Below are 144,179 nucleotides of genomic sequence, written 5' to 3'. Positions count from 1 at the left end.
GCATACAAATTTATGTGTTAATGTTCCTTCACTAGCGGGAATGCGTAAAAATGTACGCAATGCGGCCCGCCGACCTCCGAGGTCGGCAAGCTGCCATCCGGGGACTGGAGCAGCAGTGAGTGATTACTAGGGCACAGGATGGCTGCCTGGGGCTGGTAGAAGCCCCAGGTAAGTGAAATTCATTTTTTTTATTTTGCTTGAACCTTCCCTTTAAAGTCCACGACTCGACTCAGTCACTCTATGTATGGCTCATGTGTGGTCCACCACCCCAGTTGCGCTCCCATAAAGGCAGAGTTATGCACATGTGCAGTTAAAGACTTCTAACTGCGCAACATGCTCCTGCTTATGGGAGCATGATGGAGGAGGCATGCGGTCTTGAACAGTGCATGCACAGTGGCCCATAACCCAGCTGAATCGTGGACTTCACAGAGGATTGGACCGGGAGGACATCAAGGGTGTTCACAGACTACCAGGTGCTGGAATAAGTACCATGTAAGTAAAAATGTTCTAGTTCTCTTCATCTCAGGCTAACTTTAAAACTGTTTTAAGGTTGTTTGAACTGTCTGAGTCCCTATTGGGCACCTCAGTTCCTGTGATTGTGACAGCTGGCAACAAGACAATAAGCTCGATCTCAAAATGTTCTGCTCGTCAATGAAACCAGTACTGGTGATACAGCTCCAGCAATCTCCCCACTACAATCTATTGACAATTTTTGGAAGGAAGCCAATTAAAGCCAATTAACCTAGCCATATACTTTTGAGGGTTGAGAAGAACTCCCAGAGAGAATCTTTCTAGACATTCAGACTCTCTATATGCATGGTTGTTGGTGGTATTAAAACCCAGGACCTTAAAGTTAGAAGGCGAGACTTGGGGCCAGTTCTTACAGCTAGCTGCTGGCAACTTGTTTCGCCATCAAAAAATGCTTTTCTGCTACCGAGCGTTTGGCATCGTTTCCCCCTTGGTTTTCCGTCACATTACATTTTGATCCATTATGGGGATACAGAACTGTGAAAGCAGCCGACCCTAGAAGTTACATGAAACACCTTGGAAAATTGTAGTGACCGCGGCACTTGTGCAGTCTACGGTAAACACTTTGACATGAACGCTCCCATTCATCTCAATTAACTTGGGGCACAGTGGATTCTGGCGGTAAATGGTGTGCATAGATGCCGGCAACAGTCTCTGAACCAGCCCTAAGCAGTATCTGCTTTGACACAGTGCTTCTCGTAAATAGGAAACAGATGAATTTAAGGACTTAATACTTTTTGTATGCTTTCTACTTAAAAAAAAAAAAAAAAAGAAAAACCTGTTTCTTCACGGAGCTGGAATGCAGGATCATTAGAAGTGGACAACTGTCATAAAAAGAAGCAATTAAAATGTTACATTTTTATTCTGTTGTGATTGTTTTTGTTACACGGATTTCCAACTCCCTTGCAAAGCAGCACCATCTGATAAAATAATTCCTTTCTTTTATGTCACTTAAAATTCCTCTGCATAACTCAACTTCTAACCTCCCATGTGTGTCAAATATCCTCTGTTTGTTTTTATAATTAAGAAAAGTCCATGATTTCTCCAGCAGAGAATCAGAAAAATAAGGTAATGTGCAAAGAATATCTTCTTACAATTCCTTTTCTCATGCAGAGCAGCTGTGTGACATATTGAGTGTAAAGGTGCCCATAGATCCAGCAATGATGGGCAGGCTCGACCAAGAGGCAAATCTTTCTCACATCGAATCGAATGAGAGAAATCTGTCAGCTGCACATACTCCACAGGCCGATTCCCAATCAATTTCAGCATGAAATTGATCCGGAATCGGCCCTTTGTGCCACCTCGCTGCTGTAATCCCCTAATGTAATGTCCCTCCGGTGCCAAAGTCTATACATTACCTGTCCGCAGCCTCCGCTTGTCCTCCGCAGGCTTCCGGGATTCCTCTTCCGCATACACACGCTCCCCATGTGGTTTCCTAGTAACTGCGCGCGTATGTAGCTACACACACACACACGCACGCACGCACGCACGCACGCACGCACGCACGCACGCACGCACACACACACACACACACACACACACACACACACACACACACACACACACACACACACACACACACACACACACACACACACACACACACACACACACCCTTGCCAGGAAACCACGTGAGGAGCGTGTGTATGCGGAAGAGTCATCCCGGAAGCCTGCGGAGGACAAGCGGAGGCCGCTGACAGGTAATGTGCACTTTGCAAAAGGGGAAATTACATTACACAGAGGCGAGGTGGCGGATGGTTTAGTCAGGAAATTGCAAGCTGTTCCCGCCGCGCAACCAACCAACTTCGGCCCTACATCTTGCAGCATGCGCCATTGACAATGCGACCAATTTATGTCCCAAAATTGGTAGCTTTGTCAGTCGGGCATGCACTTGGCAGCACTGATTTTTCATCCAATTCGATTATAATAATTGAATTGGATTGGATGCTCGATCGGCCGCCAAGTCGCCTGATGTATGGCCACCTTAATCCTTTCTCACATCATTGCCTGCTAAACAGTGTGGTGAACCTTTACCCCAGCCTTACCTGTTTACTGATACAGCCTAATAGCCCAACACTTTACATATGGAAAAGTTCTACATTTGTTCCTTTTTATATCTTTACATGACACCATGATCATTGGACATAGTTGAAACTTAAAGGACCACTATCGGGAAAATTGTAAAATTGAAATTACATTTTAACACATACAAATTAGAAGCATGTTTTTTTCAGAGTAAAATGAATTATACATTACTTTTCTCCTATGTTGCTCTCGCTTACAGTAGGTAGAAGAAATCTGATGGAATTGGCAAGTTTTTGACTATTTTAATTATTTCATGGGGGATTATTAGTATTTATTTTATTAAATACAAAAGCACCCAGTGAAAAGTATCTATACTATACAAAGATGCAGGCAGCTCCCACCCACCCAACCTTTTCTTTTTTGCACTCTATTCTAGAAGCTGGACTGAACAATTGCCATTCACTACTGTGTTTTTGCAAAAATAAGACAGTGTCTTATATTAATTTTTACTCCAAAAGATGTGCTAGGGCTTATTTTTAGGGGATGTCTTATATTTGAACACACAAGTTCCTGTGTTGTGTGTCGTCCTGCCTTCCCCACTGTGCTGCCTCTTCTTCTGCTTGATCCACCTCTTGTGTGCCCCTGTGTCCTTGTATCTTTAGTGTCCTCCTGGTGTCCCACTCTCTGTGTCTTTCTCCATCCCCTGTTCCCCTGTGTCCTTCATGTCCTCTGCTGTGTCTTCTGCTGTCCCCCATGTCCTCCTAGTTTCCCCCGTGTCATCATGCATCCTCTTCCTACCTCCAGCTTCATGTTGTGGTGTCCTCCCATGTACCCCTGCATCTTTTCCCCCAGCTCCATGCTGCTGTTTCCCCGAGCTTCAGCCTATGCGGAAGAAGTACGGCAACTTGTGTTTCTACTGCAGCCGAGCAGCAAGTTCAGTGATTGGCCCAATGACGGAGCCGTGTTCCCCCACGCAAGACCATTGGCTCCAGTAATAACACAAGTTACCATGCTTTTTTACCCTCTACTGCCTCTAGGGCCTACTTTTGGGGTAGGCTTATATTCGGGGAATGTCTTTATTTCGGGGAAACAGGGTAAGTGCTTTTGAAAATAAAGAAAACCCTGAGAATCTCTCATGAAGAGAATGGGCTAGTCCAAAACCTGTCAGTTCTGTCAGATTTCTACTACCTACTGTAAGTGACAGCAACATAGGAGAAAAGTAATTTATAGCACATTTTACTCTGGGGAAAAATGTACTTTTTATTTACAGTATGGTTCATGTCAGCAGGGAAAGGGAAGTGTCCATTATCAGTATAGGTGTCCATGGCTCCAACTTTTTTAGACCCTTTTCTAATGCAAATCGCTGAAAAGTTATTTTTGGGGGACATTAAAAAATGATGATCTGGGAGAAAACTCAAGAGAAGAGTTAATTGAATAGGGGTTCAAAAGTGTGTAAAATCATTAAATCATTTAAATCATTCAAGCATCAAAGATTTCCAAACAGCTATTAAATCCGCCACTCTCTATTTTTTAATTTTAGTCCAGAAACTTCAGAATGGTGATTCTTGTACACAAACAGGAGAGGATGTCTGGTGATCTATATACAATGGGAAGAATTTAACACAATGATCTTGTTCGAGGCACAGAAACGGGCCATGCACAGGGATATCTATACATTCTGGGAAGCCATAGAAAAGTTTTGATGGGGTCCCCAACCAGCAGTTGCACATTTTTATCTGAATGGATCTATTGATTATTACTGCCATCCACAGATGCAAGCTGCACTTGACAGCATTGTCTTCCATGTACCTATTAGAAATACCTAAATACATAACCATGTGACCAATACCTGACCTGTAGAGTCATGTGACTAGCATCGTTTCCAGATTGGGATTAACCTTAATTATTCAGTTGTTTCTGTAAATATCCACTGATCTTTGCAGTCCCCACACTGCACACATCCTCACCTCATCCCTAAATCCCTCAGCTTAATCTTAGTAGAAGTCATTGGTCGGCAAAAGGAGGACCAGTTGGGATGAATACTGACCTGACGACCCAGGAAGATGGATCACAGAGACATTTCCTGATCCATTTTCCTGCCTTTGAAAACACGATGGGCATGAACAAGAGTTCAAACGATCACGTCACTTTGCGGGGAGTTGTCGTTATCTTTGCGCTGTGACGATCGTTATCACATCGCAACTCTAAGCTTCATCCGCCTAATCACACACTTGTACCCACATCAAAATGATTCTGTGTCACTCATTTCCAAGAGTGATGCGGTGCTCCTGTTGATGCAAATCCACATCCAGATCTGCCGGTGCGCAGCAGTGGGGATTCGGATGTGGTGTACCGTAAACTTTAACAGGTTGCATTTTTTTTTTACCCCAAACACAAATCAGAAGCAGCCTATTGATTTCAGTAGGCTACGATTCTGCTTCCAAATTTGCATGCCGGGAAATGAAGGGGATCACAGCCAGTGGAAATGGGCCCTCTATTCCATAGCAACCATTATGCCTATTGCTATGCCCTAGCTCCATGTATATGTAATAACATGTTGTAAGCCTGCTAGGATCCCAATAGCCCATCATAGCAGAATACCAGACCCTAATAAGTGTAAAGTAAGGGTGAACGATCTGTTAAGTTTAGATCCAGATGCTTTGTGCACATTCCTAAACATCAAGGGGACTTCTAATTACTCATGTTATGGATTCTGTACATTGTTCCTTTAAGTAAGGAAATACTGCAGATTGTACATATGAGATCATTCTGGTAAGTAGGTGAGTGTTTCAACACAGACACTTACCATCCCATTGTGGTATGCGTCTATGTATGACTCCATATTCCACCACTGTATAAACAAGTCAGAAACTGAATAGTAGGGATAGATATGTTTGCAATGACAGAGGAGACCTTTCATTTGTGTAACTCTATAATGAGTGACTAACATGCCTCCTAGCATAATACCGTAACTTCTGGTGACTCCAGCATGGATTGTCTCATTCTGATGGCAGCAAGCAATAGGCGGAAAACTCATGAGGCTTTGTGATTCTGTCTGTCCTCAGCTCTCTGTAACATGCTCCCTGATACAGCACTGTTCTATGTATCACTTTAGGTACAGTACAGTACAATGAACAGGTTAGTAAAAGGAACAAGTAACATTCTACCTAGCCCCGCCTGTATGCACTCTGCCATCTTCTCCAGCCAGACCCGCAGGCGCCACAGTTTGAAGTGCCAGCGGTAATGTTGCATGTTCTCCGAAACACATGGCGGGAGAAGTCCTTTAAAGCGGTATAAAACCCTGACATAATAATCAATAAAAACAGGTTTTCCTACTTTTTATATGCCATACAGTTATCATATTTGCTTTTGTGCATAAGTATTATTTATTTAGATATTGCAAGTTCCCAAAAGTACAGTTTTTTGCTTTGAGAGCTGACTTTGCATTTTATTCATAACTGGTTTTATTCATCATGTATTGAAGGCAGAAATGCTTTGAGTGTCTGTGTCCATGAGCTTCTGCACAGTCAGAGAATGTGTCACATTCCTCACTTGATACAATTAAGTAGACACAAGATAACATCTCCACTTCGGATTGTTTTCAGATTTCTCTGCACTGAACTTTGAAGTCCTGTGTGTAACCCTTTGAATGCTGTTCTAGTATAAAAAAATATGCTGGATGTATATAATATGCTGTAAATAATTTTTTAGACCAAAGAAGAAATGTTGGGTTTCATTCCACTTTAATGTGATTACCAGGAATGCGTAACACTGCTGTGGGAGCTTGAAATTGCTGCAGGTCAGGCTGAAGAAAGTGGTGGAGCGCATATAGATGGGGGGCTAAGGAGCAGCCCCATAGATAAGTAATTTTTGTCACCCTCAACGGGTTACACTATTAATGAACATTCCCATTTCTATATTTTATTTATTCAGTGCTTAGTTTCCTTTATGTGATCAACAGTAGAGTTATCACTCTCACACACACTCTCATACTGGTGACTGGTTCCTCATGACAGAGAACCCTCTGAGGATCTAAAAAAATAATAATTGTTGCTTTACATAAAGATGGCCAGGGCCGGCGCTTCCATAGAGCAAAGGGGGCAATTGCCCCAGGACCTCAGAGCCTGTAGGGGCCCCCAAGGTGTGTCCCCTCCCTTCCAGCTATGGTGACCCCATACATGCCTGCAGGGAATGAGGAAGAGAGGTGCTGTGGGGAGAAGTCTGGAGTGTAGAGCATGTAGCTGCTTCCTTTGTCCTGCCTGTATTCGTTAAGGCCCCACTGGATTTGTAAGGGAATGGAGGAGAGGAATAGTAGGGTCTCCAACAATGCTTTTAAGGACATATGAGTCAGCTCTGAGGGGGAAGGGGGGCATTGGTAGGGGGACCCTAGTTACTTTTGCCCTGGAGCCCCATTATACCTAGAACTTGCCCTGAAGATGGACTAGGCCATAAGAAGATTTCCAAGACCCTGAAACTGAGGTGCACCATGGTGACCAAGACCATACAGCAGTTTATTAGGACAGGTTCCACTCAAACAGGCATTGCAATTGTCAACCAAAAAAGGTGAGTGCTTGTGCTTAGCAACCTATCCTGAGGTTGTCTTCTGCAATTAAACAGATGAGCGCTGGCATCAGTTGAAGGGATTTAGGGGGGTGGAGTCAGTGCTTAGAGCATATGCCACACATTGCATCAAATTGCGTACATACAAAAATGGCGCCCAGAAATTTGGGTGTAGGGTGAAGCTGAAGGCCTCTTCTAGGCCACCATGGATGGACTTAGGGAAAGACGTAATTAGGCGAAATGTGAGTTCGTTCTTTTGACTGAGTGCCACTATAGCTGTAATTCACATTACAGCCTATGTCAGCGCCAAAGGCCCCTCAGGCTTCAATCCTGACGAAGGCTATACAGCTGAAAGCTTGTTACTCTTTATTCTTTTAAATTAGCCAATTAATGGTATCCTACTGATTCAAAACTTCTTGCTTTTACTGATGGCTAACACAGTACAATACCCTACTGCTGCTACTACTGTGGTCAGATGAGACCACGGTAAACTTAATTGGTTCAGATGGGGGCAGGCATGTGGGGCAGCACTCTGGTGAGGCGTAGAAAGACAGGTATGTCTGGCTTACAGTCATGGTGTGAGGCTGCATGAGTGCTTCTGGCACTGGGGAGCTTCAGTTCACTGAGGGAGCCATAAATGCCAACCTGTACTGTGACATACTGAAGCAGAGCATGATCCCCCTCCCTTAGGAAACTGTTGCAAGGAATCATTCAAACTTGATAACAACCGCCAAACATGCCTCCAAGATGAAAACGTCCTTGCTATGGGTAAAGGTGCTGGATTGCCCAAGCATGTCTCCAGACTTTAATTCTATTCTGTGTCTGTGGGGCATCCTTAAATGGAAGGTAGAAGAGCGAAGGTTTTCCAACATCTACCACTTTATGATGTTGTCATAGGGTATGAAAGAGGATACCAGTGGCATCCTGTGACGCTATAGTGAACTCCATGCCCAAGAGGGTTAAGGCAGTACTGGAAAATACTGACACATAGGGCACAAATTTGACATTCTTCACTTAGGGGTGTACTCACTTTTGTTGCTAGCAATTTAGACATTAATGGCTGTGTGTTGAGTTATTTTGATGGGATAACACATTTACACTGATATGTGAGATACAGTATATGACAGTGAAAGAGGACATCTGAACAATGCAGTAGCAGCTCACTAATCATGTATTCAGTTCATCTGCAGAGGCGTTAAAAAAATATATGTGCTAACAATTTCCCAGAGACAAGGGGATTGTGATGGTTCATTCTTACAAAATGAAAAAAAGGAGAGACAATGGATTTTAATAGTGTGACAGTATGCCGTTTCCTGCGGGGTTAAACAGAGAAATGAAACTATAGAGTACTTTTCATCAAGTGGATCATGATGTTCTCCCTTTGTTTTTGTTGCTTTTCCTGGTTTCACCCCGGGTACAAGGGGGAGGTACATTTAGGAAAATGTAGCTACTTAAAAAAGAAAACTACTTCCCTCTATGGCCTGTGAATATTAATACAATATGTATTTTTAATATTCAGTAATTAATAATAGTCTATGAATTGATACCTTGCTAAACTTAAAGTCAATGGGAAATTTAAAAAAAAAAGTCAGATACTTACCTAGAGAGAGGGAAGGCTCTGGTTACTAGTATAGGGCCTTCCTGCACCTCTCCCAGTGCCCGTTCCAACGCTGGCTCCACCATAGCAGTATTTGACTACATTAGTCAAATACTGCTCCCTCCACCACCGAAGGGAGGCTTCGGAAGTCTTCAGGAGCCCGAGTGCTTCCGAAGATGGGCCGCTCCATACTGTGCACACTCGAGCACCCTCTGCGCAGTATGGAGCCACCTGTCTTTGGGAGGACTTGGCTGAAGAAGACTTCCGGAGTCCCCCCATGGCGGGGGATTTAAACGGTGGGACTCTAGCGCTGCAACGAGGGCATCGGAACAGGAGTGGGAAGGCTCATTAGGACCCAGAGCCTTCCCTCTAGGTAAGTATCTGATTTATTTATTTTTTCTAACAGGCTCCCATTAGCTTTAATGGTAATTAGCTTGGCCCTAATCTTTTAATGAAGATAATTAGTGATGCTATAATAATATACACAGACTGATATATCCCGGAAAATAGCACCACTGAAAAGCATGAACAATCTTTATTTTACATATATAATTACATAATGATATAACATGCAGTAAAAACACTTAAAGGTGCCCCAGTTTGATTAGCAAGTAAAGTGCACAGTGGTCAGTAGGGAGATGAATATGGACCTAGCAGCTATAAGTGTTGCGGCAATGGCGCTGCTTTCATAGAGCCCATTTACCGGCGCTCAAGCTCTCTGAAAGCGGAGTCATTGCCGCAATGCAGGTTGAGCTGCTAGGTCCTTTATCATCCCCCTGCTGATCATTACCTGCTAACTGGGGCTAAGTATCACTATTGTCTCTCTCTCTTGTTAGTGCATTCTGCACATAGTGTCCCTTATTTTCCTCTATATGCTGTTCCACTCTCGCATTCAGTAGTAATTGCATCCTTTTGCACATTTTAGAGACTTGTGAATTCATAGATTGTGTTTGCTAATCTTGGTATTTGCATACCAATTTGCTCCTTTGGCCCCGGCCACTATGTGATGCACTATATGCACTGGCCACAGCTGCCGAATTTTGTAGTCGCCGGCAGTGTCTCTCACGCATGCTGGGAGATGTAGTCCATGGCTGTGAGAACATCTCTGTACTCATATCCACAGACTACATCTCCCAGCATGCATTGCAGTGCACACGAGCCACTGCTGGGAACCTCAAAATTTGGCAGATGCAGCCAATCCGTGGAAAGATGGGACATCCCATATGTGCCAGGAGTCAGAGTAGCAACCTGTAGGTAAGTAGCAAGCCCTCTTCTAACCCCCCCCCCCAGCCCCCCCCCCCCCCCCCCCCTCCCTTAATAGCACACTTCATTATGAACCTCCCCTATGGTGGAGGAGGTTTTTTTTTTTTTTATAAATTTACTGGTGCTCAGTTCCCTTTACTTCTCTAGTCTTTTAATAAAGTTCGCTCTAGTCTTATGTGGCCAGGTGAGGGTTGCAAGCCATTGCTGCCTAATAGACAATTTCTAAAATAAACATCCAGGAGATTATTGCAGGATCCAGGCCCTGGGTTCATTGTGTGTGTTACTGCGTTACAGCACAACGCATTAGTCACTGTGGGAAAGGGCCCTTACTTACATTCTTAATGGGCATCAGCCTGCAGATGCCTTTGTGCCCCAGTCCCCATGTCAGGTGCAGCCATGCCAGACATGGCAGAGTGCTTCACTGATGAGTGCTGTGACTATCGCAATGGCGACATTTGTTTCATAATTACTGATATCTTTGTGGTTTTTAACATTACGTTTAATGGAACGTCACAAAAGGCTCTCTGTATCCCTCTCCAGGGACGCAGATGCAAAACAAAGGCATAGCTGTTTCTTTGCATTAGATAGATCTGAATTTAAAAGGAACCTTTTATTAAAATGCATCAAATGTAATTAAGCAACCTTACTGAGAAATTATACTTTTCCTTTATAATGTTGCCAAAATAGATGTAACTATTGTCTTTGTCTTGTGCTAACGCAAACTCCAGGAAATCTGGCATGAAGGAAGCTTAGAAATGCATCACATATAATTCTACATATTTATCTCCGCACAGGGGCTGCTGCTGTATGCATGAGAAGTGACTGTTTAAGGCAGTATAGAAGCCATTGCTGACCTCCTTATGGAAATACCAGCTGCTTTGCTGTAATGTTGTATCTTAAGCTATGTAAACCGGAATCCAAGCAGCTTATCTATACATTTATCACAGGTCTATTCATTGATCACAGCAATCACTAAAGATTGGATGTCATATATCACATGTGAATACATAGCTTAAAGTGACACTGAAACGAAAATAAACTTGTGATATAATTAATTGTATGTGCAGTACGGATAATTCATACAACATTAGAAGCAAAGAAAATGGTATCATATTTTTAGTTTTAGATATATAGCTTTTTTTCTTTTTTCATAACATTGCATAAGTCTGTCATATTTGCAATTTACAAACCATATTCTGTATTTTAAACTATGAAACAGTGCAGAGCTAATGACCATTTGAACTTCCCTGCCGCAAAATCTCATCTAAAGCGGTTTTTCACTGTTTCTTTGATACATAAGTGCTTTAGAAAATAGCACTGTAGCAGACCAACTTGGTTGCAGAGCTCAGAGAAGTTCTTTTGCAGCCAGATTACATGTATTTTGAGGGAAATGCTGCCAGATTATGTGCATTTTGGGGGAAATGCTGCCAAATTATGTTTATTTTTTAGGGGGAATAGGGGACTAGCAAATCCATTTGTTATATCAGTGATTTTGATCTATACATTTTATCCCACGGTTAGTACAGTGGGAGCCCCATTTATTGTTGTCGGGCCTCCACCATGTAGTCTAAAAAAATACCCATGAAGTTTAACAGTACTAATTTAGAGGGTAGTGGGCTGAATACCTTAGAAAGAAAAACACACACACACACAAACAAAGTTTTGGGAATATAATCCAATTAAAAAAAAAACACAGAAAAGCCCAACTTCAGGAATTATGTTACTTTTAAAATCTTCCTCCTCTTAATAAAAATGATTTTGTATTTCCATGAGATACTTTTTTAAATGAAGCAAGCATTATAGTTACATGCAGGGGAATAGGCTCAGCTCAGCAGAATAAGATAAACACTGCAGAGATGGAACAATGCTGTTTATTTGTATTGTTATGGCCTTTGCTTCCATTGAGCATGTATGACGCAGATGTATGGAGGGCTGACCTGGAGTAGCTGCTGGTTTATGGTTCCGCTTCTTCTAGGTACCTTGTCATCAGCTTCCACTCCATATGGCAGACTCAGCTTGCTCACGCCAGCTCTATTTCTTTATGCCATGGCTAGGACAGGTCTTTGCAGTGCGGAAGGCCAACACACCCAACAGTCTGGGCAAGATTTATGACCATAGCAACAAAACCTTTTTTTTTTTTTAAATCTTATTGATATACAGGAAAGAAAGGTAGACAAGACAAGACAAATAACATTTATATTGCGCTTTTCTCCTTGCGGACTCAAAGCGCCAGAGCAGAGCAGCAGCCACTAGGGCGTGCTCTATTGGCAGTAGCAGTGTAAGGGAGACTTGCCAAAGGTTCTACTACTGAATTAGTGCTGGCTTACTGAACAGGCAGAGCCGAGATTCGAACCCTGGTCACCTGTGTCAGAGGCAGAGCCCTTAACCATTACACCATCAGCCAACTGCTCGTATTGTAGATGCGAGTCTTATTTATTTTACTCTGTTACATACAGTGCATCCGGAAAGTAGTCACAGCTCATCACATTTTCCACATTTTATCATGTAACAAACTTATTCCAAAATAGATTAAATTCATTTTTTTCCTCGGAATTCTACACACAACACCCCATAATGACAAAGTGAAAAGTTTACTTGAGGTTTTGGAAAATTTATAAAAATAAAATAAAATTGAGAAAGCACATGTATATACAGTAAGTATTCACAGCCTTTGCTCAATACTTTGTTGAGGCACATTTGGCAGCAATTACAGTCTCAAGTCTTTTTGAATATGATCCCACAAGCTTGGCACACCTATCATTGGCCAGTTTCACCCATGTCTCTGCAGCACCCCTCAAGCTCCATCAGGTTTAATGGGAAGCATGCTCAACTATTGTACAGCCCTGTCCAAAGTGAGCCAATATTACTGCAGGAAGATACCACCCCCATGTCACTTTCTGCAAGGTAACAATCGGAGGCCTATTTCAAAAACTTTAGTAAATTCTAATTTTATTTTGGTATTTGCTTGGAAGACCACAAGCAAGATTTAAGGGCGGTGCTGAATCTTAAGGTGGCCTTACACGTTTAGATTGCCATCCAATGTGGCAAACAGATCAATCCCATTCTTATCTGACTCTGAACACAAAGGGATCAAATCTTCCCCATACACTGCACAGATTTGCATGAAATCTATTGGAAATCCATTGAACTGCAGTATTGCACTTTTTGATATAGTTGACCTACTGCTGCTGCCTCCTTGCATCCAATTGACTGGCATTTTTATTCTGGTCCACTTGTAATTTTTGACAAAAATGGATTGAAATTACGATCGATGTGGCATGTTGTGCTACAGATTTATCGCAGATTTTGATCAGACTGATTGATTGTATCTGCCAAGGAAAATTGATGCATGCATGGCCTCCTTTAGTTAAATGAATATTTCTGGAGAAGGCAACAAGTACCGTATAAGGCAACAAGACTATAAGGCGCACCTAGGATTAGAGGGCAAAAATCAGAGAAAGAAAAAATACTAAACCTGTTGTGTCTATAGTGCAGGGGCATCTTATGGACCCCCCCCCCCCATTCCCTTTTCTAAACTTTTAGGAGCAATAGAAGCAGTGTCGCTTGACCAAACAAAGCACCAGAAATCCTTGCAGTGCCCTCCCTCCACCCACCCCCTCACCTGTTCCTCTAACCCCTGTAGCAGTAATAGTGGACCAATGCCTATACAATGCAGGGCCGGAATCCAATCCAGGAGAGGAGATGCGTGGTCACGCAGTGAGAGAGGCTCCTTACTCCAATTGCTCCAAATACTGTACTGCGAGGGGGGGGGGGGGAACTAGGAGGAGCTGGGCAGAGGGGACACCACAGGGCATTGCAGTAACTGCGGGGGGGGGCTAGAGGAGTGGGGTAGGACACACACCGCTGGGCATTGCAGTAACTGCAGGGGGGGGCTAGAGGAGTGGGACAAGGGACACACCACTGGGTGTTGCAGTTACTCCAGGGGGGTAGAAGTGAGGAGTGGGGCGGGGGACACCGCTGGGCATTGCTATTACTGTTACAGTGATTAGAGGAACTGGGGGAGGCTGCCGCGGGTATTGCAATGGTGGAGGGGGTTAACCTGGCGCTGACCAAATAGTACTATTGGGACCATAAGATGCACTGACTCTCTCCAGCCCCCGCTCACACACACTTTTCAGAGAGAGAACGTGTGTCTTATGGTTCGAAAAATATGGTAAGTTGTAACTGCTGAAACAATAGGAAGTTCAATGAAATATAATTGATCTATATTCATTATTCCATTAAGCAACCACACCTTTACATTCAAATCTTTTCAGTACTGGCTGGATCCTGTAGCAACACTGGAATGTGTGTCATATTGTTTAATTTATTTTTGTCTTTACATCACTCCTGCCACTGACTATTTTGGATCTTGTTTCCCTATTAATATTGTTTTCAGCAAACTGTGCCATAGAGAAAGAGTTGTTTAAGAATTCATCTTTTGCAAGCCTGCATTTCTCAGAAGACTGCCACCAAACATGTGTTTTTGTGGGCAGCATGGTGGTGTAATAGCACTCTCACCTTGCAGCGCTGGGTCTCCGGTTCGAATCCCAGCCAGGGCACTATCTGCAGGGAGTTTGCATGTTATCCCCGAGTCTGAGTGGGTTTCCTTGCACCGTGGCCGTAGACTATGATACATACAGTGGCTTGCAAAAGTATTCGACCCCCTTGAAGTTTTCCACATTTTGTCATATTACTGCCACAAACATGAATCAATTTTATTGGAATTCCATGTGAAAGACCAATACAAAGTGGTGCACACGTGAGAAGTGGAACGAAAATCATACATCATTCCAAACATTTTTTACAAATAAATAACTGCAAAGTGGTGTGTGCATAATTATTCGGCCCCCTGAGTCAATACTTTGTAGAACCACCTTTTGCTGCAATTACAGCTGCCAGTCTTTAGGGTATGTCTCTACCAGCTTTGCACAGCTAGAGACGGAAATCCTTGCCCATTCTTCTTTGCACAACAGCTCCAGCTCAGTCAGATTAGATGGACAGCGTTTGTGAACAGCAGTTTTCAGATCTTACCACAGATTCTCGATTGGATTTAGATCTGGACTTTGGCTGGGCCATTCTAACACATGGATATGCTTTGTTTTAAACCATTCCATTGTTGCCCTGACTTTATGTTTAGGGTTGTTGTCCTGCTGGAAGGTGAACTTCCACCCCAGTCTCAAGTCTTTTGCAGACTCCAAGAGGTTTTCTTCCAAGATTGCCCTGTATTTGGCTCCATCCATCTTCCCATCAACTCTGACCAGCTTCCCTGTCCCTGCTGAAGAGAAGCACCCCAGAGCATGATGCTGCCACCATCATATTTGACAGTGGGGATGGTGTGTTCAGAGTGATGTACAGTGTTAGTTTTCCGCCACACATAGCGTTTTGCGTTTTGGCCACAAAGTTCCATTTTGGTCTCATCTGACCAGAGCACCTTCTTCCACATGTTTGCTGTGTCCCCCACATGGCTTGTGGCAAACTGCAAATGGGACTTCTTATGCTTTTCTGTTAACAATGGCTTTCTTCTTGCCACTCTTCCATAAAGGCCAACTTTGTACAGTGCATGACTAATAGTTGTCCTATGGACAGAGCCTCTTACCTGAGCTGTAGATCTCTGCAGCTCGTCCAGAGTCACCATGGGCCTCTTGACTGCATTTCTGATCAGCGCTCTCCTTGTTTGGCCTGTGAGTTTAGGAGGATGGTCTTGTCTCGGTAGGTTTACAGTTGTGCCATATTCCTTCCATTTCTGAATGATCGCTTGAACAGTGCTCCGTGGGATGTTCAAGGCTTTGGAAATCTTTTTGTAGCCTAAGCCTGCTTTAAATTTCTCAATAACCTTATCCCTGACCTGCCTAGTGTGTTCTTTGGACTTCATGGTGCTGTTGCTCCCAATATTCTCTTAGACAACCTCTGAGGCTGTCACGGAGCAGCTGTATTTGTACTGACATCAGATTACACACAGGTGCACTCTATTTAGTCATTAGCACTCATCAGGCAATGTCTATGGGCAACTGACTGCACGCAGACCAAAAGGGGCATGATAATTACGCACACCCCACTTTGCAGTTATTTATTTGTAAAAAATGTTTGGAATCATGTATGATTTTCATTCCACTTCTCACGTGTACACCACTTTGTATTGGTCTTTCACGTGGAATTCCAATAAAATTGATTTATGTTTGTGGCAGTAATATGACAAAATGTGGAAAACTTCAAGGGGGCCGAATACTTTTGCAACCCACTGTACACTACACAATACATACATAGACATATGACTATGGTAGGGACTAGAGTGTGAACCCCTCTAAAGGAACAGTTAAGTGACAAGACAATATACCCTGTACAGAGTTGTGGTAGACTTATGAATACTAAATAATAATTATTGTTCTAAGCAACACATGTTATAATGCAAGGAAGGCCTAATCCTACTTTTTCCTGTTCTTATTATAGTGCAGGGGATTCTGATTTATCCAAACATATTGATTTCTCTTTTTATTACCGTATACACTCCCCGGCTATTGTGCGGGATTGTGATGGGTTTTCTTTATGTGACAGTAGAATTTATCTCCGGCCCCTTTATTTTTTGTGCGGTTGTATCAGTTTACAAGTTTGCACATTAAATGTGATCCGGAATTCCAGGAAGAGTAGCTGAGGGGTGATTTCTCAGAGCTGGATGGGAGTGTTTGTGCTGGGATACGGTTTCTCATTCTTCCCACTGTTTTGTCAGACAACAGACATTAAAGGCAAACAATATACGAAGGTTTATGGGCCTTACAAGAAAATATTGTCATTAGGAAATGAAGTAAAATCCTATTTTCTTTCACCCTGGTGTGGACAGTGCATGGCGTTGCCTATGCCAGGGGTTCTCAGACTTTTCCCTCTGAAGCCTCACCCGCTAAAGCTCGGTAAGCCGGGGATCTCACCAACATAAATCTGAAAATATTCATAACCTTTATTGCAAGTGTAAGTCGCAGCTCTGTCACACCAAGGTGCTGCAATACTGAGTGCTGAAGGAGTCATACAGGCGGCATTGTGGTCCATTGACCTGACTCTTCTCACTCAAATCCTTTCCACCAGTGCAGTACGTGTTAAAGCCTCAAACTCCTCCCTCTACCACACACATCCTGGCAATCTCCCCTTTCATGAGCCCTCCACCATAATGCCCCTTTCCCATTAAAAAACATTTCCCTAGCAAGTCCCGCCCAAAGCACATAACCCAAAACTCCCCTCTAGCTCAAAGTAAAAAAAAGCCCAAATACTCACCTAATGAACAAATCCATCTCCCATGCTCAAATCGCACAATCCCAGAATGCACAGGGCTGAGATTCCACAACTTGGGTGTAAAGCCTGGTACACACCATGCAATTTCCCATCAGATAGATGGGTCGAATAGATAATTTCCAACAGGTCCGATCTGATTTCTGATCATTTTTTTCTGATCAATTTGCATAGAAGTGATCAGAAAAAAAAACGATTGGCAATAATCTATTGACCCATCTATCTAATGGGAAATTGCATGGTGTGTACCAGGCATAAAGTTGGTCCCTGCAGACCCACCTAATCAATTATTTCCAACATGTCCGATCTGATTTCCAATTGATTTCCGATCATTTTCCGATCGATTAATGACTGTTTTCCAATCACTTCTATCGGAAATCTATCGTAAATCAGATCGGACATGTTGGAAATAAACAATCTGACAGTAAATCTGCTAGAAAATCTCATAGTGTGTACCTAGCATTAATCTGGAAGTCCTATTTGCCTGCAGTTACATGTTACGGTGTAGCTATGAATGAGATTTGTCTGATTCTCTGAATAGAAGGGGTTCTGTTTCTGAAGACAGCAGCTCTGCATTTGGAGTGAGCTAGCGTACTAATGAATATCTTGTGCTTTTAGTCGTTGTGCACATGATCTGCCCATCCATCCATGGGGACAATCTGTAAACGTTGAAATTTAATTAGTTATGTTTATTACATTTTACTGTCTATAAGAAACAAGAAGGGACAATTTCAAGCTGTTTGGCCCTGCTGCATATAGTGGAGGTGCAGACCGCTGGGAATGGGGAACTGTTTGTATACAATAGACAGCCGCGCGGATCTTCAGATCTCAGGAAGCAAAATAAGTAATATGACTGCACTATCCATCAGGAGGTAACTTGAAGTCCACAGTTACTATATATTTTAGTTTACTCAAATTTTATTATTAGTTTTTCTCTAAATTGACAATAGTAGTGGTGTGGGAAGGGCTTATCTTCAAGTTAATCCACACAACCTTTTTTTCGTGAATTACCTAATTTAAAGGACATCTAAAGTGAGAAGAATATGGAGGCTGACATATTTATTTCTTGCTAAACAATACAAGTTGCTGGAGCATGCAGCTAATCTTGTTATACAATACAATAACATTTGCAAAACGCTGTTCTCCCATAGGACTCAAAGCGCATAGGTATGTCTCAAATCAATACAGTGTTGCAGGCTGGACTGGGTTACAGAGGAAATAGGTGTTCATAAATGCCAGGCTAAACAGGTGGCTTTTCAGAATGGACTTAAATGCTTCCAGGGATGGAGATGTTCTGATTGGGTGTGGCAGGGAGTTCCAAAATGTAGGGGCAGCATGACAGAAGGCTCTGTCTCCAAAGGTTTGGAGGTGGACTCTGGGGGATGACAAATTTATTAGATCTTTTGGATCTAAGATTGTAGGGGACGTGATGCAGTTGCAACAAATCCTTCAGGTATCCAGGTCCAGGGGCAAATCCAGGATTTTCAAGGGGGGGATTCCTGAAAGTGTCGTGTGGGCGTGGCCAAAACATCATGTGGGTGGAGCCAAATACTAGCAGTTTCTAGGCCAAATTGCACTCAGGGCGAGGGCGTAAAATACGCCCCAACGTGGAGACAGGTATGGGTGCCCACAGTATAGGTAGCCAGCTACAGGTCCCCCCAGTATAGGTAGCCCATATAGTTGCCCCCAGTATAGATTAGATAGGTATATATCCCCAGTATAGATTAGATAGGTATATGCCCCAGTATAGATTAGATAGGTATATGTCCCCCAGTATAGATTAGATAGGTATATGCCCCAGTATAGATTAGATAGGTATATGTCCCCCAGTATAGATTAGATAGGTATATGTCCCCCAGTATAGATTAGATAGGTATATATCCCCAGTATAGATTAGATAGGTATATGCCCCAGTATAGATTAGATAGGTATATGTCCCCCAGTATAGATTAGATAGGTATATGTCCCCCAGTATAGATTAGATAGGTATATATCCCCAGTATAGATTAGATAGGTATATGCCCCAGTATAGATTAGATAGGTATATGTCCCCCAGTATAGATTAGATAGGTATATGTCCCCCAGTATAGGTTAGATAGGTATATACCCCCAGTATAGATTAGATAGGTATATGCCCCAGTATAGATTAGATAGTTATATGTCCCCCAGTATAGATTAGATAGGTATATGTCCCCCAATATAGTTTAGATAGGTATATGTCCCCCAGTATAGATTAGATAGGTATATGTCCACAGTATAGGTTAGATAGGTATATGTCCGCAGTATAGATTAGATAGGTATATGCCCCAGTATAGGTTAGATAGGTATATGCCCCCAGTATAGGTTAGATAGGTATATGCCCCCAGTATAGGTTAGATAGGTATATGCCCCCACTATAGATTAGATAGGTATATGCCCCAGTATAGATTAGATAGGTATATGTCCGCAGTATAGATTAGATAGGTATATGCCCCAGTATAGGTTAGATAGGTATATGCCCCAGTATAGATTAGATAGATATATGCCCCAGTATAGATTAGATAGGTCTATGCCCCAGTATAGGTTAGCTAGGTAGGCGGGGGAGTGGGAAGAGAGGAGTTTCCACTTACCTGCCTTCATCCTGCACGCAGCTTCTATCTTCAGCCTCTCCTGGCGCGCGGCGCATTTGTAAGAGCTCCCCCTGTGATGACATGCGGTTATGTCATCACAGGGGGCGCTGTTACCACAGCGACAGACGCTGGGACAGGAAGTACATAGAAGCAGCGCAGGATCCAGGCACCGTAAGTGGAACGTCTTCTCTCCCCGCAGCTCTGCCTGTGCCCGTACGCCCGCCGCAAGCGAGGCCCCCGCAGCGCTGCACACACATTCTTTTGGTGCAGGGGGGGTGGTGTTCCAGACACCCGGAATACCCCCCTCCGTGCGCCAGTGAGGTCCCAGATTGTGCAAGGATTTGAATGTCAATAAGCCAATCTTAAACAGAATTCTCAATTTTATCGGTAGCCTAGTTAGATCTGACAATAATTTCAGAAACACCTGATCCGCTGCATGCTTGTTCAGAGTAAATGGCTAAAAGGTATTAGAGGCAGAGGATCAGTAGGATAGCCAGGCAACTGGTATTATTTAAAAAGGAAATAAATATGGCAGCCTCTATCCCTCTCTCTTCAGTTGTCCTTTAATTTGTTTCTACCATATCTACATAAAGCTTTTTAAGCACACAAGTAGAAAAAAAATCTAAAAAATAAAATGATAAAAATAAATCTTTCCTTCATACATAACGCTGAATAACTGCAAACACCTTCTGTTTTAAAGGACCACTATCGCGGAAAAAGTAAGCAGTTAAAATCTGACAGAACCGACAGGTTTTGGGCCAGTCCATCTCTTCATGGGAGATTCTCAGGGTTTTCTTTGTTTTCAACAGCATTTCCTGAACAGCAGTTTAACTGCCAAAATAAAAAGATACCAGCCAGCCTCCCTACTCACTTGCGCACTATTTTGTCAGACTTTGCAACTACCATTCAGGAAATTCTGTTGAAAACAAAGAAAACTCTGAGAATCCCCCATGAGGAGATGGACTGGCCCAAAGCCTGTTGGTTCTGTCAGATTTTAACTGCCTACTTTTTTCACGATAGTGGTTCTTTAAGAAATGCATTTAGTATGGCTATATAAATATTGAATTGTTGTGGCTTTGTAAAAGGAATAGGCCACAGGCCCACTGTACGCCAGTGGGTCTTGTTGCGTGTTTAGCTTCTAGAAAAATAAAGGCATGATTGACATATTCTGAAGTGATGCATTTTTTTACTTGGAAATCACTGAAAAGTTATTTTATTGATAAAGTAAGAAAAAAACAAGGACAGGAAATTCATGAGATATTTTTTCTTGCAATCTTCTTGAGAAGAAACTTAGTTTCAAAAGCTTGCAAGAGAACTTTGTTTAGTTAGTCATGAAGTACACCTGAACGAGAGTAAAAAGGTTGATTCTCTAGAATTTCGGCTAAGATGCGTGGCAGGGAGCCGCCAGCATACAGGGGAACCATGCCCCCGCTTGGGGCCTCACACTGCAGGGGGCCTCGCTCTGCTGCTGGCGGCGCACGTGCAGGTGGGGGCGACAGGCGAAGCGGCAGAAGGATGGAGATAGCGGTAGGGGAGCAGGCAGAGAGAAGTTTCCAATTGCCTGCCTCAATCCTGCACACAGCTTCTATTTACTTCCTGTCCCGGCGTCTGTCGCTATGGTAATAGCGACCCCTGTGATGACATAACCGCATGTCATCACAGGGGGAGCTCTTACCAATGCGACGATGAAGATAGAAGCTGTGTGCAGGATCCAGGCAGGTAAGTGGAAACTTCTCTCTGCGCGCTGCTATGTCCACCCTCCTGCCTATACTGGGGGCATATACCTATCTAACCTGTACTGGGGGCATATATCTATCTAATCTATACTGGGAGCATATACCTATCTAACCTTTACTGGGGGCATCTACCTATCTAATCTATACTGGGGGCATCTACCTATCTAACCTATATGGGGGGCACCTACCTATCTAACCTATACTGGGGGCACCTACCTATCTAACCTATACTGGGGGCATCTACCTATCTAATCTATACTGGGGGCATCTACCTATCTAACCCATACTGAGGGGTACCTACCTATCTAACCTATACTGGGGGCAACTATGCTGGCTACCTACATTGGAGGCACCTACCTATCTAACCTATACTGGAGACACCTACCTATCTAACCTTTACTGGGGGCACCTACCTATCTAACCTATCCCCCCTCCCTTAGTATGTCCTTCTTAATTTTACTACCCCGGCAATTACACCCTTCTCATGGACTAACTCGTACTTGTTTTGCCGGGTCTCTGTAAACCGCATTTTATACCCTGATTGTATGTATAACCTTGTGCTATGTTGTATAACCGTTTGCTACTTCTCTCTGTCTGTCACCCCTTGTTGCAATGTATGTATCCCTATTTATTGTCCAGCGCTGCGTAATATGTTGGCGCTTTATAAATACAATAAATAATAATAATAATACTGGGGCAAATATATTGGCTACCTATATTGGAGACACCTACCTATCCAAACCTATATGGGGCAAATATGTGGGTTACCTATACTGGGGGGGATCTATAGCTTGCTACCTATACTGCGGGCACCTATACCTGTTTCTCACGTTTCGGGCGCATTTTACGCCCTTACCCTGGGTGCAATTTAGCCTAGAAACTGCTAGTGCTTCGCTCCACCCATATCATGTTTTGGCCACGCCCATTTTTGTGCTGCGGCGCGCTGGGTGCACTGCTTTGTTTGGAGGTATGGCTATCCTTCTTTCATGGATGGGGTACCTCAACTTATGGACTGCTTGGTGCCACCAAAACCTTAGCTGCACCCCTGCCTGGTGGTATGATTATTTGTGGATTTTAGGGTCTAAAAGTGGTGCAATTTTTATACACACTTTTAGACCCTAAAACCAGGGGGAAAAATCAAGCTGTTAGAGAGTCTGCAGCAGCCCCTGCACTTACTCACCACCCTGGGATCCAGCGCTGCAGTTCTCAGCGCTGTAGTTCTCCCTCAGTCCTCTGTGTGGCACTGTAACCATGTAGTGAGATCACTGTCTGTCGTCGTGGCGACAGGAAATAGAATGGATTCCGGCGTCTGGATCCCAGGGGTGGTGAGTTACAAAGCCCGCTGCTCATAAGGCTCTGCATAGAACTCCCGGCGGCTACCACCAGTCAGGCTTAGGGTTACCTCTCTGCGCTGACTGGGGGTTACCGCCAGGGAGGGTTAACGGTTGGAGCAAATTTTCCAATATCAAACCAACATATGTTGATTCAGGTAATCAGAGGCGTAGGTAGGGTTTTCAGCACCCGGGGTAAAAGACAGTTGCCCTCTGGACAAAATGGGCGTGGCTACACATCAGAATGTGGTCGTGGTCATGAATGGAGTAAAATGTACAAATGCTACTCAGATAGCCAGATGTGCTCCATTCTCCCTACAGATACTGATAGGCATCCCCCCCCCCCTTTAGATAGCCAAATGTGCCCCTTTCCCTGTTGAGATAGCCAGATGTGCAAACCCCCCGGCCTTTAGAAGTATGCCCCGCTTTTGCTGCTGCTGTTAACACTCCTGCACTCCTTTGCAGAAGTAGGGAGAGGAGCAAAGGCACTTTGTGTAGCCAGCGAGCCGCCTATCACGCATGTGGGGATGCCATTCTGAGCGGCCTGACAAGGCTGCGCCCGGGGGCATATGTTCCCCTTACTCTCCCACAGCTACGCCTCTGCAGGTAATAATACCTTTAAAACACACTGGAAGAGGGAAACTTGAGTTTTGATCTCCTCTCTGTAGCTACCGATGTGTTGCCAGCCTCTTGGCTTGTGGTGTGTCTATACAGCACTTGGCCCAAAAGTGTCGCCTGAGGGATCATGTCTTCAATCCCTCTGGGCGGAAGTACTTACGGTATTCACGTGTGTACACAGCTTATGAGTGGATCATACCTTACATACAGTTTTGAGAATCAGACCCCAGTCTTTGGCACATAAAGGTGGCCGGGTCCCTCATCTTGTAAAGCTGTGATGTGAGTGTGTCAGAGAAGTGAAAGTCTATACATATAAAATGGTAAAATACAACTACTAAGAGTGTAGATTACAGAATATTTATTTTGTGTCTTAAAAATTCATTTTCCTCTTCCCACAACTGCTTGTGAAGAGTGGGAGAGCAGATGTCAAGTCACAAACGCTCAGGAAGGAAGAGGCTTCGGTGACTGGAATAAACCCTGGGAATTCCCTGGAGGGCAGTGAGGATGCTTCAGTGCTTTGTGCTGCTCCTTATGTCTCTCTCTGCCTGTGATAAAATGTATGAACAGGAACAGAAATGAACAGAGCCAAGCTTCAGGCAGAGATCTCACTCTCTACTCTGAGGGCCTCTGTGTATAACAATAGGTAACATATTGAGTCTGTTTCTCCATCTATAACAACAATCAGCTGACTAAAGTCTACTAAGTCATGACTGCTTAGTGGAGTTAGCAGTAATAGTATTATGGTATGCCGTGCAAGCATATGAAAAATTTCTAAACTGAAATTCCACTATGACTGACAAAAACATCCATTCAGAGCTACCAGGCCGTTTTCATGCACGTGCGAATAGTGCGACCGCTTGGGGTGCCGGGCAGAGCGGCGGGGGAGAGCGAAGTTACAACTCACCTTCCACACGCGCACGCAGCCTCTTTCTACTTCCTCTCCCAGATGTCCATAGCGTTGGTAACAGCGCCCCTTGTGATGATGTAGCGGCATGTCATCACAGGGGGCACTGTTACCAACGCGAGGAGCACCTATGGGGAAGAAGATAGAGGCTGCGTGCGTGTGGGATTGCAAAAGGTGAGTTGTAACTCCGCTATGCCTGCTCATTCCCTGCCCCTATGCTTGGCTACCTATGCTGGAGGCACCTACCTATCTAACCTATGCTGGAGGCACCTACCTATCTAACCTATACCGGGGGCACCTACCTATCTAATCTAAACTTTGACACCTACCTATCTAACCTTTACTTGGGTACCTACCTATCTAACCTATACTGGAGGCACCTACCTAGCTAACCTATACTGGGGCAACTATACTGGCTACCTATACTGGAGGCACCTACCTGGCTAATCTATACAGGCGGCACCTTCCTACCTAACCTATACTGGAGGCACCTACCTAGCTAACCTATACTGGGGCAACTATACTGGCTACCTATACTGGAGGCACCTACCTGGCTAATCTATACAGGGGGCACCTACCTACCTAACCTATATTGGGGCAACTATACTGGCTACCTATACTGGAGGCACCTACCTGGCTAATCTATACAGGGGGCACCTACCTACCTAACCTATATTGGGGCAACTATACTGGCTACCTATACTGGAGGCACCTACCTGGCTAATCTATACAGGGGGCACCTACCTACCTAACCTATATTGGGGCAACTATACTGGCTACCTATGCTGGAGGCACATATGCCTGGCTACCTATACTGGGGGCAATTAGACCTGGCTAAACTATACACCACAGGGAAGGGGTTACAATTTTTACACCCTCACCCTAGGGGCAATTTAGCCTAGAAACTGCCCTGAGAGCTACATGTTTCAAGGGTTTTTCCAAACATTATTCCAGTTTTTTTACATTGGTTTTCTGTACAGAGGAAAATGCAGCCATTCCACAGGCTTCCTAAGGGTCGGTTCATACAGGCGTTAAACACATTGGTTGTGGCATTGGTCATTCAAGCACTGTCCATTCAAATGAAACAATACAGGATGTTCCAATTGTTCGCATAAACGCTGCACTTGATCCCGCTGTCTCGTGTCATCCTTGACACTATATGTAGTGCCCAGGATCAAGCCTGGATTTACATCGCAGGAGTCTATAAGCACAGATGTCCTGGCACCCTAGACTTTGCCCTGCATGAACCTACAAACACCTGCTGAACCACACTGCATGTGTGCTGGCTGGCCCAGCTCTCACCTCTCCCCTACTTCCCCTGCCCGTCATAGATAGCTACAGGTGTCCCTTAGCATTGGGTAGCTACAGGAGTCCATTAGTATTAGTTAGCCAGAGGTACTCTCAGTATTAAGTAGCTACATGTGCCCCCCAACTGAAGAGAGATCTCGTCAGTGGAATGCCGAGAGCTGGGTCAGCAACCTCTCATTTACGCTCTCTGCTCAGGACTCTGCATTGAGAAGAGGCGAGGTGGGCACTAGTGGAGGGGAATGAGCCGCCTTTCCATCATCAGGCGCCTACAGTGCCATATGGTAAATCCAGCCCGCCCCAGGATAGGCTATATTCGCACTTCCATGTCCCCCCAGAAGTCTCAAAACACGGTGACAAAACACCAGTTACCCATGATAAAAGCTTCTTTGCTTGTTTGCAGAAAAGCTTCTTGTATTGTCAGAATAACGCCACCAGAAGCCCGTGTGAACCAGTCCGAACAGCTAAATTTCTGGTGAGTGAGTCAGAGTGTGATAATTATGATGGGTGTGTAGTAAAATTTGCAATGCATTCTGCTTTGTGCTGGTTATTATTCAGAAGATGGCACTTACTTGGGTAACGCCATAGTTCCCAACTGTCCTTCTTTGGGAGCCCTGTCCCTCTTTCCTCCTCAATTGCCCCTCTTTCAGGACTTTGTCCCTCTTTCTATATAAATATATATATTTCTATACTAAAAATGTGTTCGATTGACTCAACTTTATTCTCATCCTTTAAATTGATATATTACTAATTTTAAAATGTTAATATGAAGGAAAATGAACCAGGATAGAAAGGACCAGTGTGGTTTGCATTATAAAACAACATATTTTTCTTTTGAAATCTTTATGGTATTCGTGACTAGGGGTGTGACGGGGGCGTGATAAGGGGTGTGGCTTAAAGTGGATCCGAGATAGACTTTTACTCATTGCATAATTGTGTCCCTTTCCTATAGTTTATAGGGCATTCCTCGAGCCAAATACTTTTTTGTTTTAGTACTTTAATTCCCTATAAACTAAACAAGCCTCGCCCACAGCCCTCAGAGTGCCAAGGCATTTTCAGACAATAGCAAGGGCTTACAGGAGCTCAGTCTGGACAGGAGGAGGGGGAGGTGTTACTAGCCATTGATTTCAGAGGCAGAAGAGAGGAGGAGAGGGGGCTGAATTTACACACAAGAAAACTGATAGCATCTCCAGCCCTCAGCCTGTGACAATATGACAAAAAGAACATGGCTGCCCTCACAGGAATAAATAATCATACACTTTTTAAACTTTTGCAGCTAGATATGCTGTGTAAGCTATCTAAACTTTAGATAAGATATATAGACAAGTTACTTGTTATAGTTAGTATTTCATCTCTGATCCGCTTTAAGTGCCCCTCTTTCTCATCTCAAAAAGTTGGGAGGTATGGGTAACACTAAAGCAATGAAAGTCTTTCATACCTGCTGTGGTGTGATCGCCTGAAGTATTGCATCGGACGCAAACGCATCAGCACATTATGGGTCATCATCCGCAGTGGCGTGTGTTGACCGAAAGTCATGTAAGTCAATAGTGCAGCAGATATTTTAAACTGTTTCACGTTCGTGTTGTGTTACGTATGCGTGGAAGTGTATTTTTTCAATACACTTCCTTGCAATTCGTATTTCTGCCACAGTAAGAGAGCGCTGTAGAGCCTCACTTATAGTTTGGCTTGCTGCCCAAAATTAAATTACTGCACATTACCGCGGGTATCTCCAATGCCTGTTTTTAGCGTTGCAGTGTGGCGATAATGAACGTCACAGTGGGTCAGATCTTTAAGATCCTCGATGACTCCTGCGCAAAGTACCGTGATCACTTAAAGTCTCGTTCGTGTCTTGTCGTGTGACGTTATGCATACCTGCCGGCAGCAAGTTGGATCGGGAAGCCCTCGTCGTCAGGTAGACATTGCTGGATCTATCCTCTTTCGTCGCGAGGTGAGTATTTAGAGGCAGACGATCAGGAGGACAGCCTGACAACTTGTATTGCTTAAAAGGAAATAAATATGGCAGCCTCCATATTCCTCTCACTTCAGTTGTCCTTGAAGAGGATTTTTATTTTCAAAGAGTAGTTTCTTTTCTCCTACAGGTGTACTGAGCACGATAGCTGGATTTTGGGAGGGTTTGTGTCCCACTCAAATCATACAATACGCCTTTTGCTAGTGCTACAAGCACTCAGGAACTTTATACGGCAAAAAAGTTGTGTGGAGTTAGAGGAGGTTAAATTATGTCTAATGTGTCCTGTCAAGGTTGCATCATGAAGTGTAGAAAGTAAAACGGTATTCTAGGTAGCGGTACACACAGCCAATAGCATGTAGCCTGAAAGTGCGTCTGCTCAGGGATATCCTGTAGATAATGGAGTAGCTTCATCCAGATGTTCTGTATCAGATCCACAAAGCGCTCTCCATGTCCCCTCCCTGGTGCCAGAAGCCAGTATTCACTCTATAGGGAAACAAAGCTGCAGTAAGCAATGTTTAATCTGGCCCTCCACAGCTATGGAAGCAATGTAAACACCAGTATTACTATTAACCCAATGGAAACTGTATATGATGCATGGGATATTTTTTACTGAGTAACCAAGCTCTCACCATGATTAACCCTTTCCAATCCAATGTCGGACTAAGGCTCAGTTCACAATATCATTAAAACGTTCTCTTTATGTTGTAAGCTCGCAAGGGCATAGACCTGATTCTATTGTTTCTTATTTTGTTGTAATGCATCCTATGTGTACCAATTCTAGTAATAACTCAAACCACACATGTATGCATTTGTACTTGGATTGCTGGATTATCATGATATACAAGAGATACTTACCTCGAGTCGGGAGAAGGAAGCCTTAGAGAGGCTTCCCCCGTCCCTCTCCATCTCTCCATTCCAGCGATCGGACCCCCTGAAGTTCCTTAAAGCTCGCGCACACTGCACACTCACCCACGCGCAAGGCGGCTTACACATTCGCAATAGCACGGGGGCCGTCTCTTGGGCTTGGCAGGAAAAGCTCTTGTCGATGGACTTTGAAGGGGGTCCCAGGGCTGGACGGCTGAAGCCTCTGCTTCTAAACCAGAGCAATTTTTACATCACGCATCCCCCATTCATTCACCAATAACTTTATCACTACTTATCACGCTGAAATTAGATATATATTATTTTTTGCAGGACAAAGTAGGCTTTCTTTGGGAAGTACTTTTTTCTAATAATTTTTTTTATTTTATATGCATTTTACAGAGAACAAGAAGACAAAAAAATTGTAAAAAGAATCATAATTGTTCAGCTTTCAGCGATTATAGTTTAAAAATAATATGTACTATTGTAGACACAACCCACACATTTATTTGCCCATTTGTCCCAGGTGTTACAACATATAAATTGTGTCCCTAGTACAATGTAAGTTTGCAAGGGCAGAGCTCTCTCCCCTCTTTGTGTCTTGAAATGTCATTATACATTTTAATCCTCGTGTTACTTTTGTCACTGTCATTACCATCTCTGTATTTTGTATTGATTTTGTATATTGGTGTATACCATTTGACTGTATTATGTACCTCATGTTCGTTTCTTACTTTGTACAGCGCCACAAAACATATTGGCACTTTATCAGTTATAATAATCGTGTATGGCAATAATATTTTATTTGGAAATAAAGGTGTATTTTTTCCATGTAGTGTTTTATTCTATAACAATAATTAAAAGCCTTTAGTAACGAAAATAACAGTAACAGTAATATACCCTCATGACAAGTCTCTAAGGTAACTATTTATTTATTTTAAATTATTTCATTTTTTTTTCTTAACAAGTGTTTTATTTTGGTAATTATGTAGTTGGGGTGGAAGACGTTAAATAATAATAAAAATGTATTTAAGTTTTCTATGTAATAGTGTATAATAGTGTATTTAGGTGTATTTTTACCTGTGGCCACAAGTTGGCTCAATGCTTAGTTCTGGAGTACTGTAAACAGTAGACGGGAACTAGAGTGTGTAACTGTGAACTTTTACTTTGTGAATAAAAGCTGTCACAGGCACGGTTACCAGGTTTGGGAACACCTGTTTCCCATTCACTGATCGTGGAACAGTGGGATTGTGACGAAGGTGAACGGGAGCAGCACGGTGATTACGAATGGCTGCAATAGGTAAACATTACCTATATCTATGCCCATGATCCACAAGTGAAGTATACAGCGGCGTAGATATATGTAGCAAAGATTCAGAAGTGGTTAAAGGACATATAACGTGAGAGGGATATGGAAGTTGACATATTTATATCCTGTTAACTACTTCGGCCTCCTGGACGTACTAGCTATGCCCAGGAGGCCATGTGCGCGTCCGCATGCACCCGCGGCCGATCGCGCGCGTACACGCACACTCCCGGCCCACGGTTTGTTAGCCAGGCAATCATTGAATCGGGCTATGGTGCCCGATCACTGATTCCTCTCCCCCACTGAAAAAGCAACAGCTTCTCTCGGAAGCTTCGTTTTTCTGGCTGTTGCGTCCCCCATGCGTCTCTCTAAGCGTATGTTACGCTTAGAGTGACGTCATGTAAACAAACTCATGGCCGCCATCTTGTGGCCAAAAAGTAAAACTACAACTAAAGGTAAAGAAAATAAAACTCAACACACATTTATATTATAAAACTATTGTTTACATCCCACCCTCCCAAAAATACCCAAATAAAATGTTTAATATAAAAATAAAATTACAATAAAAAAAACAAAAACGTAAATATTTACCTAAGGGTCTAAACTTTTTAAATATCAATGTAAAGATGAAATATTTCTATTTTTTTTTTTTTTTTAAACTTGTAAATAGTGATAGATGCAAAGCGGAAAAAATGCACCTTTATTTCCAAATCAAATATTGTCGCCATACATTGTGATAGGGATATAATTTTAACGGTGTAATAACCGGGACATATGGGCAAATACAATACGTGAGTTTTAATTATGGAGGCATGTATTATTTTAAAACTATAATGGCTGAAAACTGAGAAATAATGATTTTTTTCCTTTTTTTTTTCTTATTCTTCCTGTTAAAATGCATTTACAGTAAAGTGGCTCTTAGCAAAATGTACCACCCAAAGAAAGCCTACTTGGTGGCAGAAAAAACAAGATATAGATCAGTTCATTGTGATAAGTAGTGATAAAGTTATAGGCTAATGAATGGGAGGTGAACATTGCTCGGATGCATAAAGTAAAAACGACTGAAATCTGAAGTGGTTAAGCAATACGTGTTCCTTGGCGTCCTGCTGATCTCTTTGGCTGCAGTATGAGTTCACACACCTGAAACAAGCATGTGGCTAATCCAGTCACACTTCAGGCAGTGCACTTGATCTGCATGCTTGTTGAGGATCTATGGCTAAACGTGTTAAAGGCAGAGGAAGAGCAGGACAGCCAGGCAACTGTGATTGTTCAAAAGGAAATAAATATGGTAGCTGCCATATCCCTCTCACTTCAGGTGTCCTTTAAGATCACTGCATTTTTTTTAATCTCATAAATATTTCTTTATATTGACTTTATAATAAATGTTGCCTCTTACTCTCGTTCTTTTTTTTATTTTGTACCTTTGGAATAGCTCTGGGTCTTGTTTTGCTGCTTGTACCTCTCATCGTGTACTTGGAACTTGTTAGGCGAGTAGAACACTGATGATTGACATATCTTACCTATTGTCATCGGATGTATAATATATTTATCTTCGGTTTTATGCAGAGCCTCCCTTTGTTTGTATGTCATAAACTATGTGATGAACGAGCTGCTCCGCTGAAAGTTGTAACCACAAGAAAGCGTCCCAGGAAAGGATTTGCCCACACTTGTCTTCATTAAGACTCTTAACACAACAGCTACTGCCTCAGAATTCACTTTTTCTCACGTTATCTATTTTCTGTGTTAAATGGAATTTAAATTGCTCTTCTTGGATTATGTGCTGAGGTTGGGATTAGTTATTACAGTGTGAGAGGACACCTCCGCTGCGCAGACAGCTGAGCAGTAAAGATAAGATCAGGCCTGCACGCTGCTGGCATTGGTCCTACAATCCCTTTCTGAATGAGCTGTTGTGTATTTGGCATGGAGTATCCCACCACAGACTACGGTCTACAACAAGGGGGTAAAAAATAGTAAATTCACAGTAAGGGCTGGGACCCACTTGGACGATTTTGGCAGCGTTTTTGGATCGCCAACAAATCGCTGGCAATTCCAAAAAAACCACTTTGTCAATGTGTATAAATGATAGGGGACCCATTAGTGCGATTGTGATTAGGGTTAATTGCAGTTGCAGGATATGCAGCATTTTGCGCTCAAGCTATGTATAGGTGGGTTGCAAAATCGCTTTGAAAAGCGGTTTTGCAATGATTTGGGAAGTGAACGTTTGAAATTTTAAATAGAGTTAATTATACTTACTGGGAGTCCCGATGTCCGGCTCCTGAATGTAACCCCTAGCAGAAGAGGTCCTAAAGAAGCACCTATGACCTCTTTATTTACGGGCCGGGCAGGGGTGTAGCAATAGGGGGTGCAGAGGTTGCGACCATATCGGGGCCCTTGGGCCAGAGGGGCCCCAAAGAGCCCTCCCTCAACTGCAGTATTAGCTCTCTGTTGGTCCTGTGCGCATAATAATCAGTTCTATAGATACTTTGAATAGTGGTAATCATTAACTAGCTGTTCCCCATCCCCTTCTTGCACGTCTGACACTGTAGTTGCTATTGGCAGGTTTTGGTGCTCCGTAACAATTGTTATTTATAAAATGTTTGGAGGCCCCCTTGTAAAACTTGCATTGGGGCCCACAGCTCGTTAGCTACACCACTGGGGCCGGGGCTACGGGTGGAAGCCGGACATTGGGATACCTGGTAAGTATAATAAAGTTTATTTTAATAAAAACAAAAAAATGAAATGTTAATTGGAAGCACAGTACGGCTTACTGTACAACGCTTCAAATTGTAGCAAAATCCAGTATTTTTCCAAACAAGAATGTTTGTTGTAGTGTGTGGAATTGTGGGTAAAAAGATCAATATTGCTCAAAATTGATCCTTTTCTCAATCGGAAGCAGATCAGACATGCTGAAAATTAACAATTGACCTGTTGATTTGTATTGTATTTAGTTGGAATTGTATTAATTTATAATTGTAGTTAGTTCTACCATCACACGCTAAAAAGGCTTTATCATCTTCTGCAAACCGTGAGAGGAGTGATCTACAGGTACAAGCTTGTTTTATCCCGAACGGTAAATACCAGACAAACACTCCCCCTCTTTTTGTGAATTCACTTTTGTTCTAACTTCTAAGTTACCAATCATTTACCAAAAATAATTACCGAATTTGGTAAAAATTGAGTTTATCTTTGTGCTTTTGTTTAAGCTTATTTACCAAATGTTCAGTGACATGTTCGGTAATGCTTTGTGAATTGAGGCCAATCTCCTACTTCTTTATCTTCGCCTTCCACCATTAGAAAACTCACTGTAGTCCTCCTACTCTTACTTCTTTGCCCCCTGCCAGGGAAGATCACAGTCAGTGGCATAGCAGTAACAGTAAGGGATGCCACTAACTATGGCATAGCAATAAGGGCCTGTCCTAAAGTTTTTAGACAAATAAAGCACCCTCTGGAAGGAATGTATACAAGGATGCCGACTGGCCTACCTTCTTGTTTGCACATTATTTTGATGGTTGGATCGAGCAACCACCATTTAGTTAGTGCTTTTGAAAATAAAGAAAACCCTGATAATCCCCCATAAGTGGATGGACTAGTCCAAAACCTGACAGATTTTTAATTCCTACTGAAACAGTGACACCTACAATGTACAGTACATTTTATATGTATGTATTTTACATTTAAGAGTTGTTTGTCATAGTGGTCCTTTACACTAGCAGTTGGACTACACACCAGCAGTTCCACATGCCTCAGGCTGTATCTGGGCTATACACCAGCAGTTCCAGATACCTTAGGCTGTATCCGGGCTATACACCAGCAGTTCCAGATACCCCAGGCTGTATCTGGGCTATACACCAGCAGTTCCAGATACCGTCCTCAGGCTGTATCTGGGCTATACACCAGCAGTTCCAGATACCTTAGGCTGTATCCGGGCTATACACCAGCAGTTCCAGATACCCCAGGCTGTATCTGGGCTATACACCAGCAGTTCCAGATACCGTCCTCAGGCTGTATCTGGGCTATACACCAGCAGTTCCAGATACCGTCCTCAGGCTGTATCTAGGCTATACACCAGCAGTTCCAGATACCGTCCTCAGGCTGTATCTGGGCTATACACCAGCAGTTCCAGATACCTTAGGCTGTATCTGGGCTATACACCAGCAGTTCCAGATACCTCAGGCTGTATCTGGGCTATACACCAACAGTTCCAGATACCTCAGGCTGTATCTGGGCTATACACCAGCAGTTCCAGATACCTCAGACTGTATCTGGGCTATACACCAGCAGTTCCAGATACCTCAGGCTGTATCTGGGCTATACGCCAGCAGTTCCAGATACCTCAGGCTGTATCTGGGCTATACACCAGCAGTTCCAGATACCTCAGGTTGTATCTGGGCTATACACCAGCAGTTCCAGATACCTCAGGCTGTATCTGGGCTATACACCAGCAGTTCCAGATACCTCAGGTTGTATCTGGGCTATACACCAGCAGTTCCAGATACCTCAGGTTGTATCTGGGCTATACACCAGCAGTTCCAGATACCTCAGGTTGTATCTGGGCTATACACCAGCAGTTCCAGATACATCGGGTTTTATCTGGGCTATACACCAGCAGTTCCAAATGCTTCATGCTGTACCTGGGCTATACACCACCTTTCCAGATACCTCAGGCTGTATCATGCTGTATCTGGACTATCCACCAGCAGTTCCACATGCCTCAAGCTCTATTCTAGAGTTCACCTGAAAACTTTTGGTCGCCAGGCCTTCTGTCATGCCGCTCCTTCATTATGGAACTCCTTACCTCAGCAGATCAGGACAGCTCCATCTCTGGACATGTTTAAATCTAGACTGAAAACCCACCTGTTCTATTTGGCATTTGCAGAAATATAATTTTGTTGTGTTAACACTTCATCCTACTACCAATTACTGAATCTGAGAGAGCCTAGGCGCTTTGAGTCCTATGGGAGAAGGTTAGTGTGAAGGATAAAAGTATCTAAAAAGTTTAAAACATGAGGAGCCAGTGATGGACTTACCTCCTCCAAGCAGACACAAGAATTGCAAAAGTTTTTGTGAAATACAAGTTTATTTACATACTCCAGGGGACAATGCAACGCGTTTCTCAGGTTTGATCCCACTTCATCAGGCAATAACAACGGAGCAATAGCATACTGTATGTGGTCAGTAGAAGAGCCAGGCCCCTCTGTCACAGAGGTGCCTGGGTCTTCTACTGACCACATATGCTATTGCTTCGTTGTTATTGCCTGCTGAAGTGGGATCAAACCTGCGAAATGCGTTGCATTGTCCCCTGGAGTATGTAAATAAACTTACACCACCAGCAGTTTCACATGCCTCTGGTTATATCTGGGCATACACCAGCAGTTCCAGATGCCTCATGTTGTATATGGGCTCTACACCAGCAGTTTCACATGCCTCGGCTGTATCTGGGCTATAGACTAGCAGTTCCAGATGCCTCTGGTTGTATCTGGGCTATACACCAGAAGTTCCACATGCCTCAAGTGGTATCTGGGCTATACACCAGCAGTTCCACATGCCTCAAGTGGTATCTGGGCTATACACCAGCAGTTCCAGATGCTTCAGCCATTGATGCTTTGCTTCTTGCCATAAGTGATGTCATGGTAATACCATCTGTTTTAAAAACATTGGCAGCCATGCAGAACAGGTTCAAAGTCATAAGAACCCTTTTCTCTGTTTACTTCTGCCTTTTAACCCTCATGTGAGTATCTTATCGCATTTGGATTGTGAAATGAATCGCTAACGGAATGTATACTTCCTATTAAGCTATTTTGATGCTTGTTATTTGAAAATGGCATTCCCTTTTAACTCATAAGAAATAAATTGCAGATTTCCCAGAATGTGCATCTGTTCTAAATTACGGGACAAGACTGATACGTTATGTGCTTGGTGGTTTAAATGGTATTCAGCAAATGAGATTTTAACATGAGCACGTCATTCAGTATTACATAAACTGCAGAAGTGGAAACATAGCAAGTCTGACAAGCTTAACACTGAAAATCTGAGGAAAACCAATTTCACTCCTACCCTTTAATTGTTTACTGTATTACACTCACAATGCAAACTCCAGCACAGTATGCCTGGCCCAGCTAAAGGGTAGCTCCGCTGGAAACAAATATTCTAGTTATGTATGCTCTCTGGAAAGATTAAACGCTTGTTGGCTCCTTTACTCTCTCTAGGACTTCTGTGGTGAGATGTTCTTAATAGATTTCCCGGTTCCACCCAGTCGTCACAGCCAAGACACAGCTAAGTCATGGTGTCACACAGAACATAGAGAAAAACGACTAGATCCAGCTTTGAGTGCCATTGTTGTTTGGGCCTTATAATGATCTTAAAAACAAAAACTAAGGATAAGGTCCAGCGCTAAAGACAGGGATTCCATAGTGCACCCTGCCCCCCTGAATTGTGCTTCCCCCAGTATAGGTAGCTAGAAGTGCCCCCAGTATTGAGTAGCCCTCTTTCCAGTTTAGATAGCAATATGAGCCCCCAGTATTAGGCAGCCCCCTCTGCATGTTAGATAGCAATATGCGCCCCCAGTATTAGGCAGCCCCCTCTTCATGTTAGATAGTAATATGAGCCCCCAGTATTAGGCAGCCCCCTCTGCATGTTAGATAGTAATATGAGCCCCCAGTATTAGGCAGCCCCCTCTGCATGTTAGATAGCAATATGAGCCCCCAGTATTAGGCAGCCCCCTCTGCATGTTAGATAGCAATATGCGCCCCCAGTATTAGGCAGCCCCCTCTTCATGTTAGATAGTAATATGAGCCCCCAGTATTAGGCAGCCCCCTCTGCATGTTAGATAGTAATATGAGCCCCCAGTATTAGGCAGCCCCCTCTGCATGTTAGATAGTAATATGAGCCCCCAGTATTAGGCAGCCCCCTCTGCATGTTAGATAGTAATATGAGCCCCCAGTATTAGGCAGCCCCCTCTTCATGTTAGATAGTAATATGAGCCCCCAGTATTAGGCAGCCCCCTCTGCATGTTAGATAGTAATATGAGCCCCCAGTATTAGGCAGCCCCCTCTGCATGTTAGATAGTAATATGAGCCCCCAGTATTAGGCAGCCCCCTCTGCATGTTAGATAGTAATATGAGCCCCCAGTATTAGGCAGCCCCCTCTGCATGTTAGAAAGTAATATGAGCCCCCAGTATTAGGCAGCCCCCTCTTCATGTTAGATAGTAATATGAGCCCCCAGTATTAGGCAGCCCCCTCTGCATGTTAGATAGTAATATGAGCCCCCAGTATTAGGCAGCCCCCTCTGCATGTTAGATAGTAATATGAGCCCCCAGTATTAGGCAGCCCCCTCTGCATGTTAGATAGTAATATGAGCCCCCAGTATTAGGCAGCCCCCTCTTCATGTTAGATAGTAATATGAGCCCCCAGTATTAGGCAGCCCCCTCTGCATGTTAGATAGTAATATGAGCCCCCAGTATTAGGCAGCCCCCTCTGCATGTTAGATAGTAATATGAGCCCCCAGTATTAGGCAGCCCCCTCTGCATGTTAGATAGTAATATGAGCCCCCAGTATTAGGCAGCCCCCTCTTCATGTTAGATAGTAATATGAGCCCCCAGTATTAGGCAGCCCCCTCTGCATGTTAGATAGTAATATGAGCCCCCAGTATTAGGCAGCCCCCTCTGCATGTTAGATAGTAATATGAGCCCCCAGTATTAGGCAGCCCCCTCTGCATGTTAGATAGTAATATGAGCCCCCAGTATTAGGCAGCCCCCTCTGCATGTTAGATAGTAATATGAGCCCCCAGTATTAGGCAGCCCCCTCTGCATGTTAGATAGCAATATGAGCCCCCAGTATTAGGCAGCCCCCTCTGCATGTTAGATAGCAATATGCGCCCCCAGTATTAGGCAGCCCCCTCTTCATGTTAGATAGTAATATGAGCCCCCAGTATTAGGCAGCCCCCTCTGCATGTTAGATAGTAATATGAGCCCCCAGTATTAGGCAGCCCCCTCTGCATGTTAGATAGTAATATGAGCCCCCAGTATTAGGCAGCCCCCTCTGCATGTTAGATAGTAATATGAGCCCCCAGTATTAGGCAGCCCCCTCTGCATGTTAGATAGTAATATGAGCCCCCAGTATTAGGCAGCCCCCTCTGCATGTTAGATAGCAAGATGAGCCCCCAGTATTAGGCAGCCCCCTCTGCATGTTAGATAGTAATATGAGCCCCCAGTATTAGGCAGCCCCCTCTGCATGTTAGATAGTAATATGAGCCCCCAGTATTAGGCAGCCCCCTCTGCATGTTAGATAGCAATATGCGCCCCCAGTATTAGGCAGCCCCCTCTTCATGTTAGATAGTAATATGAGCCCCCAGTATTAGGCAGCCCCCTCTGCATGTTAGATAGTAATATGAGCCCCCAGTATTAGGCAGCCCCCTCTGCATGTTAGATAGCAAGATGAGCCCCCAGTATTAGGCAGCCCCCTCTTCATGTTAGATAGTAATATGAGCCCCCAGTATTAGGCAGCCCCCTCTGCATGTTAGATAGCAATATGAGCCCCCAGTATTAGGCAGCCCCCTCTGCATGTTAGATAGTAATATGAGCCCCCAGTATTAGGCAGCCCCCTCTGCATGTTAGATAGCAAGATGAGCCCCCAGTATTAGGCAGCCCCCTCTTCATGTTAGATAGTAATATGAGCCCCCAGTATTAGGCAGCCCCCTCTGCATGTTAGATAGTAATATGAGCCCCCAGTATTAGGCAGCCCCCTCTTCATGTTAGATAGTAATATGAGCCCCCAGTATTAGGCAGCCCCCTCTGCATGTTAGATAGTAATATGAGCCCCCAGTATTAGGCAGCCCCCTCTGCATGTTAGATAGTAATATGAGCCCCCAGTATTAGGCAGCCCCCTCTGCATGTTAGATAGTAATATGAGCCCCCAGTATTAGGCAGCCCCCTCTGCATGTTAGATAGCAATATGCGCCCCCAGTATTAACGTGAACCTGAGGTGAGAGTGATTTGGAGGCTGCCAGTCGCCGGCGATCATCAAAGTGCTGAGGAGCGCCTCAGTGTGAACCACATTTGTGTAGAAGTGATCGGAAAATAGATCTGAAAAAAGAAACAGAAATCAGATCGGACCTGTCAAGAAAAACTGATTCAATCCATCTATCAGATGGGAAATTGCATGTTGTGTGTCAGGGTTAGGTGGCTTCACAATTATACACAAGGTTATGTGCTGAGTAACTGTAGGCTGAGAAGAGGTTATCGAGTCTTCATGAGATGTTGCTGGTAGGTCAGCTGAGGAGTGTGTGACTTGGTGGATGAGAGCGTTTCACGTTTGACTGTTTTGTGTACTGACTTATCAGCACCGGCTGAGTGAGTGGTGTTTATCCAGATCATGAGTGTTCTGACTCCACTGACTGCATGTTTCCTATGACTCCAGCTATGTGCACACACCAGATTTCCATTGACTGAAACCACTGTCAACGGTTTGGGAGAAAATCTGTGTAGTATCGATGTCTCCTGTCATTGTTGACAACATCGTCCATGATCCATGGGGTTGGATACCTAATGTGTGTGTGTGTGTGTATATATATATATATATATATATATATATATATATATATATATATATATATATATATATATATATATATATATATATATATATATATACACAGTGGGATGCGAACGTTTGGGCAACCTTGTTAATCGTTATGATTTTCCTGTATAAATCGGTTGTTATGATAAAAAATGTCAGTTAAATATATCATATAGGAGAAACACACAGTGATTTTTGACAGTTGAATATATGCATATATACAATTGTCTGTTCTTTCATGTCTACCAGTAGTAAAGTTGATTACCCTCAGGCTCACAGTGGACCAAAAAACATGAACAAATTACACAGCGAGTATCAATCATTTTTGATGTATCTTCTATTTTTTAACGTCTCGATTTGCAACGTATTGATTTATTTTTTTCCCCCTACTACTTTTTTTTTTTAAACAAATCTATATTGGAGATCAGATATATCAATTAACAAGATGTCCAAAGCACATAAGACAATACACTTGCATAAAATTTCAACTGATCCCCAAATTTACACAAGAAAATGTCAATTTTCTCTTTGACATTAAACAAACAATGAATTTAAGAACAGGTGCATCCATCCTTTAGCCACACAATGACACATCCCACAGCAATATATAAGTAGTAAATATAACACCTAAACCCCATCTCTGAGCCAAGTATCCTGGGCCCTTCTAGGTACATTTACCCAGGAACTCAATCCCGGCAGACGAGTAGTTGCAGCAATAATGTGACCATCGTACGAGTTCAGCCATAACCACTGGATGAGTTAAAGGGATCTGAGCAACTCCTGCTTTCAAATAACTGAAAGGGCTGCCATGTTTGAGACGCTAACTCCCCCTGCTCCCTTTTCACTGCAGTTTTCCAGCCTTGGTGTGAAGTTCAACAAGTCACTTATCTCTTTGAAGTACAATCTTCCCCCTCCTCCCCCCTTCCTAATGCTCTACCGGTTTGTTTAAGGGCCCTTTTCCACCAGCGCGTTTGCGCTGGCTGAATCGCAAAACCGCAAACCGCTAGCGATTTTACAATCGCTACGGTTTGCTTTTTAACATGGGAATCGCGGTAGGTCATTTCCACTACCGCGATTCGTTTTTGCCGGGACCGCGAACGCGCGGCGGAGCGATAATTGCCGCGATTTTGCTATGCAGTGCATAGCATAGCAAAATCGCGGCCGCGAACGTCGGGGAATCGCCGGTAATTGCGATTCAGCAATCGCTAGCGTTCAGCGTGAACGCTAGCGATTGCTAGTGGAAAAGGGCCCTCAATGTTAGCTTGTGGTCAATTAAGTAAATTAGAGTTCTTATCAGCCTTCCATTTACTGTTGCTTGTGACCAACTACATGGCTGAAGAAAGAGGAATACTGCCTGCAATGTAACCCTTAAATGTAAAAAAAAAAAAATTATGTAAATTGAAAGTTTGTTTTAATAATGAACCATATTTTTAGCCTGAATTTTTAATTTGCTATTGAGCTGACCTGGGAGTTAAAAATGATGCTCGGTTCCCTTTAAAGAGAATCTGTAACATCAAAATGTCCCCTGGGGGGTACTCACCTCGGGTGGGGGAAGCCTCAGGATCCTAATGAGGCTTCCCACGCCGTCCTCCATCCCTCGGGGGTCTCGCTGCAGCCCTCCGTACAGCGGCGACGTAAATATTTACCTTCCCGGCTCCTGCACAGGCGCTCTGGTGGCTGTCGGCTCCGAAGTAGGCGGAAATACCCGATCGCCGTCGGGTCTGCTCTACTGCGCAGGCGCAAGTCTCCGGCGCCTGCGCAGTAGAGCGGACCCGACGGAGATCGGGTATTTCCGTCTAGTTCCGAGCCGAAAGCAGCCACAGCGTCCCCGTTGGAGCCTGCAAAGGTAAATATTGAATTGACAGTCGGGTTTGTCGCCGGCTGTTCGGAGGGCTGCAGCGAGACCCCCGTGGGACAGAGGATGGCGTGGGAAGCCTCATTAGGATCCCGAGGCTTCCCCCGCCCGAGGTGAGTACCCCCCAGGGGATCTTTTTGATGTTACAGAGTCTCTTTAAGAAAATAAAAATGTTCACTAAACCCAAAAGGCCCAACATAGACCGTTGTAACTATGTACTCTTTTGGTGTCTCCGTCACATGTCTCCTACTACTATCTTTCAGTAAAGTTCCTCTTTAAGTCAAGGGGTTTGCAATAAGTTACTTCATGCTCGAAGGCCATCATGCTTAGTATTCACAGATATAAGCCTATGGTAAACTCTTTCCTGGACTTTGATTAATAGCTAAACCCCATAAAACGATATTCCACGTTTCATACATACTGTACATTTTTATCAGTTAATGATTATCTTGTGCAGAAATAGCTCAGTATTTATGAGTACGTTGCTTCGGAGTTGTCGTAAAGTCTCTTGATGGCCCATAGTGTCTGAACCTCATCCACTGCTGTATAAAGTTTACACTGATAATTAAGCATGTAAAAACAAGAGACAAGCAAACCTGGCATTACTGCAAAGATATTCACGGTTTATTGATCACAACATAAAATCTGTGGCAATTGTGCAGTCATAAGATAGATTGTAGATACAAAAGTATTGTTATGCCGGGGAGACAGGTGAACAGTGGGTGCGGGCACTGGAGAGCCTGATAGCCGTTTTGCGCCTGTTGGTGCTTCCTCTGAGGCTGTGTCCTGTGTTCATTGATAATTAGGAAGAAGAAAAAGTTTGTAGTAAAAAATGGCATTTATTTTTCTCTGCAGATTTAGGCAAGAACGTACGGTATGTCTTTATGTTTTCATGATAAGCATGATATTCACTGGGATGGAAGCCTGTATAGGAATCAGGTTCCCAATAATTGTCAATACTTTTTTTTAAGTGTCTTCTGAGCAGGGCCAGGCTGAGGCAGAGGCGAGAGAGGCTCTAGCCTCAGGGCGCTGTGTAGGAGGGGGCGCACAGCTCACTCATCTATCATTCCCCTATTATGTTTGAGGCAGAGAGAAATAAGAAAAGAGGATGCATGGCAGTGACTGCAAGCCAGATAACTAGAGATTAAGGTGTTGGGGAGGTTGGAGGCCCCGGAGAGCCTCTTAGTGTAATATCAATCAGTTTATGACGGCTGAGGAGGGAAGGATGGAGGGGCGCACTTTGGTGTCTCAGCCTTGGGTGCTGGAGGACCTGCCCCAACTCTGAGGCAAAAGCAGTTTTAATCCTGCCTCTTACACATGTATGAGAACTGTCAACTGCAGGGTTTGGGGCTCCACTCCTCAGGGGACAGTTCACATCTGAGTGTTGTACAGAGCAGGATCATCCACCAGGCAACCTAGGCAGGTGCCTGGGGCCTAATGGGTGTCAAGGAGCCCACCTGCCACCTTCTCTGGCCTCTCTCCATTTACCAAAAGGACAACAAGGGGGAACTAAATTTACTTCCCTGCCTAACCATTACATCTTAATACCTCTAAGGTGCTGTACAGGCCTGTCCCTAGCCTACAATCGCGGAGCATGATGAAGTGGGAGGGTAAGGAGGAGAACATTGGCCTATGCCTGAGCTTGGAGGAGATGATGTAGCAGTCCAGATCTCTTGCAGATGCATCAGGGCTGCCGTACATACATTAGATTTTCTGCAGAGGTGGTCCCAACTTGCTGCTTAGCCCAAAAACCATCTAGCGTGTGTACACAGCCATAGTATGGTATGTCCTGGAAGCTGGTGCACAATCCTCACTTGGGTCACCACTCTGTAGCATCAGACACAAATATCTGCAACAGAGGAGGCACCCCAATGGCCTATTAAACTTGGGTTTATAGACGACTGGTTAATTACACAATATGTTGTGCATGTAAACGACTCTTTATGAATGCAAGTTTAAAGGAAGGATACGTTAGTGCTAACTATATTTAAAAAAAGACACCTTATGTGTGCATAGTTATTAGTGCAGAGGTTTACCACCTCCCGTGCCCCAGTGTCACCCTCTGTTCTCCTCCAATTTACCCCGCTCTTTCCCTCCTGGTCGGCGCATTTGGTGACCTCCTACCTGGACATACTACGTTGCCCCTTACACACAGAAAGCGTCCTTTTTAAAAAAGAGTTTGCACTAAGATATGCAATAAGATTACCCCCCCAGTGCTTAATTTCTCCGAGCCTCTGCACACCGCTTCACCCCCAGGGACGGAGAAAGGCGCACTTGTTTGTTTACTGGCTGGAAGTGGGCGCGCGCACACTCCAGCCAGCCCGCACATGAGGTGACTAATTGGACGTTAGGAACAAGCGTTCCTAAATCCAATTAGCCTCGCCAATTGCGAATAGAATGAAGACGGCTTCAAACAGAAGCCGTCTTCACTCATAACAATGTAAAATAAACAAACGTGCAGTGCGCGTTCGCGCGCGCCCGTGACCCGCGCGCACACACACCCCGGCTCTGCAGTCCAATGATTGGTTATGGGGACCCCAATAACCAATCATATTACAGAAATCAAGGAATGGAAGCGGCGCTGAAAGGTAAAAATCGCACTGGTGTTTCAGGGGTAAAACCCCTCAGTTGTGAAGTGGTTAAAGAGTACTTGAGGCCAAAATTACAGAGCCTGTCAATAACAGCTCTGGCTGAATGAGGATGAATGGGTGGGATTGTGTAATTAAATACCTGATTCTATGTCTTTAGAGCACAGAAGATGCTCTGCCACATGTGTACGAAGATTGCTGAAGCTCTTCAGACACCTCTGCCTGTGTAGACACGGCCTACTCATGAGCTGGGGGCAGCCCTCAGCCATCACCAGGGCCCAAATCCAAGGGGAAGCGGAGCAATCACCTGCCTGGAGGGAAGATGTTAGGAAAGATGAGTATTTAACCACGTGACACCCCCCCCCCCCCCCATCATTTAGACAGAGCCAGGCTCGGTAATTTTGGCCTCAAGAACTCTTTATCATCTTTCTTACCTGGTGCCTAACCATGGCAATTCCCACCACTAACCTCAGTTTCCACACTTTAACAATGCCTTAAAGAGAACCCAAGGTGGGATTTAATTATGTTAGTGGGGCACAGAGGTTGGTTGTGCACACTAACACCAGCCTCTGTTGCCCCATGGTGTGCCTCCAGGACCCCCCTGTGCGCCGTTATACCCCCGCAGTGCTAGCGACACACAACGTGTCGCCAGCACAATGTTTACCTATGCCTGTCTGTTAGCGCCGCTCCCCCGCCTCCTCCGTATCAGCGCTACCCGCCCGCGTCACTTCCCTCCAATCAGCGGGAGGGAAGGGACGCAGGCGGGTAGCGCCGATACGGAGGAGGCGGGGGAGCGGCGCTAACAGACAGGCATAGGTAAACATTGTGCTGGCGACACGCTGTGTGTCGCTAGCACTGCGGGGGGTATAGCGGCGCGCAGGGGGGTCCTGGAGGCACACCATGGGGCAAAAGAGGCTGGTGTTAGTGTGCACAACCAGCCTCTGTGCCCCACTAACATAATTAAATCCCACCTCGGGTTCTGTCTTTAACATAACCTACAGTGCTGGGGCATAGCTAGAGATATTGCATAGCAAAACTTTCATGGGGACCTCTAATGTAGGCACTCTTTAGCTATGTCACCTGACCCTAACCTATGGACATGGGTTAATTGGCAATTTACATTCTCATGCAATCAGCACTGCATATACTCCATGGGCACTGAGTGGGCGGAGTAACCCAAGAAAGTTAATAGTGAATACATCAAGAACCACCTGGGCCACCTCTGCTCCAGGGCCCCATAGCAGATGCTATGGCAATTGCTATGGCTATTGCTATGCCCATGCTACAATATCTCACAAAAGTGAGTACACTTCTCACATTTTGGTAAATATTTTGTTATATCTTTCAATGGGACAACACTAAAGATATGACACTTTGATGCAATGTAAAGTAGTCAGTGTACAGCCTGTGTAAATTCGCTATCCCATCAAAATAACACACAGCCATTAATGCCTAAACCACTGGCAACAAAAGGGAGTGCACCCTAAGTGAACAATGTCAAAACTGTGCCCAAAGTGTTGGGATTTTGTGTGGCCTCCATTATTTTACAGTCTTAACTCTCTTGGCATGGAGTTTACTAGAGCTTCACAGGTTACCACTGGAATCCTCTTCCACTCCTCCATGATGGAACTGGTGGATTCATTTGAGGATGACCCACAAATGCTCAATAGGGTTTAGGTTTTAAAACATGTTTGGTCAGTCCAGCACCTTTACCCTCAGTTTCTTTAGTCAGAGGATGGAGCTACAAAGTAAAGTTAATAGTAAACACATTAAGTACCATATGGGACCCTTCTTCTCCAGGGCTATTCTCCAGGGCCCCATAAAAGTTGCTATGGCTGATCCAAGTCGCCTGATGTATGGCCACCTTAAGGACGGGGATTACTGGAACCATGTCCTGTGGTCAGATGAGAGCAAGATAAACTTTTTTGGTTCAGATGGTATCAAGTGTCTGTGGCAGTACCCAGGTGAGGAGTACAAAGGCAAAAGGGTTTTGCCTACAGTCAAGCATGGTGGTGGGAGCGTGATGGTTTGGGGCTGCTTCTAGCACTGGGGAGCTACAGTTTATTGAGGGAACCATGAATGCCAATATGTAATGTGTCATACTAAAGCAGAGCCCGATCCCCTCTCTTCAGAAACTGAGCCACAGGGCAATTCCATAACGATGACTCCAAACACATCTCCAAGATGAGGCACTGGGCACCTGCTATTATTTAGGTGAGCTATTAGCTGATCAGCTGTTATTTAACCAATATTTTAGACTCAGATAATGTCTTTGGAGATTCAAGGGGTGCTGGGACTCGGCTATGTGCTGAACATTGGATCTACAGGACAGTAGGGTTAGCAGTGTTTAGTAGTTTTAGAAGGGTTCAGGTGCATACATAGGTACTAGTACTGTCTCCTGCAGGGATCGAGACTGGATCCCTCAGGCTCCAGTTTAGGGCCCATTCCTATACAGATGCATCACTAGCCTCCGTACTATTGCTATGGAGTGGAAAGTAGGGATGGTGCAAGGTACACAATGGAAAAAAGGGTTAAGGAGGAGAACACAGGCCTCAGGATTGGCTCGGCTTAGATTATCCAGCAGTTTGGATATCCTGAGGACGTATCAGGAATGGAGGGGTTGCCGGCTGCGGTACACACAATACATTCTTGGCAAAGCCGGCTGCGACTGCTCTCCTCACAAGGCTCTAGTGTTAGTAGGTAGGTTAGGGGAGGATAGAGTTAATAGGTAAAGAGGTTAGGGTTAGGAATGTGTTTGCGTTAGGAGGGGGGTAGGGTTAAACATCAGGATGACAGTTACATTAGCGTAAGATGTCACAATGGCGAGAGGGAGAAAGTTGTGGTTAGGCATCGGGTAGTAGAAGGGCTTTGTAAAGGGATAGGAGTTCGAAACTGAGGAAAAACCCCCCAGATGCAATGACTGTCACAACACCGACAATAGCAGGGGCGTAACAATAGCCATAGCAACTGCCATGGGGTCCTGGAGAACAAGGGGCCCAGATGGCACTTAATGTGTTCACTATTAACTTTACTTTGTTGCTCCACCCTCTGACTTTGTCTCAGTGCTCATGGACTATACACAGTGTGCCTTGTATCAGAATGTCACCAATCAACTCATATTGATAGGGTAGGGTCTGGTAGCATTGGTCAAGAGTGCCTAGATATGATGGCCCCGCGAAAATGTTACTATGGGCCCTATAATGACTAGCTACACCACTGTATAATAGTGTATACGTAGCAGAACATTACTGATATTCCAACTATCCACATCAGTCAACACCCAATTCTACATGCACCGCTTTTAAATGTACGCTGTTATAGTAACCTACTTTGGCCCTCCCACTTTTTTTCTGGCTTGCTAAAGACACTAAAGTATCGTTACAAATTCTAAAGCTAAGTTTCCACTGTTTAGATATCTGTATATATCCATGCACGCAAATTCAGATGCGATATAATAGCCCATTGAAATAGATTGGCTGCATCTTAATTCGTTGTGTGAAAATTGTAGTGCCCATTGAATCTGTCCTCTGTTTATTCATCCCAGTCTGGTCACCGACTCCTCTGCTAGCGACAGATACAAATTCCAGAGGGTCATCAGATCAGTGGAGAGGCTCATTGGGAAACCCCTTCGCTCACTTAACTTCATCCACACCTCCAGACTGGGCTCCAGAGCAATGAGGATAGCTAGTGATCCCTTCCATCCAGTCAACCATTTCTTCAGTCTGCTCCCATCAGGCTGGAGGTTCCAGACCATCTCCACCATGACCACTAGGCACAGAAACACATTCTTCCCCACCACTGTCAAACTCCTGAACTTACCCCCTTCCTCCTGCACACATAACCCCCTTTTCCCCCCTAGGCTGCTGCTGTTAGCTGTTTCAGGTCATCCTGCTGTTATTGATGCATTCTTCTTTGGTTTTTTTTTTTTTTGGGGGGGGGGGGGGGGGGTTGTTGTTTTTGTTTTGTATCATTTATCTGCACTTTGCCATGTTGAGTATCATCTTTCTTCCTTCTTAAGTCTGTTACCTGCATGTGCCTAAACCAATTTCGGGTACAACCCTGTAGCACTTGGCGAATAAGCCAGTTCTTATTCATACATGTGAATCCCCATAGCCGAATCCGATGCGAATTCCCATCAGCTCAGTGTAGAATGGATACAGAGGCGCCAGAAGGATGAAAAAATCTAAACCGTTTAAAAGTGAGGCGGTAGTGGTGGACTTACTTCCTCCGGGCAGACACAAGAAAATGCCGATCAATTTTCAGCAAAACAATTTATTTACATACTCCAGTAAAATACAACGCGTTTCATGGGAGTGATCCGCTTCCTCAGGCAATAAGATGGAGCATATACAAAAACAGATCTGGTACTATGCCATGCGTCTCTGTGGATATATATATGTCCACCCTTGGTGGAGGGGTGTTACCCCTTTTTTTTTCTTGATCTACAGAGAGCGACTTCTTAACCCTGAGTGGGGACAGGTCTAATCTCCCCACCTGCTTTTACAGTGGTTGCCTAAAGGTAACCCTGACTTGTGAGTATAATGCACATACTCTTTCCACACACCTTCATTTACCAGTGCATACTACACTATATTGGGCTCTCAGTGTCCCTCTTTTTGTCTCATCAGCACAGGTTTTGTGTCTGACACGTTTCGTGTCTGTACCCTAGTGGAAAAGTAGCCTTATGGTAGGTGCTCATACTACAGAGATGTGGTAAAATCTGGACTGGACAATCTACATTGTATTATGAATGGCCAGATACGAAGTGAAAACGTTTTTCAGGAAATCAGTTTTGAAGGGCAAAACATTGTTTGAATCACAAATGTTATATTTTTTTACCCAAAGATCAAAGCACTGAAAATGTAGAATTCTTTCATTTAAAATGATTTGAGTGCCTTCCGGTACAAGGCAGGTTTATAAAATATAAAGGACCAGACGGATGCATCTGTGATAGCCCCCGCTCAGAAGTCTCGGAATTTCATGGAAAGGTGACAGTGATATGAGTCACGCTAAACCGTGAAAGTTTCCCTACCAGTTCTAATGAGTCAGGTTTGACAGGTGAGTTATTACTATGTTCTGATTTATTAGTGAGGCCTCTGTACTGGTATGTCTGTACGTTACAGTAAAGGCAATCATGATCAAAGGGAACAAAACATTGACTTACAGTAATTACCAGAGCAATGTAAAAAAAAGTTACTAACAAACTGAAAGCGAAGTAGAAATATGTACATCATAAATTGCTAAGCACTTGGCATTTTTTTCCCCTTAGTTCTGCTGCAGTTGTCAAAGCAGAAGTTGAGTGGCAGCGGTATACAAAAAGTACGAGCTATCAGACTTTTCTGTATTCCTGGAGCTATGCCTGGTTTAATTGAAATAACAGGAAACGGTTTAAGCGTACTCATTTCCCTATACACTGACGACCATCGCATTTTAATGAGAACCCCACCACGTTTACATGGCAGCTATACATTGTGATGACCTGTGATGACACTTTTGAGAGCGTTGCCCCAAAAGAAGGACTAAGTAAAATCATTGTAACGACTAGACAAAAAAAAGTTAGATACTCACCTAAGAGGAGCGAAAGCTTTGGATCCCTTGGAGCATACATCTCAAACTCCGAACCCTGGGCCAAATCTGGCAATCAGAACCATTAAATTTGGCCCCCAAGTGGTTTCCCCACTTTGCATTATGTTTGGCCCACTCTAGACCACCAGGGAAGGTATATTGGAGGTGAAGCCTTAGAACACCAGGGAAGTCATATGAGGCAGTTAGGGGGAAAACACTAAACACTAGGGGATTTTATAGGGGAGGGAGGAGGACCACTAGACACTAGGGAGCTGTATAGGGGTTGTAGGGGGTCCAATAGACACCAGGGAACCTTATAAGGGAGAAAGGTAGCCAGTAGACATTGAGGTTGGCCCGCCACTAGGTCCCAGTGTTCAATTTCGGCCCATTTTGTATTTGAGTTTGACACGCCTGCCTTAGAGCCTTCCTGTTCCTCTCTGTGTCCCCTGGTTCCTCTGCCAGTCCCCCTGCTCCAGCCTCTGACTTTAATGTCAAAGAGGCCTTTGGGTATCCTCGGAAGGCCACAGGTGTACTCGGTTCTCTGAGTATTTCCGAAGACGAGCAGCTCTGTACTGCGCACACACAGACTCGCGAATGCACAGTACGGAGCCACTTGTCTTTGGAAGTACCTGGAAAGACCCAAGTGCTGTACTTCCAAAGAGATTCAAAGATGCAGCCGGCTGTAGATTTGAATGGGGATGCAGTGGTGGAACAAGGCGAGGCAGAAAGGAACGGGAAGACTCTAAGGGATTTAGGTGAGTATCTAACTTAACTGTTTGTTTTGGGGGGTTTTTGATATCATTATCCAATTTTTTCAAGATATTCCACATTGGTTTACATACACTCAACAAGGAAAACACATAAGCATGTTTATCAGAGTATAGTTTGAAACCATAAATGCTTAACGCTGATCCCTATGAAATCATCTTGTCGAACACTGATTTTGTAGGACAAAAGTAGGCTAAAATCTGGGTGTTATCATTAATCCAAGATGAGAATTGGCTAATAAAAAGCCAGAGGGCCCAATGATCCCTTTAGTTGCTCATAACGAAACCAGGAGGAGTATTTAAAAGGTTCCATAAATTCTTTGATTTTCTCCTTAGGTACTGAATTGGCAATCAGTTTGTCTGTTCGTCCTCAATATCCAGAATGCTGGGAGATGTTGGATAAATCCATTGGTTCAATACAGAGCTGGGACAAGGTCCTCCAGCACCCAAGGCTGAGACACCAAAGTGCGCCCCTCCATCACTGCCACCCGAGCCATCAAACACTGATTGCTATTAGATTAAGAGGCGCCACAGGGCCCACAACCTCCCCAACACCTTAATATCTAGTTATCTGGCTTGCAGTCACTGGCAAGTATCCCCTTTTCTTATTTCTTTCTGCTTCAAACACAATTAGGAATGACAGCTGAATGAATTCTGCGCCCCCTCCTACACTGCACCCTGAGGCTGGAGCCTTTCCAGCCTATGCCTCGGCCCGGCCCTGGTTCAATATGACCTTCCTGGCTGCCGCCAGCCTGCCCGCCAGGGTTAAATGACCTATGTTAGACACTTTTCATTCCCAATGCTCTCCTGTGCACCATCCGCTATTGTACTCACATAGTGGAGAGATATACCATTGGGTTCCTAGGGATTTGTCTTTTACCTATTTTAATCAGGAATTGAGAGATTTCATCCCAGAATCAAGAGATAGCTGGACACTCCCATATACAAACTTTATTGTTTTACTAGGGTTACAGCTGTCCTTTGGCTGTGCCTCCTCAGCAAAGCACATCTAAATGGTCCAAAACATCGGGGGTACCTTTCAAAAGGAGGGGTGTCAGCAATGCCTCTTCCCCTTTACAGAGCACCCTTGTCCAATGTTCAAGTAAACCTGAGGTGAGAGGTATATGGAGGCTGACATATTTATTTGCGACTGGATTTGCCACATGCTTGTTTCAGGTGTGTAATTCAGACATTACTGATGCCAAAGAGATCAATCTGCGGGACTACCAGACAAATGGTATGGTTTAAAAGGAAATAAATATGGCAGCCTCCATATACCTCTCACCTCGGGTTACCTTTAAAGTGGATCTGAGATAAACTTTTACTCGTTGCATAATTGTGTTCCTTTCATATAGTTTATACAAAACACAGACAAACACAGAACATTTATATCGCGCTTTTCTCCTTGCGGACTCAAAGCGCCAGAGCTGCAGCCACTAGGACGCGCTCTATAGGCAGTAGCAGTGTTAGGGAGACTTGCCTAAGGTCTCCTACTGAATAGGTGCTGGCTTACTGAACAGGCAGAGCCGAGATTCGAACCCTGGTCTCCCATGTCAGAGGCAGAGCCCTTAACCATTACACTATCCAGCCACACTATAGGGCATTCCTCAAGCCAAATACTTTTTTTGTTTTGTTTTAATGCTCTAATTCCCTATAAACTAAACAAGCCTAGCCTACAGCTTTTTCAGAGTGCATTGGAACTCTCAGACCCATGTAGCAAGGGCTTATGGGAGCTCAGTCTGGGGAGGAGGAGGAGGTTACTAGCCATAGATTACAGAGGCAGAGGGTAGGAGAGGGGAGTGAAGTTTTCACAGGCTGAGGGCTGGAGATGCACAGCAGCTTGTCTGTGTGTAGTGTGACAAACAGAAAATGTCCGCTATCATTGTTTCACAGGAATAAATAATCATAAACTATTGAAGCTGTTTGCAGCCAGACTTGCTGTCTAAACTTTAGATAAGATATGTAGATATAAATAAAGTTACTTGTTATAGTTAGTTTTTCATCTTGGATCTGCTTTAAGGACAAGTGATTCTTCCCCAAATCTAGTGCCCAGGTGGGAGTGGGAGTGGATGTGACCATATTGGGGTTGGAGGGGAGGGGGGGGGGGGGGGTAGTTAAGGTATAAACTGGAAACTTTATTTATTAATAAGTGTACTCCTAGATATTGACCCTTGACTTACACAAGTTGATAGGTGAAGGGGTCTTTTTGACCATTCACCTATTTACTATAATGGGCTAAGTAAATGCGCACAGAAATATTTCATACAAACAACACATTAAAAAGTATTTTATCAAAATTAATAAAACAATCAAACATTTTACCTTTTCTTTTATCTGTATTCTCTTTTACATCTGCATATGTCTTTCTTTCTTATGAGCTCTTCCCTTTTACATATTAGTTTTCTCTATCTCCATTTCTTCTCTGTTAAATCTTCTGTAATGCTTTGTACCTCTTATGTCTCCTGACCTGTACCTCATTTTTTCTGATCTGTAGCCTTCTTTCCAGTGGCGTAGCAATAGGGGTTGCAGAGGTAGCTACCGCATCAGAGGGGCTCCGAGGGGCCATTGCTCAAGCACAATATTAGCTCTCTAATGACCCTGTGCTCAGGGGCGTAGCAATAGGGGTTGCAGAGGTTGCGACCGCATCGGGCCCTTGGGCCAGAGGGGCCCCGAAGGGCCCTTCCTCAACTACAGTATTAGCTCTCTATTGGTCCTGTGCTCATAATAATCACTTCTATAGATACTTTGAATAGTGGTAATCATTAACATTCTGTTCCCCATCCCCTTCTGGCACCTCTGACACTGTAGTTGCCATTGGCAGGTTTGGTGCGCCGTATCAATTGATATGTATAGAGTGCTTGGGGGCCCCATTGTAAAACTTGCATCGGGGCCCACAGCTCCATAGCTACGCCACTGCCTGTGCTGGTAATAATCACTTCTATAGATGCTTTAAATAGTAGTAATAATTAACAAACTGTTCCCCATCCCCTTCTTGCACCTCTGACACTGTGGAAATCCTTAGCAGGTTTTGGTGTGTTGTATCAATTGTTATGTATAGAGTGCTTGGGAGGGCCCCATTGTAAAACTTGCACCGGGGCCCACAGCTCCTTAGCTACGCCACTGCTTCTTTCCTCTGCTTTATACTTTCACAGTCTCCCGTATCTTCTTCTATACTTCTTTATTCTCTTTTAAATCTTGTGTAGTTCTTTTACCTCCTTGTTTTTTCCTCTTTTGTTCAATTCCCTCACTTTCTTCTGTTAATCTTGATTGCAGCGTGCCATCTACTGTCTTTCCTAAAATGATCAGACGCCCAGTACGTAGTCGATTTGAATTCACCCATGGGGGTTTGTTTACCCTTTTGGTCCAGAATATGAAGGGCTCTATGGGATTAGTAGAATTATGTAGGGTAACTCTCCAGCCACATGAATGGACCAATAAGAAGCTCTGGAAGGAAATGTAAATATACAGCCAATGGAGCTGATCATCTTCTGAGCATCGGAGGCAAGGGTGGGGGTTGTGGGGAAGGGGGGGGGGGGAGCGTAGACCCCTAGTTCACTGCACTGAGAAAAAAATGTTCTGGGAAGGACAGGATTTGTCATTCCTTTCTTCCACTGTCACTGCACATTGGGGTGCGCCTGCACATAAATGGTAAGCTGCTGGACATGAAGGTGGAGTGACACAAGACAGCTGGCCTAGAGGAAACAAAGTATACACTGGCCCTGTAAATAAAGGGCAATACACTGGTTGATTTGATGTGCTGACCCTAACATACAGTATCTGCCTATATCTGATCTATAATATCCCATCTATTTTGATTGAAAAGATATCAGGCCCTCATCTTGAGTAGGCAGATTTGGGGGGAAGGGGAGAGTTGTAGGCGGGATCACTGACCACATAGCTTTGTACTGCATTGTTGACCGGGTGTCTGCTGAGATGTTATTATAATTGAGAAGGAGAAGATGGCACAGTGATGAATCACTTTCCATATACGGCTGTTATCGATCCACATATGACTAGTAAAATGGTGGAATAACAGGTTACAAATGGTTGATAGAGTTTAAAGGACAACTGTAGAAAGAGATATGTTGAGTCTGTCATATTTATTTCCTGTTAAACAATACCAGTTGCCTGGCAGCCATGCTGATCTATTTGGCTGCAGTAGTGTCTGAATAACACCAGAAACAAGCATGCAGCTAATCTTGTCAGATCTGACAATAATGTCAGAAACACCTGATCTGTTGTATGCTTGTTCAGGGGCTATGGCTAAAAGTATTAGAGGTAGAGGATCAGCAGGATAGCCAGGCAACTGGTATTGCTTAAAAGGAAATACATTTGGCAGCCTTTATATCTCTCTCACTACAGTTGTCCTTTAAAATGTACCTCGCCGCAGACATCAAATAATCTAGCAGCATTCTATTTCTAGACTGTGGCAGTCCCTTTGCATTCTCCTGCTTGATTAAAAATAAATGGAACCTCTGGTGATGCCAGTGCAGAGATGCTGGGAATGGGGCAGGGAACAGAAAACCACTGTCTATTGTCTGCGTTAACCACCCTGGCGTTACACTAAAATTGCCAGGGTGGCGTGCGGACAGTTTTTTTTTTTTTTAAATTCTTCTGAATCATTGTAGCTAACTTTCAGTTAGCTACATGATTCACCACTAGAGGGCGCATCTGCCCATCTAGTCTGATCGCCGCCGGCTTTTACAGCAAGCAGAAAATCCCGTTGTAAATGGGATTTTCTGCTTGGCTTCCCTCGTCGCAATGGCGACGATCTGGATGACGTCATCCACGTCATGGCGTCGGGGGGTGTCCGATCCAGCCCCATAGCGCAGCCTGACAATGATTGGCCAGGCTGTGCAAGGGGTCTGGGCAGGGGGAGGCTCCCTTACGATTGTACCCCACATGCAGCTAGCAAAGTGCTAGCTGCGTGTATGAATTTTTTTTTATCAAAATCGGCCCACCGGGGCCGGAGATATCCACTGCGGCGGTAATGGACGAGCTGAGCTCGTCATTACCGCTAAGGTGTTAACCACCTAAGCCCGAAGGGTTGTTTATTTTTTGCATCTGAGTAACTTTCACCTCCCATTCATTTTCCAATAACTTTATCACTACTTATCACAATAAATTGGTCTATATCTTGTTTTTTCCACCACCAATTAAGCTTTCTTTGGGTGATACATTTTGCTAAGAATTATTTTATTCTAAATCCATTTTAACAGGAATATTAAGAAAGAAATGGAAAAAAAAAACATTATTTCTCAGTTTTTGGCAATTATGGTTTGAAATTAATACATGCTACCGTAATTAAAACCCATGTATTTTATTTGCCCATTTGTCCCGCTTATTACACCATTTAAATTATGTCCCTATCACAATGTATGGCGCCGATATTTTATTTGGAAATACAGGTGCATTTTTTCAATTTGCGTCCATCACTATTTACAAGCCCATAATTTAAAAAATTATATGAATATACTCCTTTGACATGCATATTTAAAAAGATCAGACCCTTAGGTAACTATTTATGTTTTTTTTTCTTTTTAATTGTAATTTTTTTTTGTATTAAAATTGTATGTGGGTAATTTTTGGTGTGGGAGGTAAATAGCTAATTTTAAATGTAAAAAAATGTATTTATTTATTAAAAATGGATGTGTGTGTAGTTTTACTATTTGGCCACAAGATGGCCACAGTGAAAAAGTCCTGGAAGCGTGATCGTACTCTTCCAAGAAGAAGAATGAAGTCGGGGAACTTTTTTTAACTCAGAAAAAACGCAGCGTCTGATGAGACGCTGTCGGCTTTTCTGCAGGGGGACTTAGATCAATGAAAGGGATCTATAAACCCTTTCATTGATCGCTGGGCTAACGGCCGGCGGCGGGTTCGCGCACGGGAGAGCCCGCAGGAGCGTGCGCGGCCCAACTGGATGAGAATGTTGGTCCAGTTGGGCTTACGTGGTTAAAGTGGATCCAAGATAAACTTTTACTTATTGCATAATTGTGCCCCTTACATATAGTTTATAGGGCATTCCTCAAGCCAAATACTTTTTTTTTGTTTTAATACCCTAATTCCCTATAAACTAAACAAGCCTCACCAACAGCTCCTCCAGCACCTAGGCATTCTGAGTCCCATGCTGCAAGTGCTCATGGGAGCTCAGTCTGGGGAGGAAGAGGCTTTTCCCAAAGTAGGAGGAGCAGATGTTACCAGCCAGAGATTTCAGAGGCAAGGGGGCGGAGTGGGGAGGAGAGAGGAGGTGAGGTGAGTTGAGTTTTCACAGGCTGAGGGGTGGAGATGCAGAGCAGCTTGGCTGTGTAATGATGACAAGCAGAATATGGCTGCTCTAATTGTATTACAAGAAGAAATGATCATATACTGTGCAACTAGATTTACTGTGTAAACCAGAGGTGCCCACACTTTTTCAGCTCGTGAGCTACTTTAAAAAATTAGCAAGTCAAAATGATCTACCTATGTACAATTTTAGGAGCATACGTGCATATACCGAATGGAAAATGTAGTGGGGTCGGGATCTACCACAAAGTCCTTCGCGATCTACCGGTCGATCACGATCTACCTAATGGGCACCCCTGGTGTAAACCATCTAAACTTTAGATAAGATATAGACAAGTTAATTGTTATAGTTAGTTTTTCATCTCTGATCCACTTTAACCAGTTCGGCCTATCTGGACGAGCTTCCTCGTCCAGATAGGCACTGCTGCTGCCGCCGCCTCGTGCGCGCGATCGGGCGTGCCCCCGCGCGCGCTCCCACTGCCCGCCGCTAGCCCCCCGATCAGTGAATGGGAATATAATTCCCATTCACCGATCTATCTTTCCCGCAGAAATACCGACGCTTTCTCTCCAGAGAGCGCGGTATTTCTGCCCCCAGGAAACATCTCCCCTGCTTTTAAGTTCCTGGATGCGAGATCGTTCGCATCCAGGACTTTTTTCACTGTGGCCATCTTGTGGCCAAATAGTAAACTGCACCACAATACATTTTTAATAAAAAAAAAATATTATTTTACATTTAAAATTAACAGTTTCCCTCCCACACCAAAAATTACCCACATACACTTTTTTTTATTAAAAATAAAAATTAAAAATACAATTAAAAAAAAACAAAAACAACATAAATAGTTACCCAAGGGTCTGAACTTTTTAAATATGCATGTCAAGAGAATATGTTATTATATTATTTAAAATTATAAGCTTATAAATAGTGATGGACGCAAATTGAAAAAATGCACCTTTATTTCTAAATGAAATATTGGCACCATAAATTGTGATAGGGACATCATTTAAACGGTGTAATAACCGGGACAGATGGGCAAATAAAATACATGAGTTTTAATTACGGTAGCGTATATTAATTTCAAACTATAATGGCCAAAAACTAAGAATAATGATTTTTTTTCATTTCTTTCTTAATCTTCCTGTTAAAATAGATTTAGAAAAAAATAATTCTTAGCAAAATGTAGCACCCAAAGAAAGCCTAATTAGTGGCGAAAAAAACAAGATATAGATCAATTCATTGTGATAAGTAGCAATAAAGTTATAGGCGAATGAATGGGAGGTGAACGTTGCTCGGATGCATGAGATTTTCGGACTGCGGTGCTGAACCGGTTAAAGGTAGCCATACACTGGTCGATTTGCCACAAGATCGACCAACTGACAGATCCCTATCTGATTGAATCTGATCAGAGAGGGATCGTATGGCTGCCTTTACTGCAAGCAGATTGTGAATCGATTTCAGCCTGAAACCGATCACAATCTGTTGAGCTGCTCTTGCCGCCTGTCACCCCCCCGTATACATTACCTGAAGCTGGCTCTGGGTCCTCTCCTCCGCGCTGCACCGCTGTGTACACTGTGTCACTTCGTGACCAGGAAGTTCAAATAGAGCGCCCTCTATTTGAACTTCCTGGTCACTGGAGTGACACAGGAAGTTAATGTACGCTGGGATGAAAGCAGGAACAGAGCGGGGCAGCACGGAGAAGATGCCCGGGAGCCAGCGTCAGGTAATGTATACCTGTATAGGATCGACCGCCGCTAGCGACGCGCTCCCTACCCGCGGGCGATCGACAGTGATTTCCCGCACGGCGCGATCGACAGACCGATCCGATTTCGGGGGGAAATCGGATCGGCGGGTGCGTTTAGCACGAACGATTGGCAGCAGATTCGATCCCAGTGATCGAATCTGCTGTCGAAACGGCGGCAAATCGGGCCAGTGTATAGCCAGCTTAATCCTTTCCTGGGTAGGTGCGATCATGTGCAAGAGGCATGATTTAGAGTGTAGCATGCTTTGAGTGGGTGGAGTTTAAGGAACTTAAATTTTTGTTTCTACTGGCACTTGACTCAAAAATCAGGACCTGGTTTAAACTCCTAAAACCGCCCTCCTTCATCGTCTAAAGTCAACCTAAAAATAGGAGACTGACTCTTGACTCTGAGTTTTATAAATTTATTTATTTTAATGTTATCTGTAGGAAGACGGGTCCTTTAAACATGTAATGATTCCCATCTCTACCAGCAGCCCCAGAGGGATAAACAAGCTTTGTGGCTGAGAGGTGAAAGGTCACGGCTCATGGGTATCACTATGGATAAAAGCATCAGTAATTGGCTTACAGATTCACTTTCCTAAAAAGTGCAGATGTCTAGAGGAAAAATCCACCCATGATCAATGGAGACCTTTATCCCCAGCCAAGCCACTGTTTACCCAGTTCCCAGCTCGGGGAAAGGAGCTTCATGGCGGAGGGCAGTGCGTTTTTCTTCTTTTTCTATAAAATATCCTTAAAATGTACTTAAGGAGGTGAATATGTTGGCTTTCATTACTCTTATAATTAGAGCAAACCCACCATTGCCATAGAGGGCCCATTCCCACTTATGTATTGCATATCTCCAGCTTGTAATACAACTATTATATGCAGAAATATGCAATTTTAAACATTTATGTGGACTAACCATGTAAAAATGGGATTTATACTTTAAATGCATCTTGATGCAGCAGGTTGCAAGGTTACGGAAAGGTAATCTGTAACGTGAGTCGCCTGCGCAGTAGGGTGGACCCGATCAGGCTCGGCTATTTCAGCCTGATCCAGATCGGAAAGCTGCTACTGCGCCTGCGCTAGATTGCAGTAGGTAAATATTTACTTTACCGATGTTTGGTGGCTGCCAGCGCTGTAACCGAGGGACGGAGGAGGACGGGGAAAGCATCATTAGTATCCAAAGGCTTTCCCCTCCCGAAGTACCTGTTAGTACCCCCCAGGGGGTGTTTTTTTATTATAGATTTTCTTGAAGTAACAGTATAGGCTCCACCTTTTAAAATGGCAGCGTTTCAATATCTTGTGCTCTCATGGCTATCAGTCTATTGTCTTTATATACAGCTATGGTTACAAATGGTCCCACTCTCTACTCTGCTGCAAGAAGCTGAGTGAGATGAAAATTCAGTAGCTGCTCAACCAACCCTTTAAAGTGGATCAAGATAAACTTTTACTCATTGCATAATTGTGTTGCTTTCATATAGTTTATAGGGCATTCCTCAAGCCAAATACTTTTTTGTTTTGTTTTAATACTCTAATTCCCTATATACTAAACAAGTCCCGTCCGCAGCTTCTCCAGAGTGCCTTGGCACTCTCAGACCCATGTAGCAAGGGCTTATGGGAGCTCAGTCTGGGCAGGAGGAGGTTACTAGCCAGAGATTACAGAGGCAGAGGGGAGGAGGAGAGGGGAGTGAAGTTTTCACAGGCTGAGGGCTGGAGATGCACAGCAGCTTGCCTGTGTGTAATGTGACAAACAGAACATGGCCGCTCTCATTGTATCATAGGAAGAAATAATCATATACTGTTAAAACTGTTTGAAGCTAGATTTGCTCTGGAAACTATCTAAACTTTAGATAAGATATATAGGGCTTGATTCACATAGCCATGCTAACTGTTTAGCACGGGTGTGCTAAACAGTTAGCACGTGAAGTGCCGTTCGCGGACTTTTACGTGCACAAAGTTCCGCAATTCGCGCGATTGCGGACTTTTGCTCGCGCAAAAGTCCGCAATCGCACGAATCGCGGCACTTTGCGTGCGCAAAAGTCCGCGCACGGCACTTCACGTGCTAACTGTTTAGCACTCCCGTGCTAAACAGTTTGCACGGCTTTGTGAATCAAACCCATAGACAAGTTACTTGTTATGCTTAGTTTTTCATCTCTAATCTGACAACTATCGCAAAAATGCAAATATGCATATTTATGTATGTAAATATTTGTTTCTCCCAGAGTAAAATGCACCACAGATGACCTTTTTCCTATGTTGCTGTCACTTACAGTAGGCAGTGAAAATTGAACAGGCTTGTCAGGTTTTGGACTAGTTTATCTCCTCATTCTCACTTACTGTATGTGTTATGTGTATTGTCCTGGTTTATCTATGTTATGCACAATATTTGTACATCACCAGGGAATATGTTATCAATTCCTAGATGTAAATAAAATAATTTGAACAAGAATATTGACATTTTTCTTTTCAGAATTGTATATGGGAAGGGAAGTATGGTATTACTTCTCATGCTGTAGATATATTATTTTTGTCACCAGGAATTGTTTCTTGCTTTAAAACATGATCTCTCCACTGAAGATGTCAAAAGGGCATATGGTAAAATCATATATCAGGTCAAAGAACATTCCTAGCTGTCAGTGAAGTAGAGATATGAGGTCACAGCTTGTCTGCTGCAGACATTTCATAGGTGTCTGTGTGTTTTCAGGAATGGGTGACACTTTGCTGAATCACTGTTTGCTTTGTATGGCTGTTTGCTGAGTACTTGCTGTGCTGTTCTTGCTGAGAGTTATGGAATGATTTATTATTATTATTTTTTTTTGTAAAATGAGAATCATGAATAAAGATGAATAATAATATTAGAGAATTACTGTTACTCCGCTATAAAATCTCTTGTGCTTGTGTGGGTGCAGCACTGCTACTCTCCTGCCTGAAGAGGAGTGTGGCCCCGATGTCAAGGATGTTCCCGGCGAGTGGCAAAAGGAGCAAGGAGGACCCGAGCAGCCTCTACAGCATCCAGAGGCTTCCCTTCACTTAGGTAGCTGTTTCTGAATACGAGCTTCGGCTCGGGTTATCCTTAACATTTCTACCTTGTTTATATTGCTCTTTTTACCCGACAAGCGGAAGTTGCAAGTCAGGTGGAAGCTTTGCAGACAGGTGTGGGTAGAGAAAGGCCCTTTCACTGGGGTACCTCATCGTGGTAAAAGGGTCTAGTACCAAATGCCTTTGCATGCAAACCATTTTGGAAGCGAACATACTCCAATGGTACTGAATGCAAATGTCATTCAAATTAGTCCAACTTAGTGCAAATTTTGTGCAAGTTGTTTTTATCATTACGAGAGTCAGGGCCGGTTTAAGCAACAATGGGGCCCCAGGGCAAAACAAACCTGGGGGGCCCCCCCAACATATACCCCGGAACAAAAATCGGCATTAGGGGACCTTTTTTGCAGCTGGTACAGTCAGGGTGTGAAGTCCCAATCGGTCAGAGCTCCACATTCTGGCTATCCCAGCCTGCATGGGGGACAAGGGGTTAAAAGTTTCAGGAGGGGGGACCCTACATAATTTTTTTTTAAAACAATTCCCACACTCTAAACATAATTTTTTTTTCGAATAATAGGAAAAAATGCCAGGGATCTTCATACAGCCATATTGCGGCTGTATAGCGATCCCTGGCCAAAGCGCTGCGGCTGCGTATAGACCCCCTGGAAACCCCGTCAGGAAATTTATTGCGCTTTCGTTTGATGCATGTAAAATTACACTACCGTTAGGTTTGCTACTAAAAGTTACATTTACCGCATTTAAAACTATATTTTTTTCCTTCTAAACTTTAAAATCGATTTTCTCAAAAACTATAAGGTCTTTTTGAAAAATAGTTTTTTCCTCTTATTCCTAATGATCTCCTTAACATATCCTGCAAATTTAGGGTTTCTAGCATTTAAGGTGGATTTGCTATTAACCATTAAATTCGGCAGGTTTTTAAATGTGTTTTTTTTTCCTTTGAAACTTTAAAATCGATCTTCTCAAAAACTATAAGGCCGATTTGAAAAATTTTTTTTTCCTCTTGTAGCCACTGGGGGCCCCTACAAGCTCTGGGCCCTGGGGCAGCTGCCTCCTTTGCCTTAATGGTAGCGCCGGCCCTGACGAGAGTGCCTGATTGATGTGAGTGCATGAGCGCAGAGGGCTAATCAGGAGGCAATTATTATTATTGACTAATAAAGCGCCACCATATTCTGAATGACCCCTATTCCACACTGGTTTTTTAATTTTCTGTTTTAAACGCCAAGAATAATGCTTTCATTTGAAATACTTTTTCCTCCTACAAATAAATTATAAATATGATATGTAAACTAAATATAATATGAAAGCAATAAAAGCAAGTTTCTTCCAGGCACAGTCTGTTGTCTATGGAGGTCACAGCCAAGCATGAACCCGCCCACTTTCTCTGGAGTTGTTCAGAAAGCGTTTGAGGAGATCAGACAACCTATAATGTCTGAAAGGCAAGAAAATGTAAAAGGTGTAAATTAGGAATGTTTTTGGAGCTAGTTCATTTTAGTGGACCTAGTAGGAAACCTCAAAGGGAGATTAAGCTAATGTGATTGGGTGGACGGCACCATCTCGAACTGCTAGGTTTCTAATAGGTTGTAGTAAACTACGCCCACACTATTTGGCCAATTACAACGCTTCGTGCTGTAGAGGGTACTGTAGTTGGAGAACTATCTCCTGCTGGGTCCCCTGACGTGAATTAGTGCCATATTCTTAAGGTGGCCATACACTGGCCCGATTCGCCGCCGTTTCGACAGCAGATTCGATCACTGGGATCGAATCTGCTGCCAATTGTTCGCGCTACACGCCGAATTTCGATCCTTTTCGTCCGATCCCGTCGATCGCTCCGTGCGGAAAATTAGCGTCGATCGCCCGCGGGTAGGGAGCGCGTCGCTAGCGGCGTTCGAGTACCCGACGACCGACGCAATATACATTACCTGCTCCGCCGCCACGTCTACGCCCGGTCACCGCTGCTCCGTGTCCGCGCTGGTCTCCGGCATGCTTCAGTTCCTCCGGCCCGGCAGGAAGTTTAAACAGTAGAGGGCGCTCTACTGTTTAAACTTCCTGCCGGGCAGGAAGAAGTAAAGCATGCCGGGGCCGGAGACCAGAGCGGAGACGGAGCAGCAGTGACCTGGGGACTGGAGTCGCGCCGGTGGAGCAGGTAATGTATGCGGGCATGCGGGCGGGGGGAGCGGCGGCAGCACCACCACCACCACAACAGATTGTGAACGGTTTCAGGCTGAAATCGGTTCACAATCTGTTTGCAGTAAAGGCAGCCATACAATCCCTCTCTGATCAGATTCGATCAGATAGGGATCTGTCAGTTGGTCGAATCTGATGGCAAATCGACCAGTGTATGGCTACCTTTATTCATTGCACAGTCTGTGGCATAAATAAAGAGATACACATATAATACCAATCCTACTAAGAATCTGCCTGTGTTCACTTTTTTCCTTCACTTTGCAATGGTTAATAAACCAAAGCTTTATATTTGCAGTTGAAGCAGTTGGACTGGAGCAAAGGCTCCCTTGAAAACTAATTAGAGTTCCTAAAACTCCTCTGTGGCTGCGCAACCATTTCTTACAGGACAGTGACTGAATGTTCAATAGATCATTATTTCTCTGCGTGGGAGTTTAATGAGCAGTGGTAATGCAAGTATGACGTTAAATGTGACACAGGTCAAGCCTGGATTTTCAACTGTTAAAACTAAATAAAGAATATGGGACTCCAGCAAAGTTTTATTTTTGCCATGTTCTACAGATACAATTACGGTACTTATCCCACAAATGTATTTCCACTTCAGGATTTCTCTAAAGCCAAACTCCAAGCAGGTTTTTTCTTTTTAAACATACGCTGCATAATTAGCTGTAATATACAGTGGAGGAAATAATTATTTGACACCTTACTGATTTTGTAAGTTTGTCCAATGACAAAGAAATGAAAAGTCTCAGAACAGTATCATTTCAATGGTAGGTTTATTTTAACAGTGGCAGGTAGCACATCAAAAGGAAAATCGAAAAAATAACCTTAAATAAAAGATAGCAACTGATTTGCATTTCATTGAGTGAAATAAGTTTTTGAACCCTCTAACAATAAAAGACTTAATACTTAGTGGAAAAACCCTTGTTTACAAGCATAGAGGTCAAACGTTTCTTGTAATTGATGACCAAGTTTGCACACATATTAGGAGGAATGTTGGTCCACTCCTCTTTGCAGATCATCTCTAAATCCCTAAGGTTTCGAGGCTGTCTCTGTGCAACTCTGAGCTTGAGCTCCCTCCGTAGGTTTTCTATTGGATTAAGGTCCGGAGACTGACTAGGCCACTCCATGACCTTAATGTGCTGCTTCTTGAGCCACTCCTTTGTTGCCTTTGCTGTATGTTTTGGGTCATTGTCGTGCTGGAACACACATCCACGACCCATTTTCAGTTTCCTGGCAGAGGGAAGGAGGTTGTCGTTCAGGATTTCACGATACATGGCTCCATCCATTTTCCCGTTAATGCGTTTAAGTTGTCCTGTGCCCTTAGCAGAAAAACACCCCCAAAGCAAAATGTTTCCACTCCCATGCTTGACGGTGGGGACGGTGTTTTGGGGGTCATAGGCAGCATTTTTCTTCCTCCAAACACAGCGAGTTGAGTTAATGCCAAAGAGCTCTATTTTGGTCTCATCAGACCACAGCACCTTCTTCCAGTCACTCACAGAATCATTCAGGTGTTCATTGGCAAACTTCAGACAGACCTGCACATGTGCCTTCTTGAGCAGGGGGACCTTGCGAGCCCTGCAGGATTTTAATCCATTGCGGTGTAATGTGTTTCCAATGGTTTTCTTGGTGACTGTGGTCCCTGCTAATTTGAGGTCATTCACTAACTTCTCCCGTGTAGTTCTAGGATGCTTTTTCACCTTTCTCAGAACCATTGACACCCCACGAGGTGAGATCTTGCGTGGAGCCCCAGAGCGAGGTCGATTGATGGTCATTTTGTGCTCCTTCCATTTTCGAACAATCGCACCAACAGTTGTCACCTTCTCTCCCAGCTTCTTGCTAATGGTTTTGTAGCCCATTCCAGCCTTGTGCAGGTCTACAATTTTGTCTCTGACATCCTTGGACAGCTCTTTGGTCTTTCCCATGTTGGAGAGTTTGGAGTCTGCTTGATTGATTGATTCTGTGGACAGGTGTCTTTTATACAGGTGACTAGTTAAGACAGGTGTCCTTAATGAGGGTGACTAATTGAGTAGGAGTGTCTAACCACTCTGTGGGAGCCAGAACTGTTAATGGTTGGTAGGGGTTCAAAAACTTATTTCACTCAATGAAATGCAAATCAGTTGCTATCTTTTATTTAAGGTTATTTTTTCGATTTTTCTTTTGATGTGCTATCTGCCACTGTTAAAATAAACCGACCATTGAAATGATACTGTTCTGAGACTTTTCATTTTTTTGTCATTGGACAAACTTACAAAATCAGTAAGGGGTCAAATAATTATTTCCTCCACTGTATATCACTTTTACAGTATCTGATGATGTGTTCCTTCACCAACTTACGCTCCTGCAGCACACACTTCAGCTGCAGTAGCCAGTTACAATGTTCTTCGAGTTGTATTTGCTCCGCCCCCAGGCAGCAGCCCCACCCACACAACCTGCCAACTCCTTCAGTTTAGCTGCTTCAGGTTGTTACCTCATTTTAAAATTAAGACTTTCACCAAAATAAGCCAGAACAAGACAAGACACATTTATACTACGCTTTCCTCCTGGCAGACTCAAAGTGCCAGAGCTGCAGCTGTTTAAAGGGAACCAGAGATCATGTAAAGAAAAGCTGTTATACATACCTGGGGCTTCCTCCAGCCCCATACGCGCTGATCGATCCCACGCCGCCGTCCACTGCTCGCAACTACGAGAACCGGCTGCCGTCGGTGACGTCATCGGAGCCAGGCTATGCAGGAGAAGTGCGCCCTTTACGTATCTCTCCATACACTGCTGCAGAGATACGCAAAGAGCGCACTTCTGCTACGCTTAGACTGGCTCCGACTGACGGAACAGCGGGGAGCCGGTTCTTGTTGTTGCAGGCAGCAGAGGACGGCGGCGTGGGATCGATCAGCGCGTATGGGGCTGGAGGAAGCCCCAGGTATGTATCACAGCTTTTCTTTACATGATCTCTGGTTCTATTTAAAGGAAACCAGAGCTGAACACAGTTTGAGAAACAGGTGAACAGACATGTATGGGAAGCTGTCCCAATGCCCACCACTCCCCCATTCTCCTCTGTCCCCCTCCTTTGCTACCTAATTGAACCCCCCCCCCAAAGCCTTACAACTACCTTGTACACTCCCGGCCATGGGAATGCGATGTAGGATGCGTGCTGCCACGCCAACGCCTGGACACAGCTGGAAGAGGCTGCCGGGGGGCATTTAGGTAGCAAAGGAGGCGGCAGAGGAGAACGGAGGAAGCGGTGGCCATCAGGACAGCTTTCCATGCATGCCTGCTCCCTTGTTTCTCCAACTATGTTCAGCTCTGGTATCCTGGAGCACTCCACAGCGACCAGGATCATTAGGGTGTCTTGCCCAAATACTCCTTACTGTTTTACATACTGGTTTGAGCCAGGATTTATCTTAAATCCCACATCAAAGGCAACAGCCTTACCAGTATGCAACCCAGATGACCCTGCTGAGACAAGCTAACATTTGGGCACTCTGGTTACTAATGGGTTCAAGAATATTTTTTTAAAGAATATTTTAGATTTATGGGCAAGCGGATGAGTACATTTGATAAGATTCTCAAAAGCCGATTGTACCTTACATGTGCATAAGGTACATAATAAAATGATTATTTAGGACACTGGAAGTCCTCTTTAAACTTGCACTGAGCATTGAATAAAGTGTTGATTAATCCTGAGATCTGTCATGTGTAATCCCTGTAGCTACTCTTGCCTCATTTAATAAACTCAGCTCTATGCGGTGATGGAAAAATGTTGATCTCATTCAGCACTTTGAATAAATTACCTTCAGCAGAAGTTACACTGATGCATGCATAGATCATTCCACTCTGCTAGATTACAAGAGACTTACACTTCCTCACGTGACTCGATTACTGAGGATTGGAGAACAGTACAGACCTGAGAGCGTATGTGATTCTGCCACCCTTGGCTGATCTTTGGGTGGGGGGGGGGGGGCGGAGTGGAAAAAGCCCCAGGTAAGTAAAATACCAGTTCTAGGTTTGCTGGATCACTGATGATGTCCATTTTTCTCCTCTGTGCTGCGAGAAACTATCAATAATATGAATAATTTAACACTCTCCTCTCTCCATCAGTCCTCAGAGCTCTACGGTTGGTTAGATGATGAGTTTCAAGACATTGGGACATCAATTAAATCCCTGGTGCCCAATTGGTGGCTCTCCGACGTCACTATGCACCCCCCCCCCTCCCCTTCCCGAGTGTTTGACCCATGAAAACAAGTTCCAGTATCAATGCCTTTCACTTTTTTATTATTATTGTGTATTTATACAGCACTGACATCTGGGGAAGAACTTCACATAGTCCATAGTCAAATGGGACGGGGAGCCAATAAATAATCTGTATATTTTTGTGATGTGAGAAGAAAACAGAGTGTCCAGAGGAACCTGGCCCCTGCATCCAGGTGAAGCTCTGAGTGACCACGTTAATTGTCCATGACTGATTTACTAAGATAGGGGTTCTCAAACTGGGTGCCATGGCACCCTGGTACGTCTCGAGCACCTCCCAGGGGTGCCTGCCTCGGCATTCATACCATCAGGTAATGCAACAGCACATTGATATACAATGGGTGGGTCAGTGACCACTTGGAGAGGGGATGCTGCCTAATGGAGGTCACTGACTACTAGAAGGGGGAATGACTACTTGAAGCATCACCAGCTACGTGAAAGGAGACGAATGTTGCTCAATGAGCATCGCTAGCTACTTGGGGGGGGGGGGGGGGGGGGGGGGCAGATGATTCCTAATACGCATCACTAGCTACTTAATGGGTGTGGGGGAGATATTAAATGTAATAAAAGCATTTTGGTAGTTGTTTTTGCCTGTGTGTGCCTTGAAAAAAACTCAATGTCAACAAGGCACCCTCAACTCAAAAAGTTTGAGAACCACTGTACTAAGACTTCAAAGTTGGAGAACACTAGAGAATGTGCATTCGATCACAGCATTAGTGGATTCAGTGCGAGCATCCGGTAAGCAGAATATCACTGATGCAATGACTGATACTCTGAAATGAAGAGATTCACCCCTCGTGCTCCAGCTCTACTGTGGAATCCTCTGCTACAAAACATCTCTCACTCCTCAAACGTTGATATTTATAAACGCTCTCTCTAAACTCACTTTCTCCGTCAAGCACACAATCTACTACTGTACCTTAGGCCACTTCACCTTTTGATCTCTGGCCAATTTGTACTTCCTGCTACATAACCTAAGACACACTGCCTCTAGGTATGAATATTTTATACTACCCCATCTCTTGTCCCCCCCCCCATTCCTTTAGATTGAAAGATAATGAAATTTTGATACATTTGGTATGTAGGATGGATTCTACTACGGGAAGTCCGACGCAATGTCTTGATTTCCCATTGAGATGACAATGATCCTGGAAAAAAAAAACGCATTTTCAGAATTTCCAACCAGAAAAATAATTTGCGTACTAGTCAGAATAGTTCCAACATGTGTTGGAACCTATCACATCCCATAATCCTCTCTCCTCATGGAGCAATTTCAGCGCTTGCCATAGATGAGCAGTTTCCAAGCTTTTTCAAGTCATGAGATATCATGCCACCTGTTCAGATTTCTGTGACAGTGCTGGTGGCACAGTGGCATAGTGGTGGCTGCTAATCAGTGGCTGTTACTGCTTCTGGCATAGTGGTGGCTGCTAATCAGTGGCTGTTACTGCTGCTGGCACAGTGGCAGCTGCTAATCAGTGGCTGTTACTTCAGCTGGCACAGTGGCGGCTGCTGATTAGTGGCTGTTACTTCAGCTGGCACAGTGGCGGCTGCTAGTTAGTTGCTGTTACTTCTACTGGCAACGTGGTGGCTGCTTATTAGTGGCTGTTACTGCTGCTGGCACAGTGGTGGCTGCTAAATCAGTTGCTGTTACTGTTGCTGGCATAGTAGGGGCTCCTAATCAGTGGCTGATTCTGCTTCTGGCATAGTGGCCATTGTTAATCAGTAGCAGTTACTGCTGATGGCATAGTGGCCACTGATAATCAGTGGCTGTTACTGCTGCTGGCATAGAGGCCGCTACTGCCCCTGCTTGCTTAGCTGGGCTAATAATCAGTGGCTGCTGCTGGCACAGTGGCAACTGCTAATAGGTGGCTGCTGATGGCACAGTGGCATTTGCTAAAAAATGGCTGCTGTTATAGTCGTTGCTAAATATTCCTCCCTCACCTTCAATCACCAGGTGCAGTTCAGTTTCCAGTCTGTACTGTACTGGGGAAACATACCTAATACTCAGGCACATCTGGCTATCTATACTGATAGTGGTGGTGGTGTGTGTGTGTGTGTGGGGGGGGGCACATCTGGCTACCTAATACTGGGTGTACATTATCTATATTAGGGAAGGGCTCTGCCTAATACTGGGGGAATATAACTAATACTAGGGATACATCTGGCTATCTGTATTGTGTGGAGGACACCTACTTAACACTGGGGGCACTTGCAATGAGTTGAGGGGTGGCTACCTAAAACTATTTGCACATCTGGCTACCCTATACTGGAGGTGGGTACTATTGGGGGAGACACTATCTGCCAGCCTCTGGCGCAGGAAAACTTACCCTGTCATACCTTAAGGAAGTGGGAGATTTTTTAACTTGATAAAAGTATTTTCTTTGCCTGTAACTCAGAGTGTTTCCCGGTTTAGTCCCTGGAAATCCCCTAGCAGCAGCATCAGAGAATCCCCAGGACGGGAGTATCAGGGGAATCATGATCTCTTGAGCGCCTATAGTCTTGCCATTCTAGGGTTAATCGCTACTCATACTCAACTCATTCCCAGTTTCCCACAAACAACCCGCAAATCTCTGCCTGGCCACCAATCAGCGAGCGGCTTTCACTTGAGTCCCGCCTCCCGCCTGGGCTCTCACAGGCTGCAGCGGTCCAGCCCTTAGCAGGTCCGATACACGCCCCCTGGTCCTCACGACACGCCCACGTTCAATCCCTTGTTGCGAGTAGAGGACTGGAAGGTTCTGTTCGCGCTGGTTCAATTTCGTTGCTGGAGCCGCTCGGGAGGCAGAGTGACCTGGGAGACATAAACAATGGCGGGATTTAATAAGGGACCAGCTTACGGACTCTCCGCAGAAGTCAAGAACAAGGTAACAGCGGGGCGCAGCGCGGACCGTTATAGGCAGTGGGGGCGGGGGGTTCCTGGCTCAGCTACTCATTGCATATTGGGACACCTGGGCTAATCCAGCGCATGGTACAGGGCTGCCTGATATCTCTGTGTGTTGGGCATCTGGACCTCTAACATTGCAATATAGAGTGGCATTCCCAGATCTCAGTATGGGAAGCACCTGGGCTCACTCTAATCATAGGGGTAAAGGTGGCCACACACGATACAATAAAATGATCCGATTTTACGGCAATTCGATAAAAATGATCCGATCTCCCGAAAAAAATTGAAAGCTTTTTTTTTTTTTTTTCATTTGACTGAAAAATCTGATTGGGTTTCCTGTTTTCTTTGATTTTTATTGATCCGGTGATCCAACTAACTAGCATACATTGACAGAATAGCATACATTTAAAGTGAAATACCCCTTGTTAGTAGAATCAGTGTCCCCTCGCCCGCTCGCTTCGCTCGCTGGGCTGCGGGCTCGGTCCTCGCTTCGCTCGGACAACTTTTTATTCTAACTCTATGTCCACTTGGATAGTGGAGATTGCACATCAGCACACAGGCAGCTAACTGGGGTTAAAAAGGTTAATGCTGCTGATGGGTATTATGGGGTTAATGTCTGCCCTGCATGACTTTGCACATGCTCAGTAGCATTTGTATGCTATTCTGTCGGGTATGCTAAAATGTTGGAACACCGGAATGCCAGATATTTTTCTTCAATCTTTCTAAAGATTGTATGGTGTGTGTGGTAGATTGCCAATTTATTAATATATATACACACACCCTAGCAATTTTCTCAGTTTCCAATCATTTTTATCATAATTGGGGGAAAAAAATTGAACATAGGTGTGTGGTACATTGTCATATTTTTGAAAGGTTACAAATAGTCAGAAAAATTGATTGCAATTCTTAAATTGAACAGATATTTTAAAAATTGTATGGTTTGTGGCCACCTTTAGGGTGGGTAATGTAGGCACTAATCATATGGTACCCATTAACTAAAAAAGAAGAAAACTTTAATATATTTTTTTTACATTAAAAGTAATTGGAAGATAATTATCGATTAGGGCATTTTGTCTTTTTCGATTTGATCATAAAATCCAGCATTTGATTTGATTAAATTTTCTGTTCTGATCAACCATAGAATCATTTTACATAGCTTTTTGCCACACATTGCAGTTTTTTTTTCTTCTTTCTGTACAATTTGATGGTAGAAATGGTGTTGAAAGATTTATAGTCTGATGGTGCACTTGAGCTTTTCCAGTTGACAGTATTCAAATTAGAGCTTAGGGCTTGGACTGTGTGTGGGTTTTGGCCACGCACAAATAACTATATGGAGAGGCGGTGCTTGGGATTCCCCATTTCATGATCTGGGAAGGGGAGCATCTGTCCCGTCCCCCCCCCCCCCCCAAGTCATAATTTGAGGGGAGCACTTGGTCTACCTCAAATTACGGTTTCACACAAGTTGAAAATAAACTTAAGGACCCGTTCAGATCAGAAATGCGGATGGCCATGCGTGTGGAACGCGTGCGGACCGCAACGCGTACGAACGCATGGCCATCCGCGTTTGTGTGCGTTGCGTGGCTGATCCCATCACTGAAAAGTGAATGGGACAGCCACACGTTTTTGCAAAATCTGCGTGCAGCATGCGTTCCCGGACCGCACAGGTCCGGAGCGCATGCAGTGTGAACATCAGACATTGCACTCTATGCAATGTCTGATGTCGTGCGTTTTGGCCACCTGCACGCGTTTCCAAAACGCGGCTGGAAACGCGTGCAGTGTGAACGGGCCCTAAGAGTTGAGAAAAACTTTTGAGCTTTTGTCTTTTATTTTTATTATGCTCTCGGAAGCTGTTCTCTGCCACGCAAGAGTGTTAAGGTTGCAATTCCTTATCACTGAGCATTATACCATATAGCTATAGTTTGACCATAACTGGAGAGAAACTGTCACTTGCATACCCAAGTGTTAATTCTTTCAGGCAGAAAAAGGACACAGCCTAGTTATTTGTATGCTTGCCATTGTCTTAGCTACCCAGATCACAACATAGATTGGCATGTGAGCTCACCTGTTTTGGACTTACCAGAGTCAGAAATGTATAGATGTCTAGTCTACCCTTTTCAGGTGGCAGTTTGATTTGTTTAAGCATCCGTTTGCTTGCCACACACCATTCAATCTGCTTGTACTATCTTGGTGATGTTTTGATGTCTTTAGTGTGAGGGTTAGTTTGGAGTAGATTATTAAAGGCCTTTATTTTACTAGATGTTGGTAATCTTGTACAGTCAGGCTCTGATGTAGTTGTTAAGACAAGGCACTAATTAAGATGTGTAATGCATTGTTGAAACAAATGAACAATAGTTAAATCTCTTGGCAATGGAATTGCATTTTCTGTGTATGTATGGAATGTGCTGATTCTGCACACGATCGTGCTAAGTCCTTTACAATGCGTTGTGTATCTAAAGTTTCAAGAATTTTCTGTTTACAATGGGTTCCATCAGTGTTTTGTGGTTTTCAGCCTGCTGTGGCTTTTAGCAAGTACCTGGTAGGTTGTTAACAAACCTTACCCACGGCCAAACGCCTACTAATGTGTTTTGATGGAATTGGCTGATTTGGAAAACTTGACATTGACCTAAAAGTGGTATGACCCATAACTTAGATTTTACCAAGTTATGGATGTATAAAACTGCCCCTGAAAGAGGTCTTGACCTCAAGTTACGTTTCTGACAGTTAATCAGCTGTAGAATCTGCATACACTAGCCAAGAGAGGCAAGACCTGGCAGTCACTTCACAATTGATCCACTCTATCTTGATTGGAATCCTGACAAAGAACTGATCGAGCCATTGGTTTTGCTAGCTTCGTACCATTATGTACCATACAAAGCTATGTGGTTGCCAATTCCCCCAGCTGCGCACCCAAGGAAGCCTTACAAATCCCCACTGCATCCTATCCTGCTTTTCAATTATTTCCAAAACTCTACTGGAAATAGAATTGGTCTTGCTGGGGTCAGTCGAATTGGCCAGTACACTGACCTTTTGTATGGTCGCATTTACACTGTTGGTTTGAGATTAATCATTGTATTGTGTGCCTTTTTACTGTGATCAAGACCTATTCAAGATTGATGTGATACAATACAGTGAGAAATTATGAGGCGCACTTTAAAAACAAAGGGAGTCTTGGCGTCCTGCAGCAGTGGGCTGACATGAGTTGTAGCATCCCAGCTTGCTGTGCATCGTTCATGCTAAGATGACGCTTTGTAGCATGACACGTGAATCCCAATTATGAAGCAGTCCCAGTTGTTTATCTTCATTTGCCTGAAAGCCTCTTTGTGTACGTGTCTCGTGCAAGGTCCATCTATTGTTTGCAGTTTTTTTTTTTTATTATTTTTTTTAACCTTTGGTATGCCCATCCAGAGGAGTACAGTATCTTTTGTATTGTATTCTGTCCACGGATCTATGTTCTCCATGGGATATTGCCCTTTCCTCTCCCACACCCTTTACAGCCTGCACAGGGCAGTTTTCTCTGAGTAGGGGTTTGACCCGTTTTCAGGATTCTGCTGAGCGAGCACACTAATGCATTCCTGTCTCTGCCTCCCTTTGTGTTGTTCCCTGCTTAAATTCAAGGGAAGTACCGTACTTAATAGGTTTGTTATTGTGGTCATATAATTGCTGACTGGTATGAATAAGATATCATTGCCAATACATAATCTAGGCGGTTTTCCCAAGTTATTGTAAAGTCGTTTTTTTTCCCCCCACTGTTTCTTTCTCCCTGATTGTTACCTTTTCACTTTGTAGCTTCCATTGCTGTCTTGCTTTATCTTTGTGTGTGTTTTTACATTTTGATATGTAATCTTAAAGGGAATCTCTAGATCTTGAGTATCTCGGAAACTATGGTACATACTGGTTTCATGTGATCCTTTCTACCACTTGAAGCTCTCAGAGTCAAATGCAGTGATCTCCAGAGTAGCTTTGCTGTCTCAGATCTGCAGTGAGAGCTGAATAGTCTTCTAGGCTGTCTTCATGGCCCCAGCAGCTCCCCGCTGAGAATGGCGTTTGGATAGGTGCCTTTGGTACATTTATCTGCAGCAAGTGAATCCTAGTGCTCTGGAGTCTGAAACTTCTAAAAGAAACAGAGAAAAGTGAAGTAGGACTGTCCCAAGTGAGAGCTGCGGGGCTTCTGTCAGGCCAGCTGATACCCATCTGCACACAAGATGATGTGCTACAGAAGGACATCCACCTTCCTTTCTGTGGAAGCATAGTAAAGGAAACTGAAGGGGAAGGTTTTGTCTGTCTGGTGGATTTTAATTAGCCTTGCCTCCCAAAGTCTGGGAAAATTCATGGGGAAAAAAAAACCTCAGCCCCCCTTCTCCCACCCCTTCCCCCTCCCCATCACATTCCTGGGGCATTACCTCATGGCTTCTGGGCAGGGGAAACATCCAATGGTGTGGGCTCTGCATACAGAATGCTCATTGTCTCCTTCCAGCTTCCCCAGCCAAGCAGCAGAAGCACAAAGACTCACTGCTGGCTTTCACATTTCCATAACCTCTTCCGTTCTTGTTTTTCCCCTTTCAGGCTCAAGTTTTAGAGTGGCGAATGTTGGTTTCGCTGGATATTCTGCTTTGGCTCTGCAGTGTAATTGCATCTTGGGCATTTTTTCTTTCCCTTCCCTCTTCCTGCAGGCTTAAGTTACTTTAATACAGATCACTACTTCAGTTCTTCCAGCTCATGTTAAAGAACTGTTAACCAGGCCCATACACTGTACAATTAGTGATGGGGTTACTTGTCATTTTTCCCCGTGATATTTTTTTACCGTACTTTCTCACATCCTGCAGCGGTAGACATTAAACTAGATTCTAGCAGAAATTTTGTCTAATATTGATGGTACAATTTCAGCACTGGCAACTGGCCTATTGTGCTGGCATCCATTGTATAATGAATGTCTAAATCTTTCCATTGTTTGGTTAAACCTGTTTAAATTTTTAAAATATTAATTTATAAATTACTAGTTGACCTAAGCCTGTTTAAAAACGGGCTTTAGGTCTTTTAACGCCGCCAGTCAGTGCTCATGCGTACCCGGCTCCCTGGCCCAGTCGTCATGTCCCAACGGCTGTCCGTCCTGCACATGCGCAGTGGCGCAACACATGGACACGGACAGGATGACGCAGGTACACAGAGATATTATTAGATAGGATTTAGTTTGTGTTTGCCCATTGTGAACTTTCCTCACCTTACTTTACATTTTGAAATTTGCCACAGGTGGCAACATCTTTAGTCTGTGCATAGAACTCTCAGTAAGGGCCCTTTTCCACCTAGCTGCGATCTGCTTTGGTAAACGGATTGCAGGCAATCGCAATGAGCACTGCGATAACATGTAAATCGCAGTGCAATTGTTGGACTGCGTGATTCTTGCTGGGGTCGCTGTCCGTTCCCGGCGGCTTACTGCACAATCGTGGGTAGTGGAAATTGTGGGTTGTGCGATTGCAACGCTGTGCAATTACGCTTCCCAGTGGATAAGGGCCATACAGGAACATTCTGCAGAGGGAGATCCTGTATGCTTGGCAGTTGGAAACAGCTGTTATTTCCCACAATGCAGCGAGGTTACACAGTAAACGGTCAGGACCATGATCCTGACATCACACTGTGTGGGAGGGCTTTCCCCACAATATCGGCCATACAGATGTGTCTGATCTATTCCAGAAAAGTTAAAGATTTCTTGTGGGAAAGGGGGTGTCGGCTACTGATTGGGATAATGTTCAGTCCTGGGTTACAGTTTTAAGCCCCATCTACACCATGGGACATTGCAGCAAACCGGCGGCTCGATTAGCCGCCGGATCGCCTCTTCCGCGTCCCCGCTGCATTCGATTCCCCGCTCGTCCCCGCCAGCGCCGCTTATTTCCCGCACGATTCCCTGCCATTGTCCCCTCGCGGGGATCGAGCAGGGAATCGGCGGTGCGGAGATCCGTCCTGTCGGATCTTATCAATCGAGCCGCATCAGCGGCTCGATTGATAAGGAGCATCGCGGCCGCATCTACTCGTGTAGATGCGGCTTTAAAGGGAACCTAAACTGAGAAGGATGTGGATTTTTCCTTTTAAAATAATACCAGTTGCCTGGCAGCCCTGCTGATCCTGTGTCTCTGTAATACTTTTAACCACAGCTCCTGAACAAGCATGCAGATCAGGTGCTCTGACTGAAGTCAGACTGGATTAGCTGCATGCTTGTTTCAGGTGTGTTATGCAGCTGCCACTGCAGCCAAAGGCGTACGAGAGAGAACGGTGCCGGAGACTTGGGCGCAGGACACAGCCAGTATATGGCTGATCCTGCTGCCGCACAAGTCCGGGCCGTGTTAATTACTATTCCCCCTCCAGGCCGACATGGATAGTGGGGGAATGAAATAATTTGGCTTCCAGCAATCGCTGGAAGCCGAATTATTGTTTTAAAAGCAACTTCAGGTCCGTCTTCTGACGGCGCTGAAGTTACTCCCTGTGCCTGCGATAGCCGTAGTTCCTATTACGGCCTATGGTGGCGCCGGCTGCGCCCAAGTCTCCTGCGCTGCTGCGCCCAAGTCTCCAGCGCTGGATTTACCGTGTTCGAGCCAAAGACCTCAACATAACTGCCAGGCAACTAGTATTGTTTAAAACGAAACATCCATATCTCTCTCAGTTTAGGTTTCCTTTAAGGCTAAATTTGCACTGGGGTGGGGTGTTGTGTAGCATGTTCTTTAAAAACGGGATTGTAATGAAGGGGAAAAGCCACATTGGAGTGTGATGCAGTGAAGCATACAGTTATGAAAACTGATGCTTCAGTGCAACTGTAAACGTGCACATTGTCCTGTACTGCCTCGTGTTATGCTTTTAGATTCCATTGCACTGCTAATTCTCAGATGTTAATGGACCATTACATTATAAATGCATTGCATTTGCTATGCGATTATATTGTCCAGTGCACCACAACATGCCAGTGTGAATGCAGCGTCAGGCCACATGCACAGTGGGGCATTGTGTTTCCAGTATAACAGGAATGCAACGTAACGGAAAACTCGTACTGCACGTTACATCCACGGTGCCTTGCATGCAGCCAATGAAAAGTATGCTTCACTTTTACACAGTGGCGTGACTAAGGAGCTTGGGGCCCCTGTGCGAGTCTTACATGGGGCCCCAAGCACTCTATTGATATGGAGCTCCAAAATTTTTCAACAGCTACAGTATCAGAGAGGTGTATTTAGAGTAAGGAAACAGATTAAGGATTACCACTATGCCATGTGCATAGAGAGGTGTTCATTACCAGCATAGCATCAATGAAATGTTAAAGAGACTCTGTAACATTAAAAAGATCCCCTGGGGGGTACTCACCTCGGGTGGGGGAAGCCTCCGGATCCTAATGAGGCTTCCCACGCCGTCCTCTGTCCCACGGGGGTCTCGCCGCAGCCCTCCGAACAGCCGGCGACTGTGCCGACTGTCAGTTCAATATTTACCTTTGCTGGCTCCAGCGGGGGCGCTGTGGCGGCTTTCCGTTCCGAACTACATGGAAATACCCGATCTCATTCGGGTCCGCTCTACTGCGCAGGCGCAGGAAACTTGCGCCTGCGCAGTAGAGCAGATCTGACGGCGATCGGGTATTTCCGTGTAGTTCGGAGCCGACAGCCGTCAGAGTGCCTGCGCAGGAGCCAGGAAGGTAAATATTGACGTCACCGCTGCACGGACTTCACGGAGGGCTGCAGCAAGACCCCTGACGGATGGAGGACGGCGTGGGAAGCCTCATTAGGATCCGGAGGCTTCCCCCACCCGAGGTGAGTACCCCCCAGGGGATCTTTTCATGTTACAGATCCTCTTTAAGATGGATGGAGGGCCCCTAGTGAGCTTCTCTAGTCACGGGCCCCCGTGCGGTTGCAACCTCTGCATCTCCTATTGCTATGCCACTGCTTTTACAGTTAAGTACATTAAGTGATAATGTACTGCATGCAGTTTGCTTCCATACTGCAAGGCTACCTCCACACTGTGAATGTTGCGTAGGAGGCGCATTGCAGTGCAATAAGTCACATTACATACTGTCCTTTAGGCCTCTTGCACACTGCATGCATTTCCGATTCCGCTTTTTAATCGTTTTGTACTTCCGATTTGTAATCTTTTCTGCACACTGCGTTTTTTGATCCGTTTTTCTGTTGAATGTATTCAGGGAAAATCAGAATTGAAAATCGCAATCTGAATCGGAAAACAGATTTGCAGTATGCAAGAAGCCTTACACCGCGCTGCTGTGAACAAGGCCTTAGTTGTGCCCTGTGAAATGGATGTTAATCAAAGCAAACCGGAAGTGAGGAAACTCAATCAATCAGGCAGATTCCAGCGTTGATCCAGAAGCTGATACACTGTGCCCAATCAGTGACATGGCTTCCGAACCGAATTCCTCTTCATTTCATACTCTCTTGTTCCCAGTGCTGTTAGCAGAGCCAGTGCAGACAACATGAGGTGTCAGATGGGATGCAGGGGTAACGAGTCTGCTTCCGGGTTATTGCTGTAGCTTTCTTTTTAACAGGGGATAGAGGGGATATTTGAAATATTGCAGAGAAACATTAGGAGTAAATAAAATATACTATAGTGCTTTGTATAGCTGCTACAACAGAGCATGCTTACTTTTACCAAGTTTACGTTTGCTTCAGATATGTTTTGGGTAAGGAAATGTTAAACTTTACAGGAGTGGTTTATTGCCAGTCTTGCTGAGAATTTCTCTGTGCAAATATTGAGCTTAAAGCAAAATAATGTAACAATTTAGCTATGGCTCACTAGAGTATATTTAGCCGCCATTCAGAATCTCCGGCTATTCCGAAACTCTAGGGTAATTAAAGTTAATGCAGGTGAGCCCATAAGAACAATTACAATATGTCGTCATTGCAATCACGGTGTTTGCTGCCTTTTTGGAGAGATTTAATAAGGGAAAGCAGGGCTCTAAATTACTTTCCTCGAAATTGCTGCCAGATCACTCGTAGGGCTGATTCACACCCAGAGCGCAAATTGTGATTGATTTTTTTTTTCTCCCATGATTTCCATTTTGATTCCCATTCAACAGAACGAGAATCGCAACGCAATCGCCCCCAAAGGGATGCATGCAGCATATTTGTGATTTCTGCAAATTACAAATGCTGCAGTGAGAATGATCCCATAGGGATACATTAGCATCAGCGCTTTGCTGGTTGCCGGCAATCAGTAAATCGCTGAAAAGCACTCAAGTGTGAACCAACCCTTAGCCTTTTCAATTGCAAAGTGGGTGCCTGGCCTAAGTCTATGGTCAATGTATGCAATCGTGTAGACACTATGTACTTGTGTGCATGTGATCTCAGTGTCCAGTCAATACAAAATACAATAATGCATGTGGTGTGGGAAGGCTTGGGGTAGGAACATACTGGGCAGAATCGCATATGCGGTTTCCACTATATGCTATGAAAAAATGCATATGCGATTCTGCCTAGTGTGTTCCTACCCTTAAACAGCCAGGTCTAATTTTTCTCCTTGCATGAAAATGCAATAGATATACTGTAATAGACTTACTCACAGTGTATTGTTGTGCTTGGAAAAACGTGCATACATTTGGAAGTTAACTGAAGTTTTGACAGAAACTGATATTTTGTTCTGTTGTGAGGACTGCCAACCGCCTTTGCTGGGTACACATGATGCCTTTTCTCGATTTCTGATCTGATTTTCCAAATTCGATTTTGTCATCTTTTCTTATCTATTTCCATCCACTTCTATGAGAAATCGATCAGAAAACTATCGAAAATATCGGACATGTCCGAAATTATCTATCAACCATCTAACAAAGAATTGTATGGTGTATACCTAGCATTACTAGCGCTTGTTTTGCAGCCTTATGGATCATCAGTATCTGTGCATTACTCCAGTGGTGTAGTTCTCAATCACATTATTACGTAATCTATAACTGTGGTGACATCATTTTTTTTCTGTAATGAAGGCAGAAAGACCTAGAAACCAGAGGAGTAGCAATTAAATGCACTTTACAATCTGTAATTACATGCACCTTACAAGCCAAGCTCCCCTCTCCCACAGTTAACAGTAATTATACATCCTGTAGCAGAGAAGAATGCCACACATTCCATTTCTTCATCTATCAACAAAACAATTTGGTTGTACAAACAAGGACTGCTGAGCACACATTCTACAGGTTACCTGCACAATAACCAAGACAGTACAAATCGCTGGGCAGAACTGACTCTGGGGTTGATTTATCAAGAGTGGGGCATAGACACCTTCAGTAAATCTACCCAGATAAATCAGTTGGAATCATTTTTTCACCTAACAGCTTAAAGGGAACCTAAAACTGAATTAAAGGGGAACTGAAGAGAGGTATATGGAGGCTGCCATGTTTATTTCCTTTTAAGCAATACTAGTTGCCTGGCAGCCCTGCTGATCCTCTGCCTCTAATACTATTAGCCATAACCCCTGAACAAGCATGCAGCAGATCAGGTGTTTTAGACTTTAAAGTCAGATCTGACAAGATTAGCTGCATGCTTGTTTCTGGTGTTATTCAAATACTACTGCAGAGAAATAGACCAGCAGGGCTGCCAGGCAACTGGTATTGATTAAAAGGAAATAAATATGGCAGCCTCCGTATACCTCTTACTTCAGTTCCCCTTTAAAGTATCCTATACAATAAAATGCAAGTGTCCCTGCATCATCAACTGAATGGTTGTGTGTCCCTGGCTTTTTTGTACTGAGCATGTGCGCAGCCAGGGCAGTTAGGACACAGGGCCTGATCTGACAGTTTGCTGTGTGTGGTTCAGAGGTTCTCATTGCATTGTGGGAAATAACAGCTTTTTCCAACTACCAAGCAAGCAGCTCTCTGTGTGCATATAATTCAGACAGTGGTGGGGAACGACCAAGCGGGACGCGTATGTGCGCACATTGCGGGGGGTAGCGGCTGTGACCTAGAGCCCGTTTAATGGGTGGGCCTTTTTATTTAATATAAACACATGATATACCTGGGGATGAATTTTAAAGTGTACCAGAGACAATCTACAATAAGTTTTTATACATACCTGGGGCTTCCTCCAGCCACCTGCGCATGTATCGCTCTCATACCGCCCTCCTCGGCCTTCTCTATCGCTGGTACCGGGTCCTGTAACTTTGGCCAGTCTGCACAAGAGAAGTGCGTTCTCTACGTATCTCTCCGGTGGCTGCCTTTAAATACATACATCACTGTCCATTCTTTTCAGAAGCTCACCATTTTCTTCTAAGAATTTCTTCCTGTTCTGATTAAACCTAGTTAGAACTGGAAGCCTTGGGGCCCTTTTCCACTATATGTTGCTGTCAGTTATAATTGAAAGTGCAACTGATAGGCAAGGTAAATGTCCATCTTTCCCTATGGCTCAAGGGGGCAAGGCTAACAAAGTGTTGACCCAGAAGGTCAGCACTGTGGGGGTCATCGCTGTTTTTAAAATGGACAGAAAATGTCATCAATTACAGTGCACAAACAGGATGTTGAAGAGGATAAAGATCGATGAGTTGCGTATGTGGGAGATAAGAATGATGTGCATATGTATGTTTAAACGTTTTACTTCTCAGTTCAGGTTTGCTTTAAAGGACTACTGTAGGGGGGGTTGAACTTACCTGGCTCTTCTAATGCTCCGCCGCAAAATTCCTGTGCCGGCGCAGCCACTCACCGATGTTCCTGCCCCCCCCACCCACCCCCTACAGTAGTCCTTTAAACATGTTTGATTGCTATGAATAATTTTTTTTTTTTTTAGATGTTTGGATGGATTAGAACTGATTTAACCTGCTATATTGCTGTGTGTATCCCCCTGACAGGTGTCATCAGACTAGGAAATGAATGTGAATCATTGTAACTGACATGAACACCAATAAAGACTTTAGTCCAGTAGACAGTAACAATGTATCTTGCATTTATCATTGTCTTCTTTCCTTCAGGGGAGATCCCTCATTCCTATTGCTATTCTCTAATCATGTAGCCAGCATTGTGATCACAGGAGCTCAATGTCTGTTCCTTTGTTTGTGACTAAAGAACAACATTGCGATCAGTCTTTTTATCGATTTTAGCCCTTAATATTAATCGTAATACTGTTTACAAATGTTTAAATGTTTTTCAGTTTACAATCAATTAGGTTATTTCGTCAAATTGGACACAAAAAATTGAACCGTGTATGGCTACCATAAGTTATGTGCATAGGGATTTAGCCTGATTTCAGGTATGTATTTAGACACAAGGGACAGATGAGAAAAGGTAGTAATTTCTGCATTCGTTTTGGAAACCATGGCAATCGGTCAGCATGCATTGATGTTGTTCAAAGTCATGCTTCATCTGACTCAGAAGTTGGGCTACTGCCTTACTTGTGTTTAGTATTGCCTCGTATCTTTTCAGACTCAGTAAGGTACCCATGGCTGTCAGAACCAACCCAAACTGGCAGATTTCACCTCTATAGGTGTTCTGCAGGCACTGCTGGCTGACATCTGAATCAAGGAGATAACCGAGGTCCCCCCCCCCCCCCCCAAAAAAAAAAACATAACCAGATGGTACTTAAAGGGAACCTGAAGTGAGACGGATATAGAGGCTGCCATATTTCTTCTTTAAACAAAATCAGTTGCCTGGCTTTCCTGCAAATTCTCTGCCTATAAATCTACGTATATCAGACACCATATGTGGCAGCTACACAGGAAGTAAAATATTTACAGTGCATTTACTCTAGGACCAGTATACAGTGTGTCACCATATGCATTTTTAACTTTCTATTTTTTATGTTTTTGCTAGAGTGCCTTTTTTCTTAAGTACTGTTCTGATGCGAGTTGGTGTGAAAATGCCCAACTTTTTCTACGCTTTAATGCTGGGAATACATGATGTGTGTCTGCTGAAAAAAGTATGGTGTATTCCCAGCATTAGACAGAGGGTTGTCTAGCTCTTCTGCAGGTGAATCTGGGGGTCGCTTTAGATTTAGGGATGCCTGTGCCATGAATGATCTAGTGCATTAAGCCTAATGGCTCATACACACCGGGTACAACTGTCCCCAGTGTGCTAGCAACAAGCTACAGTGGTACCCCGTATGTACCCAGCATAAGTAAACGCAGACATTTCGAGTGAAAGTCTGTTTTGGGCAATAGAAAGTCACATGGCAGCTGTAGAGTGCTGTATTTTTGTATGACTTTTTGTGACGATTAAAGTTGGATATGGGATTTTTGCATCACTATTTGCAGTCCTAGCTTCTTCCCAAGTTATTTCCATCCTGGTGTAATGATTCCTCTGAGCAGTCTCAGTGAAAGCCATGAAATCCCCTGTCAGTGAGATTTTCTTGTGTCTCCTTATGTTTCAGGGGAGGTGCTGCCAGTTGCATCTGAAAAGTGACACAGCAGCAGCCTTTTGTGTAGCCTGCTCCTGCTGTGAATGCTTATCATTCTGCTCCAGCTACTGAGCGCTTCTCCTTTATGTTATCTGTATTCAGGCTCTGAGGTAAACATGAGTGAGAATTGGCTGCAGGCTGTTTGTGGGGCAGCACAGCTGGGAAGCAGATATTTGAAAATTTCATTACAGAGACCTAAACCACGAACTAAAGGCCCCCCTACATTGCAAGGTTTCTTTATTAAATGTTTGATAAACTTTTTATCATCCATTTTTGCTTGATTGTGGGCAGCACGGTGGCGTAGTGGTTAGCTCTCTCGCCTTGCAGCGCTGGGTCCCTGGTTCGAATCCCAGCCAGGGCACTATCTGCAAAGAGTTTGTATGTTCTCTCCGTGTCTGCGTGGGTTTCCTCCGGGCACTCCGGTTTCCTCCCACATTCCAAAAACATACAGATAAGTTAATTGGCTCCCTCTAAAAAAATTGGCCCTAGACTACAGTGCTTGCACTACATAATATAGACACATGGCAATGGTAGGGATTAGATTGTGAGCACCTTTGAGGGACAGTTAGTGACAAGATATATATATATATCACTGTACAGCGCTGCGTAATATGTCGGCGCTATATAAATACTAAATAATAATAATAATAATATAATAATCCAAAGTAAGACTTTTATTTATTTTTTATTTTTTTTCCTTTCTCTAGTAATCTCCAGAACCACGGCTCCTCCCAGGAACAGGAAACGTGCCTTGCAAGTGTGCGCTGCAGGGTAGCACAACGACAATGCAAGGCAATAGGGCCTAGCACACTTGCCTGTTGTGCTGGAAGTTCTCTATTGGCTGCCGCAAAAGTCAACAGCAGGCATGGGCTCACGAGTAATCGCGAGTGTCCAATCACTCAAATTCGTGATTTAAATGAGGCCTAATTGCCACAGGTGTGCGGCGGGAAAATAAGGGGTTATTTACCCATAAGTCCTTGGTATATCGTGAGCTCCAAAATAGCTTGCACGCATCCTATTGGACGCGTTGCAAGCCTCACTACGCGAACTTCCTCCTTCCATCTTATGCCATGCATATGATCCTGTCGGCACGCTCTGTCGCAAGGTCTATATTAATGCAGGTTTTTGCGATGGGGAAGGATCATTGCACCACAATCTTAATGGCTAGGTGCAAAACCAGCCTGAGTTGAGCTCTCTATAGTTCAAACAGGCAGCAGAGCTGCCAGTTTGACATTGCCTGGTCCAGGGAACAAGAGCGTTCTAGTCATTAGCTGCCCTGTCAGCCAGGTGTGCTGGGGTTAGTGACAGGGAGACCTGGGGACCCGGCAGGCAGTGCACACACATTTTCAATAGATTTTATGCTGAAATGTAATGTGTGGAGAGATTCGATCAGGTAGAGCCCACTCTGATCAGATAATGAGCTGATGACCAGTGAATGGCCACCGTCCACAGTAGTTGGATTTTTCAACAGATATCTGACATAAAGCGGTTGCAGGTAGATTTGGTCACTGAGCAGCTGATAATTGTGTTAATGCAAGTTTATACAGCCTGGAATTCCATCAAATGCAGTAGCTGCTGCATTTGTTTAGTCCATTTCCATGCTGCATACATTTGCAGCAGCCACCGCTGGTCTCATGGCGCCTCCATTCACGGCGTATACCTTCTTTAGATCCGAGTCTATCTTCCTCTCAATTGGTTCCTTGAAGGAGATAGCGTCTTCTATGGGTAGCGTGACGTGCTTCGCCAATCGCATAACGGCAGCATCTACTGCTGGTACATTATCAAAGCTGCTGCACTTTTCTTCTGGAAGCGGGTAAAGTTAAGAGAACTTATTATTATTAAAATTTGATTTCTTCTCCAATTTGCTCCATTCGTCCTTGATGATCTCGGAGATTTCGTCCATAAACGGGAATGTAGCTGAAGACTTTTTGAGGTGTTTGAAGTAGGTTATTTTCTGTTTTGTGTCCCTTTGAGGTTCAACATCTTCATCCTCCCACTCGATCGCCTGCTTTACCGCTCCAATGTTAGGATCTACCAAACTGAAGTCGAAACCTCCATCTGATTCATCTACTTCCGGAATCTCTTCTTGTGACGTAAATGGTAAAGGATCCACCTGTGATAACTGCGGTCTGTTGGCAACGTACTCCGCCATTGAGTCCTGTACTGCCTTTCGAATAAGTTCAGACACCTCCACCGGCTGTTGCTGCTCCACTGACATCTGCGAGACGCATGACTGGCATACTATTTTATCTGGCAAAGGCCTTTTCCCACAGGCCCAGCAGGTCTTGGAGGAGTGTCTGTGATGGCGATGTTCCCTATGGTAGTCTCTTGGTGATCTGCTTCTAGACCGATAGTAGGATCTATAATGATAATCCCTTCTTGGTGAGCGTGATCTTTCAGAATAATGAGGTTGTGGATTCCTATAGTCCTTTTATTCACTATAATTCCTATAGTCTGCCCGGGCACGATACTCTTTATTGGCTCTGTAGTCTTCATGATATCTGTGATCCTGGTCTGTAGGAGCCACGGGGTCTTGAAGTCTTCCGGGGCTGTCAGGAGACATAGTAGTCTCTTTTAATTCTTCGCACCCTTTTAGTATAACAAGGTATAATACTCACCTGGTGCATCATACCTTACATGTTGAAGCTGGTCTATGGGCTGTGCATCCTGATCCATGCCTTCCCCTTTAAGGAATCTTAGCTGACAGTGTCTGAGGAGGAAAAAACGAAACATGCATACAGGGTGCAAGGATGACAGATTCGTAATATGTATGCATCCCTCTGCAGTGCCTCCCCCCCGCAACCTACGGCCCACACCTACCCAGATGGCGAGATCCACGACTGTGAACAGCGACTGACGTCCAGATCCCTCAGAGCGCAGGATCCTGCCCAATGGACGCCGAAGCACTGCGCTTGAAAAAGCCGCCGCTCAGATGTGGGCGTGGCTGCAGGGACGAAGCTTCCCCCTATGACCACTTCCGGTTGCCGGAGCGTAACCGGAAGTGACTACACGCTGATACGAATCAGCGCCCAACACTCCTCAGCCGGCGCAACCTGCGTCAAACGTCACCCTGCAACTCCCCCAGGAGCGGCGAGAGTAACATACACCATCTCCCAGGTATGCCTACCGGGCCAACGCAATTGATGGATCCGCACAAATAGAAGCATTTAGCCATCTAATACATAGGAGGGATATGCTGCATAGGTGATATTTAATCCCCTATCCTGACAGCCCCGCAGCATCCCAAACCCCCCAAGGCCAGCAGAACTGGGGTTACCACAGGGCTACCTTTTGTAGTCACAGGGTCCGCATCAGGAGAGGCTGGACCTGATGGATAACCACACTTGTGGCAGGCATATGCACCTGAAGTCTTCCCTGTCCGAGGTGAGGACGAAAAACATACAGGTGTATAGGGGTGGGACATAAATTTATCTAGTTACCTGTCCAATGGGGATAGTGGGCGGAGCAACTACCCATAAGTGCTGCCATGGAGGCATAAGGAAAGAGTTTTATAGTTGTAATTTCTTATCAGTGAGGGTCACATTGTAGTCACTTCCTGTCAGTCAGGACTGAGTCGGCCACTTGCATGCCTGATGTTTCAGGCAGAGAAAGAGAAAAGAACACATCCTAGTTATTTGCGTGCTAGGCGCTGTACATACACATGTCTATCTCATGTCACATGTCACCTTGGGTATCATTTTAAAGGACAACTGAAGTGAGAATATGAGAATATGGAGTTTTTCATATGTATATCCATTTTAAACACTACTAGTTGTCTAGCTGATCCTTCTGCCATCAGAAGTGTCTTAATCGCATTGAAACAAGCATGCAGCTGATCTAGTCTGACTAGTCAGAGCACTAAATCTGCATGTTTGTTTAAGGTTTATGACTTAAAGTATTCAAGGCAGTTAAGACAGCCAAGCAATTTGCATTGTTGAAAAGGAAGAAATGTCAGCCTCCATACCCCCTTTAAAGCTGAATTATGGCAAAAACCTTTGCTTTTAGGTAAATTCGTACTGTATTGTTATATAAGGAGCGTTCAGTGAATGTTCCTGCTGCTCACTATGCTCCTTCCAGCAGTGTTATAGAACGTACTGTACAGACGAATGGCTCAATTTGCTCAGCATCTGAGTTTAGTTAGCTTAGATACCACAAGTAACAATAAGTGGCCATACAGGACCACTAAATATGTCTAGCCACTTAATGACAACTGGACACGTGTATGTGTGTGTGTGTGTGTGTGTGTGTGTGTGTGTGTGTGTGTGTGTGTGTGTGTGTGTGTGTGTGTGTGTGTGTGTGTGTGTGTGTATATGTGTATGTATGTTTTAGGATTGAGGGCCCCAAACTGAATCAGTAGCAATTAAATTTTCACATATTCTGTACCAAAATAAGGCTTTGTTTTTTTAATTCGTTTTAGGTTTGCGATGATTCAGCTTTAAGACTGCACATTGTACTCCTTTACAAAGCAGTAAAAGGCAGAAGTTTAGAGTATCAGGCATCGGGACTGGTGTAAGATGAAACATGTGGCAGCCCCCATATCCCTTCCACTGCATTCTTCTGATAACATAAAAGCAAGGCTGATAGGAAAAACCATGTGGATAGACGAGGAAAAAAATCTCACGTAAAGCTGAGCACTAAAAATAAAAAAACGGTCCACCTGGAGCAGTGGAAACTGTGATCTATCGCTGGCCACTGAGGAATAAAGTTAGGAAACTTCATATCCTTGGGAGATGGATCAGTGAGGAGTTTTGGGAAGCAGTATAATGGCATGATTTGTAATTTAAACCAGAACCCCTTGCAGATAACTTGGCATTTTCTGGTTTGGTAGGAATGTCTCCAGATTGGCTGAAAAACTTTCCAGCATATTTGTTAGTTTAGAAAGTTAAACAGGAAGGCCAGATACCGTGCTTTCTGTGGGTAGACAGCGCTCTGTGACATGTATTCTGTGACTTTGACCTTTGCCGTACTCTTTCGTTAACCTCTGAGACACACACAACATTTACGCTCCTGTTGGTGTGCGAGTCTACGTGATTTCCATTTAAGGTAAAGCTTGTTGTTGATCCAAGGAAAGCGGTTGAGCGGTAGAAAACAGAGACTCAGCTGTCTGATGGAGCCTGGAGAAATTCCAGGGGCAAGTTCAGCTTTACTGTTGGCAACCAGCTGTTGGGACAGTGTTGGCTATTTATATGTTTTTCCTCCTCATTGTACTTTTCATGGATGATTAATGTGATGCGTGACAGCTACAAGTTCCTGGCCCATGGAGTTTTACTATACTCAATGGGAACTTTAATGTATAGGGATTAGTACAAGGGTAGCATGGAGGGTAGAGAAGAAAGGAATGTATACATTTTTGTTTCCACTCTGCTAGGAACTCCAGAGTTTTTATCTGTGGTTTAGAAATTTGCAGGATGTTTATTAATCTTATAATGCGTTTATGTGCATTATTTTAAGATTTTATATGGTACATTAGCAAGTTGAACAACATAGACCAGGGAGCCTCAAAATGTTTCCAGTATATCCACCCCTCCATTGGATACGTCTGTAATAGCCTTTAAGTGGACCTGAACTCAGAACCTCCTCTCTGCTCTAAGATATGCAACAGCATAATAACCTTTAAAGAGACCCTGTAACCCAAACAAAAAAAACCTTTTGGGGAAACTTACCTCGTGAGGGGGAAGCCTCAGGGTCCCAGTAAGGCTTTCCCCTCCTCTGTAGCTTGGGGGAATCCAGCGCTGGCTCCCCCGAAAGTCCCTCGACAAATTCTGACAAGGGTGTGCAAGTGATATTTACCTACAGCCATCCTGCGCAGACGCACTAGTGGCTCTTTGTTCAGCTAAGGCGGAAATAGCTGAACCCGATTGTATCTGCTGTACTGTACAGGAGCAAAGGACTCGCGCCTGCGCAGTAGAGCGGATATGATCGGGTTCGGCTATTTCCGCTTTAACCTGAACGAAGAGCGCCCGAGCAGGATCGTGGTAGGTAAATATTTACCTCGCCGCTGTATGGGGGCTGCAGCGCTGGATTGGCGGGACACTGTAGGACGGTAGAAGGCTTGTTAGGATTTAGAGGCTTCCCTCTCCCGAGGTAGGTATCCCGCCGGGGGAGGGGGGTTCTCTACTGGTTTTCTCTGAAAAAATACTCCCCCCCCCCCCCCCCCCCCCTTTTGTTACAGCTGATACAAATCCTGCAGTAAATCTGCAGTGTCTATTTCCTGCTTTCAAGAAAGCGGACTACAGGTGCGTAGTCGTTGTCTTCCGTAGTGCGTGTGTACGCACCTATAGAGTTAAAGAGACACTGTAACAAGAAAAACGTCCCCTGGGGGGTACTCGCCTTGGGAGGGGGAAGCCTCAGGATCCTAATGAGGCTTCCCCCGTCCTCTGTGTCCCACGGGGGTCTCGCTGCAGCCCTTCAAAGCCGGCCCGACAGATCCGACAGCCTGTTCAATATTTACCTTTCCAGGCTCCAGCAGGGGCGCTGTTTTGGCTCTTCTGACGGAGGTAGGCAGAAATAGCCGATCTCCGTCTGGACCGCTCTACTGCGCAGGCGACTTGCGCCTGCACAGTAGAGTGGCCCGACGGAGATCGGCTATTTCCGACCTATCTCCGTCAGAAGAGCCGAAACAGCGCCCCTGCTGGAGCCTCAATAGGTTCCGGAGGATTCCCCCACCCGAGGCGAGTACCCCAAACCCCCCCCCCCCCCCCCAGGGGAGGTTTTTTTTTTTCGTTACAGATTTTCTTTAACATCCTGTGTTTACAAATTAGCAGCTCTGCAATGGAAGATTAGATTCTTGAGCAGACACAGCTGAAGAGATCAAATTACAGTCGTGATTAGTCACAGAAGAGGGGGAGTTGGTCTAAACCAGGCTTTCTCAACCAGGGTTCCCTGGAACCCCAGGGTTCCGTGAGTACTCTGCAGGGGTTCCTTGGCATTTTCTACCATCGTGGGGATGTATCTCTAAATACATACATTTCTCTGTTTTCTTCTGTCCTGTGCAAGAGCTCAGGTCCACTTTAAACAAATGAAATTATTCAGTTATAGGCAAATCAACATGAAAACTGGGAGCCAGTAGGAATATTTTAGGAACCAGCTCCATTGACAGTAGTTCCCAGAAACCTCAATAGTTAAAAACTGGCTATCATTTTTAAAGTGTATCCGAGGCAACTTGTGACATGAGATAAACATGTTTGTACATTGCAAAACATATTAATAACTAGGCTGTTTTTATTTTGCTGCCTAAAAGTAAATTTTTAGGCATGCAAGTGACAGCTTTGGTCTAGTTGGTACTTTGCCGGTAATATAGTAAACATCACCGATAAGCAAATTGCAGCCATAAAAGATTTCCTGGCAGAATACAACTTCTGAGGGCAGGAGAGAGATAGAAAAAGGTCAATAGTTCATGTATTTTAACTCTGGGACACTTAATAGACTGCTGCTGATCAGACAATAAAACATTCAATCTAATTTGTAAATGTTTAGCAAGAGCCCGAGGTGGGCTCCAAAAATGAAAAAAGGGTGGCTGAGCGAATCAGCCGCAAAAAACGCTACTCCCGTGGGCCGCACTGGCTTACTTACACTTTCGTGACCTATAGGTCACGACGCTGCAAGTAGAGACTCTTTCTCGCAGGGAGACGGGAGATCGGCAGGGAGGGAGAGCTGCCCAATGGCAACTCAGGAAATCCTGCAGGAACGCCCTTGGCGAGCATTTTGAACAGGGAATTTCTCGCCCGGTATTTACCTCAGAGATGGCGACAAATATTGTCGCTAATCTCGGGGGCTAAATCGCGGCAGTGTGGGGACCCAGAGGCATGTTATGAGGCAGAGAACAAACCTCTCTGTCTTATCTGCCCACCTTGTGATCTCTTTAAATATAAAATCAAACTATGTAGGCCTGAACGGTTTTAGGAAAAAATGTATTTCCTTCAAATCAAGCATTGTTCCCCTTCTCTGTGTGCATCTGTCCCCGTCTCTTTGTGCATCCTCTATCTCTTTTTGTGTTCCCTCTGGGTCTCTCTCTTGCTCCCTTTTGTGTCTCTCTCTGTGCCCCTTTTTTTTCTGTGCCCGCCGTGTCTCTCTGCGTTTCCCACTGTTTCTCTTTCATCTTTCTGTGACCTATGTGTCCCCTCTGTCCCCCAAGCTGCAGCAGCGCTAGACATACTTTCCAGCACTAGTCCAGCGATGCCAGTCTATCCACTTTGCCTTCTGCGGGCTCTAATGCATGGCATACTTCCTGTATGTCATGTGACCTGTAACCAGGTAGTATGCAGTGCACAAGACCCGACAGACTGCAAAAGAGGATGGACACCGCTTCTTCAAACTTCCCCAATGTGGAAATTATGTCATCACAGAAATTGTTGCTTTGACAATTCTGAAATTGTAACCTTAGTGATTGCGATTTCGGTTTAAATTCGATTTATCTTTCAGGCCTACCATGCGATGTCTAAAAAGTCAATTTTAGGAGTAGGAGGATAAATACCATTGTTTATCTCATCAGTTTCTTTTCTCCTTGGGTTCATTTTGAGTCCGGCCTACTGAAGGTGTAGTGAAGCTGATATATTTACTGCTGAACTACTGCATACCTGGACAGACTCCATCAGTGAAATTGCCAAATTTTCTCAAAGAATATGACTGTTGTAGTTTCTGAGGTATCTGGTTCCTGCCCCATATACAGTCTTCTGTATCTTACAGTAGTTTGTGCAGTCCTGGGTTATTATGCACCTCCATATCTGCTCTTATAAACCAATGGCGCCTGTATGCAGCAGGTTGGAGGAAGAGGATGAGCAGAACAACCAGGCAATGTGCATAGAAATGTCAGCCTCCATATCCCTCTCACTTCACGTGTGCTTTAAAAGTTACATAGAAAAATATTTTTCATTTGTGTCCTGAAGCGTGCGTGCCAGATGAGGTGACAGGTACACCAGCATGGTTTCCACATTGCACAGCATTGAGCAATCACTGTGCCTATCAGATATGCATTACATTAGTTTAGCATGCTGGTCATGGGAGAGATGCCCTTCTCACCTTTCATGCAGGAGCACAAAGAAAAGTTTCTTTGTGGGTCGGAGTTTGTTCACTTTCGTCAGGACTGGCTTACATAGTGATGAGTGCACCTCTTACTGTAAACTGCTCTTGTGGGACTGCTGGGCGTTTGCTGGTGTCGGGTACTGGCTGTGGTAAAGGGCAGTGAGCGGCTGTCCACCACACAGAAATTTCACTGCATGTCAGTTACTCGCAAACTGTGCAGAATACAGCCGTTGGCGTTATAGAGCAGCTGAATAGTGGTGGATCTCTGGTAGATTGTCGGTTGAACTGTATGTTCAGAACTTATAGAAAACCAATCTAAATGGGCCTATAAAGAGGAACTATAACCAAGTAATGAATTTCATCCCAATCAGTAGCTGATATCTCATTTCCTCATGAGAAATGTTTACCTTTTCTGGAATACATCATCAGGGGAGCATTTATGGCTGCTATTGTGGTGAATCCCCTCTCACAGTGTGATGTCAGCACCTAGGTCCTGACATCACACTGTGGGAGCCTTGTTGTATTGTGAGAAATAACTGCTGTTTCCAACTGCCTAACAACCAGTATCTCCCTCTGTACATATGTGCGAGTATGTATTATATCTCTATATTTTAGCCTATCGCATTGTTAAGGGGTGTTGTCGTATAATAATGGTGGTTGGTGCTGTTTTCCTTTTTTTTTTACTTCTTTCTTTTAATAGCAGTTCACCCCCCTAGCTGTAAGCACTGTTTGTAGAAGATCCAGAAATCTGTTAACATAATTTCCTAATTAGTGAAGAGTGCTGAAAGGGAATGTGGTTGTGTTTTTTTTTTTCCTTTTTACAAAATAACTGAATGTTTGTTTCAAGTCAGCCATACAAGATGGGACTCCCCCCCCCCCCCCCCCCCCCAATTTTGTAGATTTTTGCGTGAAATGGGGAGAAGTTGCGTAATTGCTCTACAAAAATATAAAGAACCTGGACACTGTTTAGGTGACTTCACTGTTGCTAGATCTAACTGGTGTGGCTGCCAAAGGACAGACCCATATTACCTGCCTTAGTCGCCCTGTTTTTGTTTTAGCTGAAGAACTCTTTAAAAAGGGAGTTCCAACTCATCCCATGTTTTCAGAGATTGCAAAAGTATTGGAATTGCTCATTTTAAATTACACATTGCGAAGTGATTTGGGAGGGATCGCACACTGGGCCTATTGTTTCAGTGTTTTTGAGCCCATCATTTGGAATGGTACTTTTTGTAATCTATAAAAGACATACTTGCTTCCCACAGATTTATTGTGTTTAGTGAACAATAACATTGTGATTGGTGAGGTATTTTGTCACGTCACAACATCTCAAAGCTTTTTGTTAACTGCTCTTACGTCCTGCTGTGGTCCCATGTCACCGAAACTGGAGGATGAGTGCTTCCCATTGTCCTGGTGTTGTTTTGGGAAAGTGGATTTTAAAGAGGTTTGTCCCCATATATATATATTTTTTTAGTGGATAATATTGTATTGAATATTTCATGCAGCTTCATCCCAATGAGTAGCTGATACCCCTTTCCTCATGTGAAATCTTTGCTTTTTCTCAAATAAATCATGGTTGGTGGTGGTGGGAGTCTGTATGGCTGATATTGTAGTAAAACTTCTCCCACAGTGTGATGTCAGGACCCAGGGTCCTGACCGTTTCTTGTCTGTGAGCCTTGTAGCATTGTGGGAAATAATGGCTGTGTCCAACTACCAAGCAAGCAATATCTCCCTCTGTGCATATGTGTATCCATAACGAAAACTTTTCCTATTGCATTGTTAGCGGGCGTGGCTATAGATAATGGCAGTTGCTGCTGTCTGTGTGTTTTTGTTTTTTTTCATGTCTGCCAGTAGTAAAGATGATTATGTGCAGGCTGATTGTTGATCGAACAATATGAACAAATTACATGCCGAACGTCAATCTTTTCTTGATCTCTCTTCTATTTTGTACCTTCTCACTTTGCAAAGTTTTAATTTATTTCCTCCCCTCCCTTCCTTTTTGCTAAAGTTACTCTTTAATTTCAAAGGAAGCTCAGAGCAATGTGTGGGTATAGGAGTAAAAGGCTTCTGTGACACGGTATCTTCCACAACCACTTTGTTTCTGGTTATTGTGCAGTTCTGTTTGTCACATGCACTAAACCACAGAAACTAATTACATTGATGTCGTCAGCCTTGTATTTCGCATGTTCCTGACTTAGTAAATTGGAACAGTTCTGCTGCTTGCTTACGATCACCAATGGAGAGAACAGTAGGATCACATCCTGGAAAAATGCAGTTTTGTCTTTCCCTCTCTAGAATTCAGCTTTATCCAAGGCCCTGTTTAGACTTCACCTCGTGCAAGGTCATACCTAGCATTAGTGACGCACAGGATCCTCATATTGTAGTATTTGTGCTTTATTTCACGATAAGCTGTTGGAAGGAAACAGAAGGCAGGCTGCTATGTTTGAGGCATACTTCAGAGCGATACTGTGCATGTAATTATCGAGTGGATTGTGAGAGGATTGGGTAACCTACGGGTAGACTAACGCTAGCCATACAGAAATCAGCTTGAAGACTTCTCCTACGACAATACTGACCAATTTGAGCCTTGGCCTCCTTCAGTGTCCTGCGCCGTCTAACTTAGAGTATCCATTTTCAATTCAGTTGACTTTTTCAATGATGATATTGACTGTACTTCAAAAATGAATATATCTGATATCCAGGCAGAGCAATCAGTGTATTGGTGCCCATACATGGTACAATAAAAAACGATTTTTTTTCCCCTCCCATTTATTCTAACAGAATGATTGAATCAAATGAAAGTCAAAAAAAGAATTAAAAAAATGTGTATATGTATGTATATATGTGTGTGTGTGTGTGTGTGTGTGTGTGTGTATATGTATGTGTGTGCATATGTATGTATGTATGTGTGTGTGTGTGTGTGTGTGTGTGTGTATTATTTTTTTTATTTTATAAAAATCAGATCGGACAAATCTTTATATTTGATCTAACAGAATAATCGAAAATTATACCATGTATGGGCACCAAATGTATGATTGTGCTGTGATTATCAATATCATATGCAAAGTTAGAGGAACTGAGCAAAATGGGGTTCCTCCTGTTCTGCAATCTCTACCGAATACTTTTGTATTTTTAAGGGCCCGTTCAGACTACAAAGTGCGGACCGCAACGCATGCGGACCGCAACGCGTACGAACGCACGCCATCCGCGTTCGTATGCGTTGCGTGGCTGATCCCATCACTGAAAAGTGAATGGGACAGCCGCGCGTTTTTGTAAAATCTGCGTGCAGCATGCGTTCCCGGACCGCACAGGTCCGGAACGCATGCTGTGTGAACATCAGACATTGCACTCTATGCAATGTCTGATGTCCTGCGTGTCGGCCCCCCCGCACGCGTTTCCAAAACGCATATGGAAACGCGTGCAGTGTGAACGGGCCCTAAGTGAAATTTTGTTACCGTATATGGTCAATTTACCGAAATGTTCAAGTGAAATGCTTGATTTGAATGGAAAACGACCCTTGTAACAATCGATGCAACCTTTATAACTAGAATGTGTGTAGAAAGAGGAGGCAGGTGAAGATGTAGGGAAAGGTTTTCCTACTACAGTGTAGTTGGTTTGATGCACAGTATTGCATCAGGAAAGCTGTTGTATTGTGCAAATGCCAGAGATTAATGGTGCGAAGAGTTATTTCACCAAGCTTAGATTACTCTGCTAATGTGGGTACTGACTAATGATGCTCTTGTGGGTTTTCCCTATGTTGTGTAAGAGCATTAACCACTTCAAATAACACTCACAGCCATTATATGGCCCTGTGTATAGGAGGACATCCCAGAGGAAAGTAGTGCTGCTGTTAAGTAGGACTTCTAATGCCTGTTACCTCAAGCAAACAACACAAAAGCCTAGCTGAATACAGTATATGAAGTGTCCTCCTTGGCAGAACTATGTGTAATACTGTCCATCTGGTCCAGTGGTTGTACAATTTGGCTATAGTACAAAACACTTGTTTCCTGTACCAGCAGTCTGCATGTAACCACAACAATTGCCAAAATAGGTATATTTACCAATGCTATTAATAATTTCAAGTGAAAATTAACTTGTGAGAGAAAGTATTTTATCTGTAGATAATGCTGAATAGGACTTTACTGGAATCCCACAGTCTTATTTTGGTTTAAAGGTTAAAAATCTAGGTTTGAAGATTTACCAGCATCTGCATTGTAGCAGGTGCTGGAGAGATACGTAGAGGGCGCACTTCTTTTGCGCAGACTGGCTGAAGTTACGGGACCCGGTACCGAAGAGGGAGAAGGTTGAGGACAGCGGCGTGGGAGCGATCCGTGCGCGTAGGGCTGGCGGAAGCCCCAGATATCTGTGTACCTTTTTTATTTTATTTATTTATTTTTCTATTTTAGCTCAGCTCTGGTACACTTTTTATATATTGGGCATGTGAGATCTTTACGCGAACTTGCCGGACACCCGTATTCCTGTTGGATTTTTAACCAAGATGACCCTGAACGGCTGCTAGTGGAGTTCCACCCAGCTTAACCCTTATGACACTGAGGTTTGACACGGGGTTACTTTGCATTCAGCTGTCTGCTGCTGGAGTTGTATGTTGTATTGTCTACAGATGGGAATTGCTGATAGATTTACATATAACAGCTGTGTGTTGCTGGAGGCTCAGCCACTAATAGCCCATGCTGGCTCTTACTGATGCTTCACAACAGTTAGCTTCTCATGGGGGAGTCAATAAAATACTGCAATAGGAGAAGGTGAAGCCATTTTGTGTTTCTACTTGCAGGTACTGAGCAAGTAGTGTCCATATACTGTGAGAGCAAAATATAATTTTGCTCTCACAGGGCTGACAATGCTTTAGTTCTAACTGGCAAAGCACAACAACGCCTCTACTTTTTGAGAAAACTAAGGAGCGCTAACCTCCCACAGAAGCTGCTGGTTAATTTCTACAGATGCACTATAGAAAGTGTTCTGACCAATTGCATGATGGCCTGGTACAACAGCTGCACCAAGGCTACTTGAGAAGCCCTGCAGCAAGTTGTTAAAACAGCAGAAGCCATTATTGGCACTGAACTACTATCACTGGAACTCTTGTATAATACTCGCAGTGTGAGAAGGGCCAAAAACATTATCAAGGACAACACTCACCCTGGAAATGCCTTGTTTGAGCTCCTTCCATCAGGTAAACGGTTTAGATCAATCCGCACACACACAAACAGACTGAAAGACAGCTTTTTCCCATCCGCCATAAACTTGATGAACTCTGAATCCTTTCTGAAATAATTAAGTGTACAAATTGTTTAAACATCTGCAATACCCGGCTTACTTGTATAATTTCTTCTCTTCCTTGTTACTATCACTATGTTCCCTATATGCACCGTGGGGTTGTCATGAAAAGTAATTTTGTTGTGTTACACAATGACAATAAAGTGAATTGAATTCAGTCTCCACACATCACTAACATTTCATTTGCAATGCCAGTAAAGGAAAGTGTTGATTGTGACAGTTCACCTTACTCGGGCTCTGTAGTAGATGAGATTGATAGGGAAGTGTTTTGTGAAGTTGATTGCCTCTCTTCCTATAATGGTTTTGTGGTGCTTTTATATCACGTTTTTTAAATGGCAATACCAGAATTCTGCTACTGCATGGTTTCATAAAGAATTGCATTCAGGCACAGAAAATATGGTCGCCCACATCAGGATAGTGCAGCGTCATAGCATGGGGATAATTCCAGAATCAAATCCTGGTATAGTATAACTTCCACATATCTTTAGATTCATTCATACACACGCTAGATGAACATCTGCCTCTGCCAAGGATCTAGGGCGTGAACAATGCCCCCCAATGCCTCATCCAGTGATCAACCTGGCAAATCGATTCGGCCGCGACTTTTTTCTCATGCCGTATTATGTCACAACTGCACCTCTTCGTCGACTGTAGACTGCCCCCCCAGGCGCCTAGCAACAGAACATGTCACTAGCTTGCAGGTTAGCGACACACATGTACAATGTCAGCCCTGCAATGCTGTCTAGGTACTAATTCCCACCAGGCAACCTGCCTCGTATGTGTGTACAAGGCTTTAAACTATAGCCGCATCTACACGAGTAGATACGGCCGCGATGCTCCTTATCAATCGAGCCGCTGATGCGGCTCGATTGATAAGATCCGACAGGACGGATCTCCGCACCGCTGATTCCCTGCTCGCTCCCCGCGAGGGGACAATGGCAGGGAATCGAGCGGAAGATAAGCGGGGACGAGCGGGGATTCGAATGCGGCGCACGCGCAGCGAGCGGGGACAGGGCGGGCATGTGGAAGAGGCGATCCGGCGGCTAATCGAGCCGCCGGATCGCTGCAATATGGCATGGTGTAGATGGGGCTTAACAGCTTGAAGGTGATAGTGGCAGTAGTCGTAGTCAGGGCTGAGGAGTCGGAGAAGTTTTAGGTACTTTGAGTCGGTGGTGGTTTAATAAACTGAGGAGTCAGTCAGATGAATTTTGTACCAAATCCACAGACCTGGTAAGTATCAGACTAAGAAGTGGGAGCAATTTTAGGTACCTGGAGTCAGTGGTTTCATAAAGTGCGGAGTCTGAGTTGGATGATTTTTGTACTGACTCCACAGCCCTGGTAGTAGTACAGTACTTGGATTACTGAGTAAAATTGAAAATTTCTTCAACTGTTTTTCTTTGTAAAATACTGTACTGGATTTAGAGTGTTAAATGTTTGAAGTCTTTGGGCAAAAGAACACCTTTAATGACTAGCCCCATCATACTTAAATATGGGTTAATAAGAATTTAAGATGGCATAATTGGATGAAAACTGCTCTATTACAAAGAGAGAGTCATAGCTTTAGACTGAATAAGAGATCAGATTCCACCCAGCGCTATAGAGCACGTCCAGACATACAGCATGCTAATACTTACATGTTATATTGTTCTACTGACAGGTATTGTAGTGTTGAGAATTGATAAAGTATGTTGACTGGAAGCCTACATAATTGGGTAATTCATAAAAGTCCTTAATCAGTGTGGTACTATGACGTCTCAAGCTGCTGCATAAGCAAACAAAGGTTGATGACACCAATGCATTAAAGCTATGAAGAGCAATTACTGTTGTTTTTCAATTTTTCTATGTAGGAACCTAAACAGATACATTTGCTATAGGTTGGTGCTTTAAAGTGGATTGTGCTCCTTTGATATAGTTTTATAAGGCATTCCTCAAGCCAAATACTTTTTTTTTTTTAATTTTGTTTTTGTTTTAACCTCCTTGGCGGTAAGCTGAGCTCGGGCTAAGCCGCCGCAAAAGGATTCCTCAGGCCCTAGTGGGCCGATTTGCATATTTTTATTTTTATTTTTCGTTACACGCAGAGCTAGCACTCTGCCCCCCCCCCCCACCCCTTGCGCAGCCTGGCCAATCACCGGCCAGGCAGCGCTAAGGGGTGGATCAGGACTCCTTCCGACGCCATGACGTAGATGACATCATCCCGATCATCGCCATGGCGACGGGGAAAGCCAGACAGGAAATCCCGCTCTGAACGGGATTTCCTGTTTGCTCTGATCACCAGAGGCGATCAGAAGGAGAAGGGGGATGCCTCTGCATAGCGGCTATCATGTAGCTAGCGTCAGGCTAGCTACATGATTTTACAAAAATGAAGTGCTGCGCTGCCCCCCCTGGCGATTTTAATTTATTTTATTTATTGTAATGCCGGGGGGTTAATGCTCTAATTCCCTATAAACTAAGCAAGCCTCGCTCACAGCTCCTTTTGTTCCTTGGCACTGTAGCAAGTGCTTATAGGAGCTCAGTCTGGACAGGAGGAGGAGGTTACTAGCCATTGATTTCATAGGCAGAGGGGAGGAGGGAGGAGGAGAGGGGACTGAATTTACACACAGGCAAGTTGATAGCATCTCCAGCCCTCAGCCTGTGACAAAGAGAACATGGCTGCCTTCATTCTATCACAGGAATAAATAATCATACATTTTTGAAGCTGTTTGCAGCTAGATATGCTGTGTATACTATCTAAACTTTAGCTAAGATATATATATATATATATATATATATATATATATATATATATACATACATACATACATACATACATACATACATACATACATACATACATACATACATACATACATACATACATACATACATACATACATACATACATACATACATACATACATGTTATAGTTAGTTTTTCATCTCTGATCCGCTTTCACCTTGCCCAGAGCTTCTTTGCTCCACTAACCTTGTTTTCATGGCTGAAAGAGACAGTTCTTGGGTAGTTTACATCTTTCTGAAGTCCCCATTGCCTTTATAGCAACTGGTTTTGCAGAGTTGTGGAACCACCATGGGGTGACATATTGTTATCCTATCACATATATCATTGTAGGTGCTTAGGTTGGAGTATGTGCCTCTGCATGTTCTGTGACACCCACCTGCTTTGATTGAAATAAAACCCAAAAAACTGGTCCTATACATGCTGCATGCGCCTCAATTAAATCAAAGTGAATGTGCGCTGCAAAACGCCTGGGCACCATGATTGGTTTTTGTGGCACTCTATTCATGGTAGTGCAATTTTATTAATTTTATTTTCACCCAGTTACAAACATAGTGCCTTTTATTCAGCATAAATGGATGAGAGCGGGCAAAGCTGTCCACGCAAGTATGGTACTATCCGCAGATCGTTCAGAAACAGCCTTATCAGTCTGCCTGACAGACTGTCACGCTGTACTGTCGCTGGAACGCCCGCCCAGCGGGAGGCTCTGACGGACCCATTGTTCCACCTATCTAGTGTGTGTACGGGCCTTTTATCTTCCTGGGCACAGAGTTTGCACTAACAGGTTTAATTACTGGAGGAGAGGGATCTCTGAAGGTGGAATAGATCTGTTTGCTTGTTTAAATAATCTTGGATCACCTAGCGCTGTGGCACTTTTCATATTGCTTGATTGTGAAGTGGAAGGACACTCTTGACACGGCCGCGGTGACCTATATTGAATGTGCGAATTGTGCAAACTGGGGCGCCTCTACATCTACTGCAAACAGTACCTGCTGGAAAGGGAAAATTTTTTTTTTTTTTAAATGCAAGGCAAGATTTATACGTTTTGCGCCCCTTGGTGAAGTATGTTGTGGCCACCTTTCTATGGGCAGCTGTGCCCCTCTCATTCCACTTGTAGCCTCGTCTTCCATTTGTAGCATCCTTGTACTGCAGCCTCTTTCTTTCATGTACAGCTCCCTTGGGCGTCAGCTTCACTTTCTCATGTGTTACTCTCCATTTGCATCCCCAACCCCTATTCCGCATCTAGGATGCCCCCGGGGCTGCAGCCACCCAAGGCACAAGCCTTTGTGGCCTTTCCAGAAATCTGACCCTGGCCATCTCCCATTTAAAAATAATTCACTTGTGCTATTAGTCTTGGTGTCACTTCCACATTGATAAAGCCAGTGCTACAATAGAAACCTGCAATGCAAGCTGTGTGCTATTGAGTTATAAAGCTAGAGAATAGATCTGGTGTATAGCAATGGAACAGTTTGTTCGCCTTTCCATTGAATGAATGCAATCTCTGCATGTCTATTTTTCATGTGGAGATAATGGACAATGCAGAGCCGGCCTGTACATTGCTTCTGCCAGCAATACCTGGATATCTGCCACCATAGAAGACAAGCTACATTTACTAGGCTGGTTTTGCACAAAACTGGCATGCTGGGTTAATGATTACAGATTTTCCATTTGCTGAAGTGCCGTAATTCCGCAGGGGGCTTAATGGGGAAACACGGGACTTTTTTTTCAACATAATAGCCCTGAAAATAGTCCCGTTTTGGTGTGTAAACAAAGTATAGTTTTACTTTAGTATAAGAGCTGTATCACAGTGCAAGGCGATTGGACACCAGAAGAAGCATGTGGTGCCTCGTTGGTTTACAAAATGATTCTTTAGTATTTATACAGCGCTGACATTTTCCGTAGTGGTACAGTACTGTATATTGTCTAGTCACTTAACTGCCTAGAGGGGTTCACAATCTAATCCCTGCCATAGTGGTCTGTCTACTGTATGTATCGTGTAGTCAATGGACAAGTTGGGAGGAAACCAGAGTTTATGGGGGAAACCCACACAGTCATGGGGAGAACATACAAACTCCCTGCATCTAGTCCCTGGCTGGGATTAGAACCAGGGACCCAGTGCTGCAAGGCGAGTGCTGCCCACAAAAGACCACTGGGAATCCTGTTGCAACAGGGAAAATTCTTATTGGTTCATGGTGGACCAATGAGACTACAGCCTGTTGCTAGGTAGGATTCGCATAGATTATTTTTACAATCCAACAGGGAGCTCCATGCTTCTTATAGGGAACTGAGCACATTCTCTTTCAATGGAATCTCTCCTGGCATAGAAGCTGCCATGTTCCACCCTCCCCTTCTCACATTCCTTATTTACAGAAGTCAGAGATGCTATCTTGACACATTGACACAAACTAGGTCTTTGAAGAAACAGTCCTAATTACTAACCCCCTTTGTTGTCTAATAGCATTGTTTTCCCTTTTGGTAATTAGCCCAATAAAACAATTAGGAACCTGAAAGCTCTGCGGCCGGGGACGGCCGGGCAGCCCTGCTGAAACAGGGTAATTAATCTACTTTGAATGTAAAATACAAGGTAAAATGAAAGTTTATTTTAATAATGAAACAGATTGTCGGCATGCATTTTTCATGTGCTATAGAAATGTCCTGAATGATAAAAAAGGTGCTTGGTTCACTTTAAGGTCTCTGATCGCTTTGGGAAGACAGCATACAGGTGGCGACATGAACTCAGCAGATGGAAGCTGCAGCAATGTGAACTGTGAGGTAGCCGTGCATCCTGAGCGCATGTACTTACCACAGAGTTTCCATATCTGCTGCCTATGCATTGCAGTGTAAACCAGCCCTTTATAGTTGTGGCATGTGTGGATTTATTTGCTTTTCACTGTTTTTGCCAAGCAGTTCTGCACAGGAATTGGACAGTCTTTGAAGCGCACTATACAGGGGCTGTGTGGGAGAATAGGGCATTCTCTGCTCCCTCAGATGTTTGCTAGAACAGAATTGCCTATTCATCAGTGCTTATGGTCCTGAATGGCCATATATTGCAGCACATTTTCCAATCATTACTTGTGAACAGAGCAGCTGATTGTTGAATGACATGCAGGCTGTGAAACACCATAGAAGCCCTATAGCTTAAACTGCTTTCATGGCTTTAGTTCAGCAATAAAAGCCTGAGTGGACTTCGGCTATGGATAGTTTTAGGAGTCAAAAAGATCCCTTACCATATGTCTTTAATGTGAAGCTAGTGCAACTATGTATATTACAAACCCGGATGTGCCCTCTCCCCCTCTACATGACATGCTGGGGTCCATTCTATCTAGGCCACTGGTAACAAAATGTATTTGTGGCAAAACTGGGCTTAAAGAAAACCTGAAGTGAAAATTAAGTCAAAATAAACATACACAAGTCATACTTACCTTCTGTGTAGTCTACTCCTCAATCTTTCTCCTCTCCCACGTCCTGTTTGTCCACTGTGATCCAGGGAATTCTCCGTCCTCCATTTTGAAAATGGCCATTACCTCACAACAGCTTTCTGATCAGCACACTGTTAAACTGTAACATCGCCCACTTGAGCCATAGGGAAACATGGACATTACCGGCCACATCAGTTGTCCACTCAGCTATAACTGACAGCAACTGATATACTTCAGTTCTGACAAAATGTTGTCAGAACTGGAAGGGATCATTGTCAGAAGAAAATGGTGAGTTTCTGAGAGGAACGGATGGCAAGGTAACTATTTAATGTTCATTTGAAGTTACCTCGTGTTTATTTTAAATTTTACTCAGTACAGGTTCCATTTAATAAATTAACTGTACTGCAGAATGAATCCATTATCGCTGTACATGGGGGGCCTTTTCAGTTTGGTACTTTTCCTCCACTCTGGGTATACTTTAAAGTTGCTGATTATCTGTTGCTAGCTGTGACAAATGCACTTTTGTAGTGGTTGTAGACAGTACATGGATTGTGGATACTGCAGGTAATTTGTTTTATGCAAACCATTCTAACAAATGAGGCCATCTGTGAATGGATAAGTACAAATGTTTTTTTTTTGTTTGTTTTTTTTCTTCCCGTGGTGAGAAGGATATGGAGGCTGCCATATTTATTTCCTTTTAAATAATACCAATTGCCTGGCAATTCTCCTGATCCTGTGTCTCTTATACTTTTAGCCATAATCCATGAACAAGCATATGCAGATCAGGTGTTTCTGACACTGTCAGATCTGACAAGATTAGCTGCATGCTTATTTCTGGTGTTATTTGGATACTACTGCAGCTAAATAGAACAGCAGGGCTGCTAGGCAGTTTGTATTGGGAAATACAGTAATATGGCCGCTATATACGCCTGACCGTAGGTTCACTTTAAGGGTAGTTTTAAATATCTATCAACTAGGATCTGAAAAATGCAATATACTTTGTTTACTGATTGAGTGCAGTATGACAATTTTACTAGATATTTCAGTTAACGGTAAACTAATGCTGGGTACACACGTTGAAATTTCCCGCTCGATTCGCGGGATCGAATGGATCGATTCGATTATTTCAAACCTGCGCGATTTGGATTTCGATCCTTCTTTTTTTTTAATGTTAAGTATGCAAAATCGACGGCAGGAACGACCGAAATCCGATCGAGCATGTTTGAAATAATCGAATCGAACCGCGAATCGAGCGGGAAATCTCAACGTGTGTACCCAGCATAACTGTAGTTTTTCTATTAAAGGGATACTGTAGGGCAGGGGTCTCAAACTCAATTTACATGGGGGCCGCAGGAGGCAAAGTCAGGATGAGGCTGGGCCGCATAAGGGATTTCACAATCAGCAGCACCCCCCCCCCCCCCCCCCCCGTCCCTTGCATTGATTTTTACTTCAAAATCAAATTCACACTGAAGCGAACTATTTTGCCTATTTTACCTTATAGTTCGCTTCAGTGCTCCCATTACAAGAAATCCGCCGTGTCCCTGCCGCTAAACGAGGGCTGCAGAGCCCCCAAATCGCCCAGGGAGCAATCCGCCGGCATTTCCTGGAAGGGGCAGAGCTTTCAGCTTTAGCTCTGCCCCTCCTGTCGTCAATCGCGGCGCTTTGCCGCCTCTGCCTGCCCCTCTCACTCTTCCTTCACAGAGAGGGGCGGGGAGAGGCGCGATCCATGCGGCGATTGACGTCATGAGGGGCAGAGCTGAAGCTGAAAGCTCTGCCCCTTCCAGGAAATGCCGGCGGATTACCCCCCGGGGATTTGGGGGCTCTGCAGCCCTCGTTTAGCGGCGGATTACTTGGGAGCACTGAAGTGAACTATAAGGAAGCTTTTGCAGGCGAGGGCCACAAAATATTGTATCGAGGGCCGCAAATGGCCCGCGGGACGCGAGTTTGAGACCCCTGCTGTAGGGGGTCGGGGAAAATGAGTTGAACTTACCCGGGGCTTCTAATGGTCCCCCGCAGACATCCTGTGCCCGTGCAGTCACTCACCGATGCTCCGGCCCCGCCTCCGATTCACTTCTAGAATTTCAGACTTTAAAGTCTGAAAACCACTGCGCCTGCGTTGCCGTGTCCTCGATCCCGCTGATGTCACCAGGAGTGTACTATGCAGGCACAGACCATACTGGGCCTGCGCAGTATGCTTCTGGTGACATCAGCGGGAACGAGGACACGGCAACGCAGGCACAGTGGTTTTCAGACTTGAGTCTGAAATTCCACAAGTGCATATATGGGAGTGATGCATCATGGGAAATCACAGTTGCTCACTTAGAGGAACTCCAGTGAAAATAATGTAATATAAAAAGTGCTTCATTTTTACAATAATTATAAATGATTTAGTCAGTGTTTGCCCATTGTAAAATCTTTTAAATCCCTGATTTACATTCTGACATTTATTACATGGTGACATTTTTTACTGTTGGCGGGTGATGTAGCTGCTGCATGATTTTTTGGGCTGTTGGAAACAGCTGTAAACAGCTATTTCCCACAATGCAGCAAGGTTCAGACAGGAAACTACCAAGAGTACGTACTGTTTTTTGCTTCTTGTGGGAGGGGTTTCACCACAATATCAGCCATACAGCGCCCCCTGATGGTCTGTCTGTGAAAAGGAATAGATTTCTCACGTAAAAGGGGGTATCAGCTACTGATTGGGATAAAGTTCAGTTCTTGGTCGGAGATTCTCTTTAAGCATGAAGCAGTAGCTTGGGTTTCGTACATATACTAGCTAAATAATTCTTAGCTGAGGTGGCTGGTTGGAGCCTGTGCTGAGAATCTAGTGTATGTATGGTAGCCTGATGAGCCTTTGAGAGATTTGGCCTGCGGAATCATCTCTTCTGAGCACAGGCTGAGGCTATTGTTCTTTTCCTTACCCCTCCTGCTCCAGTGTGCACTGTGCGTCCATCTTCGCTCCCTCCCCCCATAGCAACAGAGCAGGCCACTAGTTTGTAGGCTAGCCACCCATATGTAAGTGGCAACTGCCCCCAAATATCGACCAAGGGATTAAGTCCAGATACCTGAGGGTGACAGTCTTTGTACTTGTGTAGAATGTTTTATACTCGGCATATGAGGTGATTGTTCAATATTTTGCAATGGGAGGGGAAACATTTGCGATTTAATTACATTGTTACTGTAAAATTATGCTCTGACCAATAACATAGTAGTAGTGGTGCATTGTGGGTAACAAATTATTGTAAATTCTTTCAGTTTTAAGAAGGCAAACCAACCTAGGCATAATTTTACGAATTTTTAAGACTTTAATTTTGATATTTAATATTTTGCTGTACTTTCCACTGTCCCAGTTACGTTTGTCTATTTTTGCTAAGAGGCGGTGTGCTTGTGGTTAATATGGCTTCCACAGGAGCCGAGGGAGGGGGAGGGGGTATTGCTGATAAATGGTGCTCCATGTGTTTGTGGTTTTGCTTCCCGGTGTGGAATGTATTTCTGAGATTCTAATATAGTCCTGTCTGGGGTTGACATATGGAGGAGATATTTGATAACTGCATTTGTTAGGGTGGGGAGCTATAAATTCCAAATAGCCTGAGGCTTACAAAGAGCTTTTCTGGGGAATGTAAATGTGGCTATATATAATGCTGAAGTCTGGGATGCGGGAAGCACATGACATCAGATCGCTTCCTGGACTGCTGCTGTGAAATCTGCTAATAAGGAGTTAAACTGAAACCAATCCTGGGGAAATTTGTGTCTTTTAATAATTATAATCCAAATGCCCTCAGAAAGGCAAAAAGACTGCGCTCCACAGGGTGGGTGTTCCATTGAAACAATATTGCACTATATTTGAATCTTTTACAGGGAAATCCTATACTCAATTGGAGATCAGGATTGTGATCGCAACTTCTTTTTTCTGGCTGTCTTTTAATAATTAGCCAAGAACTGTGCAAGTCTCCCTTATCATGGCTTTGCATCTGCTTTTACTAAACCGTCTAATAAGCGGGAGGCGCTTTGGAAATGACTACATACAAATGGTGCTTGTGTGCGAGTTACACTTGTCTGCAGCTCCTGGACTTAGATACCTTCCTGTTTCCCTTACTGCAGGATTTCACTTAACACTGAGTTCTAGGAAGAGATGGCCTGTGGAGTGTCCGTGAAACCGCCTGGGTTAATTCTGTAAAAAGTTTGCGCTTTTTTTTTTTTTCTTGGAAAGTTGCCGTTGCCCCTTTGCAGCATGAGGGCTGGGACCCACTAGTGCGGTTTTGGCAGCGTTTTGGGATTGCTGGCAATTTCCACTAAATACTTTGCCAATGAAAGTGAGTGGTGGGGAACCCACTAGAGCACGATTAGGGGTAATCACAATCGCAGGACATGTAGAATTTTGTGTGCGTTTGTGCTCAATGCTAAGTATATAAACGCTGCAAAATTGCTTTGAAACACGATTTTGCAGTGCTTTAGGGGGGCGAGGGATTGTGATTTAAATAATTATTATACTCTTCAAGTATCTGGATTTCCTGCTTCTGTCTGTTGCTCCACCCTAAAGGAAAAGGTCACAGCGCTTCTCTGATTGGTACTAGAGAAATCCCTATAACCTCTTCCTTTAGGTGGCGGGGCTATGGACACAAGCCGGACACCTGATAAGTATAAAAGGGTTTTTTTTTTTTTTTGTTTCGTTTTTTCACAAAAAAACCAAACCCTCACAAATCGCGAATCGAATGTGCTGTACAAAGCGCTGCAGCAATTCCTAGTGGGTTCCAGGCCTTAGTCTGCCTTTTTTTTTGCCTATTTGTTAGGTGATACTTAACTGGGGGACCTTTGTGAGGATTTGACGGTCTTGAGCTTTGTACACACGCTAGACAGTATTCCTGCTGTGACAATGGTTCTTGGAGGCTTGGCAGAGAAACTAGCATTTTGTACAGCTGCTCCCGCCCATCACATGGCCAAACAACCAATATACGAGCATGCTGTTCTCCTTGCCCTGCCAGTGGCTGCTCGCTTGTGCGTCGCCCATCGTCCCTCCTCCCCTTTCCCTTTGAGCAGTGCACATTGCGCACATAGGACAATAGACAGAAACTGCGGCTGCTTAACTTTTTACCTACATTCCACAGGCGAACAATGTGTTCAACCATGATGATCCGCCATTCCAGATCTCTCGGCAATGCATCAGGGTTGCCATACACAGGCTATATTGTTGGCAACCATGGCCACTCTGTCTGTGTGCACAGTCTGTTTTTATGTACAGAGTTCAGAACCACTTGAAAGTCGGCCTATTGGAAACAGAAATTTTGAATCTCCAAGGTTGTCAGCTTGACCTGGCATCTCTATCTCATGAGCCTTTTTTTTTTAAGTTGGAATATCGGTCAGAACAATCATCTTGGCAGATTGGTGTATGTGGGGACAAGGCTGCTAGTAAACTTATTAATATAAATTAGAATACTGCAATGTGGTCCCGTGCGGCCAGGGCTGTGGAGTTAAGTTGAGGAGTCAAAGCAAATTTTGGGTACAAGGAGTCGGTAGTTTCATAAACTGAGGCGTCAGAGTTGGAGTGTAATGATTTTCGTGCCCACTGCATAGCACCTAGACTTGCATGCACTGTCTTGGGTCTAGGTAGAGTTTTAAAGATAGACGATGCAATATCCTAACGCAGTATTGCACGGTGTTGCTAACGCAGGCATGGGCAAACTTGGCCCTCCAGCTGTTAAGGAGCTAAAAGTCCCACAATGCATTGCAGGAGTCTTACAGCCACAGTCATAACTCATAAAGGCAAATGCATTATGGGACTTAACAGCTGGAGGGCCAAGTTTGCCCATGCCTGTGCTAACTCCTGAACTCTCTCTTACAGGTCAATGTTTGACGTGCGTGACGTGCCTCACTGGCCAATGGTAACACATGGGGAAGGAGCTGTGCTGCTCACCCCTGAATGTTTAGCCGGCAATCAGTAATTACAGCCTGCAGATCTTTTTCATGACCAGTTTACTTTTAAGACTTGGTTAAAATGGTTTCCCACATTTACACACAGACATCTATATCCAACCATGCTAGGATAACTTATTGGGGTGTTTTGCTGTTTGTAGTTGTTGGCTTTCGTTTCCCAGCCACGTCATTTATAGGCATGAACTTGTAGCTTTTGGTCCTGCTTTTAAGAAGACTCTGGCAGCCCTTGTGGAACATTTATGCAGATAAAATGCCTTATTCTTTTGAACTGAGAATTTTTTGGTGCAAAGAAGATCTGAAAGTGGCTTCTTCCCAGATATCGTACTCATCCTTTTATGGAAAGCTTCTGAAATTCCCACTCAGAGGCATACAGGAAAACTTTATAAGGTTTGGCTTTTGGCCAGCTGTTGCGGTGAAATTTGAAACAGATTTCTCTGCGGTTAGGTCATGTGAAACTTATTTTTTTCTTTCTGAGTTAGCATCATGCAGAAAGTTAATGGCGTTTTCCATTAGGAGGATCATCTTTGTCAATGGGCCTCTAATCCAATTTTCATATCCTTGAAATGGATCATTTGTGTGAGATGGTTTGCATGACGCTTTTACATGTGATGAATACTTTTCCAAGCTTTCTCTGTAATGAGTGCTGAAAGGTCAACCCATCTCCTGAAATCCTTGTGTGCCTGGATGCCTGCACAGATCTGGAAAACACTGGCTAATTATGTAATTGCCTGGGATGTGGAAGTGTCAGGCTCTGGCCACATGGGACTTTTTCAAAATAGGCTTTTAAAGTATCTAAATGATATGCATGACGGGACAGGTTGTATAAATGCCACATTCTCATCAGCTACTTCAGCACCTTGGTGGTCTTTTTTTCCTCCCCCCCCCCCCCCCCCCTGCTGGAGGTTGTGGGTCACCACATCCATTAGCATGACGTACTGTCTCCCTGAAGAAATGGAAAGCTGTGTCATTTGCAGGGCTGTGGAATCCGTACAAAAATCATCAGACTCCGACTCCTCAGTCTATGAAACCCCCTACTCCAGGTACCCAAAATTGCTCTGACTCCTCGACTCTGACTCCTTAGCCTAATACTTACCATGGCTGTGGAGTTTATACAAAAATCATCCGACTCAGATGCCTCAGTTTCATGAAACCGACTCTAGGTACCCAAAGTTGCTTTGACTCTGACTCCACAGCCCAGGTCATTTGTACATGTCAGTGGGTACGTCACAAGAGAGTTAGTAAGTCACCCAGAGGCAGTACAATAGCACATCCTATTCTGGGGTCTCTATCAATGGAGGACTTGATTACATCTACAATAGCAGCTCATCCACAGTAGTTTACATACATGGATAGCTAATACTTGTGTAAACCTACCTGGAGGTTGCCCTCTGGGACAGAGGCCTTCCTCTTACCTGGATGCAGCCGAAGGCTGTAGTGGGCCACCACAAGTATCTCCATGTGCTACTGCACTATGAAAACTAAGCAAACAAGGGCCAGTTTACTTGCGCTTATAAACGTGAGGTTTTTACAGGGCTGGACGAATACCACAACACAAAGGGATCATGCCTACTTGGGCATATGTTTTGTATCTACAGATACACAGATAGGCCATGAGTCAGCCTGGGGACCCTAGAATGAGACTGGTCTCTCTGCTGGCTCTGGAACATGACATTTAGCCATGGATATGCATAACTAAGAAAGCTTTGCTTGTGCTGAAGAGACTCTGTAACAACAATTTCTGCCTTATTTCTTCTATCCTATAAGTTCCTATACCTGTTCTAATGTGGTCTGTCTTACTGCAGCCTTTCCTAGTTGCACAGTGACTGTATTATCTCTGTTATATAATCTAATCCTTTGTCAGCTTTGTCGGCTCAAGCAGGAATGTGCTGCTCTGCTGTGATATGTAGAAGTTATACTCCCCTTCTCCACGCCCCCTCCAGGCTCTGTATGAGTCAGGCTGAGAGAAGCTCAGTCTATCACACTCTGGGTAGCGGCCATGTTTTTTTGTTGCCTAAAACTGGCAATTACAAGCCAGGATTGCAGCAGGAAGTGGCAGAAACCGCAAATAGGGGCCCAGTAGAACATAATAGAATGGTATGCTTTTTTTATTGTAAGAATTTTAGAGCACAGATTCTCTTTTAAAGAGGAGCTGTCAGCCATACTATCTCTCAGAATACCCCCCACATGTTGAAAAATACTTGCTTTACTTAGCATATGCATTGCACTGTCCACATTTTGATTTTAGTGATTTCTCTATAGTAAAAAAAAGAGAAAATCCTTCTTAGGAGTCTCCATTTTAACTGTCTATCTTGAAGCCAATCCTGATGTCATTTCCTCCCTTACTCTCCTCTGCCTGATTGTGTATGCATTATCTGCCCTCCTCCCAGTCTTCAGGTACTCTCGCCCAGCTCTGCAATAAAAAGTGCATTGTCTCAGCATGAGAAATATTGGTCAATCATAGAGGAACAGAGGTGTGGGAGGGGAAAAAAGGGGGGGAAAGAGGCTTCAGCCAATCAGATTGCATTATTTAAGTCGGAGAGGAAAGTAAAGAAGCAAAAAAAGACAACCCACCATGCCCTGCAACTTCCTTTGTGCAGCAATGTACCAAATAAGAGTCAGGTAAACTGGGGAATGATCATTTATCAACAAGAAAAGTAATAGTGGTGTTTTGGATTGCCTGGTTAGCATCCTTATTACTGGTTTACCAGATAAAAATAATTGATTTTATGCTTGACAGTTGCACTCAAAGGTATCGACCACTAGCTTGATGCCAAGACCACTGCCTCAAATTCCCCGCTTGTATACAGAATTTGCATAATCCTGCATCAACTTGCAACAAGCATGCAACAGGTGAAGTTAGACCAGAGTCACAGCATCTGATCTGCATGCTCATTCTGAGATGGTGACTAAAGGTAGATGCAGAGCAGAAGCACAGATGTCAGGGCAGGTGGCATTGTTAGAGAATGTAGATGGGAGTCTCTGTATTCCTTTCACTTCAGCCTTCCTTTAAAATCATCAACCTAATATTTTGTAGCTGCCCCTTGTGCTACCAAAGCAGCCGCGACTCCTTAAAGAGACTCTGTAACAAACTTTTCAGCCTTAGTTCTTCTATCCTATAAGTTTCTTTGCCTGTTCTAATGTGCTCTGGCTTACTGCAGCTTTTCCTAATTGCACAGTGGCTGTGTTATCTCTGTTATATGATCTAATCTGTTTCCTTCTGTCGGCACAGTCGGGCTAAAGCTGGAATGTGTGGAATGTGGAGGGCTGCTTGTGATTGGTAGAAGCTATACACACCCCCTCCAGGCCCCCTGCAGGCTCTGTATGACTCACACACTCTGCTTATGTGAGCCTATCAGAAGCTGGTTAGTTTGTAAACACTGCCTAAAACGGTTAATTACAAGCCAGGTTTGCAGCAGAGAGTGGCAGAAACAGCACAGAGGGGCCCAGGAGAACATAATGAATAGAATGGTATGCTTTTTGCTTTAAAATGTTAGAGTACAGATTCTCTTTAAAGAGACTCTGTACTGTGAAAATCTTACATAAATAAAAGTACCAGCCTGTTTGTAGTTTTTTCTCCTAGCCCCCTCTATGACATTTTCCCTGCTCCTGCTGCTTTCGTGGTGATGCAATCCATTTTATTCATTGTTTTTGTAAACACTGAAGATGGCCACCAAACAGGAAATACATCATCAGAGCAGGTGCCTATTTGCAGAGGCTCCTCAAACGTGACTTCACTGCTGTAATATTTCTCCCACTTGTTGCCTTGGCTGCTTGTCTGGGCTTTGGACTGATCTTTCTGCACTCACAGCTGTTCGCTCGCACACTCTCGCACACTCTCGCACACTCTCGCACACTCTCGCACACTCTCGCACACTCTCGCACACTCTCGCACACTCTCGCACACTCTCGCACACTCTCGCACACTCTCGCACACTCTCGCACACTCTCGCACACTCTCGCACACTCTCGCACACTCTCGCACACCCTCACACACCCTCACACACACACCCTCACCCACACACACACCCTCACCCACACACACACCCTCACCCACACACACACCCTCACCCACACACACACCCTCACCCACACACACACCCTCACCCACACACACACCCTCACCCACACACACACCCTCACCCACACACACACCCTCACACACACACACACACACCCTCACACACACACTCACACACCCTCACACTCACACTCACACACCCTCACACTCACACACCCTCACACTCACACTCACACACCCTCACACTCACACACCCTCACACTCACACTCACACACCCTCACACACCCTCACACTCACACACCCTCACACTCACACACCCTCACACTCACACACCCTCACACTCACACACACCCTCACCCACACACCCTCACTCTGCAGGGGGCGTGGGGGAGGTGTGCATAACTTCTCCCTATCACAGCACATTCCTCTCTGGGCTGACAAGGCTCAGCAAAGGAAAGAAGATTAGATATAATACAGACAGTGCAACTAGAAAAAGGCTGCAATAAGCCAGACCACATTAGAACAGGTATAGGAACTTATAGGATAGAAGAAATAAGGCTGAAAATGTTGTTACAGCATCTCTTTAAGGTGTGGCTTCATAAGATCTGAAATGGTGTCTTTTGGTATCTGGGGGAAAGATGCTAGCAACTGATCATTAAAGTGCTGTTAGTTGCTAGGCCTGCCTTTTGAGTATGTATAGCGCTGTGACCTGTTGAGATGGGCACCAGGTGATGCCAATAGTGAAAATATGGATATTCTGGTCATGCCAAGAGTTTCCTATTTACTTGCCTAGCGCCTATTCATGCACTAACCCTTCCTCCTAATGCTTACACTATCCCACCCCTCTTGGTGCCTATAACTAACCACCTCCTAAAATCTTCTGGCAGAGTGGTTCTCGCTACTTCCCCTTCGCTCACCAATGTCTGTTCTGTTGTCTTCTTCCTCCCCCTCCCCTCCACTCCCCCTTGATCGGGAAACCATAGAAACTACAGGACTATAAACAAATGGACACCAGAGAAAGAGTCCTTGAGTACTGACACCGGTGGGCATTTTTGTGTAGTTCTAAAGTAATCACTACAGACTAGCAGAGGGAGAGGCACCGCAGCAGCACAAGATGGCCCCTACATGCGGCGCTGCAGCAATGGCATGTGGGCTGCATGCAATTAACTGCAGAGAGCTTATGGGCCACAGGAAAAAGCTTAGCGGGACATATTTGGCCCACAGGCCGGAATTTGGACATGCCTGAGACATAGAAGAAAACGTTCCCTAAACCAGGTTACGCTTCATTGGTTCAGCTTACCACTGGGGTGCACATTCATTGATGAATGTGGGTCAAGTCAGATTAGTCTGACTTGCTAAAGTTGCAGGCTGAGGGCCAAAAGAATGAATTTTAAAAACCCTGTAATTGGGATTGAATATATTACAATCCTTTTGTTAGCAGTGTAGTGATTTTTCTTTGAATTCTCATTGTAAAAGAAAATATGGGAGGATTAAATTAATATGGAATTTGGGTGCCAGTGTCTCCTAGCCTGGGGCCAGCTCCATTGACAACAATTAGAGAAAAAACCCAAAGTCAGGCACCAGGTGTAATGTATGAGAAGCATAGGCTACCTGGTTATCAGATCTGTCTAGCCTGGCTGTTGCGCTGCAGGAGAGACCATCTTTACTCCCTGAAAGAGTTGAGCTAGTGACTCGTTTGCTGTGTGATGTTTCACAGGCCCTTGAGACTGAATTGCTATATAACAAAAAAAATAAGTGCACTCCTTACCAGATATTGAGTAATGCTGTGGTCACACAGGTGTCTATTGTAGTATAAGATACAGTTTGTTGGATTTTTCCCATCTGTGGTTTCCAGGCACTGGGTAAACACTGCAGTAAATGGGACAACTTGCTTTATTCATAGATTCCATTCATACTGCCAAATGTGTGGCTCTGGTGTTTACACTAATCCCGCGGATCATATAAAACTGCTCTCAGGCCTCTCGCATTGTGTGACTGCTCTGTTATTGCTTATGTGAGTGGTCAGGAGTTATGACTAAGATGCCACTTTTACCAGGACATTCAACACTACCTGGGCAATAACCGTAACCAGACTTTATCCCAGTGCTTGCAATCATGCAATGTAAAGGCAATAGCATTTTTTCTCAATGGACAGGCAAATGTTGGGGTGGCTGAGCTAAAACCTGTAAGACAAACAGTGGTGTGTGGCTGTAAAAGCAGAGTGGAATGGAAGGGGTTAAAGTATACTTGCCACTAACCTGGACAAATTGAATCTGTTATAATTGATAAAAACTCACAAAATAAATGTTACCCCCCCCCCCCCCCCCCCCCAGTATACATACAGTCTATGGCCAATGTCCATATAGGTGTAGGTCACTTATGCCATGAGTTAAAATGACAGTAGTGTAGGGTTGGGACCTTTACTTCAGTGTCTAGAGGCAGCTCAGATGAGAACGTTGGCTGCTGTACATCTCAGGAGAGCTGCAATCTCTCTCACTACAGTCTATTTAGGTTTGTGATGATGGTAAAAGTAAAGCTGAGGATTTCTCTTCTGCCCAGATTTTCACCTGTGGTTCTTAAATGTGATCGATGGCTTTCACCTGTTGGGGATGTCAGGAGCACAGTTATCTTTTGCTATTGACTCTGGAGTATAGTAGCCTGTATGGCTGGAATTACTCATCACCCTGACATGAAGTTGTTAATGAAGATGACTGCAAGCTGAGCTGATTATTTCCCCCCGACTTTAAACTACTGGATGCCACATCTTGAGCAGTGTTCTCCCCATACATTTTTTTTTTTTCCCATTTGGGTGGCATGAAAAAGTAGCCAGGTGGGGCGAGATAAGATAATACAGGGCCGGTGTAATGTCTGATTGCGCTGCCCTTCCACACTGATTAGCATGCATGCTCAGTGTGAAGTTAATTATGCTGCTGATGGTAAAATAATAAATATCTCCGCTTCCACACATCATACACTCATCAAATTTTCAGGCTAGGGAGAGGATCCCCCGAACGATCTCTGCCAAATTGCAGCCCCCGAGCCCCGCTGGTTCAGGAGATGGATTAGATCTTGGGAACCAGTGGGGCTCGGGGGGTGCAATTTGGCATAGAGGTTACCTACCCTGAAAATTTGGGAAGTGTATGATGTGTGGAAGCGGTGACTTAGTATTTTACCACCAGCAGCATAATTAAATAGGAACTGTGGCCGCACAGTCTCCTACTGCGCATGCGGGGCAGCGCAAATTAACAGGCAGCGTAATCAGACACAACACCGGCACTTCTCTGCGCAACTCTGCTCACAGCAGAGGAGGAGGAGGAGAGCTGGGTGCTCACAAAAACTAGCCGGATGAAGCACCTGGCTAAAAGTGTGTGTCTGTCTCTGTCTTACTTACTCACTCTTAAGGGGCCCATACACCTAACGATTTTCCCGCTGATATACAGCCGATTTGATCAAAGTGATCGAATCGGCTGTGAAATTCCTGCGCACACCGCTGACCGAACTAACGATTTCCGTCCGAAATCGATCATTCCCGTCGATCCGTCCGTGCAGAAGATTTCTCTCGATCGCCAGCGGATCGGGAGTGCGTCGATAGAGGCGTTCGAATGCCCGACGACCGACGCAATACAGCGTGTATACATTACCTGTTCCGGCCGGTGCAAGTCCCCTGGTCCCCCGCTGTCTTCCTTCCGCGCTGGGTTCCGGACTGGCTGCAGCTACACAGAACTTCCTGTCCCGGCAGGAAGTTTAAATGGTAGAGCGTCCTCTGTTTAAACTTCCTCTGGACAGGAAGTTCAGTAGCTGCAGGAACGGTCTGGAGCCCGGAGCGGAGAAGAAGACAGCGGGGACCAGGGGACTCACGCCGGCCGGAACATGTAATGTATGAGGGGGGGGGTGGGGCACGGCAGCTCCACAGATTGTGGCCATACGATCCCTCTCTGATCAGAGAGGGGTCGATCTGTTTCCAACTAGATAAAGTTAAAGCCCAGTAAGTAAGAGATATCTATATCTATCTCATACGTGAGTGGCGATAGGATGGGGGAAGGACTTTGGACAGCATACAGGCAGATATTCACTTCAACCAATCGGTATCTGACATTGGCAAAGTAAGTCGGCATTTCAAAACCCAGCCAGGCAGATAATATCTTATGTGGCCAGGGACCAGATAAATGTATAGTTTACCTAATCATTTATAGCAAAACGCATGTTATGCTGGCTCATGGAACCTATTTTTGAATATTCTGAAAACAAAACCGTTAATATCACTTTGAGACCTATTTTTTATTGGAGAGCGTAGACTCTGTATCCTAATGAGGTTTCCCTAGCAGTCCTCCCCCACACCTCCGTTACCAATCATGGACCCTGCAGCTGATCGGGTCACACTCCTCTTAAAACACAAGCTCAGTACGGCCACACTCTTTCTTGAAGAGGAGCGCAGCCCCAATCAGATTACCAACAAGCCTTTGTCGGTTATCTTTGGAGGGTCCACGCTCTGAAACCACTTGGGTAAGTGTTGTGATTTTTGTACCCGAGCTTCACTTATCGCAGTGCTTCACTTAGAGCTGTTTATGAGAACAAGTGCCTGTATATTGTGCTGTCCCTGAAGCTATTGGCTTGTACTACGATCTGCCACTGTGACTTGCCCAGTACAATGCAGTGTGGTTACTTACACAGGATGACATTGTCTTAGCATGGAAACCCTTTAATAGCCTAGTGCAGAAAGTTGTGATGTGTAGTTTCAACAGGTCATGAGAAAATTCCTTCATCTGTCTCACTGCCCTGAAGTACTGCTAATAATCTAGTGTTTGCTGTCACAGCCATGACTATGAAAATAGTACCGTACTGCAATTGTTTATAGACCCACGTATGGTTTTGTACAGTTACCAGAGTTTATCATCTAAAGTCTTCCTGGTATTTTTATGTGTGCGATATATACAGTAGTAGGCAATCCAGCTCAGCTGACGTAGGGATATGGTTCCCCTATTATATCTATGCATATAAAACGATGGAGGGCAGTACATTAGATGTTGGGATTCTTACATGCAGCTCTGGACTTCTTAAAAGGTAGCAGATCTCTTTCTATGGACAGGTGATTGTGCTATGAGCACTTTTAGAGGAATACACTTTGGTAAAGTCAGTCATGTGACCTGCATCCATTGAGAGGACTGGCAGCTGCTGGAGGTGTGGGCATTCCCTAGAGGCAATTCTAAATTCTCATACACATGCTCAAGGTCCGAGATCGGGAGTCGATCCCGCAGGCGACAGTGCAGATCGAGGCTGTACAGACTGTTCCATTGCTATATGGGGGTGGGAGACAGACCGACGTCACACTAGCAGCATCACAGTGGGGTGGGTTGAAAATGCCCTCAGCTAGCATTTTAAAACGGTTCCATTTGAATAGGTGTGATAATTCTATTTAGCCATTTCACTGTATGATTGCTTCTTACTATAGGTGGGCAGAGAGCATGTAACAGGGACGATGTTTTAATACCAGCTTGCTGTCATGTAACATGCATGTGTACTGCTATTCTTTTATTCTAAATGGTTTCCTTTTTATTTAACCCTTAGATTGCTCAGAAATATGACCCTCAGGTAGAGGAGGACCTGCGGCTCTGGATAGAGGAGGTGACTGGCATGAGGATTGGGGACAACTTCCAGATGGGCCTGAGAGATGGTGTCATTCTCTGCCAGTAAGTATTTGGCTCTGCTATACTTTTGTTGGAATCATTTTGTTATGTAAAGCAGAGGTTTCCAATCCCCGGTCCGCGGCCCACTAGTGGTCCGCAGGACATTTTACAGTGGGCCGCGGCTTCAGACTCCCTTTTAAGTGTTATTTCGTTTCTATGCACAGCCGCGGCCGTGCACGTCATAGGTCTTCAGTCCCGCCCCCTCAGTGTGTGGACAATCACCGCCTTCCTGAAGCGCCGGCAAAGACGTGAATATCGGAGGCGCCAGTCCTGCCTCCTCCATCAGTGGGGCTAATTGCTGCTGTCTGTGGCCGTGTATCTCGGAGGCCTTTAGTCACGCCTCCGAGTGCGGCCAATCACCCCCTTCCTCAAGCGGCAGCAAATGAAGGTGCCAGTCCCACCTCCTCAATCAGTGGGGCCAATCATCATTGCCCCTTCTTAAAGTGCCAACCTCTAGTCCCACCCCCTCCATTTACCTGGCAAATGAATGGCTGCATTTATTGTATCACTGCGGCGACTGTTGTCAGTGTATACAGATTGCAGCGTTTGGGCGTCATTAGAAAGAGGTGTGAGCTGACACTGAGAGCCTGACTGACGTACAGCAAACCTGTATCAGTGTGTGTGTATATATTCTATCTTTTTGTGCATCTTTTGTTGTTATATGCTGATCTGAGGTTAAATATGCTGATCTGAGGTTAAATATACAGTTTTTAACTTTAAGTCCCCCTGTATTCCATGCCATCCCTCATTATCCTCTGTACCTGTACCTTTCCGCTGCACCCGGATTACTTACCACCCCCAAGCCCGCTGGAGGTTTTATAAACTGAGGAGTTGGGAGACTGAGTCTAATGATTTTAGTAGAAAATCCACAGCGCTGGTAAGTATTAAGGTGCGTACACACGCTCTATTTGCAGGAATGACGAGTCCGTCGTTGCTCGATGGGCGTTCCAGCAATAGTAGAGCTTGTGTACAGTTTGTCCGCAGATTGATAAGGCTGTTTCTGAGCAATCTGCTGAGCGGATCGTTCAGAAGCAGTGTTATCAATCTGCAGACAGACTGTACACACTCTATCGCTGGAATGCCCGCGCAGCGGGAGGGACCGGCCTACCCGTCGTTCCTTATAGTAGTGCGTGTGTACGCACCTTTTAGACTGAGTCTGAGTTATTTTGGGGAATTGGAGTCAGTGGTTTCATAAACTGAGGAGTCTGAGTCAGAGCAATTTTGGGTGTTCTGAGTTGGAGTCGGTTTCATAAACCAGAGTTCCCCCATCCCTGTCCTCAAGGCCCATCAACAGGGCCTGTTTTGTGAAAACCACAAGCACAGGTGAGTAAAGGTGGGTACACACGTCAGATAAAAGTCTTTGGAAAATGAAAGATCACAGACCAATTTTACCCCCTTCCATGTAGTATGAGAGCCATAGTCTACACAGTCTATTCTATGGAGCTGAACTCTCCATCAGATACAAATCTTTGCAAGATGCTGCACACAAAGATGCTGTACACATGTACCAGATCAGTATCTGCAAAAGATCAATCCCTGCAAAAGATCCATTCCTGCAAAATGCATTCATAGTCTATGATATCTGCAGATCCCATACACACCTTGTTTAATGGACATTCATCTGCAGATCAGACAATTATCTGCCGATCTGAAGATCCAACCTGGTGGATCTGATCTACAGATAATTGTCCGTTAAACAAGGTGTGTACGCGATCTGCAGATATCCTAGACTATGAATGCATTTTGCAGGAACGGATCTTTTGCAGGAACGGATCTTTTGCAGGAACGGATCTTTTGCAGATACTGATCTGTTGCATGTGTACAGCATCTTTGTGTGCAGCTTCTTGCAAAGATTTTTATCCGATGGGGAGTTCAGCTCAATAGAATAGACTGTGTAGAGTATGGCACTCATACTATATGAAAGTGGGTAAAATTGGTCTGTGATCTTTCATTTTCCAAAGACTTTTTTATCTGACGTGTGTATACACCCTTAATTAGTGTCTCTGCAGAGCGTATTACCTGCCGGTGTGGATTTCCACAAAAACTTGCACTGTTGGAGGGCCTTGAAGACAGGGTTGGGGAACACTGTGAGGAGTTGGAGTCAGATGATTTTTGTACCGACTCCACAGCCCTGGCTTAGGGTCTAGGGCTAAAAGTATAAGAGGCAGAGGATCAGCAGGATAACCATTTTTTTTTTTTTTTTTTTTGCCAGGGGCATACAGTCCTGATCCTTGTGGGCAACTCACTTTTATTTGTAGAAAGGACTATGGTATAAACACAAAGCACAAAGTCTTGTAGATCTTGTGGTACAAAAATGAGGAGCATCCTGCAGAGACCTCCTTTTTTAAGAATTTTGTAATTGTGTCAATAAAGATTTTGGATATTTTTGTACCACAAGATCTACAAGACAATGTGCTTTATGTTTATATCATAGTCCTTTCTACAAATAAAGTGAGTTGTTTTGAAGTGAAGTGGATCACATCAAAAAGGACCTAAAGGTTTTTTAGTCTTTCTCCTGGATAAATATAAAAAAGACATCATCCCAATTATAATATCACTGATCCTTGTGGGCACCAGTAATGGAATGTTTGTTCTTGACTGTAGGAAGTACAAATTTTTTTTTTTTTTCTTCTTCTTTAGCAGTGATTCCAGGCGTTTTCTGTAGCCATTTTAGTGCTAACCATTTGGTGCGGGTAGTAAAATCGCTGCAAAATCACTTTTCTATAGCGATTGCAAAGCTTTTTTGCAGCAGTTCTATGCTTAATATTGAATCAACGCCGCAAATATGCTGCAGGATGACAGTTGCGATTACCACTCGCACCAGTGGGCTCACCTTCATACATGAACATAGCATTTTTGAAATCGCTGGTGGTTCCAAATTGCTGCTGAAATTGCTCTAGTGGGCCATAGCCCTCAGGGTATCTTCAGTCGGTTACTCGTCTGAAGTTTTCTTTAACAAGGAATCATTCAGTGTTTGGAATCCGTAAAAATGTGGTGACCCCCACCATGATTTTTTAAGATACAGCTTGTGGAGTGTTATTTTCAAATTGTGAGACTGTGCCTGCTGAGTTATGCTATCACCACTGGAAAAACTGTGTCAAGTAATGTGGAAGAAAAGTGCTGGCCTTCTCAGGGGTGAGGGTGATATTGTTTCAGGACAACACTCCGCACAATGCTTGCCTGACAACACAAACTGAAACGCGTGCGGTGAGAGGTTCTGCTTCATCTGTTTCCAGCACTGCTGAGAGTTCTTGGATGAAGAAGTCATGACTGGTTACATAAGCCCTGGCCCAAAATCTTTATGAGAAGGGTATGGTTCTGAGTCACAAAGGTTTAAATAGTGTTGGTGATTACAGTGACTAATCTAGGAATAGGTCACCCCAGTTCATTGTGCACTTTCTGTAGAATAGGAGTAACTCTCATGAAAAACACATTATCGGTTCCTGCTTTTGTGTTGCAGTCTCACAAGTCATCTTTTCATCTTGGGAAAAAAAGTGCCCCTGGGGGGGTACTTGCCTCAGGAGGGGGAAGCCTCTGGATCCTATCAAGGCTTCCTCGTCGTCCTTCGTCCCCTGGTGGTCTTGCTGGACCCCTCCGAAAGCACAGCCGACAATTTGTTGTGCTGCAATATTTACCCTCCCCGGCTCCAGCGCAGGAGCTGTAGTGGCTCCCCGATGGGCTAAGGCGGAAATAACAGATCCCAATCTAGTCTGCTCTACTGGGATTGGCTATTTTTGCCTGATCCCGAGCCGAGAGACGCTACTGCGCTGGAGCCGGAAAGGTAAATATTTACGCGCCCGTTCCGAGGGGCCCAGAGAGACCACTATGGGATGGAGGACTGGGGAAGCCTCGATGGGATCCAGAGGCTTCCCCCTCCCGAGGTAAGTACCCCCCAGGGGCACTTTTTTCTGTTACAGGTTTTCTTTAAGGGACATTCCTTTGTCAGCTACAACTAGTAAACATTAGAGAGACTGAGCTGCACACATAGTAGAAGCAGAGAGAGCGGAGAATAGATTTCTAGATAGATTTTAATAAATTAATACAGCAGCTATGTAATGGCAGCTTTCAGAACTGTACTTTGGGAATTTGCAATTTGGAAACAGACAATATTAATTGTGCACAAAAGTAAATATGGTAACTGTATGGGTAATAAAGTAGGGAAACACAGCGCTGATCTGTGAATGAGCGCCTTCTGCCTGTGCAGTAGTACAGAATTGCTCATTCTTAACAGAAGATGCAGAGCGTCTCCATGCAACTGTGCAGGTGTCGGTCATCCTGTGCTGTGCAGCCACGCTTGTTCATGGACTGGAGTGTGGCTGAGAACTTCCAGAGGGTCCCGGCATCCAGCTGTGATCTCCAGGAGGACGTGGGAAGCCTGTGGACGGTCCAGAGGCTTTCCTCTACCCAGTATCTTTTGTGTTTCCTAATGTTACAGGTTTGCTTTAAATGGAGGTAAGAGTGCATACCAGCAAGAGAAAGTATCCCCTGCTTTCAGCCACTTGCTTCTGCTGTTATCTGCTATTGTCAATCTATTGCTGCTGGAAGCAATGCCATAAAGCTTTTAAATGGCTTCCTTTATCACTGCACTTTCCTATGTGGTGGTTTAGTAAATCCCACAATGAATGCAGGGGAAGTGCAGAGGCATCTCTGAGAATTACGCTGGTTAATCCCCCTTGTAGCTGTGGAAGTTGTATAAACAATCTGTCCTCTGACACGCAGGTGCTGATGGTGTGTCGGGTGATAGTAGGGCCATTCATACTGTAACAGGAGCAATAAGCATATTACACTGACCTCCAGACATCTTGAAAATGCTGTAAAACCGGTTCGCTGCTCACAAAGTAAACAGTCTCTGGTTCTGTGTGGCTGTATGGAAACTAGTATGACTGCTAGACCTGCCATTTCTGGCTTTCAGCTGTGTGCTATTGGAACGGTCTCTGGTTATCACATGATCTCCTCACCTGCGTTCCAGCATCCTGCACAGACAGCTGGCCTTGTTTATGGATGAATGTAATAAGAGTTCTGTCTGTCGTCCGTAGCAGCCTGTCAGATTCCTATTTTAAATGTACCAAGGAATGGTGAATAGAACAATCTTACCAATGAACAGGGGCAATAGTCTCTTACACACTTTGATAAATTAGGCCAGTTTGTTTTGGCACCGTACTGTAGCTCAAAGAGGTCAGTAGATACAAGGTACAGCTGAATATACATACATTTGTTTGCATAGATGACAAAGGTTCTTATTTGATTTATACACATGGGGAAAGATTTGCTAAGGCCCTAGCAAAAAAATAAATAAATTAAAAATTAAAAAGCAGGCGGTATAGCGGCTAGTACCCTTGCCTTGCAGTGTCCAGTCCCACGTTCAGTTCCCAATATGGACACTCTGCATAGAGTTTTTTTTTTCTTATGTTTGAGTTTCCTCCCATATACCAAAAATGTACTGGTATGTTAATTGACATGCCTGCATATTGACCTTACTGCCCATACTGACTATACTTTCAGTGTTTATTACCCTTTAAAGCGAACCTGTGGTGAGTGTGATATGGAGGCTGCCATATTCATTTCCTTTTAAGCAATACTGGTTGCCTGGCTGTCCTCAGCCTCTAATACTTTCAGCCATAGACCCTGAATAAGCATACAGCAGATCAGGTGTTTCATTGTCACACCTGACAAGATTAGCTGCATGCTTGTTTCTGGTGTAATTCAGCCACTACTGCAGCCAAATAGATGAGCAGTGCTGCCAGGCAACTGGTATTGTTTAAAGGAAATATGGCAGCCTCCATATCCCTCTCACCTCGGGTTCACTTTAAAGTGGAGTTTTAGCGATGATGCAATGTTGGGGCTTTCGCCTGGGTCCCGTCAGCTGCTGGAGGTGAACTGGCACTCCGCGGAAGTTTCTTCAGAAACTGGGCCCTATTTTGATTGTGGTTTTGTCATCTGCTTCTTAGACTAACCCTCACTCGTATCTACTCCTAACTCCAACCTACCACTATCTAGACCTAAACACCCTAACTTACCACTGTCTAAGCCTAACACTAACCCGGCAACTTGCCACCGCTATCTACGCTGCTGCTTTTGATCCGTCACCCAGGCTACACTCATTGCCTCTCATGCCCAAATTGTCTACTGGGTGCTGCTATAGGCATGATTAGTATTGTGGTTTATGCAGCAACCAAGTTTCCCAGCGGCCATGGGTGCCCAAGTTTCCCACGTCAACACAGTTCATCCATATTCACTAGCATTTAACAAGAAATCTATTGAAAATGTATCAAACTGCAGTGTTGCACTAGTTGATGCAGTGCACTGCTATGGCCAGTTGATCAACCACTGGGCTTCTGCCCTGTCCTGGATCAATGCAAATATTCTGTTGTATCTGATAGAATCTGAAATTAATCAAGGTTTAATCGATTAAACATGCCGTGGCAATAGAATTTTGACAAATTTGATCAGTGATTAAATCTGCCTGGAGTCAAACAGGAAAATTGATAAGTGTATGGCCACGTTAAGCCTATGTCTGTAGTAGGGACATTGTGCTCTCCTCTGAGAGGCAGTTGGTGACATGAACCATCCAATCCACTCAGTAAAGCAATGCAGAAAATAGTGCTATTTAACTACTTCATGTTAAAATAGGCACGCATGTGTGCTCCTGTGGCGCATGTGCATTCAGCAGAATGCATTAGCACTGATGATGTACAAATAGGATATTTTATAAACTTCAATTTTGCATGAAGTGGTTAAATACATAGCTATTAAAAAAAAAAAAAAAAAAAAGCCTGTAAGTTGCCAAAAAATGTTCAGCTCTTGCCGGCGCATATCAGATGTCAGCTGAGCTGCAAAGTTAGAGAAGTAGTGGCAGTACAAACACAGCACAGTTCATGTTGGAAAAGCAGAGATTGATCTTAATGAATCAGGGGTATGCAGGGCCGGGCCGAGGCATAGGCTGGAGAGGCTCCAGCCTCAGGGCGCAGTGTAGGAGGGGGCGCAGAATTCATTCAGCTGTCATTCCCCTATTGTGTTTGAAGCAGAAATAAATAATAAAAGGGGATACATGGCAGTGACTGCAAGCCAGATAACTAGAGATTAAGGTGTTGGGGAGGTTGTGGGCCCTGTGGCGCCTCTTAGTCTAATAGCAATCAGTGTGTGACGGCTGGGGTGGCAGGGATGGAGGGGCGCACTTTGGTGTCTCAGCCTTGGGTGCTGGAGGACCTTGTCCCGGCACTGGGGGTATGTATCAGAAACCATTATGAAAATAGCCTTTACAATTCATTACATTTGCGCTGCTGCTAAAACTGTGTAATGGGGAAATGAAACCCGCCTAAAAGTACGGCAACAAGAATCCCCAAAATTCTCACTACTTCCCCAGTAAACTTTACAAAGAGTGAAGTAAAACTCCCAGAGTTCCCCAGCATCTGGTGTTACTGCAGTGACTGCTTTCTGTATATTCCTGGGGGTGTGCCGTTCCTATCTGGTTTGACTAATCACTCCCACTCCTGCCAGGAGGATCAATTCCAAAGCAAAATTTAGGCTGTCTGTACAAAATAGCTTGCTTCCCTCACTTCTTGCAATGTGTATATAGCTGATCCTGTGAGTATTTTGATGTGTAGGAGCAGTTGCACTTTACTCCACCTTAACCTTCCCAGCGTTCAATTCCCCCAGGATTTCTGTGCAAACAGTGATAAAATTTATTTTTAAAACTTTTTTTTCCTGTAATTTGCCAAAATGTGTCAAGCAAGGGTCTAGTATACAGTGCAGGAGAGTATTGATGTGTATGCATGTTTATACTGTTCACAGCATGTTTTTTTGAACGGACATTTCTGTCCATACCGCTAGGGAGGTTAAAGGAAACGCTAGGTGAAAATAAACAGATGAGGTAAACCATTGTATCTATCCTCCTCCTCCTAAAATGTTTTTTTTTTAGATATCCTACAGTCTGTTTATATTTAGATCTATTTTGTAAGTTTTTACTGTTTGCTTGTTTCTGCTCAATGACACATTCATTGAAGTATGCCAGAGCTAAAATCTATGAACTATTGGCCTTTTTATCTCTTTCCTGCTCTCAGAAGGCATTTTATGCTAGGAAAGTGTTTATGGCTGTAATTCCTTATCAGTGAGGGATACGCTGTAGTCTAACCTAACCACCTGTACAGAAATTCACTTGCATTTCTGATGTTTAACTCTTTCAGGCAGAGAGAGAAAAAGAACACTGCATAGTAATTTGTGTGCTTGGTTCTGTGCTTACACATGTTTATCTAATCACTTCACATGCAGGGCTATGGAGTGGGTACAAAAATCATCCTCAGTTTATGAAACCACCGACTCGACTCTAGGTACCCAAAAATGTCTTCAACTTCACAGCCCTGGTCACTTGTCACCTAGTGTATCCTTTAAGGAAGGCAATAGCCAGTACAACAGCGGTTGGGCTGTGAGAAATGGCTCTTCATAGACCACTGCCTAGAAACCGTCTTTCACACATTTATTTCAGTGTCAGGTAGCAATCTGAAAGCTTTTTATCAGGTTATGTCTTGAAAGTGAACCCTAACTGGGGTGACAAAAAGTTTCACTTACCTGGGGCATCCACTGGCCGTCTGCAGACATCCTGTGCCTGCGCTGGGAGAAACCGACCCTTGCAACCAGCTAGTTCCGTTTTTTTGCCGACGGGCCAGTCGCCGGTTGCCCTGCCTGCGCATGTCCTCGATTGCGCTCCCACCACTGTGGCATTTGAGAAATCTCCCAGCGACTGGCCAGTCAGTGCAAACAAAACTAGCTGTCTGCGGGGGAACGGAGGATCAGTTTGTCCGGACGCAGGCACAGCATGTCTGCAGGGGGTGGTTGAAGCCCCAGGTAAGTGAGACTTTTTTTCACCCCCTACCGACACCCCTCCACCCCCACCCACCCGTTAAGGTTCACTTTGTTTTCCTCCACATATTTGTGACAGCAATTTTATTTCTCTTTCTAGCCTAATAAACATATTACATCCTGGATCAATAAGGAAAATAAATGAAGCTAAAGTGAACTGGCACAAGGTAAGAGTCATCCTCGGTGTTCCTGGTAAAGTGTGCTTTCCTGGAATATGCTTACACTGTTCATTTAGCACTGATGTGGGGTAAATGTGTCTTCATGTTATATCATCGTTATTCAACAGCTGGAGAACATTGGAAACTTCATTAAAGCCATTCAGGATTATGGCATGAAGCCACACGACATCTTCGAGGCCAATGACCTATTTGAGAATGGAAACATGACCCAAGTGCAGACCTCTCTGGTGTCCTTGGCTGGCCTGGTAAGCCACTCTACATTTCTGCATTGTTAACATTCTAAAAGTTTTCACATAACTGTAAAATAGGTTGTCTGAAACAATGATTTTTGTGATCGTATGGACCTTCAGATTGCTTTAAACAGGAGACCTTCACTAATTAGAAATGAAATGTGTCAAAGGGCTGGAGGGTGAGGCTGCATATCTGTGGAGCAACATGGGCTTAGAGTGAGGGACACAGTGGGTTGGGGAAGGGGGTGGAGTCAACAGTGCTGAGCAAAGCCAGAGTGTCTGAGCTGCTTAGCTGCCTGCCTGGATGTTGGTGGGATTGGGGCGTGTTGTGTGACCTTACAGTTATGGCCTGTTCTCACTTAAGCGATTAGCAGCTGATTCCTGCTAATTGCTGAAGTGCTGGTGCTTTTTAAAGCGCTAGACAATAATAACCTTATGACAGCGATTAAACTGCCGCCAATCGCGGGTGTTTCGCGATTAGCGGCAATTGCAAACCGTGTTCCCTGCAGCATTTTGCCCGATTCAGAAGCAATCATGGTACAGTGCTTATAAAAGCGCTGATCACGATCACTCTGAATTGCGAGAGTGCACAGTGATTTTTACCCTGCGAATCGTGGTAAAATCGCCCACGCAAAAAGTGCTACAGTTTTGGGATTTTGAGTGTGAATGGGCCCTTAAAGTGCGCCTGAGACTGGGAGGGCTGAGATGATTTGGTGTGTAATATGTTTGGAGACTGTGTGCAGATCCCTTTTTTGATTGTTGGATTATCGCTGCTACAGGTTCCGGCACTGCTCTACCAAAGGTGTGTGATTCTATCGATTGGATGAGACTGGGAGGGGGGAAATGTATACATACCTGGGGCTTCCTCCAGCCCCCTCCAGGCTTCTTGCTCCCTCCCCCTCTCCTCCTGGATCTTCTGAAACTGGCCCCAAAAAGTGCTGCAGTTGGGGCTAGTCGGTGCAGTCCAGCCGTGCACATTCCCCCGTCACACTGCTGTGGGGAGTATTCTGCGTCAGCACACGGCATCGGGAATGCACGGCCAGTGCATGCACAGTGCGCAGCACACCTGAGATCTTTCCATGGAAAATTGAGAAGATCCAAGAGGTGGAGGATGGCAAAGTGAGAGTGATCTGTGTGGAGGGGGCTGGAGGAACCCCCAGAGATGGATGGATAGATATTATCTTCTTTCCTTCTGTCTCAGGTTATTTTTAAAGGACACCTCTGAGGAAATAAAAAAGACATCTACTTACCTGGGGCTGCCTTCAGCCCCTGGCAGTCGATCTGTCCCTCGCCGCAGCTCTGCTTCCAGCTGGTGGCCCTGGTTTTTGCAGCTGCAGATTTGTTTGGGGAAGGGGTTAGTAAAATAAAGACAATTTGCAGAAATAATTTAAAGGACTTACAAGTCCAAAAACAAAAAAAGTTAAGTACCTGAATTGAATTTGAATGCATGGAGGACGCCATCCGCGCCCTCCGTGCTGTTCCGCCGGGTCCCTGCAGTTTAATAGTGCCCCCGGGCCGCTCTCCTGCCTCCACTAAAATGGCCACCGGAGCTGGCCGTGGCTGCGCAGTCTGCATAGACGAGTGCTGCTGAGCAGTTCTAGGGCATGCCCCCCCGTCTCCTGTAGCGTAGAATCAAGGGGCCCTAGAGCTGTGCAGCCACACTCGCGTCTATGCGGACTGCGAAGCCGCGGCCAGCTCCAGCGGCCATTTTAGTGGAGGCAGGAGAGCCCGACCCGGGCTGTGGGGTTGGGAGCGGCCCGGGGGCACTATTGAACTGCGTGGATGGCGTTTTCTGTGCATTCAAATTCAATTCAGGTACTTACGTTTTGTTTTGTTTTTGTTATTTGGACTCGTAAATCCTTTAAGCAGGTTTATGTTAAATGTGAAAAGCCCTGTCTTGAAGATCACAATCTTAATCCAGGATCTCTGCAGTTTTGTAATCCTGAGTGCAGGATGCAATGCTGGATCTGCTGGTTTGACTGGTGTGCATCACCCCGGATGTCTCTGCTTACTGTTGGCTTATGGATTGTGAGCAGTGTGATATGACCACATCGCCCGCTCTGGTTTGCTCATCTGTCGGACAAATGCCCTCATTTTGATGCATTGCAACATGGAAAACTCTTCTACAGCATTCCAAAGCAGTGGGGCGAAATTTTGTAATCTTTAATAAAAAGGGTTCATTTGTAAATATGGCATCTTTTTGACCTTTGAACCAGGAGGACATCTTTACTTTTTTGTCCAGGGATTGGCTGCTGGAATAGATGAGATGGTTTTCTGTGTAGACCAGAATATCCATCTTCAGGAGTATAGCAGTTGTGTTGTCATTGAGTCCCCGTCCTGTCTTGTCAGTGTATCTGTGAATGTCATCTAACAAACTTTGATGGTGGAATGTCCATACACAAATTATTTGGTGTTGAGGCTGCAGTTCAGTAACCACTCATTGTGGATTTGTACAGATTGGAGTTCAGACACCATGATCTGGATTTATTCAAATGTGTATTTTTTTTGTTAGATGACTAGGATACCCCAGATATACAGTATTTACTTACTAAAACTGCAGCAACCCTAACTAAGATCTGATATTGCACACGTGAGGTTTGCAAGCTTTTTCCACCTGTGTATTCTAATGCAGGCTGGGTTTCCAGGAACGCCCCACTAGAAAAATGAGGTCCACATATACTGTAGCTGCACCAGTGGCTGATTTCTGCTTTATAACAATGCACTATATTTTATTCTTTTTACATTGCATTTCTAGTAGTGAGAGAAGCCAGTTTATGTTCCAGAATCCTACTTCTGCAGTCCTGCACATGTGCGCACGTGATAAATGTCCTCAGTTACTCAGCATGCAGGAAGATGTCTGCAGTTACATTTCCTCTTTGGAGTGTCTCCCAGCGACAGTCCTCCGCCCTGCTCCTCCTGCTGTCTCTCACTATCTGAGGAAGTCATCAATTCCCCACATGTGATCTCTGGGGATTCCACATACATTTCTAAACAAAGTAACAAAGAACTGTTAACCAAGGATTGAACTTCATTCCAGCCAGTAGCTGATACCCCCTTTCCCATGAGAAATCTTTACCTTTTCTCAAATACGTCATGGGGGGGGGGGGGGGGTCTGTATTGCTGATATTGTGATGAAACCTCCCACAGTGCTAGGTCCTGACAGTTTACGGTCTGTGAACCTTGCTGCATTGTGGGAAAGGAGTTTTTTGTGTTAGAGGAAGATTTAGAAAGAAAGATGAAACTTTCTGTATTGTGAGAAGCTATTCCTCCCCCATACTACTACTTCTCCATTTTATCGGTAGCCAGTGGAGTGAGCACGGGGTTAGTGTTATGTGGCAATGGCGGGGTTGGCTCGTTAACAGCCTTGTGGCGGCATTCTGTACTAATTGCAGGCGGTGTATGTCTTTCTTATGAAGGCCTGTGTAGAGGACATAGCAGTAGTCCAACCTTGATGTGATGAAGGCATGAACTAGGGTTGGAAGATCCTCCTGAAGGTATGAGGTATTTAATCCTTGCAATATTCCTTAAAGGACTTAACGAGGCGAAATGAGGGAAAAAAGTTAATCACTTGCCTTATCTTTTCAAGCACGGAGGACGCCATCCGTGTCCTCCGCGCCGATCCGCCGGGTCCCCCCGCTCATTAGCCCCCCGGGCCGGCTGCCGACCCCACGGCCCGGGTCGGGCTCTCTTGCCTCTCCTAAAATGGCCGCTTGCTCTGGCCGCGGCTGCGCAGTCTGCATAGCCGCAAGTGCGGCTGCGCAGCTCTAGGGCCAACCTCCGCGATCCACGAGCTACGTAGCATGGATCAGGGGGGTTGGCCCTAGAGCTGCGCAGCCGCACTCGCGGCTATGCGGACTGCGCAGCCGCGGCCAGAGCAAGCGGCCATTTTAGGAGAGGCAAGAGAGCCCGACCCGGGCCGTGGGGTCGGCAGCCAGCCCGGGGGACTAAAGAGCGGGGGGACCCGGCGAATCGGCGCGGACGGCCTCCTCCGTGCCTGAAAAGATGAGGCAAGTGATTAACTTTTTTTTCCCTCATTTCGCCTCGTAAGTCCTTTAAGTGAAAGAAGGAATGTTTCACAACAGCTGAGATTTGATTCCTGATGCTGTATTTCCCATCAGTCAGTACTTCCAGGCTGCGCACAGTCTGAGTTGTTCAGGTCCTGAGCTCCCTATCCTTAGCAGTGCTGGTTGAGACTGGGGCTGCTTTGCTGTTGAGCCCTGACCCTCGATAACAAGAACCTCAGTTTTGTCAGCATTAAGTTTTAGCCAATTATTATTCATCCAATCCTGAAGCTCAGCTAAACATGCATTTATTTGCGGAGAAGGGTCTGTGATGCAAGGTTTGAATGACCAATATAGCTGGGTGTCATCAGCATAGCAATGATATGTCAGGCCATGTTTTTGTATAATTTTCTCCAAATGGCAGCATGTGTATGGTGAAAAGTAAAGATGCTTGTATTTGCTTTATCAGAGGTTATAAATGCTTATCAGACGTTTATAGTGAGTAAATGTTTTCTCATTCCAGGCAAAAACCAAAGGTTTTCACACTACAGTGGATATTGGGGTGAAGTATGCAGAGAAGCAGAAAAGACAGTTTGATGAAGGGAAGATGAAAGCTGGACAGAGCGTCATTGGTTTACAGGTAACGTTCTCACCACAGGCTTGCAGTGGGGCACGATGGTTGCACTGGGGGTTTCAGGCAGAGCCCTTCCTCAGCTGCTAGAGAGGAGGAATGACTTAATGTGCCTATCCATCAGATAACGTGTGGGCAGATCGACCAAGAGACAGATTGCTCTCTGATTGTAAAGGGATCTGTTGCCTGCCCATGCACTGCAGGCTGATTCTATATCGATTTCAGCATGAAATCTCTCGGGAATCGACCTTGTGACACCGCATCCGCCAATCCTGGAGCTTTCCTCTCTGTAAAATGTGACCTCACACACGCCCATACGACGGCAACCATGGGAGCGCGTATGGGAGGCAGTGCGGAGACAGAGCCAGTGGCGGACACAGTCAGGTAAAATATACTGCACGGCACACATGAGGAAGGGACCGCACCTGGGGGTTCGTCGCTCATCCCCATATCGCACGCCATTACCGCCGCGCACCTGATCGACCATGTTGGCTTTACATCTTGTAGCATGTCCAATCGATACACACGGCCAATTCCGGACCGAAATTTGTTACATTATCAAACGAGCATGCTCTTGGTGGCACTGGTTTTGATCAGATTTATAATAATCAAATCGAATAGTCGATCGCCCGCCAAGTTGCCTGATGTAAGACCACCTGTTTTGCAATGGCAAATTCAATCGAATCAAATTCCGATCGGATGTGTTGGATTGAATCTAAGCAAATTGAATCGAATCGGACAAGAAAATTGTATGGTGTAGATGGGGCTTAAAGAGTAACTGTCAGGCTGCAGAAGCTAATTTAAACCTCTATTCTCCTGTGTTAAACAGTTTAGAAGGAAGCCCAAAAGCCATTAGTGAAGATAAAAATCTCAGTTACCTTTGATGTGTGCTTATCAGCAAGTCTGTTACAGAGCCATAAGGACGCAAGCCGCATACTAAACTGCAAAGCATTCTGGGGCCCTCCCCTCGGCTGCTAATGAGACGTTACAGAAGCTTGTAATCAGTCCAGCGTGTAGCACTGATAAATCTCGGGGCAGAGTACTCTGCAGGAGTCAGCTATTGTTCCTAGCCACATGGCTCATTAATATTCACTGCACACTGTGTTGCTCAAGTAGGAGCTTATCTGTGATCAGGAAGCAGGCAGGACATGACGACACATTTGACAGAAAAACATGGAGCCTGCCATGAGCTGTCAGGAGCATCTATCTCTGCATATACTATATACAAATTCTGTGAAATCCAAACGTGGACAGTGAAATGCATATGTAATGTAAGTACAGCCAATCTTTAGCTACTGATATATGTGTTTATTTTCTCTGAGACCTTATACCTAACAGCTCCTCTTTAATGATGGCAATACACGTTACGTTTTTTGCGATGAATCATTCCGATAGATGCCTTTGATGATAAAATTCCGACATGTCCGATTCTCCGCTCGATTCTGTTCCGCTCAATTTCTCATAGAAGTGAATGGAAAAAAGAGAAGAAAAACGAAGCTAAGATAAGAGAATTAAGCAGAGAATCGAATGGCTAATAGATCGAGCGGAGAATCGTAACGTGTATTCCCAGCATTACATTTCTGCTCGCTCACTGCAAAGGGCAAGTCTGAGCCACAGTGTACTATGCTGGCCTGGCTTACTCCACTATCAGTTACTCGCTCACTGCAAAGGCAAGTCTGAGCCACCGTGTACTATGCTGGCCTGGCTTACTCCACTATCAGTTACTCGCTCACTGCAAAGGCAAGTCTGAGCCACCGTGTACTATGCTGGCCTGGCTTACTCCACTATCAGTTACTCGCTCACTGCAAAGGGCAAGTCTGAGCCACAGTGCACTATGCTGGCCTGGCTTACCCCACTATCAGGTGGTGGCTGGATGGTGTAATGGTTAACGGCTCTGCCTCTGACACAGGAGACCAGGGTTCGAATCTCTGCTCTGCCTGTTCAGTAAGCCAGCACCTATTCAGGAGGAGACCTTAGGCAAGTCTCCCTAACACTGCTACTGCCTATAGAGCGTGTCCTAGTGGCTGCAGCTCTGGCGCTTTGAGTCCGCCAGGAGAAAACCGCCATATAAATGTTATTTGTCTTGTCTAGTTACTCGCTCACTGCAAAGGGCAAGTCTGAGCCACAGTGTACTATGCTGGCCTGGCTGACTCCACTATCAGTTAAGTGGGTTGTTTGTTCTCCACTTAACCTCATTTCCTGAAGTCATGCCTCTTATAATGTAAGGCAATAATTGCAGGCTTCAGCATGTCTGGTCCCTGCGTCCTGCTAGTACAGTGAACATAGTATTTCAGTGTTAGGGCACATACACCAACGTGCTTCAGTTAACTTTAAAATAAGGATCTCATACAGTAGTAGTGTATTTTGTTTGGAATATTGATTTTTGCCTTTGCTTTATCAATATTGTTGCTTATCTCTGCCAGTGTTTACATCACAAAAAATGAGCCAGGAGCATATAGCCAACTACTTCTTCTTACTGGTTGCAGATGGGAACAAACAAATGTGCCAGCCAAGCAGGAATGACGGCCTATGGCACCCGGCGACATTTGTATGATCCAAAGATGCAGACTGATAAACCATTTGACCAGACGACAATCAGTTTACAGATGGGAACAAACAAAGGTGCCAGTCAGGTAAGTGGCATTCCAGTGCCAATGCTTAAACGCTTGTCAGTTTCAGCAAACTGTCAGCCTTAAAGCAGATCCAAGATGAAAAACTTACTATAACAAGTAACTTGTCTATATAACTTATCTAAAGTTTACACAGTATCTTTAGCTGCAAACAGCTTCAACAGTATATGATTATTAATTCCTGTGATATGAGGGCAGCCATGTTTTGTTTGTAATAATTACACACACAGGCAAGCTGCTGTGCATTTCCAGACCTCAGCCTGTTCCTTTCAAGTGGTAGTGGAGCACTTCCTCAATACACGTTTGCGATGTGCCACGGTAGAGCCAGCTGCACATAGGCTCAGAAGTCAGATTGTAGAGATGAGACCGGCACCATCTATTTGAGATTTCAGCTCTTTTTATTGGCAGTAATCAGCTGTCATCACAACGTTTCAGGGCAGCCGCCCCTTTGTCAAGCTAAGGCGTACAGCTTAGCTTGACAAAGGGGCGGCTGCCCTGAAACGTTGTGATGACAGCTGATTACTGCCAATAAAAAGAGCTGAAATCTCAAATAGATGGTGCCGGTCTCATCTCTACAATCAGACCTCAGCCTGTGAAATCTTCACTCCCCTCTCCTTCTTCTCTTTCCTTCCCTCTGCCTTTGAAATCTCTTTGCTAGTAACCTCCTCCCCCCCCTCCTGCCCAGACTGAGCTCCAATAAGCCCTTGCTACATGGATCTGAGTTCCAAGGCACTGGAGAAGCTGTGGACTGTCCACCTGCAGGAATCAGTACTCAGTCTATTGGGTGACAGTTTAGGACCCGACTGCTGTAGCATCGCTGGCTTCCAGGAGGAAGTTGGAGGGTGTGGACAACCATGCTCTCAACCTGAGCTCTGCCAAGATGATCCAGCACTTTGGATCACTTAGTGACACAGCAGGGCCGCTATACATGCTCTATTCATGCAGAGGGTGTCAACTATCTAGTGTTTTTTTATGAAGCTTTAGACTTAAGCAGCTGAAGTGAGTTATTGCAGCCCACTAGGTCACAGTGATGTAACAGCTGAAAGTAAGTTGCCTGGAGGTCCTAAGGGAATTAAGTTCAGTTATAGATAAACCCCTTTATCTTATCTTTTGTGACTCTCTTGCAACTGGCAGAGTCCCAGTGGATTGGCGTACAGCCCACGTTTTCCCATTATTTAAGAAGGGCAAAAAATCTGATCCAGGAAATTATAGACCTGTAAGTTTAACATCAGTTGTATGCAAACTATTTGAGGGGTTACTAAGAGATACTATACATGACTTCATAGTAGAAAATAATCTTATTTCTCAGCATCAACATGGGTTTACTAAAGACAGGTCCTGTTTGACTAACATGCTCAGCTTTTATGAGGTAGTGAATGCTAATATGGATATTGGGAATGCTGTAGATGTGATATACTTGGACTTTGCAAAGGCCTTCGACACTGTTCCCCACAAAAGTCTGGTGCAAAAGTTGAGGATGCAAGGACTGGGGAAGAGTCTGTGTTCATGGATAGGGAACTGGCTAATGGACAGAAAACAAAGAGTTGTGGTCAATGGATCATACTCAAGATGGGAGACTGTTAGCAGTGGGGTCCCACAGGGGTCTGTTCTGGGTCCAGTGCTCTTCAATTTATTTATTAATGACCTAGTAGATGCAGTAGTGAGCAATGTTGCTATTTTTGCAGATGATACAAAATTGTGCAGAATCATTAACTCTCAGGAAGATAGTGTCATATTGCAACAGGATCTGGATCGGATGGCTATATGGGCACATACATGGCAGATGAAATTCAATGTTGACAAATGTAAGGTCATGCATTTTGGACGTACTAATGGTCTAGCACCATACAAAATAAATGGGATACAGTTGGGGACATCAAACTTGGAGAAGGACTTAGGAGTACTCATTGACAACAAGTTAAATAATCGTACTCAATGCCAAGCAGCTGCAGCTAAAGCTAACAAAATTTTGGGATGCATTAAAAGGGAAATAAAAACTCGAGATGCTAGCATAATATTGCCCCTGTTTAACTCTCTAGTAAGGCCACATCTGGAATATGGAATTCAGTTCTGGGCACCACATTACAAAAAAGATATTGCAGTTTTAGAGCAGGTGCAGAGACGAGCAACAAAATTGATGCGTGGGATGGAAGGTCTCACTTATCGAGAAAGGTTAGATAAACTGGGTTTATTTAGTCTAGAGAAAAGACGCCTTAGAGGGGATCTAATTAACATGTATAAATACATCAGAGGGCAATATAATACCTTGGCGGATGAGCTTTTTGTCCCTAGGCCTTCTCAAAGGATTAGAGGACATGATCTGCGCATGGAGGAAAAATGTTTTAGCCATTTATTTAGGAAAGGGTTCTTTACAGTAAGAGTGATTAAGATGTGGAATGCATTGCCACAGGAAGTCGTTATGGCAAACTCTATACCTGCATTTAAAGGGGGCTTAGATGCTTTCCTTGCGTTGAAAGACATCCATGGCTACAATTACTAGGTAATGCCTAATGATGTTGATCCAGGGATTTTATCTGATTGCCATCTGGAGTCGGGAAGGAATTTTTCCCTTTAGGGGCTAATTGGACCATGCCTTGTAAGGGTTTTTTCGCCTTCCTCTGGATCAACAGGGATATGTGAGGGAGCAGGCTGGTGTTGTACTTTATACTGGTTGAACTCGATGGACGTATGTCTTTTTTCAACCAAAATAACTATGGAACTATGTAACTATGGAGACATAAAATGTGTGCTGCATTTATTCAGTTTTCTGCAGAGTTGGAATTAAATATAATTCAAGTGTTGCCTCATTATAGATTCAAAAGCTAGTGTGATGGCTTATCAGTAGCCTGTACACAGACAAGGACTTGAACCCTTTTAGTGGCGCTTCATTATATAGTCACAGGTTAGTGTGATGGATAATCAGTAGCCTGTACACAGACAAGGGGCCCGAACCCTTTTAATGATTTTGTATTATAGATTTACTGGCTAATGTTCTAGCTAATTATTACCCTGTACACAGATAGGGGAGCATTGGCCCTTATGGTTGTGCTTGTGTTTTGTGGCCCTTCCCTGCCCAGTCAGAGGCCCCTTCTCCCATAAGAATGGGTAACAAAAGGTGCCCCCCTCAAAAGAAGAGTGTGTTAGGTAGCCCAAAGATGTGCCGCACCCCCCAAGAATATATAGCCACCTCCAGTATTGTTAGCGAATGTGAACCCCCCAGTATAGGTAGCCACCTCCAGTCAGTCAGGAAAGGGGTTTCCCCAGTATAGGAAGCCCCCCAAAGTATAGGTAGCCAAGGTGTGTTCCCCCCCCCCCCCCCCCCCCAATGTATAGATAGCTCAGAGGTCACACACGGCTATGTAGCTTCCTGCTGCCTTCCCATCCCCAACACTCACAGCGCCCCGGAAGTAGAGGGGGGGGGGGGGGGGGGGGAAGAGCAGTGCACAGTAACCATAGGGCATACTTCAAATGCAGGGAATGAGCAATGACCTCACTTCTTCTAAAGTGTACTCCTGTTCACTGGACCACTTGCCCCCCTGTACACATCACCACTGATCTGAGTGTGTGAGTGACGAGGAGACAGCAGCAGCCATACCAGTGACAGGGCAGCCCTGGCAGCGTGGGAGGCCCCTTCTGTGGGTGAGGCCCCAAGTGGCTGCTTGGTTGATGTGGGCCAAGCAGTGCCCCTGGCTTCTTTGTACGAGCTAATGAATAGCCTTGTGCATGTATAGAGTGTGGGTGAGGCTAGACTCTCATAGTGGTGCTACAGTTACATGAAATCAGAATGTAGTTTTCCGGTGTAATATTGCTGTGAAGTAACACCTAATGCTGTCTTCTTATCAGGCTGGTATGGCGGCACCTGGAACAAGACGAGATATCTATGACCAGAAAGGAATTCTTCAGCCAATTGACAACTCCACCATCTCACTACAAATGGGCACCAACAAGGTGGCATCTCAGAAGGGGATGAGCGTTTATGGTCTAGGCCGACAGGTGTATGATCCCAAATACTGCGCCGCCCCCACAGAACCCATCATCCACAACGGCAGCCAGGGAACCGGCACAAACGGCTCAGAAATCAGCGACAGCGACTACCAAGCAGAATACCCAGACGAGTACTCAGCCGAGTACAGAGAGTACCCCGACGATTACCCTAGAGATTACCATGGGCAGTACAGCGACCAGGGCATAGATTACTAGAGTCCCCAGCATACCCAGTATTAGTTCTTTATTTTATTCAATGAAGACCAAGCTAGCCTTGCGTAATTTTATCTGTCTTCCCTAAACACTACTATGCTTTAATACGGAAACGAAACAAATTGCCTTATGTACATTCCTTTCATTTCTGCCTTGTATCCCTAGCTGCCTTCTAGTGCTCTGCAGCATTACCAGGAACTGCTTCTGAAGTAAAAGGAAAACTGTGAATATGGAAGGGAGATCCTGTACAGTCGGTTTTACTCGATCAGGACTATGCATTTGTCTTTTCTGCTATACGTATTATGGTGCATGCTAGGATCACTACAGTCTACAGTGCTTTGTATCTTTTTTTTAAATTGCCAATGGCTAAGGTAACTTTTTAGATGGTAAGGTTTTAAATGACTATTTCTACAATGTAATGTAGGCTGGCAACTGGCATGTTTTAAGCGATGTAGACTGTGGAGGCAGCCATTTTGTGGGATGGAAGCAATCGGATTGGCTGAATTAAGGGTCTTCCCACAAGATGGCTACCACACAAATTTTTAAGTGTATTAGACGGATATATTTTAATTTGCCTTAGAAGAGCTGTGATGTGTGTTTAAATTGGGCCATGACTTTTTTTTTTTAACCCTTTTTATTCCTTGGGACCAGGTATAATCAGTGCAGCACAGGGATCAACTCCGAATCAAATCACACTACTGCAGATAAATGTACAGAGAGAAATGTTCATGCTCACTCACTGTAGATGGATGTATGCTTTGCTTACAGCTTTGTTGTCTCTTGAGACAGGTGCAAGTATTAGGTGAAACTGTTATAGAACAATGATAGAATGACCTAGAACAATGAAATTAATATTAAGGAAAAGTTAGACATGATCACTCTTAGCATTCCTTAGTGTTCCCTTAGTTAAGTTACTTAATGTAATGACAGGTCAGAGCGTTCACTGGAGTGGCTGCGATTGATGCTCTCTCCACTGCAATCGGTGCACAGACTGAAACACTGTTCAGTGTATTGACCACCTCTGTTCTCTGCCTCTGCTGTCTATGGGCTCCCTTGTAGTCAATAGAGCTGGTCATTCTCACTCAATAGAAACTGAAACCCTGTCAGTGCAATGCACAGTACTTCAGTCTGTGCATAGATTTCACTGTATTTAGCCCTGCCTGAGGATTAAGATGCTTGGAGTGGAACTGCCGAGGAAGAAAGCAATCTAGTGGTGATGTCTGGCGTGCTAGTATAAAGGCAGATGCAAAGAAAACTACAACATAAATGCAGGAGGTACCTGCATCAACCAGTTACAATCCACAGTCTGCTCCATATAGCTTCAGTGAGTGGCTGTAGTATGCAGCTGTAAATTCTATTCCCTATAGTAAATAACAGATCTTACTAAACCTATGACCAACTGATCATATTCCTGCTGGCTTATCTATAGCTTTGTTCTGGAATTACTGGAAGCATCGTGTCCTCATTGGTATTCTTTTGCTGCCTGTAAATGTGTACCTATGATGTTCAGTAACTGGAGCGGGGGCAGTAGGAAAGGTGAGGTGACTGACTGTAGGGATATTGGGAGGTGAATGATCTCATTGTACGGTGCTGCACTTCAGACACTTCTCCATACAGTCAGGCAGTTACTTTCTCCATACTGTTTCAGTACTCACACATGCTTTTGATGCTGTGCTCTACTGAAAGGTGAAATGGCCACCCAAAGTACAGCCAAGTGGGCAGTAAATGTAAAGTATGTGTGATCTATTTAGCTTGTCTAGATTCAGTTTATTATATAAAGTGCCAACATATTACACAGTGCCTGTTCAGTAAATGGGGTCTGCAGGTGACCAACCTACATAAATAACTAATGCAAACTGACGCAGGAGAAGACCCCGCCCAGTCATCAGGCGGGAGACTTCCCTGCCCATTCATGAGGCAGAATACCCCGCCCATTCATGAGGCAGAATACCCCGCCCAGTTATGATTCTTGTGGTAGAATACAAGAGATTTGTAGCTGCCTTCCCTGTAAACCATGGATCAGCTTGTCCACTTAACTCATTCATGGTCTGATGAGACATAGGAAGCCAAATAAGAAAACCGTAGTGCCCTGACAGGCTATGTGTGGCAGAGGTGGGTGAGCCAAGGCTGGCTTAACAGGTTTGACATTTAAGACCCAACACCTGAAAGCAAGCATAGTGTAAACCACAAGTGCAGTTTCCCAGCTGTCACGAAACATCTTGTGTTTACATGCATTGTATTTTTCAAATGCATCGCTGTATGCATTATTGTGCAGAAACACATGCAGCTAAAATTTAAATGACCATGTGACCCACAGATAAACTTAAACACACAGGAATAACGCACCAAAAACACATTCATTTTCTATACATTTTTGGTGTCCTCAGGCCCTTATGCAGTTTCTGTGATGTTCGGAACCTACTTCAGAATAAAATACAGCTACCAGTGTTTCATCTGCTTGCATATGGATACTGTAACTTCCTGTGCAGGTCAGTGAATAATTTATTAGGGATTAGCGGCATCAGCTGGATTCCTTGTCTGTCGCTCACTCCCTACCTATTGAAGCCATCGATCTCTCTTCTGATAAGCCGGCCTCCAGAATAGAGCTACCAGTGTGAGGGGACCACAAACAGTAGCGCCTCAGCAAGGTCAGTAATGTGGCATGCATATAATCCTCTCCACACAACATTCCAGAATGGAAATGGGGAATCCTGTTAGAAGTTGGCCAAGCAGGATGATATGAAGGTTATGACAGGTGAGGGACCACATGTTCAGCGATGCAGAAAATGTACTACATATATTCCAATGCTGCTGCTGTGCCTGATGCGCTTGTTAATCTCCCCTGCAATGCTTCAGGAAGACTATAGAGTCCGGACCATGCCGTTGTTTTACCGCCACTGCTCGGGGCTGGCAGCAGGACGTGTTCCGGGCCCCCGGGCATACAAGGATATAAACGATAGTGCATTTACAGTTTGTCTGTGCCATATTGTACCCATGTAGATGTGCTTAGTTTCTTTTTTGTGTATTTATTGCCACATTTCTCAGCATAAACTGATCCCAATGTATTTTTTATAAATAAATTTTGATATGTTTTTTTTTCTTTTGAGATCTCAAACTGTCTCTGGTTTTTATTTCTCTGTAATGTTTTATCTCGGTCATCCTCTGCTTACTTCTGGAAGGGAGGAGCCACACTTGTGGCGGTCAGCAGCATTTTGTGGCAATGAGAAAATGCATGGAATGCCTTTGTATATGGCCGCAGCGGTTTCAGGAGGCCTCTGCAATTCTGCATAGTGTTAAAGCAAATCTGAAGCGGAAAAAAACCCTTATGATGAATATGTGTAGTACAG

General features: G+C 44.4%; 2 protein-coding genes across 2 annotated transcripts in view; both read left to right on the top strand.

The window, feature by feature from the left end:
- ALG14 (ALG14 UDP-N-acetylglucosaminyltransferase subunit) overlaps positions 1-11,028 on the top strand; it is a 100,720-nt gene extending 89,692 nt beyond the window's left edge. Inside the window, exon 5 of the transcript XR_011022311.1 lies at positions 10,768-11,028. The gene's annotated coding sequence lies outside the window, so the exon portion shown is untranslated. The remainder of the gene's footprint in view (positions 1-10,767) is intronic.
- Positions 11,029-70,437: 59,409 nt separating this feature from the next.
- On the top strand, positions 70,438-143,947 carry CNN3 (calponin 3). Its single transcript, XM_068239754.1, has 7 exons — positions 70,438-70,606; positions 119,990-120,111; positions 129,065-129,131; positions 129,251-129,388; positions 133,898-134,014; positions 136,492-136,638; positions 140,479-143,947. Exons 1-7 carry the CDS (start codon positions 70,550-70,552, stop codon positions 140,833-140,835), a joined length of 1,005 nt encoding a protein of 334 aa, XP_068095855.1. The 5' UTR covers positions 70,438-70,549; the 3' UTR covers positions 140,836-143,947.
- The last annotated feature ends 232 nt before the right edge of the window (positions 143,948-144,179 follow it).

This window comes from Hyperolius riggenbachi, chromosome 6 (genome assembly GCF_040937935.1).
Source record: "Hyperolius riggenbachi isolate aHypRig1 chromosome 6, aHypRig1.pri, whole genome shotgun sequence".
Taxonomy (NCBI): Eukaryota; Metazoa; Chordata; class Amphibia; order Anura; family Hyperoliidae; genus Hyperolius; species Hyperolius riggenbachi.
This window is presented reverse-complemented; position numbering and strand designations above follow the sequence as displayed.

Coding starts and splice junctions, on each gene's coding strand:
- CNN3 (XM_068239754.1), top strand. CDS start 70,550: ATGGCGGGATTTAATAAGGGACCAGCTTACGGACTCTCCGCAGAAGTC. Junction 70,607..119,989: donor CCGCAGAAGTCAAGAACAAG/GTAACAGCGGGG, acceptor TTTAACCCTTAG/ATTGCTCAGAAATATGACCC. Junction 129,389..133,897: donor TGGTGTCCTTGGCTGGCCTG/GTAAGCCACTCT, acceptor TTCTCATTCCAG/GCAAAAACCAAAGGTTTTCA.